A 144,179-nucleotide genomic window follows, 5' to 3' on the forward strand; every position below is an offset into this window, starting at 1 on the left:
AAAAGAATCTCTTTTTAAATGTAATCATATTACTCAGTTCATTTGAACTATTATGAATTGATATTAACAACTGAAGAGCATGGCTCCTTTTTTGTCCCCTTTCTTCCTGTGCATTTATACTTTTGTCAAGGTCAAAGCAATTAAGCTTTCCTCTTCTGACATGACCAGCTGCTTGGAAGCCCAGGAGAGGAGCAGGTTGGCAAGACAGAGTGTGATTTCAAAGGTGCCATTGCCAAGGAGAGAGCAAAGAAAAAGCATTCAGGTGCTATTTGTTTCAATGACATTGTATGCTGGGAGATGTTCAGCCTTTGTTCCCTGCAGAAGTGTGTATGAAAACTGGTGAAACTGGTTAGCCTTTATTGATTACTTTTAGTGACCATTATTTGAACAGCACAGCCATGACTGGACTGAAGACCTTCGGCACACTGGAGCATTTATGGCACATTCTCTGTGAGACTTAAGTTCAAGACTGTGACTGTCTACAGTCTACAGAATGGTTCATAACCAACATTGCCTTAGAAATGGATTCACCTCACCTGAGTGCAGTGGACCAAGTGTCCATGGCTCACCTTCCTATCCATAGAGGCTTAGGGATCATCTCTCTGAAGATAGGTTTAGGGTGCTATTTGAGATGACTTATAGCATCCTGCCTGACTTCTGATCCAGAAGGTCGTATGTCTCCCAGGGGCAGATGTCATGAATGCCAGTCTCATACAAATGTTTCAGACACCTTTATTAATATTTATCATCACCTTATTCCTTCATTAAGATGACTGAATCAAGCCCCCAGGCTCCAGAGGCTATAACAGGCTCTTTGACACTAAACTAATGAATAAACTGCATTTGGCCTTTGAAATCTCTTGATCTCTCCCACAAGCGCAGACAGCTTCAGCTGAGTCAGACACCTCCAGTCCCCATTTGTAGTCATCAGAAAAAAATAAGCTCTTCTAGAGCATGAATTATTTAGCCTGGTTTTGGATGAGAGAGATCTTCTGAATGTCTAATCCAGAAAATAAAAGCTTGTGAGTCATTGCCTCTAGCTATATGAAAACTGCACATTCTCTTCCCCTTTCCAGCTGTCATGAATGATTTAGGCAGACCTTTCTGAGATTTCTTTCTCTAATGGAAGGGTTCATTTGTACCTTTTATCCAGGGCTTGGTATTTCTTAACTCAGAAGACCTGTAAGTCGCAAGCCAGGGTTTCCCCCAACTCATACTTGCTTCTTTCTGCATGCAGGAGGTGCCTCAGAGGTAAGCTGAATGGCAACACCAGGTCAAGGTAGTGAAAAAAGGGATTCAACATGATGCTTTAGAAAGCACTCTAAGCTCCCCACCATAAACTGGAGGTGTAAGGGAAGGAGAACACGTGAGCCAGGGACTGGAGCTGCCCTTCTGGGTTTTGCTTGCCTTCAGCATTATATTGTTGGGTCCTTCTCTGTTAATTTGCTTCCCTTCCTTCCCAGACAAGCTGTGTTTCCTGAGAGGAGAGTGGTTTTCTCTCACTGAGGTCTGCATCCCTTGCTGTGGTAGTCCTAGCTCTCAGCTGGAACCTATACATTTTATGCCACTAAAAATAACAAAAGCATGCTAAAAAGTCACAGAAGATTGACATATTATCTGAGCACACAGACTCCTCAAAGGATAATGCAGAAACCTTCCCCAAGTAATTCCACCCACTGCCTTCTTCTCTATCACTTCTTAATATCTCAGTTTTTCAGCAAAACTTTCCATTTGCCTAAAACCACAGCTCTCACATCTTAATAATTCTATAGCAGTGGATCTCATTTGTATGTAAAAATATATTAAGTGATGTACCATTGTTTTTAAAGAAGCTTGCTGTTTTCACCCCAGCAATTTTTTCCTCCTACTGTCAGGCAGCTATTATTGTCACAGTTGTTTAATGTAAGAATAAGAAGTGCTGATAAATGGGAGAAAGCCTGTGAAACTGCCTGCCAAAACCAAAAACTTGAAGTTTTCCCTTCCCCCAAAACTGCTGCAGACACAGTGGTTTCTCACATAGTGATGAAGCACTAATTTAAAGGATTTAGTGGAACACCACAGCAGGTTTCCCCTGCTGTAGAAGAGCAGCTGGCCAGCACAAGAACAGGCTTTTCAGTCAGACACAAATAGAAAGTCATCTCAACTAACTTGGGACATCTGTGGTACTTGTCTGAGCATTAAGTGACTTGTCTATTCTCACCTTTACAATAGTATGGAGATAAATGGGCATTTGTACAGCATGTGTTCTGTTTTTTGAGATCTACCTTCAGGTGAGAGGAATTGTGCCCTAGAAATATTTGAGGGCAGTCACTATAAGGGTATTCACACATGTGCTCTGTAGATGTTTCATTCCCATCCTGACATGTCATTTAGGCACCTACCATAAGCATCTCTATCCTCACACAACAAATCCTGGCCGAGGCAGGTGAGCTGGGAACATACCATGAAGCGCTTAGGGTTCTTCTCTACTTAGAGAGGTCTCTAGCAACAGAGAGTGTCAGAGACATAAATAAGGTCATTGCTGGCTATGTAGAGGCATTTCAGTAATACCGAGGGAGTAAAGGAATAGAGTCCATGCATAAGGAAACACCGGGGACAAACATGAGATAGGAAAGGGCCCCTCAAGACTCCATGTGCTGCTGGTCTGGGAGTCGCTGTTCACCAGGAATCACAGGCAAAGCATGCTTAAAACACTGCTCCTTTGTTCCAAAGTAAGCACATAAGTCATGATGAAATTTCCTCAGTGATCCATCCCTTGAAATGGGAACGATCTTTTAAGGCAAAATATGAGAATTTTCTCTGAAAGCAGCTGGTTAATGTTTTGCTGTTCTCCTAAGTGCATGTTAACTTTCCCTTTAAGCAGCTAGTTCTAAAATTATACTCACTAGCATCTTTTTTTCTGAGTCAGAGAAAATTGTTTCCCAAATGATGTAGATCCCTAACAAATCCCCACAATAAATAATATCTTCTAATATTAATTATAAATTGGGTGTTTTCCTGAGAACAGCACAGATGCTTTTAACTGGAGACTCTTACACCCTGCGTACAACAGTAAATATACCCATCATTCAGATACATTCACTCTTTGAACTCTTTCATTATGTTTCTGAGCTGGAAAGATTGATTCTTTCTACAAATATCTCCTGCCAGGAGAGACAAAACCTGGCAACCAACTGCAGTTGTCAATTGGGTCCTGTTGTGTTCGCTGCCTGGGGATCTTGCAGACAAAACCTGCTAAACTGAACAGCATTCTGTCTTATCATAATGCCAAGATTCCACAAGGTTTGCCTTCCATGCTTTCACCCCCCTCTATTACACGGTATAACTACTTCATGTCTTGGGAACTCAGCTCCTCCTCTGGAGATTCCTGAGCTTTGGTAATGGTAAAAATCTAGTAAATTGTGTGCCTGCTATTATGGGCCACATATCTTGGCTGATGTCAAGGCCATGGTGCTTCAGCTGCTGTTGCCAGAGGACAGTTGGGACATGGAATTTTTCAGGCATTTATATGGAAATCATACTGTGATTTTCTGATGCTAATTATCTGTTAAATTTGAATCTCTTAAATTTGCAGATTAAATTTTAAATTTGAGCATCACTCTTAGGCATTCAAAGGGGACAATTCTGAAGCAGGATTTTATCAAGACCTTACGTAAAATCTTGAGACTGACCCTATGCAGTACAATAGATACCTAGCTAAAAAAGGATAGCTAATAATGTGGGCTTGATTGCTTGGGAAGAGGAGTTGAAGATTATGTCTTCCTCTGGTTTATGTAACTGCCATGGCCTATGGCAAGGCAGATGACTGATTTCTAGAATGGATGGGTGTAAAACTTGATAAAAAACTGACCGATTAAAGGCACTTCTCAGCTAATGACTGTCAATTAATGCTAATCTCCAATGAGCAGCAAAGAAAATAATGGATTCCTGCTGGCTACACTGTGCTGTCTACACAGATCAAATCCCTTTTCTCTCTGCACTGCTGCATAAAGCAAAGAGTGAAGTGTCAGAGCATAATTCAGAGACAAGGCTGCCAAATTTGGAGCATCCTATTTGTTTTTACTGTGCATACCTGGTCCCGCTGCTTGCTCACCCTCTGGCAATTAGGACCCAACACTTCAGTCTTCCCACATCACTGATCGCCACTGGAAAAATACCTTGGCATTACCTTCTTCCTGCAGCATGTAACATAGAGCTGGCTATGACATTGTTATCTCCTGGGTTGGTGGACTTCAGATTTTAACTTGAACAAAGCTACTGCTATTTTTAGTAAGTCTCAGACTCCCATTAGACACTCGCAGACAATCACATCCAAATACCTTCCAGGAGGATGTCTCTGGCACAGCAGAACTTCTCTCTACTGGACTAAGGAACAGGTATTCAGCTGTTTCATGGTTCTTCTTCATCCCCTCTGAAGGACAGAAAGGCAAAGCTCCAAGTAAGCAATACTAGCTGCCTTTGGGGCAGGCAATGGTAGGACTCTTCTGAGAAGGGAACCACAACACCATTACCTACTTGGAATCGGTCATGCAGAGCTGGCACTGGTGGAATGTTTCAGGAGTGGATCCAGAGGCCCTCAACAGCCCCTAAAGCCGGACACTGGCAGGAGACTCCAATACTCAATATCCAGTACACAATGCAAGGGCACACACTGAGTCCTCCAGAAGCTACCCTCCTCCACTGGAGTTACTATGGGCAAAGCTTGTCATGAACAGTCCTTAGCTCTCACACTGTCTGGACTTTAAGAAAGGAGGAGGCAAGAGTTCAGCACATTTTCCCTAAAAAGACCTCTCTCCACAGACATTATGTCACTAGTGCTGAGGAATTTCCTCGGAAGTTTCTGGGAGAACCTCTGAAGACTTGTTGGCTGTGAGCTCGGGGAGCCTATAAACTGTAATGTCTGCACCATTAGCTCACTGTCCAGGCTTGATTCACCAGGGCAGAGCAGCATGTGGCATCACCTTGCTCCGTCTGGTGGCTCTGGGTGGGCCAGCTCTGTGATGTGCCACCTTTCCAGAAGACAGATTGCTCCAGGATCAGATGTCTTGTCAGCTGATGGGGAAAAAAACAACGTGCTGCTCCCGACTGGCATCAGGGGAAACGTCAGTGTGTGTGTTGTATAGCACTAATTAGGAAGTATTTACTCCTAATGCTATGTTAAGCGTGTCAGCTGTGATCATCACCTTTTTGGAGGGCAGACAATGAACCCACAAACTTTAACAAACACCCTTTTCTTATACAAACTGGCTGGCACATGCCATTTGAAGTGAGGACAGAGCTGAATAGAGCTCTCTTTCCGAGAGCACATTAGGTATATAAAGGAGGCCAGGTGGAATGTTAAAACACAGAAGATCTGAGCTGTCATATACTTGGGAGCTTCTTAAAGGAATTTTTTAGTATCATGGAAATTAAAGATCATGGTTTAGCAAGGTCTTTTCTACTAAGTTCTCCTTGTTGATCCCACGTCCTCCAAGCAGACAGCAAAAATAGTGGGGAAAACCGTTACATTTCTTGCTCATCACCAAACAAATGCAGATAACCAGAATAGCTCCTCTGGGAAGATTAGCACTGCACAACACCACCACCACCCCCCACACCCCCCACACCCCCCACACCCCCCACACCCCTGTATTTTTAGCCTACTAATTAACAACATTTTTCTCCCTGTCAACTCAGAAGAACATTCATTACCATGGGACATGGATTTTGTTGCACGGTGTTAGCACATGAATGCCATCCAAGACTTGGCAAGATCATGCTCCCCTCCCACACTCCTGCAATTACTGTGGGTCAGATAAAGAAATAGGAAGCAGTTGCAAACATGGTTAAATGTGGCTTGCAAATGCAGAAACAGACATGCAGGGCTTCTGTGCAAAATGTCCAATGCACGAAGTCTGGGACAGCTGGAGGGAGGAATATTCATTTGAAATTATATATCTGGCAAGCAGCTGTCTCCATCTGAATTAGCCACCTTCAGACCTTCTGGAGTCAGCAGAGATCTAGTCAATTTGGTCAGGGGGTCCTGAGGCACAGTTCAGGCATGAGCCAAAATAGGCCGGATGAATCATGATGTGAAAGCGACTATATTCTCTTTTGATGACAAGGGAGTCTACAGTGATTAACTCAGCTGGAGGCTTTATTTGGATGAACAATTGCTTCTTATATATTGTTTTTATTTCACTAGAGTCTTGATTTTTATCACTATCTTGACTACTTGGTTCCTCCATGAAGTATGACTAAACACTTCTGATGTTCCTGAGAACCTTGGTTATTCCGCTCCACTCACTGCTACCCCACTCGAAACCATTATTATGGGGATCTCAAATTTCTTTTCTTTTTAATCTATTTTAACATATTTCATGATTTTAGGAGAAAGTTTAACTTGAGCTTTTAAACTTTGGCATGATCAATCAGCATCTCTAGAGTAGCTGACATGAGCTGATTGATTTCACAGGTCCTGTTATCTTTGCTTTGGAAAAAAAGAAGGTTGCCACCTACTGATAAAAATATACTGAAAAATTCTAAATCCTGACAAGCATGTTCATTCCTGACTGATTTTTTTTTTTTTAAAGAGGCCAAAGTCTACAAGCTACTGACAGAACCAGGTTGTCAGGCTCTCTGCAGAACCAATGTCCTCACTTGGGTCATCCAGCAATTTCCCACGAAAGTGTTCTCTTCTAAACCTCCATCAGTCAGCAGAGACGCCTCCTGAGTGACCCTGTGAAAGCAGCCAACTGTCAGAGCGTTTGGATGACACGGAAGTAATTGTCCTAAATTTTGTATATGCATACCAGGTCAACATGTACACTTTCACTCATATGAAAGAAGATTCAAATTAGCTGTCTCAATGTAGGTGTTTATCACCTTTTGTGCAGCCTTGAGTTATTCAGGATTCCCACAGAGGTGAGACAGAGCCTTTAGAGACTTGTGTTTCCCTAGAGCAAAAGTTGGAAGCTGCATTTCAAAAGTCATTAGATATTTATGTTTAACTCACTGAGCCAAGGCCACACTACATTTCCACACCAGCCTCACAGACATCAATGATACCCTTTGCAGACCAAAGCTAGGATTTCATTTCACCTCCCTTTGGTGAACTAGGTGTCTAACCTAAGCGAGATGTCCAGGGTCCTCTCAGCTGGCTTATTTCAAAACATTATCTTGGGGTGCGATAAGTCATTATATCTTTTATTGACAACAATAAATAAATAAATACATCTGTAAAATTGGCCATGTTGGATGGGGCTTTGAGCAACCTGGTCTAGCAGAAGGTGTCCCTGGCCATGGCAGGGGGGATGGAACTAGATGATCTTAAAGATCCCTTCTAACCCAAACCATTCCATGATTCTGATTCTATAGACAACAGAGGAACCCTGATAATTAATTAAAGCGAGCATGCCTCAGAAGTCTGAAGTTAGGTCAGATGATCTGTATCCCAATGTGCTGCTCAGCATAAGCAAAGTTATCAGGATCTGCTCTGTAGCAAGACACAGAAGAGCTGAAAGGAGAAGCCAAGGCAGCAAGAAGGAGAAATATGGAGGCGAAACTTGGAAAAAGTCTACAAGCACATGGCTGGGATTGTGCCACCTCTGTGGATTGCTGTTGGATAAACAACCCCATTTGTTTCAGAAACACCATGTTTCTTCTTCGCAAAAGCACACTGAAACACACTCTACTAAATAGACATAACAACATCCCTCAGAAAGAGAAACTTTAGGAGCTCATTACCAAGCAAAGTCTCCGGCATGTGATTGCCAGCCTCTTTGCTTCGGGATTGATTACCCAGCCCCTGATACATCATTAAAGTCTGAAGAGCACTGCTCAGTGGGATTACACCAGCCACTCTCACAAATAAAGTCACACACTGTGAGATGCTGTAGAGGCTCGTGAGGTTGTTTTCATCAGGGGCAGCAACAGAAAAAGGGCTGCACTGGGTGGCTAACCACACCATAGGATCAGAAGGACAGGATTAATTACAAAAGAAGCATCTTCTCCACCACTGGAGGTTTTTAAGAAAGTGTTAGACAACCCAGAACAATGTGACCCTTTAATGCAAGAAATATTTAAAGATGATAGGCTCATTTGTATAAAGCTATCTTCAGGGAAAAAAAACTGGAGGCAAAAGAAATGTAGTGTCAGTGCTTCCTGTGTAGGATTATGCCAAGGTAAAGTAAAAGAGAGGAATGCTCCTGGCCAAGATGAGTCACTGATTTCTATTTAGCCTTTCAGAAAGAACTGGTCACTGTCAACACATAAAAGTGCTTTAAAATCGTTCCTGAAGTGAATTAAAGCCTGCATGTCCTACACTCACCTAGGAAAGTGAATGGAAACTTGGGCTTAATTTCCAGGGGTATATTAGTGCTTTATAACAGAGTAACACAGAGAAAAATTGATCTGGGCCTTGGTTTCCCTAGTGGTGAAACTGGAGATACTGGCACTGACCTTAACTTTCCAATCCTTTGCCAGAGAGCAGCAAGAGTGGGACATCCATGGAAGGGCCTCATAGAGGATTCAAAGCTGACTGAGGACTGCAGTGGTTTGAAGTACCACCACTTTAGTATCTCCTTTAAGGCTACCTGAGCAATCTGGACATCCATAAATCCATGGGTCCAGATGGGATGCACCCGCGGGTGCTGAGGGAACTGGCGGAAGTCATTGCTAGACCACTCTCCATCATCTTTACCAAGTCTTGGGAAACGGGAGAGGTGCCTGAGGACTGGAGGAAAGCAAATGTCACTCCAGTCTTCAAAAAGGGCAAGAAGGAGGACCCGGGTAACTACAGACCGGTCAGCCTCACCTCCATCCCTGGGAAAGTGATGGAACACCTTATCCTTGGTACCATCTTAAGGCATATCAAGGATAAGAAGGTTATGAGGGGCAGTCAACATGGCTTCACCAGGGGGAAATCATGCTTGACCAATCTCTTAGCCTTTTATGAGGAAATAACACGGTGGATGGATGATTGCAGAGCGGTGGATGTGGTCTACCTTGACCTCAGCAAAGCATTTGACACAGTCTCCCACAGCATCCTCGCGGCTAAAATGAGGAAGTGTGGACTGGATGATCAGGTAGTGAGGTGGACTGCGAACTGGCTGAAGGAGAGAAGCCAGAGAGTTGTAGTCTATGGGGCTGAGTCTAGTTGGAGGCCTGTAACTAGTGGAGTGCCTCAAGGGTCAGTACTGGGACCGGTATTATTTAATATATTCATCAATGATTTAGATGAGGGAATTGAGTGTACTATCAGCAAGTTTGCTGATGACACTAAGCTGGGAGGAGTGGCTGATACGCCAGAAGGCTGTGCTGCCATCCAGCGAGACCTGGATAGGCTGGAGAGTTGGGCAGGGAGTAACTTGATGAAATATAACAAGGGAAAGTGTAGAGTCCTGCATCTGGGCAGGAACAACCCCAGGTTCCAGTATAGGTTGGGGAATGACCTGTTAGAGAGCAGTGTAGGGGAGAGGGACCTGGGGGTACTAGTGGACAACAGGATGACCATGAGCCAACACTGTGCCCTTGTGGCTAAGAAGGCCAATGGCATCCTGGGGTGTATTAGAAGGGCGGTGGTTAGTAGGTCGAGAGAGGTCCTCCTTCCCCTCTACTGTGCCCTGGTGAGACCCCATCTGGAGTATTGTGTCCAGTTCTGGGCCCCTCAGTTCAAGAAGGACAGGGAGCTGCTGGAGAGAGTCCAGCGCAGGGCAACAAAGATGATTAAGGGAGTGGAACATCTCCCTTATGAGGAAAGACTGAGGGAGCTGGGTCTCTATAGTTTGGAGAAGAGGAGACTGAGGGGTGACCTTATCAGTGTCTATAAATATATAAAGGGGGAGTGTCACGAGGACAGAGCCAGGCTCTACTCAGTGGCAAACAATGATAGGACAAGGGGTAACGGGTACAAACTGGAACACAAGAGGTTCCACTTAAACTTGAGAAGAAACTTCTTCTCAGTGAGGGTGACGGAACACTGGAACAGGCTGCCCAGGGAGGTTGTGGAGTCTCCTTCCCTGGAGACATTCAAAACCCGCCTGGACGCATTCCTGTGTAACATTATCTAGGTGTTCCTGCTCCGGCAGGGGGATTGGACTAGATGATCTTTCGAGGTCCCTTCCAATCTCTAACATACTGTGATACTGTGATACTGTGATACCTAAGGAAGACTGAGAAGAGGGCAAGCCCACAGGGATGTTTTCTCAGACTCCATTGATCTGCAGTGCTGGGATGCCTGAGGGCTCCTCTATATGCAGCAGCTCTGGCTCATGTGACAGCAAGATCTCACCCTCCTGGGCCACTGTCCTGTACAAGCAGACCAGACATGGGTACTGAACCGACTCCTGTTGCAAGGATGGCACAAGCACTCAGCCAGTGCTGTGCTGACTCCAGGGGTTGGTCCTTGGGTCAGGTATCTCTGGATCTGGAGGCTGAACAGGCTCCTACCCAAGGTGGATGTCCTGTAACCCTCTTCAGCCTCTGACACCATGCTCGGTGGAGGACTCAGCATGGGGCTGGCACTTTGCAGACACTTGTGCAATTGGAGGCTACTGGAATCACAGCACAGACACCCACACAAATTACCATGACAGAAGAGCTCTGACCTAAGCACACCTGGGAGACTGGAAGATCAGAGATCTTCTGCCTAACTATATGCTTCAAAATCAGTGGAGACAGCCTAGATCCACTCCAGCAGAAGCCAGTATTAAAGTTCTCATTGACTTCAACAGTAGAACAACAAAGCTCTGGCACTTCAAAGGTTTCTTTTTATGATGCTTTATCCTGCTAATAAGCACCATCTATTCCTTTCAACACGGGAGCCATCCACTGATTTGTTAACAGCACTTTGCTCTGCAAGGACATAGCCCATCTTTATATAATCATGGATCTCCTATGAAGGAAGGGACTGACAGCTTCCCACTTCACAGAAGGAGCTCCTGAGAAACAAGGATTTAGTTTCCAACAAAGGCGTTGTGCTTGTGCCGAAAGCCCTCGCAATTTCAGCTCTGCAACACAAACACAAAACTGATTGCTAACTCAGCCCAGTCCCCAGAGCAGGAGATAAGTGCTTGGTTTCACATTCAATGAGACTTAGTATCACACAATTAGTATGTATCAGTTAGGGAGTTAGAGAAGTCCTCTGTGGACCCCAGAATAGAGTAGCTGAAGAGCATTCATTCTCAAGATTTTTAAAGCTGAGACAAAATCTTAGATTGCAACATTAATTTTTTTTACTTATAACTGTTGAAACTGAAAGGTATGGGCAAAGAAGAGATTCAGAGCAGCCCTGCAGAGAAGGACTTGGGGGTGATGGTTGATGAGAAAATGTACATGAGCCAGAAGTGTGCGCTTGCAGCCCAGAAAGCCAACCGTATCCTGGGCTGCATCAAAAGGAGCGTGACCAGCAGGTCAAAGGAGGTGATCCTGCCCCTTTACTCTGCTCTTGTGAGACCTCACCTGGAGCATTGTGTGCAGTTCTGGTGTCCTCAACATAAAAAGGACATGGAACTGTTGGAACAAGTCCAGAGAAGGGCCACGAGGATGATCAGGGCACTGGAGCACCTCCTGTATGAAGACAGGCTGAGAAAGTTGGGGCTGTTCAGCCTGGAGAAGAGAAGGCTGTGTGGAGACCTCATAGCAGCCTTCCAGTATCTGAAGGGGGCCTATAGGGATGCTGGGGAGGGACTCTTCATTAGGACTGTAGTGACAGGACAAGGGGTAACGGGTTAAAACTTAAACAGGGGAAGTTTAGGTTGGATATAAGGAGGAAATTCTTTCCTGTTAGGGTGGTGAGGCACTGGAAGGGGTTGCCCAGGGAGGCTGTGAATGCTCCATCCCTGTCGGTGTTCAAGACCAGGTTGAACGGAGCCTTGGGTGAGATGGCTTAGTGTGAGGTGTCCCTGCCCATGGCAGGGGGGTTGGAACTAGATGATCTTAAGGTCCTTTCCAACCCTAACTATTCTATGATTCTATGTATTCAAAAGTCATCTGGACATGGTCCTGGGCAATCACTTTTAGATGGCCCTGCTTGTCATGGGGCTTGGACCAGATACCAACCACAACCTCCCAACCAATTAGACCAACCTCCCTTCCAATCTCAACCATCCTGTGGTTCTGTGAAATCCCTTTAAGTACAGGAATAAACTATCTGTTGAACTTCAGATTTTACTGGAGAACAAATCTGATATCACCATGGACACCCCAGGGTTTTATATATAGACACACAAACCAAACCTACATATGACCTATGAAAGAAATTAAACAGAGAGAAAAACAAATCTTGCTCCAAATTCCCATCTCAGCCCAGAGCAATACCAGACTCCCAGGGAAGTGAGATATGCTCAGGTGCAGCACTGCTTTACAAGCTTCTCTTCAAATGAAAGGGAAGAAATAACCTCGGTGCTTGCTATCATTGAGCAATGACCACTCACAGCTGCAGAATCACACTGCTGTGTTCTAACATCCAAAAGAGCAGATCCAAGCACAGGGAAACAGGTCTTGTGCATCACCTCCCTAAAGGAAAGGTTTTTCCTAACACCTCACCTACATTTCACAAGCTGCAGTTTGTGGTCACCACCACTGGTTATAACATCTACCATTGCTGAGAAGAGCAGCTCCAGCATCTTTGTCACTCCCCTGCGAACAGTTGCAGATAGATGTTAGTTGCAGCTTCACCTGGCTAGGTTAGCTCAGATCCCTCAGTTTCTCTGCAGGCTTCCCAAGGTCCCTCGAAATTGCAGTTCTACCAGGCACTTACATGCTACCTGATGATTTTCTAAGAGTAACTCCAACATTACCTAGTTCATGGGATCTTAGGATCACAAGATAGCTCAGGTTGGAAGGCATCTCAGGAGGTGTATAGCCCAACCTCCTGCTCACAGCAAGCTCATCTATGAGGGCAGAGCAGGTTGCTCAGGGCTTTATCCAGCTGGGTCTTGAAAACTGCATGGAGAGACACTGCACTACCTCATAGGACAGCCTGTTCCTCCTCTTAACTGAAGACCATGAACATGTTGGACAATACAGGACTTAGTGGAGAACCTTGGTGCACTTATCAGTAGCTTATTATCAGTACCTGCTGTTTGGACACCAAGTCATCCATACCCTTGGCTTATGATGTATGACATCTCAGTGCAGATTAGTACTAAAAAATCATTTTTTTATCTTGCTGGTGCGGGTTGATAACAAGCCTCCTGCCCTACTCTGATGCTTACAAACAAGATGATTCCAAGAGCTTCAAACTAATTGCATAGAGAATAAAATCACACGTTCAAAGAGCGATGCTACTCAGGTTGTTTTCATGTCCATTCTGCTCCTACAAAGAATCAGTGCTGAGTGTCAGCATTTTGTTAATTTGAAAGCCAGTGCTTGCTCAAGGATTTTCCTTCAAACAAAGGATTTGGCTTGTTCTAAAGAAAATGGGGAGAGCATGAGATGAGTGAAGGTGTATTTAATGCTATGCAGAGCTGCAGCTGCCTGACAGCATGTCATAGCCCACGCTGGCTGAGTGGCTAACAAGGAAACAGTGCTTTTTTTCATTCCCAGCTTTGTTTTCTGACCTTTAAAAGCATCCTCTCTTTGAAGTAGCATATAAAATACAAGCATCAGGATGCCACTCATTTTCTCCACCTCTAAAAGAAGTGTAAGAAAACAAAATGACAAACCCTTAAATGGCAAAAATCTTTTCTGAGCCGGCACCCAACAAATCCTCATGACTACTGTTAGCTTGTGCTGCAAACTCCCGCACACTGCAAACATGGGATCTTTACTATGGCTATTCACCTGGGCAAGACACTAAATATTTATAAACAGCTGTCAAGAGCCTTCCTTTCTATGTCTCTGACAATGGCTAAAAATGCTGGGAAGCCCTGGGGACACTGAAGTACGAATAATGCTCTGAGTGGTGACTGAATCACTACGAGCATGAGTGTTACTGGTCCTAAACATCCTTGAGCAGGAGGACTCTCAGAGAGCATTCTTAAAATACTGGCTTCCGCATCCTGCTGTAACTCCACAAGACCCTGTTTCTTCATCTGTCAGTTTGGCTTTTAGAGCTGTTTGGTTTTAATTCAAAGGGTTTTCTGGCTGTGTTGGCTAAAAGCACACTAAACATGAGAGTGGATAGGATTTGAAGGATGAATACAAAGACTTTAATTCCACTGGCCTTTCACATCATTTAAAAGAGATAAATTTGTGAACTAGGCTTTCCAGGCCTTTGAGGAAGTCACTAAAGCTGATGGAAGGTCTTGCTTGGATTTTTCTCTTCACCAGATAATTGGTCCTCAGTAGATAAAACTACATTGAACTTGTATTTCTACCCTCTAAAACTGACTTCGCTGTCCTTATTAAGTCTTGTAGACTTTACATATAGAAATCCTGACTCTCCTTTCTCAAGTGAAGGACAGAGAATGAGTCTGAGAAGGGTGATATAGAGGATCAGGGAGATTAAATCAAACTGCAGCAGAGAGAAGAAATAACTGAGCATTTCAGTATCTAGGAAGCAATGCAAGGAGGAAGGAAACATCCTCTACACTAAAAGGCAAAGAAAGAGAAAGATCAGTGCAGCAGGGCAGCCTAGGGGATTTAATCTTACATTTATTAGCATCTCTTCCACAGCTGTTCACAGCTTTCAGGGCTGTATGTGGCTCAGGGGGTTCCCCTGTGCCCTGCATCTTGTGACATGGGCAGCATCAGAGGAGGCATAACGTCTCCTTGGCTTCCTGATGTGTAAATTCACACCTGCCTCTTTCCTTTAGTCTCTGTTGACAAAGCCTAGAGAGGAGGAGTGTGAGCAAGAATCAGGAGGAGAGGAGAGCCAACATATCAGGTTTCGTCCCTCTGGCAGGCCACTGACAACAGGATTTACACAGCAGTATGTGCACATCTGTGCTTGAGCCAGGCTTCCTAGGTAGCATGAAGAAACCAAGTCAGGGAGGCCCAGGAGTGATTCACCTCAGCCTAAGGCAGGTATCTAAATTAGAGCAGATGAATCATGCCCTTGAAATTCCTCCACTAAATATAAACTCTGCTCACTATCAGGGAGCCTAGCTCTGCTGCAGGCGTTTGAAAGCAAAGACTTCACCTTCTCAGTAATGCCTACAGCTCGGTTTAACCATACTGCCCTCCAGCAAGGAAACTGAGGCACCAGCAGAGGCCAGATTCATGCCCAGACTTTACTTTTATCATGTGGGCCTGGAAAACACCTAACAGTCTGGATTCCCTCTCAGCAGAATGTGAGGAATGAAAGACATTAGAAGGCAAGTAGCACTCACTACTCAAGTCTACTGATTACAGCAGGGAGGACGTACGGTGTTTTTCTGTGGAGAAGGGATGAGGTCAGGAGAGTAAGAGCATTGGGTAGCAGCTGTTGTATTAGAAAGGGACTGGGAAGGGTGCTCTATTAAGCAGCAGAGCTGTGATGCCTTACATCAGCTTCTGAGATGCTTCTCTGCTCTGCTGCTGGTGTGCTGTTCAACCTCGGGCATGTCGTTTGGACCTTACTAGGTTCTTTAAGTTATCTTATGATGGGGTTGTCGTTTTGGGAAAGAAAGTTGCAACCAAGGGTGAAGAGAGTGGGACTCTGGGGATGAAAGGGTGACTAGTGCAGGGCTAGGTCACAAGGTCCTTGTAGCACCCCGGTTCCCTGCTCACCAAATAGAAGACCTGGTGATGTTTGAGCCATCCCAAAATGCTGACAGTCCTTGGGGCAGAGCAGGGCAAGGAGGCGTTTCCAATTTGGGTGCATTACAGCCATAAACCTTCCTTCTCACTCCTGATAGAAGCCCTGCAGTCACCAGTCCTGACTGCAGCTCTCCCCAGGAAAACAAAATCAAACAACTGAGTCTTCAAGAATGAGAAGCCTGCTGCTTGTAGGGCAGAAAAGCAAACACATCGTTGTTATCTGGCAAGGCTGGAAATCAGTGACAGGCCCATTTGTGTGTAAACCAGCTATTAATTTCAAGCTCTTATCAGATGAGTGTGGTGGATATGGAAACAGCCACAGACACCGCAATTATTTTCATGGCAGCAGGACAGGAAACCATAGGCTTGGGCTACACAATGAAGCTGTAGGAGATATGGGCTGAAAAAAAGGAAAGCTTTCTTTGCTAATCAGATGCACAAAAGCAATTAAAGAAAATCAGGGGGATTGGAAGAGCACAGAAAGTTAGTTGTCATTTAAACATTTTATTCTCCTTTATCACTTTGCCTTACTGTAAAAGTTATTTCTTAAATTAATAAAAACAATCTATAGTGTAGCAAGGCAGCTAGGGGTTCTCTCAGGCTCGGCTGGCACCTATCATGTTTGCAAACCTCAGAAACAATCACAGACTCACCTGAACAAATAACTGGGCTTCTTGCTCCCTTATCTCTCTATGTCACGTTGTTCAGCTTTCCAGCATTGTCTGCACCCAGCACAACAAGCTACGTCGTGCCCTCAAGCCTCCTGATATGATTAACTGTGGCATCTTTAATAAAACCTGTGGCAATATTTCCTTCTAAAGCACAGTGAAAATTTCATTTACCCCTCCTCCTTTATTTTGCCAAATTCCATTTTTATTTCATTGTATAATTAATCAGGCACTGGAGCATATGACAGCTCAGCTTAAATTTAGTTCTCACTTCTCCTATGCAGCCTTGTCAGTTGGCTGGTTAAACATAAAGTTAGATTCATCTGAAAAAGCAACATAGAAATTGTCAACCTGGATCAGACCTTTACTCCATCTAGTCCAACATCTTGTCTCCAACGGCAACCGGCATCAGGAGAGCAAGAGGTGCACCAGGCACTGGAGGAGAATGCTACACCAAAGGGCAAGATGTTCCTAAGCCTAGTGGTCCTCTGCCATGAGAGGGTGGCTGCACCAGGCACATGAAGGACACACACACAGACACACATCCCTCCTGCAGCCTGGGTAGCTGCTGGGCTTTGTGTCCACTCGGAGTGCTTGTGAGATAGTCCAGTCTACTTGGATTTTGACCAAACACGTGGGAAAAAATGGTGTGTGCAAAGCCTGGAGGCTGCTCAAGGACTTGGAGCTTGTGAAAACATCAGTGGGTAACATGGGACAGATTCTGTTCTGCAACATGCAGTGCTCCAGGCGCTAGAAGATAAAATGTGAGATCATTTCAGTCCTGTACTGATCTCTACACCAGGGAAGTGCAGCATAGAGCTTGCTGCTGTACAGGACTGTGAGCTTTATTTGCTATTTTACCCATCTCCCATGTAGGGTTTCTTTCCTAGTACTGCAGCATCTACAAGTTTCATCCGTTTCACCTTTCCACTAAATACCAAACATATGCAAACTGATTCTCAGCACCCCTGCACTAGCCTGCTTCTACTCAGTAATCCCCTGCCCTTGCCCATGCAGGTCTGTTCCAGCAGGCTGTTATTCCCATAGCTGGACAAGCTGGACTTATGTCTTGCCTCTTGGTGATCTGATATGAGGAATCATCTCCCAGAGCAGGACAGGTCTTGAACATTCCATGCCAGCACCTGTGTTTCTTGGCCCAACTGTCCATGTCAGAAGTTCAAGTCACAATGCAACGTCTAGAGGATTTGGGAGGTGAAGGTCCTGGGGAATTAGAGTGTTTGATAGGAAGTGGGATGAGAAAAGGAGCTTAGGGGTAAATTCTGGTCTGGGGAGATGTTGGGAAAAAGTTCTCATCTAAATACTAACAATCAAAGGCAAATACATCTGTATTTGAGAAACAGAGAGAAACTGAGAGAGAGAGAGGAGGTATGCAAAACGTTTAAACACATACTATACAAGGCAAGGAGGCCTTATTAGATCAAAAGTGAAGGATTACCTTTTAAAAAGTACAATAAAACAAATTAAATTGCCGAAAGTGTGAGATTTTCAAAGCAGGAGCAGGCTGGAAAGAGCTTTCACTGGCATCTAGTGGTATGTTGCAGAGTCACTGCAGCTGATGGCACAGCTTCACTTCCAAAGTGGGTTTCCCCGGGACAGCAGAAGCTGTTCAGACTGGCAGGTCACCACTTCCAAACTGGGCTTAGAAGAGGCCAGGCTATTTCTGTACATAGCCTAACCCTGCCCTGACAGCTCGGTCTAAGAAGTCCATTTGGGCATGAGCATAATGTACTCTGAGTCTATATTTGACTGCACAGGCAAAACCTTGAGGTCATACCAAGGCATATTTGATCTCTTATTTTCTTGGACTTTGGGGCTCTATAAGAGTCTGAGAGACAGCAGGCAGATCTGATCTGTTTGAAGAAGAGGGTGAGCTATGGAGGCACTCACCTGCGAAAATGCAGATGTCAGTGGAGGGAAACAGGATCTCTGAGAACACATGTCATCTGCCCTACTAGAAGCATCCACTTTAGAATAAGCTAAATTGTGTCCCAGTGGACAAACGGACACTGACACAGCTGAAATGGCATGATCCTGCCACCTTACAGCAGATCACTCTGGCAGAAAAGGAGTCACACAAATGGTCCCCACCAGTTTCTCTGTGTGTGTCCTTCATCCATGACTGTCTCAATCCCACTCCCTCCATGGTGCCACACACCAAGATGGGGCTGACTGATGGAACTGCTGACTGGCACCAACCGCAGTGTTGGTATTATGGAAATAGGAAGGATGGAAAAGCGGAGACGTGTTCCCTAAAGGCATCCTGCACATGAGGAATCTCCCCTCAGCATGCTTGTGGTCTACTGTTGCTTAACACTGTGGTCCCTGCTGTCTGTCTGGGGCTGTGGCATCTTCATGAATCAAAGCAGAAGACCTTCAGTAAGGCAAACTGAATAAGGCTTGGGTATCTTCTGCTGTGCATGTACTGCTATAAAAGTGGTTAGATTTGTGTGGCTTTTTCTTTCACTGGGCTGGGACACACGCTGGACTGTAGGTGCACCCCAGTGCTGGTGCTGCTGCCCCATACTGCTGGCTTGTACTGGAAATACATCAGCAGACTTTATCCAAGGCAGATACAGTGTGTAAACTAGCTCTGAACTCCAGCAACCCTGTAACCTTGAACTTCCTTGCATGACTTGAGCCAGGTACCTCACCACCTCCTGCCTCAGTTTCCCTAAATCAAAGTGGAGGAAAACATTATGTTTGCAGCCTTGTGCCATATTTAGGACACAATAGGAGGTTCTGGCTTATGCAGGAATGAGTGTTATTATCCAACCTCAGAGGCATGGGACAGCCCTAACCCCTGCTCCAGGAAAGAGGTATGCAGAAGCAGCTTTCCACCATGCACATGCTCCTAAAACTCCCTCAGAGAAGCATCCTGGGCTAGAGCTTCATGCTGAGTCTCTAAGCCTCATTGCACAGGGCAGATCCAGGAAGTTCTTGCTGTACTCTATGAGGTCCTGCTGGGACACAGCCTCTCCCAGGTGGTGCTCAATCACTGCTAAATCAAGTCCATATGCCTCAGTGTCCACCCTTGTCAAATCTGCATACCAATTTTGTGCTTTCACTGAGCAGTAAAAGGGATCCTTTCCCGGTATCTAGGCACCAGCCTTGGTTGCTACCTCCCCTAGGGGGATTGCAAGCTGCTGCAGACACAGAAATATTCCCTGAAATGCATCTTTCCTCTTATGACTGCTCCTGGAGCAAGTCCCAGACAATCGGCCTGGGAGGGAAGAAGGATGCTTGCAACACTGTGGGATGTTTTCCTGCCCACAACAATAAAAAGAAAACGATCTCAGCTGGCACAGGCAGAAATAGGCTGGTCCTGACCTACCGTCTGCCAGCGCAGAGACCGCAGGGTGGGGGACCAGAACTGCTGGGGAGAACTACAATTCCCAGCAGGCAGTGCGAGCCGGGGACCCTTCCAGCTTCCCACCAATATAGCGCTGCAGAAGAGAGGCACATCAGGGAGAGATTCTCTTCCTCTTCTTTCCTGCGCTCCCGCTAACACCTTGGCAGTGGCGTGAAAATCCTTCCAGCTGGCACGAGATGCTGAGAGCATCTCCCCTGCCCCTTCAACCTTTGCTCTTTGTCTTTGTTTCGCTTCACCCTTCCTCCGGTAGCTCTCACTGCGCTGGCCACAGACTTCCTTTAGGTCAGACTAGCTGGGGCTGCAACGCGACTTGCAGCCGAGTCAGGAACACTGCTGTGCCACTGAGACTGCCCCGGAGGAGAGCAATGCCAGACAGAGGTTGATGGCCTGCTCAGGTAAGATGCTTTCGGCCAACTGCCCTTCATTGGTCTGAGTAGCCCAAAGAAAAGACGAAGCAACCCCCTGGGATCTGGTTCTGCCCTGGATTCAATCGCTGAGCCCATGGGGATTGCGGAGCTGGAAATAAAGGCGGGATTTGGATCTGTGGGGTCTGGATACTTTTTAAAAATAAAATAAAAGGAATAATGTAAGCAGGAATTTCTCCTTTTACTCTGACCTGAATTTAGAGATTTGTGGCTTATTGCCAAAATCCAGAGGCAACTGAAATGCTGCTGCTGGTGAGATGTTTTCTCTAAGGGACTGGTGTGAGCATCTGTGGTGAGGAGAGAGGCTGTGGACAGGGCAGCAAGCCCACTACCCCTTCACCTGCAGGTGCACCTGAATATACTCCCCAGTAAGGGAGTTTTGACCTCTGTCAATAAAAATACACTGTTGAACTTTACTGAGTCCTCTTTCCAGCCTGGCTGCAGCTGAGGCTTTGCCTGCTGAATTAAAACCTGCTGTAGATGTCACGTAGCTGCTCTCCCACCCAGGGAGAAGTCCTGCCCCCCCCTCACAGTCCCCCCTTGCACTAGCAAACATTAAACCTTGTTGGTGCTCCAAGTGGGTGTGTATTGGTCTTCCTGGCTCAGTATAACTTTGCAGGTACTTGTTTTGGGGCGCTTTTTAATAGTTGGTTTTGTTTTCCTGTGGTACCTCTGTACTAGCACAGGGAGTTTAGCACTCTTGTGCTTCAGTGGTAGCTCTTCCCTGCATCAGTGGGGATACAGATGGCTTAGCTGAAGCATCACGACTAAATCTGAAGTAAATTTCCCCATTATAACTGTTTCCTGAATCAGCTGACCACTTCATTTACCACTCTGACCTCTCTCCTCTGAGGAGCATGTAACACTCTGCAAGTTGTGCTTGAATGTTTATACTCCACATCTCCCATTGCTTGTCCCCTGACCCATGGCATCCTCCTTCCCCACTTCCCTTACACATCAGTGGCAGGCTCCCCAGGGACTCATCTTCTCAGCCACAGCCTTCTCAGCCACCCAGACCTCCAGGGACAAGTTTCATTGAGAGCTTGTGTCCTTGCTGGCAGCCAGCCCCAGAACTGGTGATTTTGGCAGCCTCACCTTCACCTATCAGTACGATCAGTAAAAGCCTACACTTGCTGACAGTCATTTTCAGCACCGCTGTCTCCCCTCAGTCTTTCTGGCTCTTTCCCTACTGCAATTCACAGTCTTGATAAAAACTATCTCTGTTGGCACTTATTTATTCCGCATGGTAAATGTAAATACATAGAACCCAGACCCTGATGTCAACTGAACCTTACTGAGGAGGACAAAGTCACTTTATCTTTCCATGTTTCACTTCTCCAGCTGTCCCCCGAGGACACCACTGACCTGTCTTCCACTGTACATGGAGGTTTGCCAGGAAAAAGCAGAACACTTCAGGTTTGCAAGTGGTGCCAAGTTTGGTTTTCTTTTAGGTTTGGGGGGGGTTTGTTTGGTGAACAGTCACTTATCAAAAATGTGCATTAATTAAATATTCACTTATAAATCTTCTTGGACAAAGGACAGAGGACTATTCTGAGAGTAAATCACTAGTGCACCAATAGGAGAGTCAAAACCTCATTGCAGCAGCAAGTTCATCACAGATCCCCCCCCCCCCCCCCAGTGCCAGGGAAAATAAGCCTCTTCCTAGTCCAGCCAAGCCCATGGCTTCAAAGGTCTCAAGTTCAGCCTCCCATGGAACCATGAAGGTGCCGCTTGTGGTGTTTACATAGGGAACACAGGAGGTGGAGAAGAAATAACGACCTAACTATTTTCACTTTATATTTTCAGTCCACTAGTCCAAGTCTCCAGAAATGACAGGGAGGCCTCTCCAGGGGATCAGAATAGCCAGGAAATGGAGTTACAAACATTGCTTCTTCAAGCTGAGTTGGAAGGAGGCTGAGAAATGAAGAAGACCACATTCTCCTTGTTGCCCCAGAGCTGGCATTCAGCAGCAGCACCCTTTCCCCTACAGGGAATAAAGTGCATCCATTAAAGTACACTTTGATGTGTGTGTCCTGATGGTTTTTGTAGGCCTCCCAGGCAGTCCATCCCCATAATGCTGTGCCTTTTTGTACCTGGCATCTGCTTGGCAGCTCCATCATGCACCACTGGGTGCATGGCACTGCTGCCATGAAGGACTTGGTTAAGCGTGTGTCACTGAAGACCCACGTGTGTCAGGAGTGCGGCAAATCCGTCAGCAAGAAGGGGAACCTGAAGAGACACCAGCAGATCCACACAGCAGAGGAGCTCTTCACTTCACCACCCAAGGGCACCTCATGACCCACCAGAGCATCCACACAGGAGAGAGACCTTCCTGCTGTGGAGAGTACGGGCGATGCTTCCATCTGGAGATATGCCTGGGTGCCCACCAGAAGACACACACCAAAGGTGGTCCGTACCTCTGCAGCTATTGCAGCAAGAGCCTGAGCACAAAGAGCTACTTCAGTATCCACATGCGGACCCACATGGAGAAGAGGCCGTTCGCCTGCACCAAGTGTGGGAAGAGCTTTGTGAAGAAGGGCACCCTCACCACCCACAGAGAGATCCACAAGAGGCAGAAGCCCTTCAAATGCCCCGACTGCAGTAGGCGCTTTGGGCAAAGTGCCACACTGATGGCCCACCAGAAGATACACCTCCATGGGGGGCCTTTCATTTGTACTGAGTGTGGGAAGAGCTTGAGCACCAAGAGATATTTCAGTGTCCACCAGAAGAGCCATGCTAAGCAAAAGCAAAAGCCACTGGAGGGACATATTAATGGTGTGTCTCTCCAGGTCATGCAGATTAAAGAGGAGCCTGATCTTTCCCTCAGGTCAGAGGAGACTGTGTCGGAAAATATGTCCCATGAAGGAGATGCCCAGGGATGTAGCATACCTAGAATCCCATTTAATCCGAAAAGTCCTCCTTGGAAAATCCAGGTGAAGGAGGATCCAGGACCACCCACTGATGACACAGCAAACATTTCTGCAATAGCCTGCCAGAAACTTTACATCAAGGAAGAGCCACCAGAAAATCTGGACTATGGAAAGATCCCACTGATGGCTTTACAGGAGAGACTGCTTAAAAAGGAAGAAGATGCTGATGGCCAGCATGAGCCGGAAGTCCCCACAGCCAGTAACCTGGTGCTTCATGTGAAGGAAGAACCACAGGAAAGCATTGAGTTTGGGATGCATTATGGGCAGAAGCCAAACCTCAATGCTATCCAGAGGATCCAAATTAAAGAGGAACCTCATGTGGAGGCCAATCACCAGGAGAGCCAGAGCCCAGAGAAGAAGCAGAAGAAAAGCTGTTTGTCCACCAAAGAGAGGATGCTGGAGAACCGGGAGAAATCCATGTCCAAAGACCCCTCAGTGAAAGGAGCTCCCAGGGGTGAACGGGTTTTCCCCTGTCCTGAGTGTGGGAAGAGTTTCAACCAGAAATCAAACCTGACCAGACACAGGAAGATCCACACGAGTGAGGGACCATACAAGTGCAGTGAGTGTGGGGAGAGCTTCCGCATGAACCGCAAGCTGATCTGCCACCAGCGAGTCCACATGAGCGAGCCCTTCAAATGCAGCGAGTGCGGGAAGAGCTTCACCCAGCGGTCAAATCTGGTCCGGCATCAGAGGATTCACACCAAGGAGGAGCCCTACCAGTGCCCCGAGTGCGAGAAGACCTTCAACCAGAAGGCCAACCTTTTCCGTCACCAAACCATCCATGTCCGCATGGGGCCGTGCAAGTGCACCAAGTGTGGGAAATGCTTCCCCCATAAGCACCACCTGATCAAACACCAGCTGCTCCACTCCCGAGGTGGGGCCTACAATTGTGGGGTCTGTGCGAAGCGTTATCGGCTGAAGAAGTACCTGAGGAGGCACCAGAAGATTCATGAACGGGAAGGAGCTGCTCCCTGCTTAAAACAGGGGGAGGCCACAGGGACCGGCAGTGAACCCCACCACAACAAACAGAGCGTTGTACCCCATGAATAGCAAAGAGGAGAGCTTAGGGGATGTGGTGCTTGGCCTTTGGGAAAGGGGAGGGATGGAGACAAACTCTGCTCGCCTTATGTGTGCAGTATCTGGGCACTGGGAGGTCAACTTGAGGGTCCAGTGGGGACAGCGGGGCAGAGCACTGCTGGAAACCAGTCCTCTGCAGCTTTTCTGAGGACACCCCCAGAGCATCATTTGCTTACAGGGGAGTGATGGGGCTGGAGAGCCAGGTCTCCTCAGAACACTTAAGAAATGGAGGAATAAAAGCTTGGCATCCTTTGTAATGGTATGGTTGTGCTTCTAAAGAGTGTCAAAGTTGTGGATGTCAGAATTGTCTTGTGTGGGCAATGTTTGGCCAGGAGGACCAGGCAGGATTCATATTTGTTAGAATACTGTGTTTCTCAGAAGCTGAAGGAATCTCTCCCATCTACTCAAGGGTTTAAAGCAAGGGGCAGTTCTCATGTAGCTCTGATCCACACCTTGATCCTACTGGGCTGATGGACCCTAGTAAACCAGGTGTACATATCTGGAGTAAACTATTCCCAGCCAGAGTGAGGTTTTAAGCCCTGAATCCCACAAACCAGGCTCCCAGATTGGCTTAAACCAGGTCCATAAAATTAAGTAATGCAAAATTAATGACTGTTTTCCCAAACCTAGCCCAGAGACCAACAGATTGTATTGTGATTTGTGCCCCCACAGTCCCACTGCATGGATGTAAATGGGAATGGCTTTTCTTAGCACTGAGTGCTCATCTCTGATGAGCAGGTGGCTTTGTCACCCCAAGTCTCAGAGGCATCAGTGACTTCACCAGCTGGAGCAACACCAGGGCTGGTTCTCAGCCACCTGCTTCCCTACCTGTTACTGTGAAGCTCTTGGTAGGATATTGACTTTATTGGGCATGATTTAGGGAATTCAAGCAGCAGAAATAGCTGGGAGTGCCTTCAGTCTTTAAGGACTAGAGAGCTAGAAAATACTTCCCTGTCAGGGTGTTTTCCTTTCCTGTCCCTGGTGTAAAGGGGAATGTGCAGCTGCTCAAAAGCATGTACAGTTCAGCAGTCTTCATTGCTCACTTATGATGATTTCGTGTGAGTGTTCCCTAGTCAGATGAATCTTTGTGTCTTGAAAATCCCTGGTGGAGCAGAGATGTGGAGGGAATCCACAATACCCTGAGCAACTCCCCAGGGTTTCTCTGCAGCACTGTTGCATGGCCAGCTGGGCACTGCCAAGCAAAGACACATACTGAGGTTTGTTGTGTTGCTGTAATAGGTACAGTCCAAGAGGCAAGTGGAAGAGTGTTCCATGGTGAAATAGTAGCTCTGCTTCTCTGGTTTTGTGCAAGAAAAGAAGCCCCCTTCCTACTCCTAAGGCACACACCACTTCATTCTCACAGGACATGCTGCAGATAGCATCCTCTTAGAGGCCCCTGAAAGTCATCCATCATGACTTTGGGCAACTACCTGCTGTGATGCTTCAGACCCAAGCTGCTTGTTATGTCTATGTCCTCACTGCCCACTCTGGAGCAGCTTGCCTCTCTAGGCAGGGAAACTGAGGCATGAAGAGAAGGAAAGGAACAGGACAAACTGTTCTTGAGCTTTGCCTTTACTAGCTACTTGGACACTGGTGTTGCATTGAGGCACTTTATTGTGGCACAAAGCTGAGAACAGCTGCCAAAGCTCAAGCACAAAGCTGAGAACAGCTGCCAAGCCCCAAATGCACAGAGTAATTTTTGTGTTTAGATTCTCTCATCCTTTGATACAGTCAGGCCCAGAACATGATTTTGAACAGCAGAGCAAGCTCTGACAGCCTCTGAAGAAGGCAACCTCAGTCCCCTCACCTGCAAAGTGTAGCCAAACTGATTGATACAAATCTCCCCTTCAAATCCCTGTGACCTGGTGTAGATTCATTTCTGGGACAGAAAAGGCAGATGCATAGGGGAGAAAACAAGTTTAGGATGTTCTAGAGGAGACTAAGGAGCATCCTTGTTAAAAAATGGGTCTGGGCCATGTGGTGGGTAAATACTTCATAGCAGGGCTGGGAAACTATGTTCCTTGGGCTGAGCCAAACTAATGAAGCAAAACAGCCTCTGTTAGGCTTGCTGAGGGGCAGAGGTACAGCAGAGCCCTTCAGTGGGGAGAAATTAATCAGCAGATGGATGGCATTTATTTCATTTTCATTAGCATAGTGTAGGACTCTAGAGGCTTTTACCAGGAAGAGGAACTGGTATGAGGGGTTTGCCAGTTGTATTACTGTGTCCATGCACACAGACAGGACAATGTCAATAGCTTTCCTGGATGTCCCTGGGTCTTCCGCTGTTGACCATAGCCAGTGTGGGTGTCCTAGCTACTGGGGACAATTGGGGCTGGTAGTTTGTAATATCTGCTCAATAAAGAAAACATTTAAAGAAAAAAAAGAAACAAGCCTCTTCTCTGGTTTTAGACTTTTAAGAAGAAATCTCATCTTGCACAGTGGGTCAGGTAAGGCTTGTCTTGAGACAATTGCTGTCCTATTTCTAGCCATGCACATAATTTCTCTGGATTTCAGGAGGAATTTGGCTGTGGGATTATTTTTGATCACCTTATTGCCTCATTGACTATCTGTGTGCATAATCTCAGCGCCAGTTCTGTCTCTGGCTTGTCTGGAGGAAAGATGGAGACAGGCTGTGATGGGAGCTCTTATGCAAGAGTGCTTATTTTATGCTTCGATTGGATGCATGGAGCTGATTGGTGCTCAGCATGTTCTGGTATGGTGGGAACAAGAGGGTCTCTGGGGCCAGAACTAACATCTGCTCCAGCATAAGTACCCTGGGATGTTTACTTGCCTTTTGAGAATATGATAGTTCCCATGAGAACTTCTTCACGAATCCCAGGCTGCAGGGAGCCTAGTGTCCCTACAGATGGGGAGTGAGAAAAGGAAAAACACCAGGATGAAAACTGGGTGAGCAACAGAACACTCAGTATCACATACTTCTACACAGGCTTTATCTGTTCACTTGTGACTGGCAGACTCTGTGGGCTATGAGTACTTACTTACCGCCAGCACCTTAGCTACCTCTCATCCCATCCCGAGCCAAAGTGTTGCAACCAGGTAGCACCACACGGGACCAGGTTATCAAGCTGAACCTCCTGTAGCCAAGGCACGCTTAAAGTCATTGCCTCCATCTCCTGACCAAAAGCAGTTTCTCCCTTGAAAGTGATTTCTTGTGCTGGAACAAAGCCAAGGTGAGAGATCTCCATGAAAGGACCAAAGCTTCTGACTAGTCCACAGCTGCAGATACTCTGAACAAGGTCAATAAAATCTGTGATCTCCTTTTCTAGGATCAGGGTTAGCCTGGAAGCAGGAGCAGCCCCTGCAGTGGGGTAGATGAGTTGGGCAGTGCTCGCCAGTGGCTCTCCGCTAATTGCAGGAGTTGATTACAGCCGGTTGCTATCCTTTGTAAAAAGGCTGCTGTCCCATGGGGGACACTGCAGAGCCCTACTGCTCACTCTTTTTTCCCACCCCAAGCTGACTTCTGCCTCTTCTGCTTCCGTCTGGCCTCTTCCCTGGGGAGCTGCTGTTTCAAAGGGCACCAACCTCCTCCAAGTCACTGTAAACCAAAGGCAGAAGTAAAAAGCAGAGATCTGGAAATCCTACTCTACCAAGTCACAAGATTTTCTCCTTTTTCATCATCTGAAAAACAGGATAAGATGCTTTGAAAATAGAGTAAGGTACAAACTGTACTCATTTCTACATGTGCACTGGCCTCCGAGAAACAAAATAGAATGAACAGTGAGTGTCTGAATGTAGAAGACAACTTCTGCTAGGAGAGTAACAGGGTTTTGAAGTCATGCAAGAGTAAGCCATCATTATACTGTGCTGAAGTTCACTTTCCATTAGAAATGCCTGCAGAGCAGAAAACCAGTCCCTGCAGGAGAGCTTGGTACAGCACTGCTGTGAGCTCACTTAGGGGAAAAAGGACTTAGGAAACTAAATCTTGTGAGCTAGAAGCTAAGCAACCCTGAAAACTGGTTATTCCTAGTCACAGCTCAGAGTGTTGGCTTAGGATGCAGGCAGAGATTGCTAATACCCTTTTGCTGCACCACTGAGCTGCAGCTCATTGTGCATAGTCAGGGCACATGCTTATTTAGCCAGTATTGCTGGGCCCAAAACTTCCCCATCAGAGTGGATGGGCAAAGAAGCAGAAAAGCTCTTGTGACAAAGAATGTCTTACTTTGATCAAGTTAATTTATTATAGCTTTAACCAGCTTGGGGTAGGTTGAAGAACAGAGAGAAGAGGGGGGAATGTGAAGCATGGAAAAGGGGACTGTAAAGCCTCTGACCAGATGGCAGAAATGAGTTGTGGATCAGATCTAACAACATGATGAAATGCTGTGAAGCCTAGGAAACACCATGAAAATCTGGGCTTCCCTGGGGGAAGGTGTTAGATCCAGATCAGATCTCACTTACAGCTTTGCCTGTTTGTATTGACTTACTATCAGTGACTTCAGGCTACATTAAAGCCCCATGTTAGCTGATGCCATGGATGACTCCATTTGCAGCTCATTGTAGGGTGAATGAGAAATGAGCTTATGGATGTTCCTGCATCTTCGTGGGTTCTTGCTCCTCTTTTCGAAGCATCACCTGCTGTTGTTTTCCTAGGCTGAATATCCTTGTGCACAAGGGCTGAAGTGCAAGAAGGAAAGATAAATCACGAGAGCTCATTTCCTGAGCACAAGCCCACATGAAGTCATTGCTGCAAGGTGATCTTTATGTTGCAAAACCGTCCAACCAGGCCTGCATGCCTCCCTCTGTCCCCAGCTAAGGGGTCAGGTGTGATCAGAAACTAAGGAGCTTGTGACTAATTTCCTGGGATGGACCAGCCCAAATCGAGTAGCTTATATACACACATAAACGCTCACCCCTAGCCCAGCCCTATGAATGTAACTGAACTGGAAAGACAGGAAAACAGGTCACAGATCAGCACCCCTTTGCTCACTCTGCAGGGAGCAGCATCTTAGCTGCACAGTTTGAGCGCATGTAGTCTCTCTCAGACTTATTTCAATAAAGTGGTGTACGGTAGAAATTACACCAGACCCTGTAGGTGTTCCTTACTGCTTGCCTTTACAGAGGGATAGAGCATGAGGAGCTCCTGTTCCAAGCAGGACCTGCAGAGGTTCAGCCTTTGCTTCCCCAGCCCCTTCTCTGTCTTCTGGCCAAGGGGAAGAGGGATGCTCTGAGAGGTGACAGTCACACCTAGCCTGTCTGGGAGCCCAATTCCTGCAGCAGTATATGACTCCCTTTGAGCCACTTTCTATCCTCTTTTTCAGGATAGTTTTTACAGACCTTTGATATAGGCTTCCTGTGTCTCAGCACTTCAGTCCCACAGAGGATAGAGGATAAAGCTGAGGAAGAGGCAATCCTGGATGTCTGCACTCTTGGGGAAGATAGGCCTGGATTACCTTCACTAACAAGACCTTGCCTGCCTGAGGAACAGACAGCTAAATCTTGGTGAATGTAAGGTAAATGGGGCTGGAGGGAGGTTGTCCCTACAGCTGGGACATTCACTGACTGGCTGTCCTTTGCTACACTGATGCAGGGATTCAGCAGAGGGGAAAGGGGAGGGAGAGATTCTTTGATGCCTGGAAATATTTCTCATCAATAGGAGAGCATATTCCCAGCAATTTCCATGGGGTATTTCCCCGCCTGCATCAAATGCTCCTTGAGTGTACTACTCGGTTTGCTTTTTATGCTGTGCACAGATGTGTTTCACAGGACTGAATTAACAAGGATGTGCTGTCATTAGTTGTCTGTCATAACAGAATTTCTTTTATCTCCTAAAGACATTCTTGTTAAATACTGGACAAAGTATGTAGCAGAGAAAATAAGTCTACTTTTCTTCTTAACATCTCCATGCAAAAAATGAGCCTGATCCATCTTTAGCACAGCATTAAGGGAGCCTCTTTCTACTCACGAAATCGCTTTCAGATGCCAGGGGCTCAGAGCAGCTCAGCCACTAATGCACAGCCTAACATTGCTTAACTCCACTCTGCTTGCTTTTCACAAACTGATTGCCAAGCACCCAGCATGGAAAGTGGCACAGGGCTGTGAAGGTCTGTGGCTAATGTTGCATCCCAGCATGGTCAGCCAGATGCTGGGTTGGAGGACAGAAGGCATCCTGCTGCCCTTAGCAAGACAATTCCTAAGGTTTAGTCCCAGTCTGCAGGGGAATTTTGAAAAGCAGGCATGTAATTGTATCATTATACATCTGTGCAGCCTGAATATGCCCTCCCTACCCACATGCTTCAGTGTGTAGCTTTGCCAATATGAATGAGGAGGGAGAAGTGAGAGCTTCCCCAGCAAAAAAAAAAACCCAAAGATTCTCAACAAAGCTGAATAGTTACAGACTCACAGAGTGGCTTGGGCTGGAAGGGACCTTAAAACTCATCCAATTCCACCCCCCAGCCATGGGCAGGGACACCTTCCACTAGACCAGGTTGTTCCAAGTCCCGTCAAACCTGGCCTGGAACACTGGCAGCGATGGGGCAGCCACAGCTTCTCTGGGCAACTGGTTCCAGCTTGCTACCTGCTACAAAGCACCCAGGAACAGGCAGTCCAACCTCCCCTGGGAGATGGAGACTTAAAAGGGGACACACAGCCGCACAGACAAAACTGTTTTCTTGGTCTCACTGGTTGAGACTCCTCCACCATGTCTAGTAGAGGATGCAGACCTGGGCTCTGCCACTGCCTCACCAGACGTTCTCTTTCAAGTCACATCCCTGCATTTCCTATTTGCAAAGTGTTTCGAGATCCACAGACTAAAAGGTGAGGGAAGAGGAGAATAGGGTGGCTTTACTTGCTTGCACAACTCCAAGGAGGTCATCCACGCAAACAGAGAGTGAAAGCATCCACATGGACAGCTTGGAACTATGGGGGGACTTCTAATGCAAAGCAGTTCAGCTGCCTAAAAATAGCAATTAAAAAAGAGAACTAGTGCAAATCAAAAGCTATTTCCAGTCTGCTGCTGCATGGGCACTGTGTTTCCCTGTAACAACCCAGAGCTACCAAATGTAGGAATCCTCCAAAGCAACCTAGCAAGCAGCATCCCTGCAGAGGACTACAGCTCCCAGGAGCCTGCAGCCCAGGCAGTGCCTGTGGAGGGACCAGGCGCTGGGCAGCCAGGCAGGAGTACAGGCAGGGAGGCAGCATTGGCTGGGGATCCCCCCAACCATAAACTGAGGTGTTTTAGGGCTGCTGTTTCCTACCCCCAAGCCCCTTCTCTCACTGACCCAGTTCCTCTGTCTCTCCTCCCCCTCGGTAGTTTTCACATCGCTGACACAGACTTCCTGTGAGTCAGCACCCGCAGATGTGAATGAAGTAGCTGAAGGTGAAGAAGAGCTCAAAGTGGGTAGAAATAAGAAAATCTGGCCAATGACACTTGGATACTTCCAGACCTACATACTGCTGAGGGAGATGGAAGACAGGTCAGTAAATAGCTGAGCTGGGATGTCTGGGCCAGGATGGGATGCTGAGGGCTGAACCCCTTTGCGGTGTCTGCATGCGTCCCACAGCATCCCAGGGCAGCAGTAGGATACCTCTGGGAGTTGGGGTCACTGCTGCAAAGCCAGAGTGTTTGTCAAGGTTGTCTGTGGTGGAGTAAACTGCCCCAGGTGGGATAAATTGCTTCCCTTGTGTTTCTCAGCCTGAATCCTGCCTGAGAGACCTAGCTTGTTCCCCTGGATGGAGGTGACCGGTGAGCTCGGAGGTATGGTTAGTCCGGGAGCAGGCAGCTTGGCTAAACACAGGGAGCAGGAACACCAGCACGACATGGGAAGGGCCATCCATCCTTTAAAATCTGCCTAAAATTGATGCTTCTGGGACATCTGTGCAACAAGTGCTTTCAGGAGTGATGGAGGCACAGGTGGGAATGAGTTAATACACAGCCTGCCTGTGCCTGTGTGTGTGCTGTTGGGCAGAGGGGGTGTTATTCCCAGTAAAAGGAGCAGAGCAACAGTAGAGGAGCTGCTCCTGTTCATGTGTTTCACGAGCATAACTCAAGCAGCTGTGCTGACATGCAGCCATCACTGGGAAAAATGTCCCAGCACATGGAACAGCAAGAGAGAACAGTTTGCCTGGAATCATCTCTGGGCCCTGAGAAGTTGGTGAACACAGAGAGTAAAAGCAACCTCCATTTCTCAGCCTAACTGAAAGGTCCACAAAGAACATCTCACCCAATACCTGTCCTTTCTGTTGGTGAGATAGGAGCAGATGTGCTGCAAATGCCCTTGGATGGAAGCCTGCTGGATCAGGGCTCCCTTTGCCCAGGTGAGGGGCTGGGCAGAGGCTTCTCAGGCACCTTGGGGCACTTGGGAAAAGGAGCAAGGGAGGAAAGAGTTTTAGTTGGCTACTCCACCCAGCCAGGAGCTGCCCCAGGTAAGTTCCTTGGACAGCTTGGTACTGTTTCTCCTATGAAGAAAGTCTATGGCAAATAGGTTCTTCTTCAGCCTGGACTTCTAATGCAATTGGGTTAATAATGCTGGTGATGGTGTTGTGGCTGCACCCTTCATGGGTCACATGCGACAGCCTGCAAATTGAATCTGGCATCAAGGCAAAGCTGGACCTTTGGCAGCTCAACTGCAGAAAAGAGGGCAGTAGAAGGAGTTGATTCCTTGATGCCCTGGATACCAGGATGACATCTGTGTCCATTCAGTTGTTTTCCTGGCCACCAGCCCTAGCAGCCTTGCACAGCCTCTGGTGTCTGCCCTGGCGCTGCACAGAGAAATGAGGACATTGGTGTGAGATTCATTTCTGCCTCCAGCCTGCCTGGCTGCAGCCATGACCCAGATGTCATTGTCCCATCACCGTGTTGGATGTGACACAAAGTCCCTATAGAAATAGAGGTGCACCTGCTGAGGACGTGAGCCCCGTGGGGTTTGCACAGCCAGATGAGCCTTAGACAATGTTTGGACAGTTCTGTTCCACAGATGTGATATTTCAGTGCTGGGAGTGCAACATGAGACATCCCAGAGACAAGCAGCTGTTAGCTCATCCTTAACGCTTACCCTTGTGATCCCAGAAGGTCCCTCTCTACCAGTGCACTGAAAGAGGAGCAGATGATCTCAGTGACCACTCTTTGCATGGGTTCCTGGCCCTGGCCCCTGGTCCTGGTCTGGTCATCCTGACTTATGACTCCAGGAATGCTCCAGAAATGGGTCTGTGTGTGCCTGCTACCAAGGGGGATTTACTTCTGGAAGTGCTGATGACTATGAGCTGGTCCCTGATGGTTGTGACCACCAGCCATTAACACCTCTCTGAAGGAAACAGACTTAGGTGTTTGTTCCTGCTCAGAGATCAGCTCAGCACGAGGAGCCACCATACCACCAATATCTTCTTGTGAGTACTTGGAGACATGGAGAACCTCCACCCTGTGCCAGGCAGTTCCAGCAATGACCTTCAATCCCTTCTTAGATTTTACAGTCTCTTGGCCTTTGGTTTTACTAGAATTAACTAAGCTTGGCTGGGCTTTTATTTACAATTTTCTTTTTCACCATGTCTGCTTGCTATACTAAAAGCAGTTGATTTGTTGGTTTTTTTTCTCCTCTTGGCCTTGACAATAACACCTGCCTCAGTTTCTTCTCAGGTTCAGCCTCCATGAAGGAAAACATAAGCTTTCATCTAAAGAAGAGTAACTCAAACCAGCACAGAAGCTTTCCCATCCATTTTTGCTACCTCCCAGCAGCCCTGGCAGGCAGGAAAAGCTGGTAGCAACAGCCAGGAGGACTCCCAGCAATGCCTGTCCTAGTGAACACCACCCAGGACCCACCCCTGAAGAAGTAGGTGGTGGAACACCCAGCCATGATGATGCTGAGCTCTTGGAGGCAGAGGATTTTCTCAGCTGCACTCGCGAGAAGTTGTACACTTGCATGAGTTGTGGGGACAGTTTTAACCACAAGGGCACCCTGGCAACCCACCAGAGATACCATAAGAAGGAGATAGAGGCTGAAGGCTGTGAGAACGAGAATGATGATGACTAGCCTCCAGAGCTGCATGACTGAGACGGCATCAGAGCTGGAGGGGAGGCCAGTGGGGAAGACCCTACCAAGCACAGCAACACAGAGTTATCCTGAGAAAAGGAAGAAGCCCCATGCCTGTGGTGAGTGCAGGAAGAGCTTCAAGGTGAGGGTGGACCTCACCAAGCACCTCTGGAATCACACGTGGGGAGATCGTTCTCCTGCACTGACTGCAAAAGGTTCATTGCCAAATCAAGGAGCACCAGAGGATCCACATGGGTCAGCAGAAGTACAAGTGCCTGGACTGTGGGAAGAACCTCACCCAGAATTTGCAGCTCATTGTACACCACGAGATCCACACAGGTGAGATGATCATGAGCTCCTACAGGTCCCATGATAGAAAGGATTAAGCACTCAACAAGAGAAGGACTGATGCCTGCTCACTTGGCAATGTTGTGTCTGCCCCCAAAGTCCACGGTCCTGGTGGAGCTGCTCTCCTGGGAACATCTCACAGTATCTGGTGGGAGCCTGGAGTGGAAAACCTGGGAGGATCTGGACTTTGGCACAGAGCGAACTTAAACCTCAGTCAAAACTGGCTGACACAATGGGAGACTTGGAGATGAGGGACAGATATAAATACTTATTTTGGCTTCTTCTTTATATCTTATATAAGAGTCCTCATTTCAACAGGGTTGGGTTGGGGTTTTTTTGCTGACAAGAGGGATGAGATGTTTTTTAAAATAAGTAAATGAAATCTGTGATTTCAGATATATTCATGTGATTCCAAGAGCTGGAGCTTTAAGAAAAAAGAAAAGTACCAAAAATCTCACCAAACATAGTAAGGCTTTTCATCGTCAACTTCCTGGCAGGAGTAGGAGCAAGCCATAGTTGTTGGTCCCTAGCCTTCCAGCAGCTGATGCCAGCACTGGCTGTCCTGCAGTCATGTGAGGCAGTGAGGGGTCTGCTACCATGGACAAATTGCAGTCAGAGGTAAGGGAGGATGCTGTTCTGCTGACAGGCAGGGTACACAACAAAGTGACCACAGACTAGCTGTATAATATGCACAATTTATTAAACAAGCACACTAGAGTAAATAAGCACATGAAAGCAAACAAGCATGCTAACCTGAAACTGGTATGTATATATTTATATATAGTAAATAAGTACAGTGAAGCAAATTAGAGATCTATATAGATAAAGTACAGAGGAAAATTAGCAATGCATCAAATCATTACTGCATAGAGAGAACAGAGATTAAGAAGAAATACATCTCCAATTACTGTTGAATCACCATCCAGGCCCACATTTCCAGCTTGGAAGCCCCATTGCAGTCGATGCCAGGAGTCTCAGGTAATTGGGAAAATTCCTGCATGGTGCATCCCCCCATAGGTGAGGATTCAGATTCGGCTCCAAGAGGGTCCTGCTCTTATACCCTTAGAAAAACAACTGGGTTTATGCCAGATCTGTAATTGTTTACTCTTGGGGCTGTTTCTTATGATCTCACTGTTGTCCATGCTGAGAGCATTGGCCAGGTGCCCTAGCATGGCCAAGTATGAAGGTCATAGAACACTTGCACACCTATGTTTTCCTCCTCCTTCCAACAGTCACAATGAACAAAAACATATATGCTCTACTGAATACACTTGGACAAAAAACATCCTTTGTTATGTCTCAGTCTTGAGAGGGAATCAACTCTCAGCTAGGCTCGCAACCATTGCAGATGCCAAGGCCAATGGACTAGGGGATGGGGACACAAACGGTGTGTTTAACTGTTCTGCCAAGAAAAGGAGGCATTAGGTTGATCCCAGTGCTTCACCAGCTCAGGTGGAGTTGGGAGTTTGCAGAGGCCGTTTCCACCACAAGCATGGATTGAGCCTCCCCACATCTGACATGGAGGCTCTGGCCTATGAGCTGTGTTGTCCCATAAGACCCCTCTGACCCAGCTTAGTAATGTGGAGGCTACCTTCAAGGCGCACCTCCAAAGCTACTGGGCCAAGCCAATTTGCTGTTTAGAGTGATTTGGGGGCAGAAGAAGGAAGGGCTTTGCTGGGCAATTGACTGAAAGTGCCACTTCAGACTTGCCCAGGGGGTTCAGTTGCTTTTGCATCCTGGGCATTACTAAGAGAGCTTCAGTGACAGCAAAAAGGAGGTTCATGACTCCCTCCCCAGAGCTGGGTGCTCTCCTTGCCCAGAGCAGCACTCTATCCTCCTGCTCCCTCCTTAGCCACCAGGTTTTGCCTTTGAGGTTGCACAAATGTGGCGAGACGTGAGACTGCATCCATACAATGATGACTTTCAATACTTGGCCATGCCTTTGGAGCTCAACCAGCCGCTTCATCAAAACTACCCACTGCGAAATGATCCTCCTCCCTCTGTGCTTTTAGCAGCGCTCACCATTGATGGATTCAGCATGTGCCCTGTGCTCCATTCCCCAGCTGCTGCTGCTCTATGTCCTGGCCATTACATTACTATCCTGCTATTAACAATGGCAAAGAACTCCATCTAATGCCACAAAGAAATGACAGGAGCCGAAGGAAGAATCAATAAACCAGTGGTAGCTTGCAAAAACTAAGACAGCTTGTCTTCAAACCCCATGTGGTCACCAGACAAGCCAAATGGATACTTACACAAAGTTAAGGGCCATTTTCATTTTAGTCTTTTTTTACCCCCAGTAGATCTGTTTGATTTTGAAGATTTCCTTCAGCATTTCTATTATTTTCATAGGGCTTTTTTCCCTGCTTTTTTTTTTTTTTTTTTTGCTAGCATGAAATTCATCAGCCCTAAATATGTAGACTGATAACAGACTGTGATAATAGTAGACTAAACTATTACATGAAAAGCAGGGAATTAAACCATTCACTGGAAAACAGGCCATGGTGGAAGACGGCTGCTTTCTGCAAGCTTTGTATCCTTTTAAGCTTGCTTTTTTTGTACAAGATGTTACTGCTCCAGTAATCTTTGCTCAGCTCTGCCCTATTTCTGCAAGCGAAAGAGACAGTGAGCTGGTGTGCAGGCTCAGCCTCACCAGTTGCCCCAGCCTTGTCCCTTGTTTGTGGATTTTCTCTCAGGAATTAAAAGACAGTGAGGAATAAATTATCCAGGTCCTCTTTTCTAACTGGGAATGTTTTCTTTAACTCACATGATGACCCGCTCACAGAAACAAAGTTGAGTTGGGGGTGGTCGGAAGGCAGCTACGTACGTGACATGCCAAGACTTCTGCACTGATAAAGTGACTGCTTTTCCAACCAAGGTGATTGTGAGAGATGAGTCGCAGACTGTGTTACTGGAGCATGGATACAAGGAGAAAAGGCTTTGCCTAAGCGTCTTTCTAGTAAGACCCAAGACAAACAGTAGAGCATGAGTGCAGCCCAGTTGGACCGTCCTTTGGTGAACAGGGAAAGCTTTGCACTTACAAGATGTGGTTGAGCAGTTTTCCATTGGCTGTCTAGAAAAGTTTGGCTTCTGTGGGGTAAAGGAAGGTGAATTCTTAGTCTAACAGAGTTTCTCACCTGCAAATCTTCCCAAAGTCTAATAAGAATAGTAATAATAATAAATAATAACAACAACAATAATAATAGTAATAACAGGAATGTATCTATTTGTCTCTCAGTGGTTGCAGGTCTACCATGCTCTGGGGCTGGCTTTATCTCACCTGAATTCATGTCTCTGCACCATCTGAGCTGGTCATCCACTATTTAAAATCAGAAGAAAGAAAGAGGGAGATGGAGAAAGTGATTTTTCTGCCCTATTTAGATGTCCGCTCTAGGGTGAGACTCCAGGACTCCTACTGGCTTCATCTTCTCGGCTGCAAGGGGGAGCTGGGCTCCAGGTGAGACATCCCTATTAGTTCATCGTGGTTTTACCTCATAGAAGCCAGCCTCTTCAGGAAAAGAGCAGGAGCTGTAGGAACACAGGCTGCAACAGCCAGCAGCTATTAGACATCATTGGCACACAGAGGCAGCACTGCAGATGCCTCTGAGGCAGAAACATTCCAGCCCTTAACAATTTGCCTGCTGGGCTGCACTGATGAAACTCTGCCTTCAAACAGTCCTGGCTGTGTGCAGACACCCAAGTGAGTGAGCTGGTGCAGACAGGGATGTAGAAAGGCTGCCATAATCCACACAGAAGGAGATGGTTATTTTCCAGCTATTTTTCATGACTTTTTATTTATTGGTAGGCAGAAGCTAGTCATGCAAGAGATGGGAGAGCTAGCAGGAGTCATGAACACCCAGTGAAATACTAACATACAATCCAACGTTATCTGCTGCTCTTCCCTACATTTCTTTTTACAAAGCAAAATGAATTACGTTTTGCAATTGTCCTTTTTCTTAGTACCATGTCCCAACATATTTCTGTCGTGTAGGATCCTTCAGCCATGAGGTTCATCTCTTTTCCCTGGATTTTTTCTGTATTTCCTTTGATAGTTTGCCTCTATTTTCTAATAAAAACCCGTACTAAAAAAAGCTGCTCTTTATTCCTGTTGTATTCAAATCACCCCAAGAGAAATGGAGGTGGGGGAGGTGAGAACCTGGGATGGAAACATCCACCTTGCTCCAGGACATTAGCATCCTCATCTCGATTCAACCCTTCATCCCATGGCAGGTCTGAAGGGGGGTTGTGTGAGACCCAGATTTTGCTGTAGGAATACCTGAGAAGGAACTTAACTTTCCATGTCTCTCTAGCAACATTTGGGAAAGTATATGCAGCTCCTCACTCATCTTGGTGTAAATCAGTCTGCAAAAATCAGTGATAAACAGAAGCAAAATACTGGTGAGAAATCCTGTCTCCAAGCATTCAGTGGATCCTGGTTTTCTGCTCAGATCATTGCTGTTTGCTGGTGATCGTAGTTTTGCAGACAGGAGCTCATCAATGGGGAAAGAGCAGCAGGGCGGGAAGCGAGAATGAGACTTCTTTCATTAGCGTTCACACTTTGCATCATGAGCATCCCAAAACCACTCTTCATGCCAGCCCTGCCATGCGTCCTGGGGCAGGAGAACACCCTTTTTTAAGAGGCAGGAAGCAGACATGGTGCAAGAGGTACAAACCACTTTCATTTAACAGATCCCCTGGTGTGCTCAGCTAAGACGCTGCTCCTGTGCTCCCGCTCCCTTCCCACCGTTTGACCCAGACCTTAATCTTGCTCTGTGGTTTGTGATGGCACCAACGCTACACATTTGGAGACCTCTCTGAGCCAACATGTGTCACAGGCCATTCGTTGACATAACGAAATGTTCCTTCCCAGTGTCCCTTAGCTATTTTCCAAGGAGCTCTCATTGACCAGGTGAGTTTCCGTATCCTCCAACCTCCAACAATCCCCGTTTCTGTTTGCACCAAACAACCAGTCAAGAGAGCAGACTTCCTCCTTCCCTCGTACAGAGGGACATCTGTTATTCAGAACAAAATATGATGCTGCCGTGTTATTTAATCAAGACAAAATTCATAGGCAGCATCTGTGCAGAAGATAAAATGTTTTGGGACAGTTTAGTCCTTTTCTTATCTGAGCGTCTGAGTGATTGCGGTTATGTAAAGACTTCTCTTTCAAACACGGAGATGGAGTTTCATAAGCAAGGGACCAAAATAGTGCCAAGTAGCCAACCATCTCCCCTTGATCACACTGGATTAGTACAATTAATCTGCAGGTATTAGTGACCAGCAGGGTTTTGACTGGAAAATATAATATATATTTATTATTTCATATCTGGTTTCCCCTAAGAGGCAGAAAATTCAATCCTGGCCTTTTCTCTTCATCATTACATTTTTGCAAAGAGGGTTGTGGGATTTGGAAAATTACTGAGGGGCTCCTGATGAGAGGGGGGAGTGTTAGCAATGGGAGGAATGAGACCTGTGCCCATTTCTTAGTCTTCTGAGAATGAGGCGATTGGAAATTGCTCGATGGATGAGTGCAAACTGGTGTGGGACATCAGCCAGGGCCTGCTGGGGTTGGTGGGAGGGCAGCAAATATCCATCAGTATAACCAGCCCTAAAGGCACTTTCAATACTGCTATTGCTGCCTAACACTGGAGGAAACCACAGCTCAAAAATATGGAATTATTTACCTGGGAGACCAGGAATCCTTATTCTTATACTCCTGTCCAGTTACTGTAACAGTGTGTCTCATAGAAATACCCCTTTCACTACTATAAGCCCTTTGAAGAAAGAGAATAGCTTTGCTTGGCTCCCAAAGGAAAGTCCTGATAAGCTTTCTTTGCTTCGGCTTTTGGGGATAGGTGCTGAGGGTTTCTCACTTATCTTGCTGCAAAGCAGCTGCATTTCTCATCAATTTATACATGAAGGTGTAGAGGTCTGGTCTGAAGCAGCAGCTGTATAACACTGTTACAGATCAATTGGTTTAAATGCTGCCCTTAGCACTCCCCCCGTTAAAGGCTGGCATAGATGGATTTAGCTTGTGTGGGTTGATTTGTGTGCTGACTGTTAGGAATATAAGTGATTCTGACTCTGGCTCTTTGCATACCTCCAAGTCCTCACAGACCAGCCAACAGCAACCAGGAGATGCAAAGCAAAGAGAGGAAGAACAGCACAAACACACAGTGATCTTTCCTCTGAGGACCTATTTCAAAGCCGTCACCTGCTAATTTTATCAATTATTCACCAGTTCTTGTACTAGAAAAGAAAATCTTCACACACTTCCTTAAAGTGGGGTTGATCCTAAATAGTGCCTGAACCCACAGCTAGAGCCCCAACGATGCAAGCTGAGATATTACTTTAAAAAGACCCATGAGCTTTGCCAGTGCTTTTCATTTTTTGTAGCTTTATGAAATGAAAGGGCAATGTTTTCCCATCCCCTTGCAGAGGAGATAGCTGCAGATTACAGCACAAAGCAAAGAGTTACATGATCAGCTCAGATAGGAACATGGAAATGAGTGTGGCAGAGGGATATGCAGTTAGAAGGAGGTTCAGCAGCCCCCGCTTATAAATACTAAACCCTGCCTATCTGGCTCAGAAGGTGAATTGCAGGTCACAGAAAAGATAGGAATTAAAAAGCTTTAAGCTGAATTTCCAAAGTACATCTGTTGGAGCTGTCTTCGCTAGGCCAAGCCTGTCACCTTCAGGTTTTTTTGTTATCAGGGGGATTTTTTGCAATGGACAGACTAGGTAAGGTTCATGCCACTACCTTCAGGCGTTGGCTGTCCTACCTTTCCCAACATCCCCTCCATCAGCGGAGCAAAACCCAGTGTTCTCCTAATGTCTGTTTGCAATGCCCATTTATGAGTGAGACAAATCATACCCCAGACTCCACCAGTCACAGAGGCTACCCAGAGGGTGCAACCATCCATGCTGTATATAATTGCATTTAATAGGTGGGTCACCATAACTCCATAAGCTCTTGTCAAGGGAATCCAGACTCCACTCTTACATGCCAGCTGTGCACTCCCCTAAAGATGAATTACTGTGAACTACATTTTGAAGACTTTCTTAGGATTGTTACCTCACTTGCATTAAAATCTAGGCTGCAACAGCATCTTTCAGCCAGCGAATTAACAAAGAGCATTAGAGCACTGCAGCGCTAGAGGTCCAGGGCTGCAGAACAACTGAAATAGCCGCAAGGCTTAAAAGTAATACATACGGTTTCAGTGAATAGCTTCCTTACGCCTGGTATTTCCTGCCTGACAGCACCCTCTTCTGGATGCTGCTCGCTAAATCATGCAGTCACAGAACGGTCTGAGTTGGAAAGGACCTTAAAGCGCATCCAGTTCCAACACCCTGCCACAGGCAGGAACACCTTCCACTAGACCAGGCTGCTCCAACCTGGCCTTGAACACTGCCAGGGATGGGGCAGTCACAGCTTCCCTGGGTCAACCTCTGCCAGTGTCTCACCACCGCCACTCTGCTCAGGTCCTTGTCTGAGCATCAGCAACCAAAAAGGGCAGAGCCCTCTCAGAGTGCATTTAAGCAGAATGGCATTAGGCAGTCTCTTCCGAGCTGTTTTTTTCCCCTTTAAGGAACCCCCTTAAAGGAGTTTGAAGATTGCTCCTTGAATGATAAGTGCTAATCAAAGTCACAGCACCCAATTATTCAGTAGCTACTAGCTGATGGTAAAAATTTACTGAGGAGCCCCTGATCAGAGGTATGGGGCACAGTACCCATTTCTTATGTCTTCGGAGAATGATGCAATTGGGAATTACCTGCTGGATGAGCACAAACTGGTGTGGGACCTCAGCCAGGACCAGCTGCAGTTGGTGGCAGGGCAACAAATATCCACATGTATAGTCAGCTTTTTTACATCGCTATTGTTGCCTAACACTGGAAGAAACCACAACTCAGAAATACGGAATTATTTACCTAGGAGAGGAGCAGGAATCCTTATTTTCATGCTTCTGTTGAGTTGCTGTAACATGTCTCACAGAGCAACAGACACCTGTAAAACCTGGCAAATTGCTGCTTTGCGTTGCTGGAGCAGCAGGCAAGATCTGCCCTGTGCTGGGGAGGACTGCACTCAGATTTTGAATTATGTCCTCAGACATGTACCAGCCTTTTTGTTTGTTTGAAACGCAGGTGAGCAAACACCTTTCTGCACAGCACGTATGTATTAGTCAGAACGAGGACAGACGTGTTCGGCTGGCTACATCTCACAGCAATGTGGGGTGTGAGCTAAGAAGGGGGTGAGCAGCTGCCCAGGGATGCTGCCCAGGGCTAGGGCAGCCACAGGTAGCACCCGTCTGGTCAGGCAGCAGATTCCACCTCTAACTTGCCCTCTGCACTGGCAGGAGCACCTCACTTGTGGCTGGCATCGATCAGGTCTCCACCTGAAAGGATTTAACATAGCGCAGCTGGTTCCAGGGCTTGTTTGTATTTTAAATAACAAGGCCTTTAACTACAAACCTCATGCAGGGCTTACCTGCATCCTGCTCTAACACTCCTCTCTGAAGCCAAGACACAATTTGCTGGCTAATTAGTTCCCTGGTTACGATTTCCCATTCACTGCTGCAAACTTCATCCGTTCTTACATGACGGATATAGTACTGCTACATTTGTTGGCAGTGTGTGGGTGCTTAATTGCCTTTTTCAAGCATGAGTAGCAGCAAGGGCTGGGGAGATGAATGGAGTTGACCTGGCTTTCCAGCCACTGCTCAAAAAGCAGCAGTGGGAGACAGAGAGTGGCTGGAACGGACACTTTCTTAGAGGCAGGCAGGGCCTCCAATGCAGCTCAAAACCCAAGTAATTTCAGGGTACACTTGGATCCTCCAAAACAAGGACACCCCAAAGCACTAATTGTTTTTGAAAGTCCTTCCCACCCTTCCATACCCCTGTCTCTGTGTGCTGGCTTGTACAGTGCCTGGCACATAGGCCCCTTGGCTTGTCTAGTCCTTCTTACCAGGTTTATTACTTTAGCTCTGTGTATCTTGGAGTATTTGCCAAAGATGATAACCATCATTCACCACAGCACAGGGGAAACTGAGGCTAGAAAAGCCTCCTAGCAGGGATCCACAGATGCACATCTCCACCATTAAGAGTACTTTAAACAGCCCAGACAGAAGAAAGACCTGGTGCTTTTGCCTTGCTTCAGGGCAGACACCTCTTTGAAGCATAAGACAGACTCATAAAAGTGCAGTTTAACTCAGGGCAGGTTGGATAGGGCTTTGAGCAATCTGGTCTAGTGGAAAGTGTCCCTGCCCATAGCAGAGGGGTTGGAACTGGATGAGCTTTAAGGTCCCTTCCAATCCAAAACATTCTGTGATTCTATGGTTCTGACTATAGCTCTCAAGTCACCATTTGATTTCACTGCCCAGAATTGCCTGCACTCATGTTTTAAAGAGCTCTTGCAAACATACAGAAGACTTGGTCAGTGCAATGATTTCATGCTCAGCTGCCCCTGCAGCCACATGGTGGTGGCAGAAACAGGACTAGTGCCACCTTGCATGAGAATACGAGGTGATGTGAATCCAGATGGAGGGATGCATGGTCCCCGACTTCTTGAGGGGCTGTCACAAACCTGAAATACCAAAAGCTCTAAGCAGGAGGGGAAAAAAAAAAAAATGAGGAGAAAAAAAAAAGCCAGAAAACCCAGACATTGCTGAAGAAAGCACAAGGCTGCATGAACACAGAGAAGCAGGCATATTAATGGTGTTTTTATTTGTAACACCTTGGACTGCAATTCTTTCTGTTTTTAAAGTTAAATTCGGGCAGCAATTGAGGAAAAAAACAAACAAGTAGTCCCTGTGTGCACAAACAATGCAGCTTTGAATAATACATGATAAGTTTATTTCATATTAACATAAACAGTAAAAAGTGGACATTTGACAGGATTTTACTTCAAGGTCCTTTTCTTTATTCCTCTATTGTGTCCTTTTTGCCAGTCTCTTGTCCCTCAAATTGTGGATACTTTGCCTCAACATCAGCCCAAGTCAGATAACCATTGGCCAGGTCACGAATGATGGCAGGAAGCTCAGAAATCTGCAGGTAAAGTCACAAAGATGCATAAAACACAAATAAGTCACTGGAATAAAGCTGCTCTGTTGGATGCTTGGAGAACATGGGTAATTTTTACATCAGTAACAGAACATGTGCAAGGTATCTTAATACAAGATCATTTTTGGGGAGAAAAACCATTAACTAGGAGGAGATCTTAAATTACTCTATGTCATCTCAGCAGACTGAGATGTCCCCTGAGGGAAATGCAGCTGTCATTGTGGTGGACCACAACAAGGTTCATACCTGATAGTGTTACGTTACAGTTTTGGAAACAAAAGAAAACCTCATACGCATCCAAAAGATGCTGTAAGCCAGGATTTAGCTGGCCCTATTTACTAGACCAGCACAAAAAACAGCTGCCTTTTCTTTGCTCCTCACAGCACACTGTCACAGTGTGAAGGATCAGCTAGGGGAAACCAGAAAACATGCAGAAATTTTAGGATAACAAAGTTTTGTCTCTGCTGCTGAGCAGTGAGACGTCATCCAGGTGACACAGGTGGCTGCCCTGAGGAATGGGCACCGCCTGTCACACTGAATTGAATCCACAGCTGGCCCAGAAGCCCCAGCAATATGGCACCAGTGCTTTTGTACAGAGTGAAGCTACATCTCATCTTTGCAGATGGGCACTAACCACCATAGGGAGGTTTGCTATTCCAGTCTCTATTATGGCCCTACTAGCAGAGCATGCTTGGGGCCAACATGGCTTTTGGGCAGTGACTCACCAGCTTCTCTGGTGCTGCACAAGCAACACTGTCAGGAAGCAAAAGCTTTAAGGAGCTATGTCTGAGCCATGCTCTGCGAGCCAGCCAGCCTGAAGTAGTAAAAAATCTCCTGCTTTTTGGTGTCTGTGGATTCAGAGCTCTGCCTCTGAAAGCCAGACACTACCTGTGCATTTACTCAGCAGTCTTCACTTGGAAGGAGGCACTCTGAAAAGCAGTGCAATCAACATAAGGCATTGCACAAGGCATGGCTTTCAAGTAGGATCAACACCTCTGTATCCAAGAAAAACAAAAGCCTCTTCTCACTTCAGCAGCAGGGCCAGCATCCTTCTTCCCTGGGGATTTCTCAGAATAGCTAAATTGCCTGCAAGAGTTGGAGACACCTCCTGCATACACCAGAGCCACTGCTGGGTCAGAAACAGCAGCTAATGCTCTCCCCTAGCCCATATGAATCAGGCTCAGCTTCGTCAGCAGCCAAACTCATTTGCCTGCCCTTTACCTCGGCTCGGATCTGGCGCATTGAGTCACGGTCCCTCAGGGTGGCAGTGTGAGGTGTCCGATTAACAGTGTCAAAGTCGATCGTGATCCCAAAGGCCACACCAATCTCGTCAGTCCTGGCATAGCGCCGGCCAATGGATCCAGAGGAATCATCCACCTTGTGAGAGATGCCATTCCTAGTGAGAGCTTCAGCTGCAAAAAGCAGAAAAGGGGGGACCACCAGGGCTCATTACATACTCAGCAGGCAACACAATCCTAGCAGAGACCTCCAATATACATTCGCATAGCACACCCTGAAGTGAGGCACCTGCATCCTGGTTTCGAGCAACACCAGACTCTCGGTTTTATTTTGACAAAAGATCCAGTGCTCCAGTCCCTGACAAGACTACAAGCTCAAGCCCACCACACAGGTACCCTGTTACTCTCATTGGATCATGCAATCCCCACCCAAAGAGCAAAGCCATTGACTTCTTAATGACTTCAACCTGTCATTACAGTCCCATGACTCTGCTTTAACTCAAAAACTTGCAAGCCACACGCATGTGCAGGGGCATATCCAGCATGCAGAGGCAAGGTTCCAAGCAGAACTGATGCCAACAGCAAAAGACACTGTCTGACATACAGCCTACATTCCTGTCCTTCAGATATGCAGTTTTAGATGGTACCAGTGGGCATTTTGAACGCTTGGAGGCTCAGCAGCTCTGGGACTGACTCAGTAAATTAGTTGGCCAACAAGAACAAACTTTAATCAAAAAACCCCAAACAATTGTCCTCACCTCCCCCCCCCAAAAAGAGAAGAACCAAAAAACTAACCCCACCCCCCACACACACACCTGACAGCTTCTCCTAAGCAGTAGGAAAGATTTCTTTATGACACAGAAGGAAAAAAAAAATAAGTGTCTTTTACACTGCAAATCAACATGGGGAAAGGCAGGGAACTGGGGTTTTTGAGACTAGACTGAAGAGACTGATGGATACCCAAGGCTGACTGATAACAACAAACTCAGCTGTTTTGTTCAGTGAGAGCCAGGGCATCCCAATGCCATTTTCTTCCTATAGCACTGAGAAGAAACCTTTCTTCACAGTGTGCATCCCCATCAGCCCCACAGTGCTCAATACACTTACATAAGTCCTTGACAAAAGGCATGAATTCCTGATTCTGGCTTAGAGGAAGAACAGAGCACTTGAACGGTGCTACAATGGCTGGGAAGCTGAAGAACTAAAGAGAAAAAGGAAAAGCAGAAATTAATACAAATTTAATGGTTAGACCAGATTCTTAAGAGCTAAGAATATGCTCTGAGGCTGGAGGAAGGGCAACTGTTCCAAGGGGAGTCACTGGCCTTATATAAGACATTAGGGCAGTAGTACATCAACACCACTGAAGACTCATTTTCTCCAGCTGTGCTCCACTCCCCCTTCCCTCCCTAGAGATAAACATTATCTTCCACCTAAAGAGGCCTAACAGAACACTGCCTGAAGAAAGTGAACCTCACTTGAATTACAGGAACATGAAGCGTAGAAGGGACTTCCCAGGAGATTTAGTCTTATGCACAGTCTAAGCCAAACATGCTGTAAGATTCCCAGAGAAACCCCAAACACATGGAGCATATGCAGCTCAAAGGTTTTCAGAACCCTCCACAGACACCCTCAGATAAATGTGCAAAAAAGGGAGGTGGGGGGAACTGGAAATCTTTCCTGGCAAACAGCAAGGCCTGTAAGGGTACAGAAGCAATGAACTGAGATGCACCACAATAGAGAGGTGCCCATGCTATCCGGAAAGTAAATGGCTGCTAGAAGGAAGTCTGGTATTTTAGAATTCATAAGCATTTTGTGATAGAAAGTCAACTGTGTCCTAACTCCGGGCTCCTGAATCCTGTTCCCTCCACTCATAACTGTATCACATCCTGCGGTAACCAGAGATGCTAAGGAGCATCATTATTTTTCTTTTCAATAAACACAGTCTAGCAGCCAGAAACAACAAACAGGAACCAGCATCAAGTTTACAGCCAGCTTCCCATGGGCCAGCAGCAATGGTGCAGAACATGACAGTGTGGGCACTGGCTGGAACAGGCTGTACTCTGTGTGTAACACAAAAATCCTTCTGGCCCCTGCCACAACAAAGTTCAGGCCAAGATTTTAGGGGTGTCCAGAATCAGAGAAGGTTAAATTTCATTGGGGGACTGAGGAAACAGTCAGTCTATTGTCTGTCTTGCTGCAGAGCTGCGGTTCCAGGAAAAGCAACGGAGAAAAAGGAAATACAGAAGAGATGCCTTTCTCTGAGCCATGGGACACTGCCAAGTGTGAATCCAGAAGGAGGAATTTCTCACCCTCCTGCCAGTAATACAGTGAGAGCCTCATGCGCACGCAGCCCCAGAATGTTCTCAGCACCCATGTACAAACAACACGTACGCAGGCAAAACCAGCAATTCAACAGCCCACCTGGGTCTTCCCCTCTCTACTGTGTATTGTGCAGTCCTATTTCAGCCCTGCCCCTGGATGTTAGGGAAAGGCAAATGCCTGCAGCCAGTTAAACTGAGGCCCAGCCATAGTAAAGCTCACCGTTCTCTGCTCGTCTCCCTCCCGGATGTGGAAGGTGTGTTCAAACACAGTGTACATGATCCTCCCAATACCAAATGAGGGTTCAATTACATTTGGGATGATTTCTTCCACTGGAACACAAAAGAATCCACGTCATCATTTAAAAGGAATTTATACACACACAAAAAAAAAAAAAAGTGTTTACTGAAGCTGCCGTTGTGCTCACGAGTTCTGATTACATAAAGTAATATTCCATTCACATGGAATTAAAAGGTTAAGCATTTCTCTTCTAAATGCAAATACCTAAAGTAGAGGTTTGGACATAGTCCATGTACATAATGTATTTAGGCTGTAGAATACAAGTCAAGGCCCCTTCTCTGGCACTGAGAGCAAATAACACTGCATAACTTCCATCCATGCCGATAAACCCTCTTCCACTTCACAACAGTGAAGCCTCATCTAAACTGTTCACTAGAACAGTTGCCTGCTCCACACCATGCCACAAACTAGGTCCAGGCATCGTCTCGGAGGGTGCTCTTTGGCATAGACCAAAACTGTTCCAGAGAATATGACAGCAATTAAACAGCCTGCATGATGGCAGGGTAATGCTAAATCCCTGGCCCACTTTGGTTTAATGTACAGACACAGCCTCAGTATCCAGGAGTCCGAGTGGAGAACTGTGGAGCTTTAGATAAAACTCAAATTCCAAAGACTCCCTCTGTATTCTTGAGTCGCTTATCTGCCTGCTTCAGTGCTGCTACCTGCCCTATTCTCCATCCGTCTGCAACATATCACAAGAGTGGGAAAGAATAAGGATCAACTAATTAGTGTTTGCAAAAAATTCTCAGAAGATGTAATGTGCTGTGCTGTTATATACCCATCATTCTCTCCAGTACTTGGCACGTATCTGTCAAAGAGGCTTTTTCCTCTTCCTCTCCTCTGTGTATGAAAGGAGCTCAATGGACAGCTGCCTTACTCAGACAGAGCAGCTTTTTAGAAAAAACTCAGATAGATAAGGGGGAAGAAGCAACAGTTACAGGCATTAGCTGCTTTTGAAAATCAAAGGCAGTATCCAGCTCTCCAGCACAAGTGGGTCATGCTTCACATTCTGAAAGCCAATCCTTCTCAATTAAGTACCTAACCTGGGTGGGGCTTTACCTACCAAAAGAATCACAAAACTGTTGGGGTTGGAAGAGACCTTAAAGCTCATCCAGTTCCAACCCCTCTGCCACACGCAGGGACACCTTCTACTAGACCAGGTTGCTCCAAGCCCCGTCCAATATGGCCCTGAACACTGCCAGGGGTGGGGCAGCCACAGCTTCTCTGGGCAACCTGTGCCAGGGCCTCACCACCCTCACAGTAAAGAACTTCTTCCTAACTTCTAATCTAAACCTCTTTCAATTTAAAGCCATTCCTCTTTGCCCCATCCCCTACATGCCCCAGCCAAAAGCCACTCTTCAACTTTCTTCTTGGCCCCTTCAGGTACTGGAAGCTGCTCTAAAGTCTCCCTGGACCCTTCTCTTCTCCAGACTGAACAACCCCAGCTCCCTCAGCCTGTCTCCATAGAAAAAGTGCTCCAGCCCTCAAATCACCTTTGGACTTGCTACAACAGGTCCACGTCCTTCTTATATTGGAGGCCCCAGAGCTGGACACGGTACAAGATAGTCTTGTTTTATTTGCATCGAGCAACCAGTTTTGAAGAGAAGAGAGGGAAACTATAAGTTTTGCCTTCTGCTTGCAGACAGAAGCCAAACCGCCAAATGTATCAACTTCAAGGAAAATCAGCAATGAGGTTCTACTTACTGGTGCCCAGCAATACTACAGTCACTGCAAGTTACAACTCTGATTTATTCTTTGAAGTGACAAAGCAAAGCCTTGCACAGCAGCAGCACATGCTGACTGAAAGACCCTGAACATGTTTAAAGGCTCAGAAGCTGCAAGAACAAATATATTCTGCACATACTGTAAGTTGCTTTACTTCATCCTAGGAGCATTTATCATGTTCTCAAGCTAGGGCAGAATAATTCACTAGTTACAGTATGAACTCGGGAAAAAACTACCTCAGTCTCCAGCTCTGTCAAAAGACTTCCCAAACGACCTTGGGTGAGGTGCTTACAGAGCTGGCTGGAAAGACAAGACTTATTTGAGGAACTAAATCCATGCAATATGGCAAGTTACCTTTCTAGCCCCATTTCCCATATGAGGACAAAAGCTCTATGGAGATGCAGTCACTGACCAAAGCTGATGTGATTACCAAAGGAACTAACTGGACTTCTCAGCTTAAGGAGCCTGGTCTTTAACCTGATAAGCTGGCAGTGGCCAGAAGATTTGGCTCCACGTGGCAAAGTGACAACAGGAGCTCTGAGCACAGAGAGCTGCCCACAGCCTGACCAACAGACTGCCACAACCCAGCTGCTGCACTGTAATGGACTTAGATCCCAAAGCTGGTGGACTTTCCCCAGCTCCTCCATCACAACAGCAGCTGGGTCATAGCACCACATAGAGCCTTACAGATCCTACAATACGCAACTGAAGCATCATCAATAATATGCCACCCAAAGCCTATTGAATGAGTAACTGAGCAGACCAGGCAAGAAGCAGGCAGATAGGCCTGCATCAATGGTCACTGAAATCCCACTGCTGTGTGAAAGCTTTACAACTCTCTTAAATTGTCAAATTTCAAGGAAATAACATATGGCATTTTTCCTGTGCCCTGGTACAATGCTAACAGGACAATGCAACTAATAAAGTTCACTTTCAAAGTGTATCCCGAGCTGCCTCTTATTTTTAATGATCAAACAACAAAGACACAAATTTACCATGTAATGTTTTCTGAAATCTCTTCACAGTAACCATGTCCTTTGTTAATTTAAAAGTTTTCCCTTCAGTTTCAACAGTGAATTCCCTGCAAAGTAAAAAGAAGTCACTTAAAAGCTGCAGCAGTAAATAAACAAGTTACATTTCCTTAACTGCTTTGGTTGGTTGACTTTTAAGAGTGGGGCAACAGAAGCCAGAGCAAACCTCAAAGACCAAAGAAACACGTGGCATACCTATTAGAAGAAATCTTTGTTAACAATAAATGTACTACATTTACATTAAAAGCAGCCATTTTCATAATCACAGTGAATTTAATTGTGGTTAACAGCCTAAAGCAAACTCTGTTGGGAAATGGAATAATCTCAGGATGAAGCAGATACACCAAAAGAAAAAAGGGAGACACACAAAATGGGCACTTGCTTGCACACTGTACATCTTGTTTAGTGATTTCTCATGAAAACTGAGCTATGTCAGAAGGTACCCTGCATTTTCACAGACACCAGACTAAGGGGAGGATACAGCAGTTATTTTATTGCTTATTTCTAAAGCTTTTGATAGTACGATCTTCATACTACTTCTTGCCACTTGCTAGCTTGCAACTAGCACGCACTCTTTGCTAAGGAGAATTTAGGCTGTATTAACCCATCCACTTACAGGAAGCAAATGACTGTTATTATTCATGCTAACGGAAAATTACCACCAATGGATTTATGCAAACATGGTCATACAAAAGGCAAGTCTAGCATGCTGACACAGTCAGCATGTGTAATCAGGAATGGTAACCTTGCTAAAGCGCTCAGATTGGTGTTATATAAAAAACACATTTAAAAAGAAAGTGTGTGCTAATAACCTGCATTCTGACCCACTATCAAATGAGATGAAGGCTTTGCTCTGAATGCAGCTACAACGGGATGCTGAATTTAAACAACAGGTATGATTTGCAATCCACTATCAATTCAAACCTGAGATACTGCTTGTAACTCATCTACTGAATCATTTCAATGGGATTCTGGATGCATTAAGTCCACTTTCTTCTGGCTTTGATGTGTGTACACATCACCATATTCTGCAGTAGTTTCTCTCCCTGTTTCGAGTGCTGCTATTTCTTCTACACTTTCAAATTTATAGAAATGTAAAAGAAATAAAACCTAGCTCAGAGAAGAAAAAAAAAAAAAAATTAAATGTTAACCACTCTGGAATGTATTCACTGTACCATTTCAAGCAGGAAATGAAGTTTGTTTTTTGTTACTGCACCATTAGCCTTCTCATAACATACACAGTTGTTGGCCTGCTTCTGCCAAATGTAACAGCTGCAGAGACATCTTACATTGTTCCTACATGTGTTAGGAATACACACAGACAGGTGAAAGAAAAACCTACAAACTGCTGCCCCAAGAAGCCAAGGGCTTGTAACAGGTCCTAAAGCATATCACTAAACACCGGAGAACACTCACGTAAGTTTTGGTTCTCATTTAACTATTTTGTTCCATCACGCACAGAATTTATTAATTTTTAAATTAAGTTCAAAACCATCTGCCAGTCCTGGCCAACTGTCAAACCAGAGCAGGGAAGGAGGTAACCACTTCTCATTTCCTAGGAGGATCTCTCTTATGTGATGATCCTACTAAATCCAGAAGCTCATTCCCTTACAAGTAAGTATTTGAATACCATGGTTACCCATCTACAAGTGTATATCGAGATGTTGATGGATGGCAAGCAATGACTTGGCGGAAGGGACAACACTAAAATATTTCAGGTAATCCACTCAGCCTACTCTCAAGAGGAAGCTGGTTTCAGGTGACTCAAATCAATCCAGCAGCTTTTTTGTGATCCTCAACAGAGGTGTCAGAGACGGGTAACAAACACACACAGCTAGCTCACCCTTTCTCATTGAGCAGTTGCTCCATCTCAGTGATGTAACACTCATCACAGACTGAAAGGTATTCCATCACCACCTTTGCATCCTTCTTGTAAGCTTTGCCAATAGCTCCCTTATTTGCCTCAAACTGAACAACGTTGACTGTTCTGTACAAGGTAGTTAAGGAGTTTGAGATGACAGAAAGCAGGGCCTGGTTCTGGTCCTAGTTAAAGCTAATTGCTACACAACACAAAGAAATCTCCTCCATTACTGGATTAAGGAACTTTACTACAAGAGAGGAAAGGAATAATAATCCTGAAGAGCAGAAGATCACAAAATTTGAAAGAATACAACTTGTTTTTACAAGTACAGCTAGCAGCAGAACCATGGAATGATGTGAAATAACCTGGCATAGTAATCCTATTTTCACATTTAAACCATGCAAACAGTCAAACAGACTGTGAACAGTCAAAACAGAGCATAGCATTAAGCTAGAAAAAACTAAGCACAATAGTAAATCCCCTTTGTTGACCTGAGTAAAGTCACCCACAAGCTCAATTCTTTGAAAGTTACTTCCCGAAGTCGTGCTGGTCCATAGCTCTAGGTTTCCTTGTTACATTTACAGGTGTAACTTAAAATAGAGCTACACAGCTCTCCAAGACATCTCACTGTTAAATCACTTTTCACTTTAAGAGAATTTGGCTTATTCTGAAAGGATATAGGTTCTTTGAGATGCTTCTCAGCTACAAGAGGAACTTTGGTGGCACGGGCATGGCAGGAGAGGTCATAGCAGGAACGATCAGCACAGCCAACGATCTCAATCCAACCCTGAAAAAACAAAATTGTAAGCTTTCACTAACTCACATTTTTGTTCACTTAACCATCAAATATGTTTATACACCCATAAGCCCTCTTGCTGCTATGACTGTTTTTTCTACATAATTAGCTCCGTTACAGTAAGCAGCCTCACTCACTAGCTGCTCCTTCATTTAAATGATTTCATTCATTTCCAGAGGAAATGATCAGTTATCTAACCAGTGCCTGTGTTCAGGGGCAGGTTTTCCACATGGCTTGGCAGAACACAGAACTGTGCCAAAAGCTTGGGGCTGGGACTAGGGCAGATAGTTTCATCGCTCACATGCTATAGGCACTGAGACATCATGCCTTCAGGGTGCTGGTGCTCTGCAAGTATGGAACAGCCAGCAGGCAATCAGCCACATCAGAATGGCCAAAAGCCTGGCTTATGAGACACAGACCATGTGCAAGGGAAGTACTTCTTCTGACATTTGGCCAAGTTGGACAGGGCTTGGAGCAAACTGGTCTAGTGGAAGTTGTTCCTTCTTGGTAGGGGAGTTAGAACTAGATGATCCTTAAGGTCCCTTCCAACCCAAACCATTCTGTAATTCTATGATTTCAGCAGGTATGGCAAGGAGGAATCTCAAAACACCATTAGTGGACATGGAACTGATGAAGCATTCTAACACTTGCAGCAAACCATCATCTGGATTTTCTAAAAGGCAATCCTGTATAAGAAAAGACACATCCATTCACTCTGTCACAGGGACACATACGCAGCTAGATACTGTGTGGTTTTCCAGTCTGCAGTGATATAGCAGGGTATCAGAAAAGGTACATGAAAGGAAGAAATCCATGTGCTTGAAAAATTATGGTGTTCCAGAACATACTGGGGAATTTTTATGCCATTAGGGTACTGCAGCTACTTCTCAGGAAACGCAAAATACAGGTTTATGTAATTAACTTTATATAATGGATTTTAAGTTATTCAGAGCAGTTAACTTCTTACTACTGAGTGCTGCACATTGTTGTAAACATTTTTGGTCAGAGTTAAGTGACAAACCAAAGCATGAGTGTAACTCATGAGGTGTTTTTGTCTTGCCCCTGGTATTGCTGTCTTCAATTCTGGGTTAGGCTGTATGTTAGGACATACTGCTCTCTGTGTGTTGTCCTGACCCGTGACAAGGCTTGCCAAGTCTATTAGTCATACTTACACAGTGTGGCCCACACATGTCCAGCCTTCTTTGGGCTGGCTGGGAAGAGAGACTGTGAATTTATGGAAGTTGGCTATCTACATTCAGAGGAAACCATTTCTATAGATCTCTGAAGACAAAACACTCATCGGAGCTGCAGGAATTTGTTTTCTAGTCTAAGTTTGGTAGAATTTTACAGCTATATAGAGGAATAGCAGCCAGTAATGAAACATCACTAGCAGTCCGTTCCAGCTCCTCAGAAGAAAGGGGGGGGTGTGTGTGTGTGTGTGTGTGTGTGCATGAACAACCCAACAAAAATCTGACACCAACCACACAGAACCTCACCCCTAGGTTGTAGAAGATTCTTCCTGCCCATAAATAAGGCTGTCTGAACCACTTGAAGCTTTGATCCATTCCTTGTGTGGGCACCTTTGGCCTGAACATGCTCCCATTTTGGGTACCAATCCAGTAAGGACCATGGATGGGGTCACCCATGTAAGGGTCCCTGAAATGTCATAGGCTAACCCCACAGACTTCCTACCCTTACTGGAACCAGGCCCTCCAGAGTTCTCTAGACATTTTCAGAAATCTGCAGGTACCCCAGAACCCTTGGAAAGGCTAACCAGGCAGAAGAACATATGCTGCCTATACATATCCTTTTTCTTTTTTAACTCAGATTTGACTGAAAAAGTAGATTCAGTGCCCCTGAAAAGGGGAATGACTTCATAATCAATGGAGCCTAGATATCATGCCTTCTAAGATATTTCTTATTGCAAACAAAGCACTCAAGGTGTGAACAGCCCTTTAGGAGTCAGCAGGAAAATTAAAAAATCCTTGGGAATTTTTTCTCCCAGCACCAGCTGTCTGAACTGGCAGGAGTGAACTCATTTCTCACAGCTTGGAAGTAGGAAAGGAAAAGCAAGCATTCAAGCAGGAAGGAATCTATCTTGGAATAACACCTCCAGCAAAACAAATCCTTCTCCACTGCTGTTACTCTTTGGAAAGCACCAGGACTTGGTTTCTTTTAATTCCAGATGAAATAAACCATTGAAAAGCCCCCAGGCAACTTCAGGCTCCAGCAAAAGAGTCTGAATCATGGACCTACAAAGAAGTGTGAACAGTTCATGAACTCCGCAAGCTCACTGCAGGGACCTGTCCCCTTAGCCCTGGATTCAGACTATTTCCACTGCAGCAAGTGTGTTCATACCAACGTGGGACTGGACAGAAACATCAGACTCGCAGCCCTAGCTTTTAAAACCAAGAAATATAACAGAGCCCCTTCCTAAACTATCAATAGATCTGACAGGGAGTGCTGCTTGCTGCCTCACTTTATCACTTACATATGACGTTTTGGACTCTGCATCCCAGCAGTCACAGGCATAATGAGCCATTTCATTCTCCATATGCTGTCGGAAGCGCAGCTTCTCAGGGGATACACCGACCTTTGTAAGGAAGAGGTAGATTCTGCCAATGAAGTAACCCAGAACAGAGTTATTGATCACACCCTGGAAAGGGAAAAAGCAAGAAAAAAAAAAAAAACCCAAACAAATATTAATTCCTAAGGAAGCAAAGTCATGTTTTGTTTTACTTCTGCAGACAACCTGACATGTTACAGAGAGAACTTCTTGCCTGTGATAAACTAATATGTATCCCCTGAAATTATTACATCTTTTCAAATTCACCTACTGCCACTGGCAGTTATCTCTGTCTGAACAGAACAGTAAATTCTTAAGGATTCATCACTGTTTCTGAAAAATCACCTACTTGAAAATACCCTGCTGTATGCAACAACACAGTCACTGATATTGTGACAGTCCATGGGAATTGCATTTATGACTCAGGACTCCACAACAATTGTACCCTACAGTTCACAGCTGCAATACAACAGAGGAGTGGTATTCTCTCTTCTGTTATTGCTGGTTTGGTTTTTATTTTGTTCTTTTGGTTTTTTTTTATTTATTTTTAATTAGGCTGGGGGGGGATGTTGTTTTTGTGTTTCTTTTTTATTTGGCGTTTTGGGGGGATGGGGTGGAGAGGGCTGGTAAATCAACTCATTCATAATTTGCATACATGAAGAATCAGGTAGTGAAACCATAACCTGCAAGCCACGTACTGATGGCAGTCAGCAGCTGAGTGTTAGGTTCCCAGCCACTGCTGAGCTTTTGGCAGAGTATTCCTTACTGTTCTTCTTCCATTAGATAAGTGTGAAGCTTAACCTCTAACCCCTATCCCATCACCACCTGCAGCCTTTCATTACTGATAACAAGGGCTAGGCTTGGATTGCAGTCACTGAATTCACTGAAGAGAACTGGGAGCAAACCCCAGCTGGCACCAACACAACAGTTTGCAATTTAGCCTTCAGAGTGATTTTCAAAAGAGCAAGCTCCATGTGCTTGCAAAAATGTTACCTGTTGGACTGCATCTCCCAGCCGCATTAAATGGGCAGACTGCCCGCTGACCTGGGCCTTGGAAGAGTACAGAAGGATGTTGAGATCTGCCACATTCTGAAACTTGGGGTGATTCTTCTCACTGGGATCCACAAAGTGCTCAATTTCTGCCATGGTGAATTCCCTAACAGAAACACAAACAATCATATGTATTAAATATGTTATATGTTAGCACAGCCCCTCTAAGAAATGATTATGCTTTAGCCTCTCACAAGAAAGCCAGTAAAGACATATGCAAACCCAGAGCCAAGACAAGGTATATAGACTGGAACATGAACCAGTCTCAACATTGGACTTAAGTTTCATCTTCAAATTCCAAATAAAACTTTCTACAAATTCATCTAGAGATCTCCAGGCCACAGTTATCACCACTGTGATTCAGAGCAGGCAACACCACCTTTAGAAATACTGCCAGAAGTTCTCTGGAATTTTTCCAGACTGCTGTGATGCCTGTATTAGAAGGATACATTTCCTACAGGGTTAATGGAGACTAATCCATTGATTAATTCAGTAGCCTTAATGCATATCAGAGATGCCCAAAATAGCCCAGATGAGGTGACAATTTCTTGAAGACTACAGTGATTCAGCAATGGTGTACATTCTAGTTTAAGACTTGTCTTTAATATATCTATACTCATACATTGAATCTTGGCCTTCTTGTTTGAAATCACTTCACACTGAATTAGCTTGTTATCAAGAACCTTTAAAAAGCTCTAGGTAATCATTAATTTTAAATCATGGGCATCAGGATGTAATTTGCTATGATAGTATAATAACAGTATCCAGTAAATGTGCCACAAGCATATCATTTATATCTGACTGCAAATGCATTTCAATGAGAAAAGTTCCCACTTCCAGATGTGCAAGAGAGAACAGGACTCTGGGAAAATTCCGGAGTTCCCTTAGGGCTAATGATGCCACGGCCTCTCAGTGACATTTATGGCACCATGTTAATCAACTACCAAGTTTACAGCACACACTGCCTGTGCGAACAGCAGAACCACACTGACTGTGCACAGGAGTTCTTGCTCCAAATCAGAGTGCTGTTCAGAACAGTTCAGTTAAAACACAGACATTTATCCTTAACCAGCTGCAATAATCACTTTTATCCTGAGATAGAAAGCTTCTAAGTCATTCTCAATAACCCTGAGCTTTCCTGCTTGACTGATCTTGGGGCACAAAGACATGTCAGGTCATCTCATCTCACAACTTGCGCTCTATATTAAGTTGCAGAACTGCAGAATCTGAAGAACTGAGACAAGGAAATACTGCTGAAAGGTCAATCATATTTTGAGTCCAGGTTTCAGTTTTAAAATAAATCACATGAATGTAATTAAATAAGCAAAGCTGCATGTCCTGTTGAAAACAGAGATATCCTTTAATATGATTCATTTAGATTATGATGGAAGCCCAATTTTGGTAGTAAAACTGAGTTTAATCTAGGTGGTTTTAACACAACAGCTATTTCGGAGACCCTACTTCTCAAGCTTACACAGAATTCTGTAGTTAAAACCTTAAGTATATGAGTTCACTTGTGAATCCCAACAGTCACTAGACACATTTTCAGGAGCCTTTTGAGAGATGGCACCAAAGGGAAACATTCATGTACAAACACTGGAACAAAATGGAGGTGATACCTGCTCCCGGGTACCCTTCTGCTGAAAGAGGAAATTTGCAGTACCTCACTCTGATAAGGCCGGAGCGGGGTGATATTTCATTTCTGAAGGAGTTTCCAATCTGAGCAGCAGCAAAAGGCAGTTTGCCTTGGTTAAACTCCAGAAGACGTTTGAAGTTAAGGAATATTCCCTGTGCAGTTTCTGGCCTCAGATAGCTGAAAAGGAGATGGGGGAGATTTAAAAATCAGGAAGGTGAAAAGGTCGGGAAACAGTGAGAAAAACAAAATCACAGCTACTACAAAACTTGAAGATGGTACTTTCGCTTTCAAATCTTTTAACTCCAGACACAAAACAATGAAGTAATAGACTTCAGGGGGGAAATAAACAAGTATCAGCTGCAGCCTGAACACAGCATTCCATGGCTGCTCCCACAAGTAAACTGGATGACTTGGCTGCTGATGAGATGCAAGCACGGAATGCAAAAAGGTGTCTGAATAAAATACAGTGACCTGTGACAAATGTGGATTTTGCAGGCAAACCACGACGGCAGCTCTGCTCTTAAACAAACTGTGAAATGGCTTTAGTGTAAGGCCCTTACAACCCTTACAGTGATTTAAGACTTTCACAGAGAATACTACCTACACAAACTATTTCATGTACTACACTGGAGATCACATACTACATGTATCTCAGATGCCATCGAAGAGCACACACAGGAATCAGATTCTTCACTCTTCAGGGGGGCTTCTAGTTTAGTTTCAAGACCCCAACTCAAGACAACAGCGTCTACATTCTCACACCAACACTTAGTAAATTATGCTATCACTGGATCATACTGCTAGGTAACTTCATCCTGAAACAAGTACAATGAAGCAGGTTCCCTACAGCCATGAAGTCACTGACAATGGCAGACCCAGTGTTAACTGTCTCTATGGAAACTACTCCAGCCACCAAGGGCACAGCTGTCTGGCTGCTTCAAGTATTCTCACTATTCTGCAACAGCTCTTTGTTTTTCCTGCCTTTCACCAAGAGCACAGGAAATGCTAACCTGCCAGAGGACTGGGACTGAAAGGCAAGAAAGGCTACTCAAGAAGAAATTTCCTATTTCTGTCCTGCTGAGACTTCATTTTTATTGTAAGGGATCTATGAAAAAGGAAGGGTGTGAGCGGCATGAGTACCTACCCAGGCATGTTTCCTCCAGGCCCAATGGAGGTCTTGAACATCAGATTGAAAGAAACAGGAGGGGACAGGTCATTCCCAGTGATAGGTGATTTCACATTGTAGTTCACAAAGAGATCTGCAAGTTCTTGCTGGCCATAATTGTCCAACTAATATCAAAATACAGAATTATTTTAATTACTGGACAAGATAACAGAAATTAATTACATCCTCTTCCTCTTTTGCTTAACATGATCCACAGCTCTGAATCACCTGCCCAAAATATTCCCTTTTAACCTAAATTTTCAAGTTTGAACCAGTAATAGAAGAACACACTGCACACCTGTAAACCCATTTTAGTAACACAGGTCCACGACTCAGTCATACCACAGGAACTCCGAAACCTAGATAGAAATGCAAGCAGCAAGCATAACAGTGGGAGTAAAGCAGAAGAAAAGTCATGGGGACTGCATCACCACCCACCAGTAGCTTCTTTTGAACAGTTTCAGCTAAAACATAGGGAGCACTGTGCTGGGAACAAAAAAAAAAAATAGAGCAGTAAAAGCAGAAAGCAGAAATTTCTACAGGGCTTTGTCTGCATTCATTTCTCTTTCAGCTGCTGCAAGAAATAAAATATTCAAGCTATGTTTTAGAGGTGTTCTGCGTTTTAGTTGAATAGAGCAAATCTGCAGCACAGGACTTCTTAGTGAAAGATTTTTCCATTTGTTCTGAAAACAACTTGGTAATGACTTTGATGCTTTCACAAGCGGGATAATGTCAGCCCATCCCAGCAACCTACTTTCCCCTTTTTCTGGAAGATGGGAATCAAGCAGTAGTAGAATCACAGATCTAACTGCAACTTAACCACACAGCAGCCACGATTTCTGTCATTGTTCTATGCATTTAGGTACTAGCCTTTCACATAATACATTTAGATGTTGTTTCTAGACTTAAGTACCATAAAGGATCTATACTGAATAGTACATCAATGATTTAACACTCAAAGTTAAACTGAATAAGCTATTTCTAGCACTAACTGTCATAATCTTTCATGTATCAGAGAAAACTCAAGACAGGAGACAAAAGCAGTTTATTAATAGAGAGAAACCCCTGAAGGATGGTCAAAGTTCAGTGTTGTAATGTGGAAAACCTAATGATAGCTATTCAGCAATAAGACACACTGAAAAATGTAAGTTGCTCTTTCTGGAAGGAAACACTCTGGAAGAATTTATCCTAGAAGTCATGACGACAAATATTAAAAACAAAGCAAGACCAAAAAAATAATAAAGGCAAATATCTGTACAGCTGCTCAGGAATGTCAGCCTGGAGCACCAGCTATTCTCATGGGTAAACACAGGAAAATCTGTGCGGGGTGCTCAAGACAGAGGGACAAATCTCAAGTGCTTCAAAGCCAAGACAACTTTAAAACACAGCAATTCACTGCTAAGCTGATTCAGAAGAACCCTGACAAAACTTCTTATCCATCTCTCTTCCTTTGTATCATAATACTGCAGTGAGGGATTTACAAAGGTAAAGCGGGTACTCTGAAGAAACAGGCCTTTTGCCAGAGTGTGAATCTCCAAGGACAGAGGTTCGGCCCTACTAATCCAATAATCAAGAGACAAATATGATAGTGATAACTCTCCAGAACAGCAGAAGGAAGGACATGTGCTTACCCAGCAAGTTTACAGTATTTATTAATGAGCAAGTTTTCAGTATTTAGGAGCATGTACAGCCCAAAATGTCTTTCTGAGGTAAAGACTTCTGAGCACCTTCAGAGACACAGAAGGGACACTGCCTCTGAACTTGGCGTATTACACTTCCTCTGCTACACACACATTCCTGAAGCATTCACCTCCCCATGCAAGCACCTACCTGTGTTAGAACATTTTCCATTTCTGCCTTTTTCTCTGCTGTGCACTTCTTGTCAGACATAAGTTTTTGCAGGTGAGCTGCAAGCAAGAAACATATGTAGTGAGTTTATACTGCAACCCCACCACTGACCCCAATCGAAAGTTTGACAAATCAGGAAGATCTTCTAGTGTATGTCTACCAGCTGTCACTAGTGTCTGTCAAGGTAATTTCACTCATGTCCTCAGAGCAAGGCTGATCAGCAGTTCACTGTACATGTGCCACAAGGAAAACAACAGGTCTTTATCTAGTTTCTTTCCAATACTCCTTCCTCTAAAGCCAAGCATTGTCTTTGTAGTCCCTTTCTCCTTCTTTTCTTCCTATACAGACTGGAAATTAAAAGCAACATCTGATCCTGAGCTAGCAAGGCTAATTTTATCCAAATGCACTCGGAGGCACATACTGAGTTGCTACAGTAAGGTTAGACGGCATCCCACTTTAAAGCACAACATCCTTCGTGAGATACAAACGCCAAGACTTCCCACTCTCATTTGCAAAACACAGTCAGACTTTTTAGTGGCAGTAGCTGCAGGTGGCTGTTCACCAGTGATGGGCTGCAGATAAGACAGGGACAATCTTGTGTCTAACGATATTCAGTGTGCAAAGCAGGAAGAGGTTAGATGGGCTTCTGGGTTTTTTTTTAATGAAGCAAAAAATTAAACTGAATATTATGAAAGCAGCTTTATGATAACATAGATTGTTCTACATACTTAAGTTCCAAGGAAAAGGCTAGGAAACTGGAGAGCACAACTCACTTAAACCTAGAACAGAACAAACTTTTCAAAATGGAGCTGTACAGGAGAAAGTTTTCTAATAGGTTTCTTACTTAGAATCATAGAATAGTTAGGGTTGGAAAGGACCTTAAGATCATCTACTTCCAAACCCCCTGCCATGGGCATGGACACCTCACACTAAACCATGACATCCAAGGCTTCGTTCAACCTGGCCTTGAACACCAACAGGGATGGAGCATTCACAACCTCCCTGGGCAACCCATTCCAGTGCCTCACCACCCTCACACTATAGAATTTCTTCCTTATATCCAATCTAAACCCATTACCCCTTGTCCTATCACTACAGTCTCTAATGAAGAGTCCCTCTCCAGCATCCCTATAGGCCCCCTTCAGACACTGGAAGGCTGCTATGAGGTCTCCACGCAGCCTTCTCTTCTCCAGGCTGAACAGCCCCAACTTTCTCAGCCTGTCTTCATACGGGAGGTGCTCCAGTCCCCTGATCATCCCTGTGGCCCTCCTCTGGACTTGTTCCAACAGTTCCATGTCCTTTTCTTCATGTGATTTTTGCTTAACAAATTTTAATCAATAACCAGAAGGAAGTCTTAGGACTTTGCAAACCTAAGTAATGACTGAAGTCTACTTAGTGTTCCCAAAAGCCAGCTGAATTCTAAGGTAAAAGAATGTCAGCAGCTGCCTTGTAATTAACTTCTGCATAGGGAAAGCATGCTCTGCCCCTTCACATCATCATTAAATCATTTATCAATTCAGAACAAAATGCAACTGAAACTCAAGAAAACCAAGACTAGAACATGGCACAGAACAAGAACCTTGTTACATAGGCAGTCCTCAGCTTAAACACAGTGATCTTTTATGGCCTGATAACACAGGCTAAAAAGGGACCTATTTTCTAGAAATGCTGTACCTTGCTGAAGACATTACACAACATTTGGGTGGAACTGAGAACTTACGGGACCATTGGTACGGTATGATTAATGAACTACAAACACAAATATGAAAGACTGGCTACACCAACTGCCCTTTCTTGAGAAAGACACTCTTTTCCCATGTTTGTACCACTGCAAGAAATCCCCAAGCCCATCCAGCCTTGGAACAAAACCAAACCTTTTAAGAGATGATCAGCACGGAAACATTCCCCATTTTTCACATCTTTCACCATGAAGTCAGCAAACTTTTCTACATGGCCAGAAGTCCTAGAAAAGACAACACAAAAAAGGAGCATGAAAGCTGCCACTAGACATCCGTGGGTACTGTGGGATCCCCGTGGACAGACCATTATCAAAGAGAAGACCTTCAATCTGCACACTCAAACTGCAGGCTTGCTCTATTCAGCAGTACCATCCCACAGAAAATCTGATCTGAGAGAGGTATCGATGTATCTAAAATCTTCAAATGTCTCATCACGATAATTCTTAGTGCCTCTAGAAACTGAACTGTGATTGAAGCAAGACACAGATGCAGTTGTGAGGAGTAACCAGTAATTCAGGTGGACAGATTCCCACTATTTTACACCAGTGATCCATGAAAGCTGCCCATTATGCTGTGACCCATAGAAAGTAATGCAGTTGACTCAGCTCAGGCTCTCTGAAAGCTCCTGACATACTTAACAAACGTGTGGGTAGCATTAGCAGAGGCCCATGGAGGTGAGAGGGTTCAGAGTCTACCTGGTCAATAGTCCCTCTACCTGGTCTCCAGATAAAAGATGACTTAATCCCCAGAACTAGAAAGCATCGTACGGATTCAGAGCTCAATTAACACATTGCATATTGCCATCCCTCCACAAAGAAGGGAAGGATGGTCAAGCAACCTGGCCACCATCCGAAATTACAACCAAGGTGTCCCAGATTTAGGCAAGTCACCTAATCCTTTTGTCTTCTTGATCTTTCAGAAAGGGGCAATTATTTTAGGTAAGAAAAGAGGCAGTAATTCAATTAGGTAAGAAATGGCAATTTCTTACCTAATGGGACTACTAGGTGACATTAAGACATTAGACTTGCAGACACAAGTCCCACTGTCCTCCCTGATTTATGGAACAACAGCTTCGCACACTGATCTGTGCACTGCGATCTAATTATTTTGCACTGCAACAAGGCATGAAATTGGGTGACCCAGTCACAAAATCCCTGTGGGTATTTTACAGAAGACTGTAAAAATCAACTATGACCAGAAATTACATGCTGCAGAACAAAAGACTCATATTTACTTCAGAACCGGCTCTGGTGTGAGCATGGTACAGTCAATCTCCAGGATTTGCTCTTCCTGAATAAAGTGCTGTCTCCATGCTTGGATGATGTTATTCTTCAAAGCACACCCAACGGGCCCAAAGTCATACAAACCACTGACACCTGCAGAGAGAAAAAGGTAAAAAAAAAATAAAAATGTGGTAGGTGCAAGACTGCATGAACCAATATTGTTTGGAGGAAATGTCCTCCCTTGTCAGCATTTCCATCAGCAGCTTTAAGGCTGAGGTCATTTTCTGAGCATGAAGCATCAGCTTCCCTTAACTCACGACATAAAGGCTGTAAGTAAACTCTGTGAAGCACCTAAACAGACACTGCCTTATTGAGTAACCAGTACAGTTCAGCTGCAGAGCACACTGGGCACCAGATAGTGGTAGAAGCTGAAACTCTTAAATAACCGCAATAAACAACTCTAAAAGCCACAGTCCATCCACCAACGGATTCTGTTTTGTGGTGAGTTTTGTGGAACCAATCTATCTGAAGGAGGAATCTGAATAATAAAAAAAGACATGCGCCAAAGCAGTATGTTATTGTCAGAAATAACACATATCTGCCAATCACCAATTTAGGCACAAAGAAGAAAAAAGAAGAAAAATCCAACAAAACAACCCAGATTTTTTATTCCAGCATCTTAGGTAAAAAAAGCAGTAACCACACAGGCATTGTGCTGCGCTCCTGAGATGCTCAAATCAGCTATGTAAGGAGGTTTAAGAGCCATGTGTGTTCACCTGCACCACAAAGTTCACTAACGTAACAGGTTCTAAAGCTCACAGCAGTTTTGAGCATTACTGTGCCAAGAGAAATTCAGATAGAGATAGAATGGTCACAAGGATATAAGCTGATTACCCCCTTAAATGCCAAAACACTCTTCCCTTTTGCAAAGAAACCTTCTGCATTGTAATGAATGGAACATGCATCCTGAAGTCCTCTCATTTATGTTCGGAAAGCAAAAGACAAAATTTGAACTCCCTCCCCACTGAAACACTTCAGGAAGGGAGAGCTTTTGAAGGGCCTACAGACACAAGCAGGAAAGTTTGATGCCAACTTAAAAAAAAAAAAAACAAAACACTTTTATGTTGCATTAATGTAACACTGCAAGAGTACAGCGTTTCACACAGCTAGAAGGACAAGAACATTAGCCTGAAGGGATTAAAACGTAAATTTCTTCAAAGCCGTACCTCCATAAATAGAAAAGGCTTGATCATAGAAAAACCTCCTTTTCAGAGTGTCTTCCATTTTAACTCTGTCCACAATGTCATCTTTGGGCTGTAAGGCCAGCTCCTGTAATTGAAGCAAACTGAAAGCAGTTAATAGCTCCCAATTATGGCAGGAGCAGAAATCCTCTCTATTCACCACTATAAGTCAAAAGTCTGCAAAGACCATTCTGAAACAAAGGTATCCTGCCAACATGCTCATTTTTCCAAAGAGCATGAGATTCCAAAGCAGTAACACTGAGATTCAAGCACTCAATAATGAACATTATTGTCTGAATGCAGCATTTTAGACACTTGAGGTGGACTCATCTGCCCTAACTTTCAGATGACTAAGCCTGAGCTAATTATCCTCAGCTTTTCTTACAATCATGGGAAAGAAATGCTAATTTCCAAAGCAATTCTTCTGACCTATTTCCCTCTCCTGACTATAAAAAGAGCTTAAAGTGACTAGACTACAAACACCTAACTCTTGGCATATATGAAGCTTTCAATAGTGTTACTTCCATGAAAGAATTTTGACAATGAAGATTATAAACATCATCCCTGAATTCTCTGAAGTTGTGTACTTAGTTATTTGTACAAATAATACCTATTCACGAAACGTAGGCTTTCACAAATATGGCCCCTGCACTCAGAAAATTCAGTCAAAGAATGTCTAAATGCCCTGATCAGATTCTGCGAAAGTGTTTTACAGCAGACCCACTATTTTACCTGAAAAACTTTGATTTCTGCAACCAACTCCGTTAGTGAACTCAAGACACTTGAAAGCTTTTCTTCAAGAAATATGTTTTGATAATTAAAGCAGAGTTAGGCCAAGAAGTTCAGTAAATTAATTCAGATCTTTGTGGCTAACTGTATCATTTTGAACAGTGTTTTGGTAACAAAAAGTATTGCACAACCAATAATTTCAAACTTTCTTTTAGCACCTGCAAAGACATATAAACATAGTCTAATTTTAAAAGCACTGAACCTCTGCTGCTCCCATAACCTAGCATAAGCCAAGGCATAACTGCACGAGAGACAGAAAGAGTCAAAGACAGACAGCACACATGACAGCAAACACCAGAACAGTATTTTTAAAGCATGGAGAGTGAATCTATTTGGCACGCTCTGCCTAAAAACACAGCATCACATTTCACAATGACCAGAGTCCATTAACAGAAATGATGGCTTTTGCCTAGAGATGGACCAAAGGAGAGCAGTGACACAAGCCAATTCTGAACTGGCAAGGAGAAATGGCCAGCTGCACAGCAGTAAACTGGAGTAGGTACAGAATTCTGTAGAGCCCCTCTTCTATTACCTAAAAGAGGATAGTTAACAAACTGGTGGAGAAGTCAAGAAACAGTCTCTTCCACCTGGCGTACGTTCATTAACATAAATATATTAATAAATATAATGCAGAAAAGTACCTGTGTTTGGCTTCAAGGAGGATAAAGACCTTGCATGGGAGAAGAATCATCTATTCATTTATGACACGGTTTGAGGACATAAAGCTGAGGAATTTTAAACACTCAACTGCTCTGCCCTGTTTAAAGCTTCAAATTCAGAACCACTCTGCTATCTTTAGGTAGGAATCACAGGACTTGAAAACTGTACCAGCAGCTGTTAAAACTAACGAGCATTCACACTGCTGCCTTCTGCAAACGTGCAAGTGACTGTGATGCATTGCTGGAAACACCATCACACCATCAAGACAGAAAGACTACACTGGAGCGCTGCATTCACAAGGGCAGATGCTGAGTTTGCAAGGTCATTCTTGTATAGACTGGGATACAGCCCACACAAATTGTGTAACTGGTAAGCATGTCTCTACTCTGAATCTTACAGGCACTCTTCCAACAGAAAAGTGGGATTCTCGGGGATACCATAGCTCCTAACCTGCCTTGCTACACGTCTCTATGTCAAGCTTCAAGGGCTATGAAACAGAATTGTGAAAACATTTTTACACTACTTACTCCAGGACAACCTGGCTATCAATACAGGGTTCATGCAATGGTTTCAAAGCACAGTTCTATGCTAAATACTAAGTAAAAATGACATCTTTTTACTTGGATTAAATGTATGCAAACAGGCAGCTGTAACACCAGACCTGACAGCGAATGCTAATTGTTTGCCTCGCTTGACTCTGCAGAATAAATAGGGTCAACAATTTGGGTATACTCATGTTCTCACAGTAAGTTAGTTGAAAGCAGAGGTGTATTTATTGATTTATTCATATATTTTTAAGACTAGGGCCAAATTACAATTTTTATATGGAATACAAATTAGAACCTCACAGTTTAGTGGGTGAATCTGCACACCTGTTTTTATGCTTCAGGTATTTCTTTTTGTTATTTTAGCTTGAGAAAGGGAGGGAAGCTTGCAGAATACGGAGGTATATATTCACTTCCTTATTGATCTAGAAACAAAAACTTGGAATTCCATCATTCCATTTGCAGAAAGACTTTTCAGAGCCCAAACTGCCTTTAAAAAAAAAGGGGCACAATTTCAATATATCCCTTTCTTTAAGGCTGAGAAAATCCACAGGCTACTTGAAACGTCTCCAAAACTTTGTTTAAACTGTAGCAAAGAAAATGGTTTCTAAGGAAATATATTCTATGCCACGCTGGGAATTTCAATGCTGCACAAAAGATCTGAAGATGAGACACACTACCATGAACAGCATGTCCTCTCACTGTACACAAAAAAAAATCTATACAGTAAACAAAGATCAGTGCCATATAGACTGAATTTCAACTTTGACTATGAACCACCTGAACCCATATTTATTTGTTCGCTCACTGCGATTTAATGCTAACAGACAGTAGCATAACAGATGAAATTGCCACTAGTTGGAAAATGCAAAATATTTCAGAAGTTATTCAAACAGTCCACCCTGCTGTGACTGTTTAGCCGAAATCAATACTATAAAAAAGCATGAAGTAGAGATTTCAAGGCTTTTCAGACAAATCTGTAGAACTCAAATTTAATTTCCAGACTCACCTTTGCTTCTAGGACCCTCTTCCGAGCTTTGAGCTCTGCTACAGCTTTGTCTATATCCACCTGGGGAGCTTTCTCTTCCTTCAGTTTCCGTACCAACTCTCCCTAGAAAAAAGAAGAAAAAGCATATGACATAGATTCTTTCTTTGAGCACCACAGACAAGAGCTTTCCTCCTTTCAGCTCCTCCAGCAACCCAAAGGGAGGGGTTTGTCCTGCCTCCTCACAGAGGTCTCAAGAGGCTGCTTCCATTGGTAGAAGTGAGAAACACGCATTTTAGTGTTCGAACAAGACATCATTAGAGAAATTCAACCCCCACATACTATTGCTAAATCCCAGACCTGTTATTAAATCTCAGTGTGCAAATACACTCCTGTATGTAACACTTCGCATCAGATTTCTACACATCCTAGTTTTCCATCTTTGAGGATGTACTAAGTGGATTCTCAGACAGTTAACATAGGCTTTGTGCTGCTCTTCTGAGTAATAAAGCTTGTCTTCTTTCAACCCCTTTTCTTCGAAGTTTATGACTATTTTAGACTTCTTTTTCTCTATCATATCCATTCAAAACTAGACAGCAAGTACAGTTTTTTAGAAGGAGGTCTCACAGAAGACAGACATTTTCAGCCTAAGTGAAAAAAGCACTGCATTATCTGTAAAAACATTATCTCTTAAAACTCGTCCAGTAACGTTCAGGAAGAAGGGGGGGGGGGGGAAATAAGATCAAAAAAAACACAAAAAAAATCCCAAAGCGTAAATTTTTCAGAGTAGCAAAACCTTACAGTGGGCTTACATAGAGGTCTTAACCCGAGTCAAACCACCATCACCTTGTCATGTTTCCACAAAGGTCTCTTTGCCCTGTGGGAACAATTCTCCCCTTTCATGCCAGCAAGGTAATGCTCAACCCCTAAACACCCAATAGCATGCTCCTCTGAACATGATCCTCAGCCGTCATGCCCAGCTTGCTCTTGGGAGATAAATTAATTAAAAGTCTTCCTTTGAGTCCACTCTTCTTCAGTCAAACCCAAGGTCTATCTACAATTATTGAGAAGGACAAAGGAACTGACCCAGGAAGAAAAGGCACAGAGATGTCAATGCCTTCTCAAGTGGTATATTCTAAGAAAGGGATGCTCCAAGTTCAGCATTTTTCTTTCATCCAGTACTTGTCAACTAAACAAAAATGAAAAAAAAAAAACAAAACAGAAAGAAAAAGGAAGAAAACCCCTCCCCCCAAACAATCCAAAGATATTGCAACGTTTCCACTATACCAGCTTCTGCATAAATTCTGAGCTTTGCTGACATTAATATTACAGGCACTGAGAAACCAAAGAGAAGAGAATGCACAGACTGCCATTCAGTAATCAGATCAGAAGAGCTGAAAGAGCTTCAGAGACTAAGGAAATCCAAGGCTAATTTTATTAATAAAAGGAGGAAGACTCAAAAGACTGCATTAAAACAAACACACACAATGTAAAGAAAGAAAAATAAGAAACCTGTCAGGCTCCCTAACCCCGCTGGCTACAAGGATAAACCAAATCTGCTGTTTCCTTCCTGTTAACTAGTTATACCAAAATGTGAAACTTTCACTGTCAGGCTGAGGACTTCAACTGCCATTCCCGGGTAACGTGGCAGAGGGAGGGATCTGATCTATTTTTTTTTCCTCTTTTAAAGTAGTAAGTCCAAATTGCCTTTGTTGAGTGAGGGGGTCAGCAGTGGAAAAACATCAAGGCAGTAAGCAGCAAAGCAGCAACTGCTGACTCAACAGAGCTAGCACCCTGCTCATTGCTGAGCATCTAAAAGCAGCGTGCAGCAACTCTTTGTCCTGATCTAGAAGAGTGCTCAGACATATGCAAGGAGAAAAAAAAAATTAAATCAGAACTGCAGCAAATAATGATGTTTACTGACAGGACTCAGTCTAATTAAAGCTACGGTCTTGAGCCCAACCCAGAGGAGGAGTGCACAGCAGCACTCGATGTGGCAAATTTTACTGCAGCTTTGTCCCATACACCAGTAAAGCAAAGAGAGGGATCCACCCCTGGATCACGGCAGCTTATTGCATCAGGCACTGCTGCAGGAAGATACGCTGCTCACTCCATAGGTTAAGAGTCCCTGAGGTTTAATTAAACATGCCTCTCCATGAGCTGATAGCCAGGGTCACCTGCATCATAAAGTATCAACTACCCCAATCTTCATTACTCCCTCCCTTTCCTCTTGTGCAAATATCTCAGTGAATTGCTGCTGTTAGCTGTAAGACACAATATCTGTGGTCCCAGCTATTCAAATTTACCCACAAACCTTTCTCTGCTACCTCACACTGCTCTTTCAATCCCAAAGGCAGCCTGAAAGAAGCAGTAAGTACATTGGTACTTTAAAGGCAAATGACAGCACCCAAGATACAGGATTTTAAAATAAATTAGCTACTTCTAGAGATCATAATTTTATTTACAGGCCCTCTTGCCAAGGCATTATGCTGTACAATGATTCATAATAAAAACTCATTGAAGATCTGGTATAATTAGAGAGCCATAAATCTACTCATTTAATGAGAAAACATATGCACAAACCTATGAATACATGGGACACACGCAGCTATGTGTGAAGCTAAGCAGAAGACTATGGATTCAGCCACTTAAAGCAGGTATGTGGGGAACCCACATGCCCAGGTCTTACTGCTAAAGCAGGGAGGGGAACTCCCACATTCTGTAAGCAAGCTCCACTGCCATTAGCCCCACAGCATGGGTAATAAGATCGAGATCTGCTTAGGAAGTAAAGACAACCAAATCCTTCTCAGGTAAGAAGGAAGCTAAAGATAATAGTGAAGGAGATGGGAAAATAATGTTATGCAGCCTCAGCTAACAGGAGACAGGTACATACCTAGACAAGTAAGAATGATGAAATGGAAAATGTGCAAAGCAAATACTCATCCCTTACTGCATCAGGCAAGCATGCAGCTCTAAAGAATATCGTTTAGCTCCAAAACCCAGCAAAAACTCAGTTCTAAAGGGAAGTCACTGTGTGACCCTATAGGATAATAAACTCCATGCAGGCTGTTTTCTAAAGAAAACGTGAAGAGCCAGCTACGGGGTCCTAAGAGCATGGCAAAGTCAGCCCAAGCTCGGGCACAGAAGGAAGACACATCAAGCCCGGGAGACGAATGCCAGGTAGACTGACGCACAGATCCAGTTCTGCAGGACAGCTCTAACACCCTCCATCACCACGGGGAGGGGAAAGGGCAGTCCATGGGAAACCCACACACGCTCTCGTTGCCAGCCCACTTCCCCGTGACAGAGCAAGACCCACCCGAAGGGAGACACCTGCACCCCCGAGGGCCAGAAGGCACTGGCAGACCCACGGTGACCCCCCTACTCATGGCTAGAGCCCAGAGGGCACCGCAGTACCCCAGGGCGCGCAACTCGAGGGTCGAAAACCCGGCCCCGTGGGGCTGAGGGGCAACACCGCGTTCACTCCACACGGAGGGCAAACCCACCCTACGCAAGCCGGCATGGCTCTAGGGGGAGACGTTTCCCACAGACCCGAGCCGAGGCACCGGCCAGCCGCAGTGGGGCCGGAGCTCCAGGCGGACCTGTCACATACCCGGCCCCTCAGGGAGAACCAGGAACCCCCCTGCTTCAGGCAGGTCCTCCCGGGCGGGTATTCATTCATCGGGCGGGTGTCCACCCATCAGGCGGGTTCACCTGGGTGGGTGTCGCCACCTCAGGCAAGTCCCCCTGGGCGAGCTTTCCCCCCTCAGGCGGGTCCTCCCCGCCGGGTGCTCCGTGTCCAACCCCGGCAGCCGGCAGCCACCACCCGCCGCTGCGGGACTCCCCTCAGCCGCGTTCCCCCCAGGTCAGCGGGGCCAAGGCGGGTTACCTGGTGCCGCACCGCCTGCCGCAGGGGCGCGAGGAGCGCCTCGGCTTGCGGACCGTCCATGGGGGTCGCGGCCGGGGCGTGCCGAGAGCGAAGCGGGGCGGCGGCAGCGGGCGGGCAGGCGATGCGGCGCAGGAGGCGCAGCAGGGCGGGCAGGACGCTACGGGGCGGCAGCGGCATGGAGAGGCGCGGCACGCCGCCCTGCCCCCCGCCGCATGATGAAATCCCGCCCGGCGTAAAGCCGGCCCGCGCACGGCCGCCGCACTTTCAGCACAGCGAGCAGCAGCCGCCGGCGCCAGCAACACCCCGCCGCAGATTCGGCACGGCACGGCGCGGTGCGGCCGGCGGGCCGGCAGGGGGCGCGCGGGGATGCCCGCCCCGCGCACGCAGCGCTCCAGGCCCAGGCTGCTCATGCGCGGGAACAGCAGCCCCACACAACCCCCTCCGCGGCGTGTTGCGGGTGGGGGTACGGAGTCCGCGTGCTCCAGGTGGTACTGCTCCCTAGCGCCCCCTGCGGTGACACTTGTCCCTGGGGGGCACATACCCTGCCGTAGACCCCGCCACCATAAGCCCCACACTGATGGCTCTGCAGGGCCCCACCGCCTACCCAGGCCACCTCACCGACCCTGTGTACCCTTGTGCAGGAGCCGAGTCCCCAGCATGTGCCCCCGCTGCAGGGTAGGGAAGCACTGGGCACTGGGTGTTATTCTTTCAATCTGCTGCAGCAGTTGAGCTGCAAAGGCTTTGTAGGTTTTGGGCTTGGCTGTGTTTTGGTTTGCACTGATCCGTAGTCTTTCCATACACAGGCAGCACCCGCGGACTTGGTACTGGGCAGCAGGCAGGAGGCCAAGACCTGCTTTCCCCTGCAGGCATGAGTGTGGTGGGTCTTCATGGGTGGAAGGAAATCGTCATAGCAGAAAAGAGCCCCAGTGAGCACCAGTGCCACACAGAATCATAGAATGGTTTGGGTTGGAAAGGACCTTAAGATACCCAGTTCCAACCCCCCTGCCATGGGCAGGGACATCTTTCACTAGACAAAGTTGTTCAAGGCTCCATCCAACATGGCCTTCAACACTGCCAGGGATGGTGCAGCAACAACTTCCTTGGACAACCTGTGCCAGTTCCTCACCACTCTCACAGTAAAGAACTTCTTCCTTATATCCAGCCTAAATGTTCCATTTTAGTTTGAACCCATTATGCTTTGTCCTATTGCTACAATCCCTAATGAAGAGTCCCTCTCCAGCACCTCTATAGGCCCCCTTCAGATACTGGAAGGCTGCTATGAGGTCTCCACACTGCCTTCTCTTCTCCAGGCTGAACAGCCCCAACTTTCTCAGCCTGTCTTCATACGGGAGGTGCTCCAGTCCCCTGATCATCCTCGGGGCCCTCCTCTGGACTTGTTCCAACAGTTCCATGTCCTTTTTATGCTGAGGACACCAGAACTGTACACAATACTCCAAGTGGGATCTCACGAGAGCAGAGGGGCAGGATCACGTCCTTGGACCTCCTGGTCGCGCTGCTTTTGATGCAGCCCAGGATACAGTTGGCTTTCTGGGCTGCAAGCGCACACTGCTGGCTCATGTTAAGTTTCTCATTGACCAACACCCCCAAGTCCTTCTTCTCAGGGCTGCTCTGAATCACTTCTCTGCCCAGTCTGTAACTGTGAACATGAGAACACCCCATCCCTGGGAATTAAAGCCCTCCAAGAAGGAGAATCCAAACAATGGTTCCATAAAACAAAATTTAAGGCAAATTAAATAAAAAAAAAGAATTTTCCACACATGCTTACCCTGCTGCCCCTAACCTTCTCCTCATTTCCCTTTTGCCTGGGGCCAGGAGTGTCAGCGCTGATGCAATGTTTGCTAATTGGAGTATTCAGGCTGCTATTTTGTACCTGTCTGTTTATTTGAGAGACAGCCTCAACCTCGTAATGAACACAGCTGAATATTTATCTGCTTGTTCTGAATGGTATATTTGTATTTCAAATGCTTAACTGTTATTTTTATTTAGCTGCAAATTGCTGTTTTTATTTCACTGGCATACCTACTTGGAAAGCGCTTTAGCATGAGGTTAATGCTGAGCTTTTCTCTAGTCCTGATTATTATTTTCTTTAATTAAACCAGTACCGACAAGAGCAAAAGGGCTCTGCAGCCTCCTTCTAGCTTGTCATGGCGATCTAAGATGTGAAGACACTAGAATCAGCCCAGAAAAAAAATTCACTCATGTGGACAAATTAGAGGGCAAACTTGCTGCGAACATGGAGGAAACATGGAAGGAAACGTGGGCAGGACCCAGGGAGATGGGAAACCCCAGTGACCAGGACCATCTCAGTTCTTCTGTCCTGAACCTGAAGAATCAGGTAGCAGCACATCTCAAAAATGCCTTTTTTAACCCCTCCTAGATTTCCTTCTATACTTGGTGGCCAAGCATACTTGGTCCCCAGGGCAGCACCTTGCTGCCGTGCATCAGGAGGATGGAGATGGGCCAAGCTAGTACTTTGAGCCTTTTTTCCTCAATAAAATGCCTTGCACCCTCTACTGATCCCAGCAACATCTCTCCTTGCAAATGAAACATGCCTGGCACTGGTTCCCAGCACTGTGGCTGGCTGGTACAGGACAGCCTCAACACAAAGGCCAAGAAGACATTCTCCCTGCCTGTTCATCTCGCTGGGACGGCAGCTCTTTCCCCAGAGGACTTTAAAAAGCATCTGGCTGAGAGCACCTATGGAACAAGACTGAGAGGTAAGACCTGTCCTTTTGAATAAATCCTTCATGACACATTTGATTGCCTGTGCTCTGGGCTCGCACAAGGATTGGTCTGTGCAGTCAACTTGAACTTTAAAAGTCACATTGTGTTGTTTTTTTAGATAAAGGAACAAAGCAATAAAATAAAAATGAGGGTGGACATATTTCCTGAGCAAGGTTAGAGGAGGGTGGATAGGGAGTGCAGTAGGGAATCCTGACTGCCTCTTTTGCCATGGTACTACTTGAGACTGATGGAACGATTTAGGGTCCTTGGTTCCAAGGCATACAGATGGATCCTTGCTAGGTTGAGCAGGAAGGGAAGAAAAATAGGCAGTGTTTTGCACCAGACTATAGCTGCCAATGAGAGGCTGTGAGCAAACTGGGGCCCCAGAACTGGGGCATGCCCAGTGTTGGCTGGACCCCATCTCCAAGCTGATTTCAGTGTGTAGGGCTGAGTATTTCTGGGATTTATCAAGAAGCTACTATCAGGGCTAAAAATAAAGCTTTACATCAGTGTGGAGCTGCTTGGGCAGCCCTTGTGTATCCAGGGCTGACAGAGGGTCTGTGGACTGGGGCACAGGTCTATTAATGTACCAGTACCATCTCCCCCATCTGCCTGGGTCCTGGGGTGCCACCAAACTGCTCACACTCACTCCAGTGCAGAGGATCTGATGCTGCAGAGAGCCTTGTACTTTGTGCTGGTTTGCAGGGAGGACCCAGCACTGCCTTCATTTTTAGCACCCTGGTAACAAGCAGCACTCCTGGGCACACTAGTGCCACTGGCTGACACCTCACAACTGCCCAGAGCCCAGCTTTTCCCCTCCTTCTAAATTGGATTCCAGCTCTGTGGCTCCTTGCATTTGATAAGCACCTTGAGAGGGCTTGTTTGAGGATGCCCATGTTGGGTCTGTGATGTGCAGCCCCTCCATGAGGACTCCCCACAGGTCTGTGGGGGAGGATGGGATCTTTGGCCTCTGAAAAGCCATCTCCATTTCGTTCCCTGGGTATAAGGCTGTGCTGTGGGGATGAATCCTAGAATGGTTTGGGTTGGAAGGAACCTCAAAGTTCATCTAGTTGCAGCTCTCTGCCATGGGCAGGGCACCTTCCACTAGACCAAGTTGCTCCAAGCCGTTTCCAACCTGGCCTTGAACACTGCCAAGGATGGGGCAGCCACAGCTTCTCTGGGCAACCTGTGGGCAACAGGAAAGAATTTCTCCTTAATATCTAAATCTCTCCTTTCAGTTTAAAGCCATCCTCTCGCCCTATCCCTAACTCATTTCCAAGCTGAACAACCCCAGCTCTCTCAACCTGTCTTCATAGAACATGAAAAGTGACAGGTCAGCCTGTAACACAGGGGATCCCCCAGCACAAGGGGAGTTGGATTTATTGCATAAGGGAATTTGCAGGAAGAGGAAAAGGAAGGGTGGGGTGTGTTCAGGCATCCCCTCCTCCAGCTTGCAGACTCCTGGTGCAGAAACAGAGAGGTGCAAGCACCCCCTCAAAGTTCTGCACTTTGTTATGGAGATACGAGGCCACCAAAGGGAGAACAAAAATGTGGCTGTGTCTTCCTGCTCCCCCTCTCCGTGTCCCCATCGGAGACAGCAGCAGCGTCGGAGCAGCGAGGCCCCAAAATAGGAGGCAGAAGGGACGCTGTGGGAGATGGAAAGGGATGGAGAGGAGGGGGGAGCCCTGCTCCGGCCACGGGGACTTGTTTTAACGGGGGGAAAGGAGGAAAAAATCCCTCGCACGGGTGTAGCGACGCAGAAAGGAGCCGTGCAAGAGGGTGGGGAGCTCGTCAGTCTGCAAAACCATTTCTGCTCCACCGCACTTACGTCTCGGTGTACTTTCCTGGCAGATGCACAAGACCCCGCTGGCACAAGCCTCTCCGAGCCCCCGCGGAACACAACCCGCTCCCCCTGCGTGAGGAGGGACGGGGGTTTGTGCTCGGGCGCGGAGTGCCTCTCTCGGTGCCGCTAGATGGCAGGCGGCCTCTCCCTCCGCTGTTCCCGGCCCCGCAGCAGTTCCCGGCCCCGACGCGGGGCCTCCCGGCTTTCTAGCATTCCCGCTGGGTTTTGGGGAGGTGCAGCGTGGGCCAGAGTTTCCGTGTCGGGATGCTTTGCAAAACCGAGGGGCACCCCGACCCGATCAAAAGGGGCTTTCGCAATGCGGAACGACGGCGGAGACGGCCCTGCGAGGTTCCGACGCCTCTGGGCTGCCTTTCCCTGAGACAGAATCCTAAAACCCTCCCTTTCGCTTCCCTCCCGCCCCCGCTTTTGGTTTCTTTCTGGGGTTTTGTTTGTTTGTTGGGTTTTTTCTTTCTTTTTTTTCTTTCCCTCTCCGAAAGGCTGCCTGCTTTTCCCCAGCTAATTTCAAGCATCAAGGTAGCAAAATCAGGCAGATGCATCCCTCTGAACACAAGCTGAGCTTTAGCGATGTGCAGACAAGTTTCAAGATGATTTCCAAGCACCGGCGGATTTTTATGCTGGCAGTAAACTAAGCAGAGCCTGAGGCGGGCACATAAATGGCTTAACCTGACATTCCTCTATAGGGTTGCATTTGTTTAGCCTTCAGAATAGGGTGGCTGCATCCAGCCTGCTTCTAGGTTCCAGCTCCCAGCTCCTGCTTTCCCCCAAGCTGTGCTAGGGGGAGAACTAGCAGGGGCACATCCAACACCATGGCACACAGTATGCGAATAACCCTGGGGTAAAACTGTTCCCAGGCCCCGTTTTCATCTCTGAGCTGCAACAACCATCTCTGCTGCTTTTGGTGCATCCCTGCTCCTATGAACCATTCAAAGTTGTGAGGGAATTTCAAGAGGGGAAAGCATGAGGGGAGTTCGAGAGGGGCAGTCATGAGGAGTGTTCATGGGGGCAGTAGTGAGGGGAGTTCAAGAGAGGCAGCCGAAAGAGGAGGTCATGAGGAGCAGTCGTGAGGGGAGTTCATGAGGGGCAGTCTTGAGGTGAGCTCGTGGGAGCAGTCATGAGGGGAGTTCATGAGGGGCAGTAATGAGGGGAGTTAATGAGGTTCAGTGGTGAGGAGAGTTCATGAGGGGCAGTCTTGAGGGGAGTTTATGGGGGCAGTTGAGAGGGGAGTTCATGATGGGCAGTCGAGAGATGAGCTCAAGAGGGGGGTTCAAGAGGGGCAGTTGAGAGAGGAGTTCCTGAGGGGCAGTCTTGATGTGAGCTCATGGGTGCAGTCATGAGGGGAGTTCATGAGGGGCAGTCATGAGCTGAGTTCATGGGGGCAGTCGTGAGGGGAGTTCATGAGGGGCAGTCGTGAAATGAGGTCATGGGGGCAGTTGAGAGGGGAGTTCATGAGGGGCAATCTTGAGGTGACCTCATGGGGGCAGTCAAGAGAGGAGTTCATGAGGGGCAGTTGTGAGGGGGGTTCATGAGGGAAGTCGTGAGGGGAGTTCATGAGGGGCAATCATGAGGTGAGTTCATGGGAGCAGTCATGAGGGGAGATCAAGAGGGGCAGTCGAGAGAGGAGTTCATGAGGGGCAGTAGAGAGGGGAGTTCATGCAGGGCAGTCGTGAGGGGAGTTCATTAGGGGCAGTTGAGAGAGGATTTCCTGAGTGGCAATCAAGAGGGGAGTTCATGAGGGGCAGTCAAGAGGGGAGTTCATGAGGGGCAGTCAAGAGAGGAATTCATGAAGGGCAGTAATGAGGGGAGTTCATGATGGGCAGTCGAGAGATGAGCTCATGGGAGCAGTCATGAGGGGGGATCAAGAGGGGCATTTGAGAGAGGAGTTCATGAGTGGCAGTCTTTATGTGAGCTTATGGGTGCAGTTGAGGGGAGTTCATGAGGGGCAGTCAAGAGAGGAGTTCATGAGGGGCATTCGAGAGGGAGTTCATGAGGTAAGTCATGAGGGGAATTCATGAGGGGTGGTTGAGAGGGGAGTTCATCATGGGCAGTTGTGAGGGGAGTTCAAGAGGGGCACTCTTGATGTGAGCTCATAGGGGCAGTCGTGAGGGGAGTTGATGAGTGGCAGTCGATAGGGGAGTTCATGAGGGGCCTTAATGAGGGGAGATCCTGAGTGGCAGTCGTGAATGTAGTTCAGGCGGGGCAGTCATGATTTCAAGAGGGGCAGTCGAGAGGGGAGTTCATGAGTGGCAGTCGTGAGGGGAGTTCAAGAGGGGCAGTCATGTATGTAGTTTAAGAGGGGCAGTTGTGAGGGGAGTTCATGAGGGGCAGTTGTGAGTTCATGGGGGCAGTTATGAATGAGTTCATGGGGCAGTCATGAGGGGAGTTCATGGGGCCATTCGTGAGGGCAGTTCAAGAGGGGCATTCATGAGGGGAGTTCATGAGGTGAGTTTATGGGGGCAGTCATGAGGTGAGCTCCTTGGGGGCAGTCGTTAGGGGAGTTCATGGAGGCAGTCGTGAGCGGGGAGAAGAATCCATGAGAGGTTGAAGTAATTTGGTGAGGGGAGAGGAGGATGACCATGAGAGATGAGGGTAAATCATGAGGAGACATTGTGAAGGGAGAGGAGGGTGGCCATGAGGGGTGAGAGTAAATCATGAGGAGACGTTGTGAGAGGAGAGCAGGGGTGATCATGAGTTGTGTGAGGGGAGCTCATGAAAGGAGAGCAGGGGCAGCCATGGACTGTGACTGGTGGCCATGATGGGAGACCTTGAGGGGAGATATTGAGGGGAGATGAGGGGTGGCTGTGAGGGGTAGGGGTGGCAGCTATACAAAGGAGGCTTCTATGGCAGGTAGATGAGGAGTGACTGTGAGTGGAGATCATGAGTGGCAGTCCTGAGGGGAGATGTTGAGGGAATATCAGTTTGCCCCTAGTGACATGGTTTAGTGGTGGGCTTGGCAGCACTGGGGTAATGATTGGACTCAGTCTTAGAGGTCTTTTCCAACCTAGCTGATCCTATGATTCTGTGATGCTGCTCTGCTGACTACAGGGAAGGATGCTCTGAGGTTGCATCTGCATTGTGGGGCTTCCATGTGCTTTGTTTTCTCACCCCTATTCTGGATACAAAGGATCAAGCTACCTGATTGGGGGGCGGACACAGACACATTGGATGTTTCTGAAACTCACCCCCTCCTGGGACAGGGCTTTTTTTAGACTGAAATAGGAAGCGCAAACCTCACCCTTAGCTTCCTCAAGGGTTTGGTTCTTCCTAGAGTTTTCTCCTTGCTGGAAATTTCTTTTTTGCACCTCTGGCCCTGATCCAGACACATGCTTAAGCACACACTTAGCTTCAGACCCTAGCCCCCTGCACTCCCACAAGTGACTTCTTGGATGAGTCTATATGTCCCTTCCTGCCTTGGGCAAGCTCATGCCTCTCTATGCTCCTGCTATGAGATGATGCCACCATGGCAAGGGGGTTGGAACTAGATGATCTTGAGGTCCTTTCCAACCGAAACCATTCTATGATTCTATGATGCGTCTCCTTTTCTCGACACTAGCAGCAGGAGGCAGGAGCATCACCTTCTTTTGCTATGCATCTGCCACAAAACTAGCCTCATACCTATGCAGGGAGAGAGTTATCAAATCTCTGGTGAGGGCATGTGAATGCTGCACCTGAAGATCTGGTGTCCCCAAGAACTGAACACCTGCAGCTCTGAGAGCTAATGTCTATGGGCCAGCCCATCCTCATCCTGCCTGCTCTTCTCACCAGGGCATGACAAGGTAATGCTTAAATTGCCAGTAGTGCCTGTGACTATTTGATGCTGGCTGAGATGGCCAACCAAAATCACAGCTGTTCTCACCAGCAAGGACTCAAAAACTTGCCTCCATGTCAATGATGTGCCCCAACACCCATTCTGCAGGGACTGGGACCACAAGTTCATTTTGGCACAGGCCACCAAAAACAGTCTGATCCATTTGGTCACATGAACCCAACAGCTTGGATCCAGGTAGTCTCCCAGTTTTGGCTGTGCAAGAGCTCTGATAGAAATTCAGGTTGGTTTCCCTACCCTTCCACTTCTGTGAATTTAAATTCTGTAAACCCTAATGCAAGGAACTGAAATGCATATTGATTAATGGCCTTTTATGGATGCCTTGTAGAGCATATAAAAAATTATTTAAAACTTGCATTCTAGTATTAACGACTCTTGTCTCTGGCACTTTGCAGTGATTCAGTCTTGACTTTTAATTGAAATGCTTTAGTTAATATGAATTCCTTCAGCCAGAGAAGATGAAGTGCCCCTTCAAGTGTGTGCCGCAGAGGAGCTTTTGACTTCAAGGTTCCCAAACTGAAGCAGCTGTGACATTCCTGAAGAGGAGCCTCTGTCCTTCAAGTGGGTGCATGTGGGTTGTGCTCCGAGGAGCCATTTCTTTGGACTTCCAATCTGTGTGCTGCTGATTTGATCACAGGGGGCTGCAGGACAAGCATTTCACTGCTCTGGCACTCAAGGCAATCACGTGGTAAAGATTAATAACGTCCTTCAACAGGGCAGTAACTGCGCTCATGGTGCAGCACTCAGAAAATGGTGGCACCTCAGGTGATGCTATTATATCCGACTTCTGACAGCACCAGTGCATATATATGAGACAAAATTACTGTTACCAGGTTGAACACCTCATGCCTCCTTACTCATTTTCTTCTGTCTCTACATCTGATCCCAGGAGGCTTGTTCCTAGCCTTGAAGCTCAGGTCTGAAAGGGCACCTTGACTTGAAAACTTTCCCTGGAGAGGATGTGGCATTTTGTAGGAGCAGAAAGAGATGGGAGCTTGGAGCTGCCAAGATGAATATGGCCCAGCTTGGTGGAGACAGCAGTTTTATTTAATATTTGCTAGCTCCATGGTGGCCAATGTGAGAGACAGGGTTCTGCCTTGTGGTTTGGTGAAGAAGACCAAGATCTTGCATGTTACGGAGACTTATTTCAGTGTTACCCTCCTGCTTTGTGACTTGAGCCTTCAACATGGCATGGGAGAGGATTTGTCTTTGTATTCTCTTTGCCTCCAAGGGAAGACAAGCCCACAAATAAGCACAGGGCCCCAGATGGGTGATGCAATGCCGGATCCAGTGCTCAACCCACCTAGGCCAATGCCTATATGGAAAGCTTGAGTCCCAGCAGTCCTCACTCCTACTGTTTTGTGAACTGAGAGACAACTGCATCTGTGAATCCACCCTTCTGAGCTTTTAAAGGAAATCAGGATTTTCCATCCAGTCTCTGATAGGACAGGATGTTGAACAACAATCAGTGCCTCAAGCCAGGGGGGAATAGGGATTTCCAGGTGGCATGGTGTTGGCACAGGATAAGAGAATCCCCATGTGTTAAAGTGGACCTGTGACTGTGAGAGCTAGAGATGAGTAACTGGTCTTGACCTATTATGGTTCAGGTTTAAAAAAGCGTTACTACATCTGCTGATTGCATGCTAAATGACCATTTGATTTTTTATGACTACATATAAAACGTGACCCAGCAGGTATCTGAAGTGCTTCTCACCACCACGAGTGGCTTTCCTATAGGTCTCATCAAAGCCACCAGTAACTGGATACTTCTTCTAAGACTAGTTGTTCATCCAGGTCATCATACATACAGTAAGCAGCGCTTTATGTGTAGATCCTGAGAGGAGTCACAATCACCAGCATAATTCAGGTGGTGAGTAACCATTAACCAACAGAAGGATTTAAAAAGGAAGTATTTTGCCAGATGCTGCAATTACATTTTTCCTTAAATATTAATTTTGTTCCTTCTCTGCTTTTAGTTTCTTGATGACTTCTTTATCTTTATGGTAACATACCCATCATGAAGAAAGCCCCTCAGCTTGTCAATCAGAAATTAATTTCTTGATGACAGCTGGGATGAGCACCCAGCTTTTCTGTCTTGCTCCTCACAGGGACTCTCCCGTGGCAATGCAAGCCCACTGCTCTGTGAGTGGACTCAACCTGGTCCCGTAGAGAAGCTCCTCACAGGGCAGCATGGAACCCCCAGATTTGAAGATAAGCTCCAAGTCACTTTAGGATCCATCTGCTAGAAATTCTAAGCAGTGTGTTTTTTCATATCCAAAGAAGGTCCATGTGTTCCTTCCTCCCAGGTGGTAAAAATACCACTCTATATCCAGTTGTGCCATTGTGGCATTTTAGGGGTCAACTGAGTCAGACTGTGTTTCCAAGGCTTTTTGTTGTTGAGGTTGTTGATTTTACCTTGGGAGTCAGACAGTAATGGGCTTGACTCTCTAGGTCAAATGCTTAGCTGGAAACCATGGGGTTCGTTAGACAGCAAAGCAGTTCTTTGCCCCTGTGAAGTAAAGGAGTTAAAAATCATGAGCTAAATCTCCAAAACCCAAGCTGAGACATCCTTTAGATCCAATGTCATTGTACTTGCCTAATTCATTTTTTTTTAACCAACTCTGAGAGCTATAAACTCTAAGAGTAGGCAAAAGTGCATTCACATGTCTTGGCTATCTTAAGGAGTGTGTGTGGTGGTGTAGTTTGGGTGTACGAAGAGTACCTTGCCAAAGACTGTCCAGACTTTCCAAATTGCGGTGCTTTGTGCACATGGGTAGATCTGAATGTAGCCCTCATGAGTCTGTCAAATAACTAACCACATCCTACACTGCTTACAGATGACAACAACATTACTGTGGGGCTTTCAGCAAGCAGTAAGTTATGATTAGAAATGATGGGGGTTTATAATAAATAAATGGAGCATTCAGATGGAAAAGTTTGAGCTACTCCTCTAATCATGCCCTAGAGTGGCTGTGTGCTTAGGGAAGCCTTCCCCTCACTGTTGTACCATCGCACTGTACATCATCTTTCAAAGTCACTTCAAAATGCAGTGGGTTCAGTTTGCTTTTGCTTGGAATCAGAGTTTCGCTGTTCAAGGAGAAAGCAAGACTCTGACACCACCACCACTTCTTTTTTTTCCTTGTTTTGTTTTGAAGGTAGTGTTCACAGTTGCTTTTCTGTGCACAAAATGAGGACGCTGGCAGTAGCTATCTGGAGTTTGTTCACACTAAAATCAGAGTGAAATGTCCTAACAGCATAGTCCATAATTCATGACTGTTGATTCCTCTCCTAGGCTACAGTGACATCAGTAAGCAACAAAAGACTGGATCCTCTCGAAGAATTCGAGGAGGAGATATTAGAGGTATTGGGCAAATGCTCTCCAAAGGACATGGAAACTGTAGCAGCCTGCCATCCCCCTGCAAGAAAAATGGAGTGAAAGCACATGAGATTTAAGTAATAAAAAATGTGAGTTTAATGCAGATTCGTATTTATATATTGCAGCATCTGGAGTTTCCAATGAGTGTGACCACATCCTCTTAGAGTTGAGCAAGCCTTTACAAGTGAACCACAAGGAAACACATAAATTATTTGCTTAGGGAGAAAGAAAAGCTTTTGTTTTCTGTTATTTTACAGAATGCCCTTCTGACACAACCCTGTTTCTTCTGAGACCTGTGCTATGCAAGCACATTGTTGTTGTCCCAAAGGACATATCCCATCTCCCATCTTTAAGACACATTCCACTCTCCTGACTTTAAGACAAGGTAATAATATTTTCCTGACAACCAGAATAGAGAGGAAAGCTTAATAAATAGTTGTGTTATTGTATTGCTAGAGCATCTGAATAGTGTGGCAGAACTGGATATCACCTGCTTTTTTCCTTTCAAGCTAGGGACATACCATGTCTGGGCAGCTTCTTTGATTTACCGTCCCTCAGCCTCCAACAGCACCTATTAGCAACCCATCTGTTGGAGAGAAAACCCATCTAGTTCCACTCTGTAGTTATTTAAGGAAAGGGACCAACAAAGGCTTATATCATCCAGGAGTCTGAGTCCTGTGGGAAACCATCAGGTTTTAATTTTTAGCTCACACCATAGACAGGTAAGTCACTGAGACCAGACTTGAGCATTGTCTGGTGGTGCAAAACTGGTGGGTTATGAATGTGTTCCCATGATCCCATGTCCATGGTTTGGGGTTGGTTTTTTTTTTTTTTTGTTTTTGGTTTTTTTGACAAATCCAGAGCATGTGCTGCAGTGTTCTTGGCAACTGGCAGCCTGTCCATGCCACCAGCCATTGCAGCCAGCATGGAAATATTCGCTGGCACACCAGGACACGTGGGTGCTCTTGCATGGTGAAGAGTTTTGTGGAGGGCATTGCTTTGAGGATAGGCTGATGTCTCTAATTTACTACCTTAGCAAAAGCCTCTGAAAAGCAATGAGGCAGAATGCCATTGCATTGCCAGGGCATGGCACAGCACCAGTTCCACAGCTCCACTTCCCAGGTGTTATCTTCAATGATGCCATATAGGAACAGTGACCCCAGAAGTGGCCTTTCCCCATGAGACACCATGGTGGAGATAAACACCAAGTCTTTGTGTTGGGGATGGCTATCATGAATGGCAGATGGTGCAAGAGGAAGCATAGCCAGCAGGATCAGCCAGTGTTTTTCCTAGATGATGAATCAAAGCCATAAAGCTGCTGGCTCCTGCCTTGCATGGTGTCCAGTCCAGGAGAACAGAGAGGACTGGTGGCAGAGGGTTGGGCCACAAATGTGGTTAAGATCCCCAGCAGAGGAAGAGCCTTGAAAGCAGGAAAGTGGAGCTCTGGAAGACATGCTGAACTCACTCTAGACTGGGTGGGGCAGAAGACCAAAACATGAATCAGCTACAGAGCACTGAAACGAGGCTAATCTTGGTCATTTGGAGTTGGCTGCCACTGACTTGCCTTGTTGCCAGTGAGTTCAACACAAGCTGGACAGGATATGCCTGGCAGAGAGCCTGCTGAAGTTGATTAAATCACCATGCTGTTGCTGCCTGAAACCCTTCCTACACCCCTTTCTGAAATGGCTTTTGCAGCAGTACACTAGCACCCTGGAGCATCAACCGGACGTCTTCCCATTCTTCCTGCAATGGACAGCAATGGAGTGTGCGCTTGGTTAGCATACAGGAAGATGGACCATTATATTGATCATTGCTTCTGTACGGTGATCTCTTCTGTTTTGCCCTGCAGGATGTAAGAGCAAGAAGGGCTGGAGGAATGAACCATCGCTGAGGAGAAACAAAACCACCAAGGACTTCTGTGGCTCTCTCACTGCGCCGTGGGAACCAGGAAGGATGTGTCAAGAGACATAACAGCCTGCTTGCCCATGAGACTGTGCGATACTCCATGCTTCTGAAAAAAAACAATGTTGCAGGGAATCCCTGGCCATACTCTGGAGCAATACCTCGAGCCTAACATAGTACGCAAGAGATCTCTCTGTGGTAGGGACAGGGCACCCACTTACGCTAGCATATCTCCCAGCGTCCTTGGCCTTCAGACAGATCAGCCATGACTGTATGGTGGAGGACACGGGTAGAGGTGGAGCAGAAGCCCCATGTTCCTAGCTGCACCAGTGACCAGTGGAGGGGTATCCAGGAGGGACAGCTAGCTCAGTCCACACAAGCCAGGTAACTGCTTGGCTCCTAATGGGAACCTGGAGAACATCAAGGAACAAGGTCTCCGTGCAGGTCCTGTCCTATTGCCCCACAGGGGCTGACCTAAGCCTCTCGCTCAAACTTACCAGCTCTACCTCACTTTTCTTTGTGTGGATAAGTTGAGTTGCTGAAGAGTCCAGATGTGTGGGATGCTCTTCCAGTGAGTTTCATAGGAAAGAGCAAAGGCAAGGCCAGTCCCATCCTGAATATGAGCAGAGAGCTTTATCATGGCTGGTGGTTGCAAAAAGTGGGGGAAATACGGCAGTGAGTCAGGAAGCGTTGGGTTTCATCAGAAAATGGCAAATGCAAGCCAGTTTGCAGAGAGTGACAGAGAAGAATGGAGATTTGGGGTACAGCAAGCAGAAAGATAGGTGGAGGGCTTGTGGGAGTCTAGGTTAGATGCAGGGTGTTCCAGCAGAGAGGTTAGCAAAGCAACCAAGAGATCTCATGGTAGGAAATCTTTGAAACAATAGAAAATCTTCAGAAACAACATGACAGCATCATTTTATACTGGGTTAAAGATCTGATTCTTGTGGCCCCAGTGTTTAACTCTGTCCCTAAAACTCAAATTACTGCGCTGTTTGATGATGATGGCTTTAGGTGCTTTGAAAATCACAAGTATATTCTGCAGCATAATTGGTCTAAAATAGGTTTTCCTCATTCTTCTGATGACAGCATCAGGGCCAGACCTCCTAGGTGTTTTAACCTGCTTGTTTACACTGCTTCAAGGGAGATTAGAGTCAGGCACCACATTTTTCCTTTAGTCTTTTTTTCTGTCTTTACTTCCTCATCCCTGACAGGGGAAGCACTGTTCTTTCCATGCTCCTTGTTTCTGATTGAAGCAGACAATAGAAAAAGTGACAATTAGGAAATAAAGAACCTACAGTGTCTGCTTTGGAAGGGAGAGCACATCCCACTGCTGAGCAGCACCGAGTCAAACCAGTGGCTGCCTGTTTGGGTCAGATGAAGATATTGCTGCCTTATATTCCTGGAACTGCCTGAGATAGCATGGGACACTGCTGCTCTACAGACCAAATAATAATATTAGCATTAGTGTTGAGTAGTATGCATTTATAGTAGTCCTGCAAGGAGCAGGGAGTTGGACTTAATGATACTTATGGGTCCCTTCCAAGTTGAGTTATTTTATGATCCTATCATTTCAGGATGCTCAATTGCAGTTTGGAAAATAATGGTGATTAGAAGCAAATGGCAAGGCCAAATAACTTATTATTTGGGAGATCAAGTAACCATCTGGGGCAGGGTTGCAGATACAAACTTTGGTCTTCCCAGATTACTGTCCTCTGCCAAAATGATTAAAGGTTGCTAAGCAGTGTCAGTGTATTTCCCCCAAACCGAAAGAATGTAACAAAAGTGAACGAGTTCAGTGCAGAAGAACTGAACTTTTATCAAGCCTAAATATAGATAATCATTGGTAATGATGATTTCTGTTCCTTAAAGCATGCCGGGCACCTGAAACATCTCATGAAAGCCAAGATACTTTCTTTATGTTGTTTACAGTGCAGAAATCTTATGGATCAGCCAAGGTGGACGTGCAACCCCTTCTCCAGGTCTTGTTTGGCCCTTGTTCAGTGTCCAGGGCTCTTGCCAAATGCTGCCTCAAGCCTCCTTTTCCATCCCTTCCAATGCCAGGGAAAATGAAACCCAGTCTCAGACTGTCTTCCTCCACTGCAAATAATAAAACAGAAAACCTTACCAAAGTACAACCTTATGAAAGGAAAGGCAGACAAAGAGAGCAGAAGGAGAGAGAAGATAGCATCCTAAACTATGAAACAAGACTCATTTTCTCAAGGATCCCACCCAATAGCCTCTCCAACCTCACATTTACAAGGCAGCAACAAGCCCCTTCCTGTCAATGTATCACCTTCACCTTTTGTGTGTCTCCACCCTCTTGCCCAGGGAAGGATGCTAGGTCTGAAGGTCCCCCTGGAGCTCTTGCTCTCTGCTAGTCTCTTCTGTCCCTCCTGGTCACCTCTCTCATCTCCACAGAATATCCTGTGGTGCCTCCACAGGACTACAAGCCTAGAGAGAACCTCAAAGCCAGCACTTACCACAAAAGGGGGTATTTCCCAAATAGGGTTTTGGGACTATGGTAGAGTGATCAAAGCAGTCAGGAACTGCACATGGTGGTGACACGGGAAACAGGCATAGTAGATGATGGAAGGTCCAGGATAAAGGATGAGGACCTGAAATCATCCCATCATGTCTCATCAGGGACACAAAAAGGAGTCTGAGGTGCACAGCAGAAAACTACCAGTAGCACAGGGACCATCAGTGCTTGCTGGAAGTTCACCTGCCTGCCTAGGTGAGGACTAGCCAGCAGTGGAGATGTTGAGTAACATGGGGCTGGTGTGCACTCCTCCGATGCAGCCAGCTGTGTGCTGTTCATCTCTCCAGATTTCCTAGTACTTGTTCTCTTGTTCTGGGAAGAGGAGAGAGCTGCAAGAGGCCCATCTCACGGGGATGTTTAGAGAAAGGAAAGTCCATTGTGTGAAAGAATTTGGTATTCCAGGGTTTGTTTTCCTTCTGACACAGAACAAAACACCACCATGTCAAAACCCTCTGTAAGGCAAAACAGAACCAAAAAAAATCCCCCAAAAGCAACAAACTGTGGCGTTTAGTTTGGACATGGTCTGTAGAAGCATTTTTCTTTTCTTTTTGGGTTTTCAGTCATCAGGATACCAACTACTGTAGCTATTTCAGGAAAAGGAAAAAAAAAAAAGGAAAACAAAATCCTTGCCAGAACAAAGAAGGGGAGCCTTTTCCTGCGCCAAGATCCAACCCTGCCTTCAGTGGGTTTTCTGTGTGGTGGCACCAGGATCAAAGTGGTTCCCTTCTTTCTGCCCTAGGAGGGGAGCAGAGCTGCAAAGGACCCTCCAAATCTTAAGTGGGAAAATCAGGGAACAGGCATTGCAGTGACCATAGAAGGCATCAGCAGAGTGGTTTTGCATTAGCTTTCCATGAGCAGAAGGACTCCTACAAAGCAGTCAAGAAATTTTAGAAAGCTTGCATGTAAAGGTTGGCTCCCAGCAACAAAACTGGGGGCAAGTCACTGATTTGCTTGGTGCTTTGGGTTAGACCCTGCAAATGTCTTTCATGTCAAGAGCCTCTGGCCCAGCTCTCCGGCCCAGTTTCCCAGCTTCCCTGATGGTCCTGGATGGGCTTGTGTCTCTCTTTATGCTTTCAGCCCCTGGGAAGGTGCTATTTTGTAGGTACTGCTGCTTGGGTGAGTTTCCCCAGTGGGGCAATCCAGGGTGCCGATGTCTTCAGTGGCGGCAAAAAAGCAGCCCGCCACCACGTCTCTCTGCGAGTGTTTTCTGAGCGCTTGGCATGGCGCCTGGCCGCATTTCACTGCTGCCTTTTCATTTGCGTTAATTCACTGCGTTTCCTTTCTTGCTCCTTGCAAGGAACAGAGGGAGAGCTTGTTCCAGCAGACTGGCCCCATCCGCTCCACCCGGCTCTGCTGGAGCGAGGGTTGGAAAAGAGGGATGGAGGCAAAGGGGTATCTCCCACCCCTCCGGGGCCCCGTGTGCCGCCTGCGTGCTGCTTCCCAGCAAATACGGTAAGCGTTCAGCCTAAAAATGTAAGTCTGATCTCATGACACAGGGTGGCCCTGCATTCCTCACCTCTGACATAACCCGCTGGGAGTGTTCTCCGCAGAAAAACACAAACAAGATGTACTGGTGGGCTGGCGGTGGGGGCCAGGCGGCTGGCAGATGTGCTCCAGAGCCCCCGCGCAGCCCCCCGGGTGCCGCAGCCCTGCTCCAGCACAGCCTGTACCCTCCCGGCACGGGTGAAACCGCAGCCCGTGCTGGGAGGACAGAGCCGTCCATTGCTTCTTATATCAGGCGATGCACGGGTGTGTGCCGCAGCCTCCCCTCTCCCAGCCCTGTGCCCTAGGCAGGGGGGTGGTGGCAGGGTAACTTGATGTGGTTCAGTATCATCCAGGGAGGCAACAGAGCTCCCCTGGGATTTTGCTTGGTGAATGCCTGAGGGCGTTTTTTAAGGACTTGTGGTGCTTTTGCAATCGGTTGGTGGTTGTTATTTTTTGCCTCATGTTTGTTTCTGCATCTCAGTCTCCGTGAGGCAGGCTCTGCTCTGGGCTTGCCATGACCATGGCTGGTGCAATTGTTCCACTGGCCTCCCATCCCCATTAGACTTCCACGCTTATCAGGAGCTCCACTGAAGCCAACAGCCCTGTATGCTCTGAGTGCATCATGCCCAGTGCCCTACACAACTTGTCACCCAAAGCCTTGGGTTTCACAGGGCACTTGATGCCTCCTTGTACCCCAACAGGGCACAGGGATTAAATGATTAAATGGTCACATGGAGAATCAGGGCAGAGTAGTGATGCGAGTCCCACTGCCATAAGCACAAAGCTGACTTTCTTCCCAGCCAAACCCCCCTGCAAGTACAGCCTTCTCTTGAGCAGGGGGCAGATCCTGCTCTGCACGGAGCTGACCTCCCATCTCACCCAGCCACATCACACCACTTGTTTACTGTCTTTTGCAGATGCCCTAAACCCTGACAACGACCTATTTTCCCTTCTGTTGCGCAAAGCTTCTTTCCTAGAAAGAGGCTTTGTAACGCTCGGTCTGACCAGCCCAGCTCTCCTCCATGTATGTAAAAGGAGACTTCAAATGACTGGCAACTTAACTCAAACACACCCAAAACCCACACGCTGATGAGTTGGAAGGCTCTGTCAGATGCTACCTGAAACCATCATGTGAGACTGCCAGTTCGGTTTGCAGAGGAATCAGATGAGCTCTGTCAGCCTTCACATCCACTCCTCAAATTTACTTCTTCTTACTAGTGCTTTTCATCTGTCTGCTCCTGCTCCAGCATTCAAGAAAGCTAGGAGAAAGTTTTTCTCCAGACATTTCTCCTCTCTTTCTGTCCTTACCTTTGTGTGGCAATGAAAACGTCTGATTTATTTTTTTTTTTAAGGAAATTCGGGAAAAAAAATACAAATTAAATCTCCTCATTTCTCTGCCATACTTCCAAGTTTTCAGAATTATTACTCCTCTGGCAGAGGATGGTTTGCAAGGCAAAACAAGACAAACAATGGTAACAAGAGAAACAATGGTTCAAATTTGCTTGTTCAGAGCACACAGTGTTTGATCCCAAGCAGGAGAGCGCTTTTGCTCATTGGTTCAAGCTTCTTTTCAAGCACCCCTTCACCTTGGGGATCTCCATCCTTTCCTTAGGAGGTGCCCTGGCTGTGCCCAAGCTGTAGCAGTGTTATCTCCTCCTCCCACAGTGATGGTTTCATTCAGCTCCTCCAGTTCTTCTCCATCTCTAACCTACAGCCCAGCTTTTTAAGTTAACTCAGAGTCTGTGCTGGTTTATTTTACTGTGCCAGGCTGTAACTTGAAGCTACAAACATAAATTCAGCCTAACAAGTTCCCCTTGGCCAGCTGAGAGCACAGGTTAGAGATTAATCCAACAGCAGCAGATGGTCTAGGTTGAATGCTTGCTGATTGCCCACAGCTGCTTTTTCCTGTCCCCTTGGTACCTGCAGCTTGGCTTGGTATCTAGCTGTGCTCTTGCCTGGACAGACAAGCTGCTCTAAATGAAAACAGAAATGCACAAGAAGCCCGATGTGCTGGGGTCAGGGTCTGGTTGTGAAGCAGCTCATGAGCCCACCAACAGCTACACTAAGAGCAAACCTTGGGAGGGTCACCAAGATATGGTGACTTCCTCTCTGGCTAAGTACTTTTTTGCATAGGGACCCAGGTATTCTGCCTGGGTTCTAGCGGCAGGACACAAAACTGCTTTGGGTAACCACCAGTTTTCCTCCCTGAAATTCTTTCCTAGAAAATAACATGGTATCTCTGTCAACTACATAAACCCTGCCTGGAAAGCACAGGGAATAAAGAGCCCTTGACTAGAGTTATTCTTTGAGCTTTGGTAGCTCTGCAGATAATTTTCTCCAGTTCACAGATGAGTGAATGTGACATGAGGTTGAGGTGATACAAAATACAAGTGGTCTTTAAGAGGTCATGGTATTTTATTTTTTGCCTGCTTCTAAATGTGCATAGAATGCAAACAAGTAAGGACTTGGCTGATGGGCTGGTGTCTGCTTGCTTATACAGGGATTATTTGGCACCTGGGATTTTTAATTGCATGACATTGTTAGGGATAGCAGTCACTGGGTATCTTTGGGAATCTTGGCTATGACCAGAATCAAGCCCTGAGCCCCTGGCGATGGACTGCTTCAGTGTCCCCATCACATGCTGAGATAAAGCATCTCTACAGCCAGTCATCTGTATCTGTTTTTTGTAGTTGATGAGCTGTGTATGGTACTTTTGCCCATAATAGTGGTCAGTCCCAGCAGCCCATCTGAAGAGACAGAAACTGTTAGGTGCTGTAAACAGACAAGGGCTGGGATGTTGTCAGGTGTCTTTAACACTGAGGCAGCAGTGATGTGTTTCCAGTTCCATTAATTTTCTCCATTTTAAAGCTGAAACCCATGAAATTAGTAAGTAGGGGAACACCAATGTTAGGATTAAAAAATAAAAAAATAACAAAACAAAAGAAAGAAAAGAAGCCTTCTTCTGAGCACCCAAAAGTCACAGGAACCACAGGGTAATAAAACATGTACCTGCGTTATTATTTTGCTGTAATTCTGTGCACAGCTACAGAATGTATAGCCTACTCCTGGAATTGCTCTTTCTATTGTTGCATCTATGGGCTTAGATTTAAGGTCAAATTACCTAATTTAAGAATTGAGGAGTATCATCTGATCCACAGTAACTAACCAGGTTCATGCAGGAGTAATGCCCTGCCTCCTGACCATCTACCTCAGTTTCTGAAATCTTCTCCTGTAAACCAGTAGGTCTCAAACCAAAGGCCAGGTTTGTATCATGGGCCATGATACAGCAGTATAACAAGCATCCTAAAAGACAGTACCCTAAAATATTCAGGCATAAGCTAAAACTTATGCTTGGTGTTCATACCAAGCTTGAAATTTCCTTTCACATTCCTTTCTGACTAAAGAATGAGAGGGGGAAAACACAGCCCTGCCCATAGTCACTGCTGGACAGAAAAATCCCATTACTGCCTTCTCCATCAGGCAGGAAAGGCCTTCAGAATGGCACTGGAAGGTCACATATTTCATTGCTGTCTTGTTTTCTATGAAATTGCAGCCCGCTGCTTCCCAAGGCTGAGGATCCAGCCCCTCTGGATCTCACTTAGGAGATGTCATGGACTTGCTGCCATCCACAGGTTTCTCTGATGAGAAATCATCCAACAAGCTGCTGGTCCTCATACCTTTTGTATTTGGAAGTCTATTCAGCTTTACCAGAGGGCAGGAAACCAGCAAAGCATTATGAACCCAGGATGAAAATAGTGGCACTGCAAAGGTCTGCCTTTTATAATTTTTCACTCTGATTTCCTCTTTCTATACCAAAATGTGCCAACAATTGTTTGTTGTTTTTTTTTTTTTCCCACAAACTTTTTAGAGCCCGCCGCAGAACACATGGGAATCAGTGAGGTTTGTGCTATTAGTTGATCTAAGAAAGGACTGATGTGGATTGCAATTTTCAAGATCTGCAAGGAGAATTGCATGGGTGGTATCATTATGTTCAAATAGTAATTTGGGTTCTAAGCCTCTTACAGAGTGCTAAAATACTACCCTGGCCATTGGTATGACATGGAGGAGGAGACTTGGAGACAGCAACCCTGACACCCTCAGCTTGGTTGTGCCAGATGTAATGTAGGAGGCTGGAAAACCTCAGGTAATCACTTCGACCACATTCAAACCACTTACTATGGAGTATGATAAAGCCCTAAACATGCGCGGGGCTGGAGGGACATTGTGAGCAATATCATCCAGAACAGCAATGGACCTGGCATGCTCTGCAGCTGGTGGGGAACTGCAGGACCCTGTTCAAACAAACCTTATATGGTGCTTTTATTTCTTCCCACTGATGGTGTACAGAACTAGGGATCTGGCAGCTCTGGAAATGCAAAATCCTGAAGTAATCATGGTTTTCAGGATAATAGTAGGTACTGAAGTCTGTAACTGAAGTTACATAGTCAGAAGTCCGAGGAGTGCCCTTGGTTTTGCGGTGCTGTATCTGGTGGGCAAATTTTTCCCAGCCCATGACCAATTCTCCCTGATGTTTGAGGAAAAGTGCAAGCAAAAAAGCTTCATAGTGCAGTAACCTAGGCCATTTTCTACAAAATAAGGCAATTAAGGACCAGAAACTCTTCCAAAGTGCTACAAAGACATGACGCTGTTGTTCGTTTTGTCTGGACCTGAGCCCAGGGCCCATGACTAGACCTGTCGTATCCCCACACCTTCAAAGCCAGAGCCTGGGCTGTGTTTGTGCTCTCCTGTCGCAGGGTGAGAGCTTTCCTGGAGCCACCGAAAGAGCTTGAACACTTTCTTCTGTAATCTGTCGTGACTGTCAGGATGCCAAGAGACATGCCAGACCTAGACCCTGGGCCAAAATAGCTATGTAGACATGCCCAGAAAGGAGAGCTGGCACAAGGTGTTGTATAAAGTGAGATACATGAAGCTGCAGGCAAATATTTTGGTAATCGCATGGGTAGCTTAGGCTTGGCAGAGGGCAGGGCACGTCTGCTCATCAAGAAAGGAGGAGGCAAAACTTTATCAGCTTGGAAAAGGGTTGGAGCCTGTTTTAGTGGGAACTCAGGGGAGCTTCAAGGGGTTAAACAAAAATAATTGCCCCAGAAAGGTTGAGGTGAAGGACTCAGTAGTGTCCCAGGGAGGCCACAAGCACCTTTTCAAAATAGGTTTTTCCAGGTGACAAGATCCCATTCCTGATAATGTATCATTATAATTACCATTTCATGGTAAGGTTCAGAAGTGACTGGAGGAAGGACCATACACTTTGCTCAATGTTTGTGCAGGGAGAGCCTCCACGTGTCTCTTCACCTCCGTGTTGACCTAGAAAGTTCAGCCTCAAAGGATGGGAGAGGAAAATCTAGTCCCTACAACTGGGGTAGCTACAGCACAGAGTCAGTGAGGCAGACCGCAGACACACTGCACTAAAGCATTGCACCTAATTAGCTTCTGCAAGTTGGGTATATATATGCCCGAAGAGGTTGTTACTGTCGCTCACAGCCATCCAGTTCCCTGCTGAATGTTTTTGATCAAAGTCTTCCCAAGCTGATCTATTTTCAGCCCAACCCACTCAATACCTTGATTGCTACACAGCTCTTTTAGCTGCTCTTAGGTAAACATGCTGTCGCTCCTTGGCATTTTGCCTTTCTAAGCCAAAAATACAAGTGGCACAGAAAATAAGAGAAGCTGTTCTCCTTCGCCAGGAAAAATTATGCTATTTCTGAAATAAACTGTTTTTAATACACCTCACTGGCCATGCACGTATACACTTACATATAAATATACTTGAAATGGAGGTCCAGCTGTTGGCATCATCTGCATACATGGAGACAGAAACAGAGAGACAATTATGTACCTATAAACCCAGACACATCTTCAGTCCAGTCTGTATCTGAATGCAGAGTTTTGGTTATGCTGAGATATCAGGGGCTGACTCCCATTAAAATAGGTCCACGTGTACTCAACTCAAACCTGTGGGTTATGTTCTCTTCTGGAGAGCTCATCTGCTGTGGCTGTCCTTAGGGAGGGTGACTAGCATGATGCTCATACTGGGAACTGTTTTGCATCATATGGTGGAGCAGGGGGTGTGGAACAGATACTCTGGGGACCCCTCTGTGCTAAAAGCCATAACTGGTGACTATGCACATGAGATTGGCTTTGCCCATCCTTGGTTCTCTATGGGCTGACATGGCCCCACATGAGATGAAGGACAGCACAGGAAGCACTTCACAGATCCACCCTCAGTCAGCATCCCCGGAGCTAAGCCAGAGCAGGCTTCAGCAGATCAAAATCAGAGATCAATCCATGGCAGACCTTATTTTTACAGAATGACAAAATAAGGTCTGCCATGGGTTGAGAAGATCCACCAGCCAGACCTTAAAGTCATGTTTTCAGTTTCCCCTCTAGTAAGTAAGCACATAGAAGTCAACAATAGATGGAGCATCACATGGAGTTGCAGAGGTCAGCACAGAATTCAGAAAACCCGCAAGTCTGAAAAAGAAATAATTTGGAAAGGGGAGCATCTGGGAGATTATTGTGACATGCTGAGGAAGAAAGCAGTACATACTGGTGTGTGCTGTCTTCTCTGCAATATGCACCTGAAAGTTTTGATTTTGTGGAAGAAGACAAAGACGGGCAGATAACAAAACAAGCTGACAGCTCCTGGGTAGGAAAGATTTTTGTGTTTTTTCTTTGGTTGGAGACTAGAGAATACAGGCAAAAAGGTGTTAAACTGCAGACATAATGGGCAGGAGTAAAGCAGGCAAATGTAAAACAAAAGATTTTATGCAGCAAGTGCAGATTGAGGCAATGTGATAGAGAAGGACAGCTTCTTCAGGAGTTTATATAGTACTGTAGGGAGTCTGGGTGACAAATAAGGGATTCAGGTGAGTGCTGCAGTAATGGGCTGCTATGTGTGATGGAAGATGGAAGGGAGGAAAGGAGCAGAGGACACCTATTAATAAAAATAGCATATTCCATTTAAGCTTTATTGGTAGCTCAGAGCCAGGGAGTCTTTCATGCCTTTGCATTTTTGAGCTAACATTACCCAAGAGTGGGTAGTGGCAGGGATCCGCGATGAGCACTTAAAGTGGAGAATAGCTCCAGCCTCTAATATGAAGAAATTAAAAGACTTTGGTTTACAGAGATGTCAGTCTGAGAAACCTGTGTGTAGCAGCAGAATAGCATTAGTGTTTCTAAAAACACAGCTGGTCATTTCTGAATATGCAATATCATGTATCAAAAATGAAATCATTCAGCTGAGGTCTCAGTATGGTGGCTATGGACTAATTCAACGCTGGACGAAAAATTAACGGTTGCCTTGGGACCGGTGTTTACTAGCTAGTGACATTCAAAGGAAGGACATTCCCATGTGGTCATGGGGAGAGCAGTGACAGTGCAAAAAGATAAAGTGATCACAGTGGACAAAGAGCAGGTGATGAACTCGCTCCAAAGGAGGGTCAGAAGGGAATGGTGTCATCCTGGAGGTGAAGGTCTGAGTCAATATGAGAGGGATGCAGAGGTAAGGTTGCTTCCATGCAGGGTGTTAATGAAACAAGTACTGTAAACTTCCTGCTAAAACAGTGCTGGGAAGTTGGGCATGGTGAGTCACCAACATAATCTGAGAGCTGGAGGCCCCCCACAGGTTGAGGGTTAACAGACAATCTAAATTTGAGAGCGGACTTCATTACAGCTGAAGATTGCCTCCAAGGGTAGAGGATACAAGGTACACTGCAGAGAAAAATGTGACAATAGCAGAGAGGTGGAAAGCTGAAGTGCAGGTGAATTTACATTAGAAAGGAGGCAGGTTTTTTAACAGTGATGCTGACAAGTGATTAGGGCACACTTAAGAGCAGCAGTATATATTCCCCACACCAAGCCTTGCGTGCAGCTAGTAGACACCTTAGCAGGCCATGGAGGGAAAGAGGCACCTTAGAAGCACCATAACTCACCTGGTTAATTTTTGATATCCACTGGAAGATGGGATGCTTGTGTCCTGGCTTACATCAACTGCTCCATCAGTATTTCAACAGATTTAGGTAGACGAATGCAGAACCTTGTACTTCCAAATCAATGCTGCTCCCATGACAAATTGAACTTTCAGCCAGAAGATGGAATTCCCGAAGGGGTAAGTTATCTTTAATGGACTGTGAATGGTCAGAGGTTGCAATTTTCATGGCTCCAGCCTGTGCATCTCATGCTGCATGAAACATGCTGGATGTAATGTCAGGCAATTTACCTATGGCCATCTCTTCATGCTGAGCAAATATTTGTCTTATCATGGTTTTAATGTGCCCGTCAGTGATAGCTAAATGTCAAGCACAAAATAAAGCAGTGCCACCTGGGAAAGACTCTGCCACATGTTGCTTTTGTTCGAGGTTTTATCAGTATGTTGGGTACAAAGTTCGGCAGTGAGGCAACATAAAGAAATTCTATATTTCCAGAGGTGGTGTTTGAGGGGCATTCATGACATTTGGACACAATGCAGTTCATAGAGTATTATTATTGGGTGTACTGCTCAATAATGACTGAGTCCAAGCCCCCAGCTTTTCATCCCTTCTCCCTCTTGCTCCTGGTGGCTCTGTTGCATCTGACACCAATTTGCTCTCTGGTGTTTGAAGCCAAGTTTCTTGTCCAGTGACAGAGTGTCTCCAATCCGGAAGGGGCTGCTGCAGAGAGCCGCAGCTCTGCAGGCTACTGCCACATTTGGAGTGACCGGGAGGTCGCTCAAAAAGAAGAAAACAAAGGCAGTGATCACCCTGCAGTGCACAGCAGCCACAGAGCTGGGAGAGAAGGGGAACACAAGCGGTACATTTAAGACCCCACAGAGAAGGGAAAACACAGGAAGTACATTTAAGACCTTCATTTTGCTTCATAGTATATTCCTTATGCTTTCCATAAAATACTTCTTGTTTTTTAATCTTACTCTTTCCTCTTTACCATTCCCTCCCATTCCTTTGCCCCTTCCCCTTCCCTCCCATTCCCTTGCCCCTTCCTCTTCCCTTGCACCTTTTCATTCCTGTGTCCCTTCCCCTTTCCTTGCCCCTTCCTCTTTCCTTGGCTCTGCCCTTTTCCCTTTTCTCTACCATCTCTTCTCTTCTTCTCTTTCCTCTGTCCCTTTCCTTATCTCTTCTTTTCTCCTCCCCAGTCCTCTCCTATTTCTCTGTACCAAATGAAAAACAAGGACTATGAGGATTCTGCCTGCATAGATGGAGAAGCTGGGAAAGCAGCAGGGAGGGCTGACCTTGGAGCACAGAGAGAAGTGTCTGCCAGCTCCAGTTTGATGGCAGTTAGTGTTACAGCACAAAGGGGGAAAGGCAATTCTTGGGAAGAGATGGGGGCTGGGGGAGGGGGGGGCAGTGAAGAACAACGAAATGGCAAAAAGAGCTTTGGAGGGATGCAGCAGAGCTATCCCTTGTGCACCTGCCTCTATTGTGACTAGGTGCAACGCTCCCATTTCTCAAGCAATTGTAACTCTCTGGGGAGAGAAGGAAAATCCATGGAGATGATCTGGAACATACCCAAAATGAAGCCATTTTCTGCTGGAAAAGTCTGTAAAACCACAGTGCTGTAATGGGAACTAAGACCCTTCTGTAGGATACTTGGGCTTGTATGTGTATTGTGATGGAGCACATCCAAAGAAGAGCAATGAAGCTGGTGAAGAGTCCGAAGCACAAGTCTTACGAGGAATGGCTGAGGGAACTGGGGTTGTTTAGACTGGAGAAAAGGAGGCTGAGGGGAGTCCTTACCACTCTCTAAAACTACCTAAAAGGAGGTTGTAGTGAGGTGGGGCTCGGTCTCTTCTCGTAAGTAACAGATGATAGGACAAGAGGCAATGGGCTCAAGTTGTGCCAGGGGAAGTTTAGACTGGATATTAGGAAAAAATTCTTCACTAAAATGGTTATTGGAAGAGATTGCCCAGGGAAGTGGTTGGTTCACCATCCCTGGAGGTATTTAGAAGATGTGTAGATGTGGCACTCAGGGATATGGTGTAGTGGTGGACGTCACAGCGTTTGGTTTATGTTTGGACTTGATGATCTTAAGGGTCTTTTCCAACCTAAATGGTTCTATGGTTTTATAATTCTATGATATTCAAAGTCTGGAGAAAGATATTCCCTGTGGACTGAATTAATTCCGATCTTCACTTGCCACATTCCCTTCATCATGCTTAACATTGTTAAAATGCTAAGGAACAAGAACAATGTTAAGAACCCTGGAGAGCACATTGACTTGTCCTTATAGGATCAGTGAATAAATAGGTTGGAAAGGACCTCAAGAGGTCAAATCTTCTGCCCAGAGCAGCAAATCACTAGGCACTAGCTGTTAGGTAGGTTTCTCCCTCTCAATTGGCAAGAACTGCTGTATGAACATTCTTTCTGTTAACAATTTGGATCTGCTGTTTCAGGCTCTACCCAGAGCTGTACAGACTCTGGCCCTGACACCTTGCAAGCTGTTCTACCCATTCTGCGTGCTAGGGCAACTTTAGGACAGGACTACATCATGACCCATTCTTGCATTAGTGACTCAGCATGTGCCACGCCAGCCAGCCCAGCTGGGGGCTTTCCCAACCTCACTGCCTCTGCTCCTGCCCCCTTCCATGCTACCCTGAAGCTCCCTCTCAGGGCTGATGATCACTCCTTCTCCCTGGACTCCTAATTCAAACTCCACATATTTCTCCTGCCTTGGGCTACATTCTCCTCGGCTTCTGCTTTGGTTTAAAAATGGTTTAAAAATATTTCCAAGTGTATACAATGTGTTTGCAACATCCTTTGAGTCGGAATATTGTTTGTTGTTGCAGCTTCTGTCCACATGTTAGCTTCCTTGGCCTCCTCTTATGCTTTCTCCCTGTAACATATTTTACCTTGGAAAGGGCTCTTTGTAACTACTCAAAATAGGGACAGGAAGAAAAGTCCTGGTAGGTTTTACTGTTGTTTTTTCTCCGAAGTATTTGGAAAGTTTTGTGGTAATTGTTGCCTTTTAAAACTTTAATGGCAAATTTCAGTACTGAAGCTTTCCATCCTGGTAGTGGAGATCTTGCCAGAAAAAGAAGTGGAAGGGAAGCCTGAAGGAGCAGTTGCATTTTGTTTTCCAACTTCACTGCATAAAGAAACCTTGACATTACCAGCATTTCACTTGCTGAAAAACAATTTGCTAGTGAAGTGCAAGGTCTGTTTTACTTCGGAATAAGATGAATAAAAGCAAAGTGTTTTCTACAACACAGTGTGCTTACCTTTTCCACTACAGGCCAGAGGACACACTCCAGCCCAGAGGACACACTCCAGCCCAGAGGACAAGGAGACACAGGCTTTTTTCTTAGCAGTGGAGCAAAGTATTGCTTTAGCAACAGCAGCACTCTGAATTCAGGTGCATACTCCACATCTTCCTTCACTAAGTCTAATGAAGACTACACACTGCTAAGACGGAAGCAGAACCACAACAGCAGAGAGAGGAAAGAGAGTTCAAGGCTTCCAGCTCCAAACTCCTCAACCCCGAACCTCAGTCCTGGTTCTTCGGCTTGTGTGAGGATGTTCTTTGCAGTGTCTGACCCATCCCTGTGCTGTATATCAAAAGACTTCCACCACTTTCAGCAGACTCAGGACTAGCTTGATAGCACACTGCAAGAAATACCCAGAAGACATGTGCTGCAGCTGGCACTGAAACCCTGCCAGGAGCAGCTGGATGATTATGGACTTTGCTTGAGGGGCATGAAGTTCATTATGGCTCCAGCTTTTGAAATCCTAACTGTGCTCTTGCTGGGAGGTTACTTAGGCTGTCGTTTCACAGGAATATCATGAATCACAGCAAAAAGTGTGCCTAAAGTGATGCCAGATGTCTATGGGAAGCAGCTGAACCCCTCTTCTAGCTGAAGGTGGAGAAGCACTGGGTTCACCACAGGGAAGATCATGGATCTCCATCACCAGAGGTTTCTAAGGATAAGGAAAAGAAACTTCTGTCATCAGGAATGACACAGGCTAAGTCAGTACTGCATGAGAACAGAAACTGAGTCCTGCCCAGTCCTGCCCAAGCAGTCCAAAGGGTACTCAGGGTCTGCCTTCCTCGGGTGGCCATTTGGGACCTTAGCAGGATTCAACGGCCCATGCATAGGCATCAAGGTCTGCTGGAAGTGACATCAGGGATCCTGAGATTACTCTGAACTGGTGTCTCTGGCCTCAGGCGACATTGACCTCAGCCAGACAGAGTGGCTGTTCTGGTCAGCATTTGTCTCTCAGAAGCTGTGGAGCCTGACCTGTGTCTTTTAGAGAGATAATCTGGACAAGATAATGCACACCAACAGCAACCTCAGCTGCTCCTGTCCAATGAGAGATGGGAAACAGGAGGTAGCACAGGAGAAGCCCAGAAACCACAGTCGAGGGCACCCTTAATAAACAGGGGGATAGCTGGAGAAGCAGCACCCTTGGGTATGCAACTGTGTATAATCTCCAACTGCATCATACAAGCCACACATTGCCTGACCCAAAGACTTTTGGAACAAATAAGGAAACTTACAGGAACAACCTGGGATGGGGTGCAATCAGGGAGAAGGGCAAGAACAGTTGTGCAACCATCTGCCAAGCATTTGTCTGGGAGAAAATAAGCGCCCAACAGTGCTTGTTCCTTCCCCTGTTCCCATCCCCTCTTTCAGGGGAATCTGCCCCAAAGAGAAAATACGATAGGTTTGTATTGGGCCTTCTGGATGGAGACTTGACCTAGTGGCAAGGCAGCCAGCCCTCTGTGTGCTGCCTGTGCTGCGAAGGCAGCATATGGCTAGGTTCAATTAAAATGTTTCACAGCAGTGAGACCAACAGGAACCACAGCAGTGAGACTGATGGGGACCACAGGCACAAAAAGCAGGCTGACCTATTCACAGACAAATTGGCCTTATAAATAAAATGAATGTGTGCAGGACAAACAGGGAGCCTGTCAACTGAGCAAGCCATGCTGTAGCACTGGGAAATATTTTATTGGGAAATAAAGTCTTAAATGCCATTCTCCATGCATGGATGGGGGCTGTGTGGCTTTTCATCAGCAAGCCCCAACTGCCTGCTCCTGCATATTGATTTGTGGCTAAATGGGAACCTTCAATTCCCTTCAGTGGCTTTGGAGAGCATGATTGACACCCCACAGGACAGAGTCTGACTTCAGCTCATCTGGTGCCCAGAAACACAGAGAGCAGAGCTCAGGGCCGTAGGGACATCACGGACAGGATTCACGGCCTGCCAGTCCAGGCTGCAAGAACCCTGGTGCTTCCCACACCTCCATCACACCATCTCCTCTCCACTGTTGCCATTAGCATGGGGTCAGAGGGGAAAAAACATTCCCAGGCACTAGGGAGCTAGGTTTTTTCCTAGCTCTATCCTCATATCCTTCCCTCCTTGGCCAGAATCAGCAAAATAATAAAAAAAGCTGAATTCCCATATTTTCCCTTCAAGTTTATTCAACCTGTAAATGGATCAGCCCCTCTCGCTATTCCTGAGGACGTGGGAAAAGGGGGTGTTAAGCAGGGTCAGCTCCAACCTCCTGAAACCCCAGCATAGACCAGGTGGGTGTAAAAGAGGCTCTGCTGACGCCTCCAACCCCAGCAGACATTTAATGGCACTTGTACCAGCGCTAACTACATGTTAACATTTTCCCTCTGTATTTCGGTGTTTATTTTGGAAAAGCTCCTCCCTGGAGTCATTTTCTTCCTCAGCTTTAAAACAACAACAATAACACTACTGCACTTGCTTTTCCCTTGGCTGTTTCCCTCGGCTGTTTCCCTCATTATTATAACTCTGCTGTTCTGCTCCTGTACAGTCAGCAGAGGAGTTCAATCAGGCTGATGAGTAAAAGTGCATAATTTTATGGCTGCATATCAACTGCCTGTTATTAAACTAATCAATCAGCTTCAGCACAGCTACCAGTAGAGCACGGCAGAGGACAAGGCAAAGGAAATGCTATGCCGTTATTTTTCCAAAAAGGAAAATAAATACCCAATTTGGCCAATTGAATTATTCAGCTTGCCCTTCTTTGGAGGGAAAAAGGACTCCAGTGAGTTATGGAGTAGGTGACCTGCAGCAAGGTAGTGAGGAGTTTTACTGGAGTTTTCACTGCTTTTCTGCTCACCTGCAGTGCTAAGCGGTAATGTTCAGTGATTGCTGTGCTCTGAAGCCCAGGAAAGTCATCAGGTGCTTTCTTATCACATCTCATAGTGACCTGCTACAGATGCCTCTGCCTTCCTCCAGCAAAGCATTTAGGCATATGTTAAGTCAATCCTGTTAAAGCCAGATCATCACCTGTACCCACTTCTGCTGCACAGCACCCAATTTTGGCCTTAGGCTTAGCAGTCATGGAAGAAGTCAGGGACCTGATTTCCAGTGGCCTTACTCCCAGTAGTCATTTCACCTGATGGCCCTAGTAAGAAATGTGGCAGAAGGAAAACATGCATGAACATCCTTTCCAGAAAGAAAGTAGACTTCTTCATGTATTCACTACCTGGAAATGCAGAACTGACTTCACACGGGCCATGGTCTGCTTCTGAAAGGCTGCTGAGGGCACTAAGGAACAATCTGTGTCCCGGAAGGGCAGGACATTGCTATATTGCACCAAGGAAATCTAGGTTATGTGTCAGGCAAAGCTTACTGTTGGAAAGGGGTGAGCAGGAACCAGGACACATTGCCAGGAGGTCATGGAGGTCTTGTAGAGCAAACACTGTTAGGGCTGGACCTGGTGAGGAAGGTCCAAGGAAGGAAGGAAGGAGAAAGGAAGGAAGGAAAGAAGGATAGGGGAAAGGGAGAAAAAGAGGGAGGGGAAAAGGGAAGTAGGGAGGACAAGGTAGGACAAGGACAAGAACCAGGGCAAGCAGATGACTTGCCACTTTTTCCTCTCTCCCAGCAACTGGTACACCTTGTGCTTGCTTTCTCAGGCATGCTCCCTCCATCTCCTACGTATAAACTAAAAAGGCTTCGTGTGGTGCGTCCTCTAAATGCGGCAGGGCTTTAACCTAGACGTACATCCTCAGACCCACAGAGGAAAGGAAGGACATCCTCAGCCAGCTTGATCATCCTTCCCCAATTAACTGTATTTACTTACACAGATTAAATTACACTGACTCCTTTTTGGCTTATTATTTATCACTTGTTTTACTGTCACATCCACAGGTGCAGACTGTTCTGTGCCGCACGCTGTGGACGCATACAAATAAATACGGTCCCTGCTCGGGGGCTCGCTGCACTGATTGACCGAGAGTAACTTAGCATGGACCTGACCCAAAGGCTCTTCCTGGGCAGGGAAGACGGCCCTGCAGGCCCCCACGCTGTCCTGCCGGCCGGGGCTTGGCAGCGGGGCTGTGGGCTGACAGCTGACGTCCTCCCGAGCCCATTTCCTCCGGCTGCTGCCAAGCCGTGCGCAGAGCGCTTCTCACAATGAATTTTCTGGAAAACAAATTAAAGGAGGGGTGACATCACACAGCAGACAGCCCAACCAGTGCTCGGCTGCACTGGCAGCATCCTGCCTGCATTCTGGGCTGCGCCACACACACCACATCACTCGCAGCTGCTGCTGCTGCTGCACTGGAATGTGCAGCTCGCCATCTAAATATACTGTAACAATAAACTGATCAAAGAGGCTAAATATTGTTGTCTGCTTTCTGATGGGTGGCAGGGAGTATGGTGTCCCGGAAACCTGTGGTTACTTTTTTTTTCCCCTGTGTGAAACCACAGGCAAACAAAACCAAGGGGGTGTGGAGGGGGAAGCGAAGGAGACTTCAGTGGGTGTTAAGGCAGCACTGCTGAGGTCTTGGGAGTCAGGAAATTCCAGTCCTCGCAGCCTGCTGGTTGGAGTAGGTGGAGGGCAGTGGTGGGCTGGAGGGGACAGGACAGGCTGTCTGCTGGGAAACAGTCTTCAGTTAGGCTGGGACCTCAGTGACTGGACTCCTCCCCAGCACTGCCACGTTCTCCTTCTTCAGGGTTGGGCATATCTCTTCAGGTTGTTCTGGTAGGATTCATCACTTCATGTCAAGTGTCCATCCATCAAGAGCTCCCTCAGGAAACCCAGTTTGTCCCCACGCCCTTCCCCTGTGTGGCTAATAGTAAATAAAACAAGCAAGGATGAGTTCACTGTGCCAGCTGAGGGTTATGTCAGGGGCAGGACCAGCACAGGGAGGGGGTCTCTGGTCTAGCAGGGGTCACCAGGTGCCCAGAGCAAGGGGGCTGGGCTGGCCCGCACCTTTGCTTGTGCAAAACCTTCAGCCTTCCATTCTCCCCCCACTAAATCTTTATTCAGGTGATCTCATCGTTGCTGCCATGGAAAAGCACTGCTGCAAATGAGTAGTCATGAATAATCATGCTGGCTATTTTGAAAAGCTTTTTATCCTTTGCATAAGAGATTGAAAGAAGTGCTGGTTTTAAACAGAAGACTACTGCTTTGACATGTTTGCTTCAGCCTCCAATCAAGAGATGATCTATAGCATCTCACCCCAGCGACAGCAGCGTCCCCTGCCATGCACTGCTGCGGAGTCAGTCGGGGAAAGAGGGAGGATGTTACAGCACCAACTCCTGGTCATGCATCTCCCTGCCACCAGCTGTGGCTGTGTGATGCTGGACTTAACCTGCTCTGCCTCAGCTCTTCAACTGCAAAATGGGAAAAGGAGCTATATGCACTGACATTATGGTTTCACAACCATTAAAAGATCATGAATTTCTCCAGTACCATGGGGAAGAAGCTCTGTAAATAACTGAAATTGAGGAATGCAATTAACTTCTTCATAAGAAAGCCCTAAACCCCAAACCCCAACCACAGCTTGTGTGTTTAAAAAGGCTCTGTTGAGAGACTTCTTGTTGCCTGTTTCCATTAAGCTGGGTACGTACCACCTATTATTTATACAGAGAACTTTTGATACTTTTTTTCCCTAGCTCCTCCACTCACTGCCCAAGACATCCCAAACACAAATTAAGGATACAAATGGAAGATTTCCACTTTTTCTTTAATTTCATTCCCATGAGCACTCAGTACATCTTTCCAGCCTGCCCTGTCGAACCTGGGGAATCCCCTCACCTTACTGTAGTTAAGTCTGTAACGAAATATTTCCTTTGCTACCTATTTGTTAGTATTCTGGTACACCATGGAAAGGGTTATTAAGACAGTTAGTTACTGGACCATGGTAAAACTTTTCTATTGAGAACAAGGGGTTTCTTGAGACCTGCCTCCAGTGGTTCTATGCACTTCTTCTGTTTTGAGGAATATATTCATATCCTCATTTTCAGTGCAGGCTGACCATCATACTGGGTCATGTGGTGCATGTCTGATCTACACCAAGCAAAGACATTCAGTGCATGTTCTCAGTGTGATCCTTTCTCAGTATACCTCCCCTCGAACTGAAACATCTGGCATTGTGACCAGTGATTTGAGCCAAACAGGCCACCTTTAAAAAATAAAACCAGACCCAACTGATGTTAGGGAAAAGGAGTAAAAGCACAGGCGGTGAAATGTAAGCTGAGAAAAAGTGGGAGGAAGAAAAATGCAAAGAGCAAAGAGCTGGAGAATGCTCCAATAACCACAAAGCAGTAGTCCCTTATTTGCAAATGGAAAAAAAAAACCCAAACCAACCCCAAAACAACAAAACCAAGAAAACAGAAAGCTGATGGAATTTGCAAATGGCATAAAAATGGGATTGGTGGTAAGTAGCAATGGTCACAAGCTGGTTGCACAGGCAGGTGCCGATAGCTGAAGAGGAAACCGCTGAACAACTTATCTCCGTGTGGCCATGGGAAAAGTCAGATGTTTTAGAGCAAGGGATGTGGGTCACACCTAGGAGATGAGGGAATACATCCCACAAAGCAGTGACTCAGAACTGAATCGAGTGGTCCTGGTAGGCAATTGCTTGTGTATGAACTTCCATCAATGACTTAGCCAAGAAGGCTGGAGTAATCTTTGGCTGTGCTGAAGTGATATTATCTCTGCAAACACATTAGTGGGATCATTTCTGAAAAGTTATGTCTAGTTCTGATGTTCACATATCCAAAAAAAGATCTTAAGGAAACAACAGAGATTTGGAGAAATCCTGGCAGAGTGATTTTAGGCCTTGAAAATCTGCTTTAGAGTGAAAAAATCATATCAAAGAAAAAAATTAGGAAGTGACCCAGGTTACCAACATCTGCACAGGTATAAATGCTGGAAATTAAATCAGTAAAAGTTGTAATGAGATAGAGTCTGACAAACTCAGATTAAATCCAAGTGAGAGAGCTGAACCAATCATACTGAGGTCAGGTTTTCCCCACCAAGTCCAGATGACCACCCATCGCCCAACATGGCTAAAGGTTGGCAGGTTTTTGGTGCGAACTGCCCATGAAGGTGGCTAAGATTATGTCTGATTGCCTTTGACTCGGTAGTTTGTTGATCATGTGGTTAAAGGAGTAAATAGGACTGGCTTTCGGTGCAAAAGCTTGAGGCTATGCTACTGTTATGACCCAGAGATCTGGATGTGCCTACTGCTAATGCCATAGGTCATTGTTTTGGGGAGATGTGGTGGCATTAGGTGAATCACAGCACACAACGTCACTTTGTATGTTGAACAGAAGGCTGACTGAGGGAGAGTTTTCTTAGATTACTCAGCCAAAAAGGTAGCAACCAAGGTAATTGGGCACAAAAGCTCTTTTTTTGCTAGCTGTTAAAAAACATGGAGTAAAACAGGTGGATCAAAAGCTTGTTGACATTGATGGGGATCTTTCCAAGCGACTTCAGTGGGGTTTTGGCTTAGGTGCATATGCTCTTGGATATCAGTAGGCTGATCTCAACAGCAAATGAAATGGCCCCTGGATGTCACTGCTGTGCTACAGTAGAGCAGCAGAAGAGTCTTATTCTATAGGATGCAAAGAACATGGGAGTTCAGACCCAGAGAAAAGGCCTGGATAACTGGAAGCATTGGCTCAGACCTTTGGTCTGCCTCCAACACAGATTGCCAGTGACTGCAAGTTATCATCTGACAGATGCTCCATCATGGCTCCAGTCCATTTCCTACTGCACAAGTCTATACATCACAACCCACGCTGTCGTCAAGCCTGCGTGGTCAAACTGGCCTTGGGTGCTGATTTTTTTTTTTTTCCAGTTTCTCCTCATTTCTCTTTTCAAACCCCTCCCTTCTCCAGGGGAAAAATTAATATCAAAAAGAAACCAACCCGATCCACTATCCGCCATAAATTTAATTGATTTCAGTATAAACTCAGGGCCTTATGGTTGCATAGAAGACATAGGAAACTAATTCATTGATGTTTCCTTCAGTTTGCAAATTTTAGTATGAGGGATGCTGCTCTCCCTAGCAGGTTCATAACAATGAAACCTAACGATGACATTTAAACGTGTTATTTCTATCAACACTTTGCCTGGGGTTCAATTTGATCACATTTAAACATATCATTTTGTCAACAATTTGCCTGGGGTTCAGTTTAATGGAAAACCTTCAGAAGAGTTGCTCGCTCCTGGGAATGCACAGAACTTGATTGTTTGGGGGTGGAGGAGAGATAAAAGCCCGAATTCTTCCCATTACCCCCACAATAATTCTTGTAAGGGAAAAACGTGCAGTCAGCAGCACAAGAGTTTGTGGGAAGCACGAACTGTCAGGGTAGAATACAATAGTTTGAATCTAATCTCAGAATAAACAAGACAAGGAAGAGTGGGCCAATTGCATCACTCATTTTCCTCTTGGCTGCACTAAAACCCTTTAATTTAGCTCTGAAATTTCTGCTGAATTCTTGTCCACCGCACTGAAGTAAACCAGCCTTGCTTCAAAATTGACTTGACTTTGCAAACAAGACCGCAGGAATTTCTACCCGGCTGACCGCTGTCATTTGTTTAAGCAGCTCAGTACAGGATTAAGTAGCCCTGGAGCCTGGGACGGACTTTTATCTTGAAAAGTGACTGTTTCAGGTAGGAAACAGAGATGAAGCAGTGGGAGATGTGGGATTTCTCTCACCTGACTTCATATATCCACAATGAAGACATTTCCAGGAGAGCCGGTCACCCCAGGCTCCCTTTGTAGTCAGCAGAAACAAGCACTTTTAGGGCATGATTCATCTGCCCTATTTTCAACATCTGTGCTGGGTTGTGATAAATTTCAACCAGGACTCCAGAGCTTGCACAATTAAAGGCCTCATCCAACTGTCCCCAAATACACTGTATTTGGAAATGTCCCGGGTGCCCCCATCCTCCAGCTTCTCCTCCCACATGGGTCCTCCGCAGACCCACCATTGTCCCTACTGGGAGGACACCTCTGGTTCTTCAAGTGGTCCAGGAGGGCAAAAGATGCCTGTGAGCCTTCATGGCTTCTAATTTTTGCCTTGTTAAAGTTGTGACCCCTAAATCCTCTGAGCTTTATCACCTAATACTTGTTATGAATTCTCCAAGGTAGTCAAGATTCAGGACTGATGGCGGGGGTGTTTGGCTGCTTGTCCCCACTGTGTCTTTACCCTCTTTAGGTCAAGGGGAGGTTGTTGCTTAATTGCTTTGGTGCTTGATTCTTTATCAGGACTCCAGGAAAAGTTTAGGAATATGCAGGACACTTTCAGGTTGACTCTCAGATCATTTGGCAGAAGAAGATGGATCACCATGTGGGAAAATCTGTAGTGTGATAATTTGTTTCTAAATGGGTCATGGAGATTAACTCATCCATAGAAAGGTCTTCTCCTCCAACACTGGATTCATGGGTGCTTCCAGCATCCCCCTGCACTGTGAAGGGTCCTTGTACAAAGGTGCTTCCAAAAACTATCATGCATCCTGCACCCTGAGTTGAGTGGGTTTGTCCACCCATCTACTGCTGCCACATTTCACCTTCCCCTGCTCTGCCATCAGAGGGTAGAGCATACACGTCAGAGGAGACACAGAGGTAGGACAGTAGCTTTCTAAGTGACCAGCTTCATCTGTGACAGAACTGTAATTAGGGTGTAGTTATATTGCAGTTGCTATGCAAACAGCTGCTCGGTTTGCTTTTCAGTATGTAATTATCACTAAATCATTGAGGTAGAGGTTTAACTACCTAATTCGTTTGCTTTCTTTGCCCCTTGGTGCTCTTGCTCTATCAGCTGCTGGAACTCGAACATCCAGAGGAGACTGTATGCACAGTGCAACTGTGTGAGGAGTGCCCCAGGTCTGTGAATAAGTAGGTGTCAAAGGAGATAACCAAAAATGCCATTAATTGCACTAACTTAAAACTACTCTGGCTCAAAATTAAAAATTCTGTTGCTCAAAAACCCAGCCCACTTTTTCCCTTTATAAAAGCAATTGGTAACAGAGCTAGTACACACTCCAGCCCTCAGTCCTGTTGCTAACAAAGCACGAAGGCAATATTTCATCTTTAGAGGCTAAGCAGCGGTCAGTGATGCACAGCAGCCATTGGATGGACAGTGGTAGGTTGGATTCCCCTGGGGCTGCATTAGCTGTAAGAAAATGCTTCTTCAGAGGAGACAGGGTCATCCATCACCTGCACGTTGCTGCGCCCATCTGCGCTCTCAGTGGGCTTTGGACCTGCAACTCCCACACGCCTCGGCTGTGCACATTAATAGTAACATCCCCTACCCTGGGGGGGCTAAATAATTAACTTTTGCCGGGAGCTAGACAGTGGACAACGACAAAGATCCCCTTAAAACAAGGCGTTTTAGCCTGCATCTTTTTTGCCCTGGGAAAGCTTCAGGTTTGTCTGTATATAAACCATTAACAAGGACATCCAAGCATCCACAGCAGTGTTCCTCAGCTACACAGGGCTGAGAAGCCATCAGCTCGTGCTTCACACGTGTCCTCTGGCAGTGCTTTAGCGTGGCGTCTACTGTGCCAATTATTTTTGTGGCACAGACACATGTTGAGCTGGCACCAAACCACCGACTCGGAGCTGAACAAGCTCCAGAGCCATTAAGAACCTCTGGAGTCATGTAGCCTCCCTGCTGGCTGCCTTTTATGATCCCTTAAACTGTCAGCTAACAAGGTGGTGGGGACAACGTGGATTTAATGATGCTCTCATCATTAGCAAGACCCAATTAGCAGAAAAGCCTAATGAACCCTCAAATGCAAGCTTGCTAATTTAAATAGAGATAATTCATGGCACCAGTTGAATGCTTAAACAAAGATTTCAAAGGCGTTTCTCTGTGTCAGTATTATGGACACAAGCCTGATTGATCCTCATGAGCAACAACGGGTTAGGCTCTTTGGCGTATTTGTGAGAAATTTAACACAAATTTATCTGCAGCAGCAAATCCTTCAATAAAGCTGCAGTTAAGAAACAGTCAAAGTTTCACAACCACTTATCAGATTATCATGCAAAAATGGGGGGAAATAGAGGGAGAGAGGGACCTAAGCACAGCTGTAAAATTTACTGTATTCTTTTCCCTTAAACAGTATTTCTTCTTACTGTGCATGTGACTAAGTTATTTTACCAACCAGTTCCTTCATCTCAGAAGCACTCAGTATCACAAGGCAATGGGACTTGGACTCCAGGCTGTCAGCTGAACTCGGGAAGTTAATGGGCCAGGCAGCTTGCGTTGGCGGGACACATTCCTGGAGGAAACATCTTGATAAAAGAAAAAGTATCCAAAGAGTAATAAATGGCCATGTGAAGCCAAAGAGGGAGCAAAACTAAAGCAGTGGAAAGAAAATAGTGCTGGGAGGATAAGCAAGGCACACAAAGTATATTTAGTTATGTTTACATACATATGTCTAATAGAAAGCACTCAGTAAAAAAAAAGGCGCCCAGTCATGAGGGATGTGGAAGCAGCTGTGGTTTTAGACAGATTTATCACAAAGTGGGGTTGGGCATTTTGAAACTTTCAGGAGGAAAAAGAGAGAAGCAGCAGCTGATTTGGTGAAATAATTATTAGCGGGAAAATGTGGTGGAGAAGGGAAACGAAAGCTTTACAGCTGGCAGGCAAATGAAAAGGCTGAGCAGAAGCTCTTGAAAAGGAGGGCAATTTTAGCTCCCTTTTTTCAGCTCGTCACGTCTCCCTCATGGCCTGAGTGCTGCAAGGGGCTTTGCCCTCACCTCTTTTTTGCTCAGGTTGGCAGATATGACCAATCAAGTGCTCCAAACCCTGGGAGCACAGCAGCTGTATCAGACATTCATGCTGCAGATCCACTGGCTATTTTGGGTAAGCCAAGGCTCTTTTGCCTCTGTGCTTGGCCCCATCTGCTTTCCGGCGCTGCCCTGGATACTACGCACTCCCTTCCACTGCCACCCAGCTGAGGTTGCACATGTACTGAGAACCTCCCCAAGTCCCCCCTGGAGAGCACAGGAGGGTGAGGATGCAGCTTTTCAACTGCGGGATGAAATGTCTGTTGTCCATGGGAGACCATCATCATTTGGCTCACAGAGCCCCATCAATGCCAGTACTGAGGTCTTTATTTCCCTTCTCACATATAACCATCGAGGAAAGTCAGGGATGTCCTTCATTGCTCACACCCAGTGAATTATTGATCAAAGAGGCAAGATCCAGAGATCTCTAAGTTGTGTATACTCAGCCGTGGCAGGCTGGATAGGCACAGCAAGGCACAGGATAAAGGACTGCCCCTATTAGCTTCAGACAGCACATTACGAACAGGTTGACCTTGATGTGGGGTATGATCCAGTACCTGAACATAAGCAGCTTATGCTTTTGAGAAGCTCCAGAGCATTCAAAACAGGGGGCTGACAAGTCTGGTGTAAGACCTGCAGAAGACACGCCATTCTGGCCCAGCTGGAGGCCAGATGGCACACCCTGGGCCACCTCAAATGGTGCCAGACACTTACGGGTGTCTGTCTCACATGCAAGCATTTATATCATAGACATACAGCTAGATGATGAAGTGAACCAGCTGAATCCCACCTCACATCTCCTGGCTATTAGAGCACTCCACAGGGAGGTTAAAAATTAACTTCCCTCAGCAGTTTTGCTGACCTTGAACAAACAAAAATCAAGGGCCAGTCCTCAGTCTTACTCCACCTCCTTCTATAAAAAAGGCTGAGATATTAAATTAGTAATTGTGACTTATTAGCATCTGTGCTTGCATAGCTAAAAGTCACATTTAGAGTCTTTTAGCTGAAAATGGAAACCTGTGATTCTCACTTCCTCATAGAACTCCTATGAGTGGAGACGTGTAAAAACATAAAAGAAAACAGATACGACCTTCATGAAAGTCAAAGACAAAATTCCCATTGCCTTCCAATGGACTACTGTTGACTTCCCATCACCAGGATAGCCTGAGACAGAATCATGAGAACTGGAAAAGGCAAGTTGCAGCATCTTACCTAGCCTTGCTGCAGACTGGGCCAAAAAAAAAGCTTTCCCTTTAGGAGCCTTGGAGATCAAGAAAATACCTTATTTCCTCCTTTGAGAGAAAGTCACCCTTGCTTAGTTTTCAATGACTTTGTTGGTACTTTGTTGGCCCTGTTGGCAGACCAAATTTAGGGGTCTCTGTGTTGGATTAATTTTGTGCAGTAGCACAAGTCTGTAAAAAAATGTTTTCAGACTTTTTGGGGATTAGCTGAGTTGTTCCCAGAAAGGAAGGTCTTTAATTTTCTCTAGACACGTGTATTCCTGCCCTTTGGAAAGCCTTTAGTTGGTCAGAAAAGCAGTAAATAAAGTTTTACTGACAACACCAATCCTGTGAGTAATGATGTATTGTCACCACAAAAGCATAACATCTCGATGAAATAAGCTACTATTTAGTAAATAAATGCTTTTAAGAGTGACCATCCACAGCTGATCCCAAGCCATGGGTAATCTCTTTGAAACAGTTGGTTAAATGCAGAGTCAGACAGCATAATAATTGCCAATATTTTGCTGTGTATCTAAGTTTAAAAAAACAATAATATAATTACAATTAAACTCCCTGCTTTTGAGTAGTTGTCTTGTTGGTCTGAAAGCAGAAAGCTAACACTGAAATTTAGTATCCTGGCATGTGATTTATTGGTAGAGGTGTTCAAATATGGAAACTGGGACTTTGATCTTTTCATAAGAAATAGTTTTCCCATCTGTAATCCAGGGGCATTTCTATCAGCTCTTTTATAACTATGTAATAGCTGTAAAATACGAAATGAGTCTGAATAACTATTAAGGAGGTGGGATTTTCCTCTAATCAATTAACTTTTGAAAGCCCTCATCCTCCAGCAGCTCTTTTAGCACTGATGCACAAGTGGGATTGCTCATGCAAGAGAAGAACACACAGGGTTTTTTCCACAAACCTTGATATTGTGATGGATCTTCCTTTTCAATTAATTTGAAAAATAAAAGTGTATTCATGTGTATGTGTTTGGCATCACCAGGACTAAGGACATTCCATTTGTTTTTTCTTCTAGTGAGCTATGTTAATAACATCAAGACAAATCTGTTCTTAGGGAAAATTGCTTGACAAGTGAAAGCAAAGCCTTTGATCCATGAACCTTCTGCCCCACCGAATAGTTTCGAAGCTTGCCTAGTCTATTGAAGTGGGAGCTGAGATGCAGCTGCTGTCTGCACATTCATCTCAGGGGTAAACATGAAAGATCTAGCAAGGCAAAATTAAGGGCAACCGAACTGAAAGTGAGTCAATGCAACCTAGTAGTTGCAAGGTTTCTGACTACCAGGACAGTGATGTTATGGAACGACCTCTTGGGAAAGGAGAAGGGGCCGCAAAAGCCTTTGCTGATTTAGCACAGAGCCTGGATGTCTCTGCAAGTCCCTTCCAGCTTCCCAGCCCTTTGTTTTTCCCTTGCTGGCTCATCCAGAGCTTAGTGAATTAAGTGCAGCATCAGTCCCTTCCAGTCACCTTGGGCCCTTGCAAAGGGAGTCATCTACCCTGGAGCCAATTTGTTTCTGTGGGTATCTGAATGCTGAGCAACATGGGGAGCAGGAGCAAGGTGAATTTCTTGCCAGCAGTTTATTTGCCAGCTGGCCCTATCTTCTTCTTCTCCCATCCTTACTGCTTCCTGCACTGCTCAGCAGCCTGGACTACTGAATAATGGAAGAGGGAGGAAACCTCAGAGGAATTGAAGCGCACAGTCTGAAGAGATTACAAGGACAGCAGAAGCCATTGAGAGCCTTATCATCCCCAGGGAGGGGGTTTCTGCACGGAGCTGGGGGTTGCAGGGCTGGATGGCTGGCTGGCTGCCTGGGGAAGGAATGGCTGTCACTGTGTGGCTGGACAGGGTAGAACCTGCTCAGTGCAGCACCCCAAAATATCATCAGAGTCCCTTAGCAGCAACAACGCACTTCCCCATTGGCACTCCCAACAGCAGCAGCACGTCTTCCCCTGAGTCCAGCACTGCCCCTCCATTCAGAGGGTGGTCCTGCAGGTTCTAGAGCTGAAGCCCCTCTTGTCAGCAGCAGCAACCTGAAAGCTGAGTGTGCCTGTGAAAGTGATCAGAGATGCTCTTTGAAGAGTCGGCAGAATTTTTCATTGCAGATCCCCAGCTGCATTTTCCTGCTAACCTTGCATTCCTGAGGATGCAGAGTGAGACGGGGACGTGTGAACGAAGAGCATGTTACCCATCACACCAGCTACTCCCACAGCCAGGAAAATATTTCCTGTGAGTTTCCTCCCTTAAGAAGGCCAAAAATCCAACCAGTTTTTCCCCCTGAATTTTCCAAACAGTCTCTGGGCTGTTCCTGACTGTGTAGAAAGCTCACATTTCATCCCACAGCTCACTGAGGGTCCAGCATGGATATATATCATCATAACATTGCCATCATCATCCTACTGCAGCTACCATTATTTAATTCTTATTTATAGGACTCAACTCAACAGGAGTAGCTGGCATTAGCACACGCATAGAGGCACTATAAATGGCTGGTGATAACTACCAAGTCTAAAGTCACTGGCAAAACTCACCACTCCTATATCTGGGAGAAGAAACTGGCATCGTTTTCTATCTTCTTGCAGTACACAACTTGAGGTGCATAGCAATGGATAAAGGTGTTTTTCCAGGTTTTGTTGTCAAATTATTCTAACTTCTATTCGGGGGAGCACAGGAGAAGATAGGTGTATGGGCATGGTGAGGAATGAGACAAAGGGAGCCAGACCTCAGCAGCATAACAGGAGAAGGTGCAGGAGCCCTGGAAGATGCCACCCTGTGTTGATCCTAAGCTGTGATACCACCTCCTGCTCCCAACACATATTCTACCCAAACCAGAAGCCCTCACAAGTCCATGGTTCTTGAAGGTGATGCCAGAGAGGGCAAAGAAAGGTTGGATGCAGCATCAGGAAGGTTTCCCTGGGAGGATGCCCCAACCCTCCTTGGGAACAGCCAGGACTGATCTATTCCCATGACCGTCCCCAGAGCATATTCCTAATCACTATTACTGCCTCTTAAAATACAATCCATTGTTAATTATTGTTCATTAGAAATAATATCATGACTATTATTGTATGAACACATAATTAATTATTCATTTTCTTAATTAAATGCTCAATGATATTAATGGTTTAAATCAGGCCATTGATTCACAAGCACTTACAGCTAGTATAAAACTCTACCAGAACTGAGAGTAGTCCTCATCTGCCTCAAGGTGCGTCCATTTGCTATCTGCCTGATCCTGCCTCTTGACTTGTGCCAGCCCAGTCATTTACGTAGCCACACCAGGAGCAGAAGCAGAGAAATTATTTGGGTTAAAACCAGCGTGCTTAGACTCGCTACACATCATCTCATCACTGAGGCCTCTGTCTTGATGTGCAGAGTCATACAAAGTGGAAAACTTATAAAAAAACAGGTGAGATTGACCAATGTGTTGTGGGACACATGTTCAGGGTGCCCAGCTGGAGCTACTGCAGCATCCTCCCAGCCTGTGCCCATCCTATAGGGAGTAGGCACAAACAGTGATGATTCCACAACAGAATTCAGTCCACTGTGAAACTGATCAGGTGGCCTAAGACATGCACATTTTTGCCTCACACCTGGGTAAGCCAGGACACGCTATGTTAATAAGTTAGGCAGCAGATCCAAGGCAACCAGCAGACACAAGTGATCAGACAACCCAAATCCTGCTGACTTCATCTGCTGCTCCTATGCTATCCTCCCCCCAGATTTATGGGTTAGCTTCTGCTGCTTAAGCATAGGGGTGCAGTTGAGATGCCACCAGGGATCTGCAACATCCATATCACTATGATGCAAAAGCTACAGGACACCTCCAGCATCCTGGAGTGGTGGTGGGAGGTCAGGAGAGATACTCCAGGGCACCACAGGAAGAGATAAGTATGTGTTTGTGTGTAAAGGCAACTGTGTCCTATGGATCATGTCCAGATCTGGAGCTGAAATCTGACTGGAACATATCATAACTAACATGCAAAAGTGACTAGAAGCATGTGGGAGTGTATCCAGCCAGTTTACCACTGTTTTCTTCCACATCTCTGCACATTGCACAGGAACATGGCTCACTCAGGACAGCAGTCAATAGTACCTCATCTGCTGAAGAGCAACAGTTGACTCCACAACCCATCTTTGTACTTTCCCAGCACTGGATTTCCACACTTCCAGCATCAATCTGGGGTCACACCATCTACACTCTTGCTTGTGCTGTCTCCTTGGTTCCTGACTTCCTGAGCTGTTCAGTATTGGTTTCTGTACTGACTGATCTATGCAGCAATTTCTGTTCAGTGTTATATAAAGTGCCATGCCAAGCCATAGTGGCTGATAAGGCAGATGTTGCTGAAAGCTGCAGGCTTTTTCAAGGCATAAAAGGGAATGACCTGCTTGCTACCCTGTGCTGATAGATTTAATTCTCCAGCCTACACTGGCTTCAGTGGAAGGCTCAGGTTCATGCATCTGCACATGCAATAAATTGCCTTAATATCTTTGCATGTGCAACTTTTACTGCCTCTGACAGATCACAGTGCTATTTTATCAACCTGAAGGGCTATTAAATGCAGGGACACCACTTCTGGAAGTCTAAGAACCCCAAAATGAGACTAGCGACTAGTGTTCAAGGCAATATCACTGTATGTTTGCCATGCTTTCATACTTTTCTCCGAGCTCTTGATCCTTTGATCTTGATCCCTTGACTCCTGACCTCTGGACTCTTGATCCCTTCTTGGAGACTGGACTTGAGCTAGGTGGGCCATGAGGCCAATGTGTATGGATGTTCTTCACTCTCCATTTCCTTCAGCAGGTGTCTTTTTGTGAAGTATCTCAGCTTGCACCAAGCCATCTGATTCCTTTGAAGTCAATGTGACTTCAGGGTGCAAGAAACAGCCTCAAGGCATGACTGATCTCCTCTGTCATGTATCTGTGCTATCTGGACTGCACAAACCATGGTGTGGTGGAGGCTGGGAAATGCACAAAGAAAGTGGCATGGGCTGTTGTCAATTAACTCTAGTAGTGTTCTGAATAAATTAAATTATGCTGCAATCTGAAGCTAAACTGATTCTTAATTAAAAGATAAGATATTTTTTAATCCTCAAATGATTTAAACAAAAGAATAATAAAGTATGGGAACCACAGTCTCCCTCCTCAGTGGCTGAACAGTTTCACAGTTAAGGCTCTGAGAAGTGCAGTGGAATTTCAAAGTTGCCCACTGCTATAGCCCTAGTTTGAACAGCGTGTTGGACAAGGTGACCTCCAGATATCTCCTCCAACCTATATCATGACATGAGTTCGTGATATAGCTATATTAGTCCTCGTATTGTGAACTCATCTTTTAGATACTGAAGGATCAGGATCTGTTTGGAGTGCTTGATGATGAACAAGTGCAACAATCAAGTGTGAAAAAGCAGGGTGCAATGTGTCAGTAAAATAACCCTTGACTATTTCCTTTTTTTATTGTTAAGGTTCATTCTAGAAACAGTAGGCAACACCCTCTAGTACCTGGAGAGTGGCCTCCATGTACAGAGGAGTTCTGGTTGTCAGGACCAGGGGTTTCTGCTGCTTCCAGCTGAGCATGAGGACTTGGAGATCTGCATCTTGCCAAGCCCGAGTAAATTCCACGAAATATGAAGAAAACCCTATTACAGTCAATACATGCAAAAAACGTTTTGTACATCTCTTGTGTTCCTGATATGTCTCGTTGCTTACCAGGGGATGCATCCTGCCTGGAGATCATACAGCACAAAAGTATAACTTATGGCTAAATAATGCGCTGCAAACAAACATAAATCACTACAGAAAGCCAGGATACAGGCTTATGTAGGCACAATCTAGCCCATGGGAAGCAGTGGTTTTTGAGGCTGGGAGGAAGGAAATCTCAGGCCTGATACTTTCTTACAATGATTTAGTCCCACTATCACCTCATTCACTTCACCTGAGCAACTCCCCATTTATGTCAGTTATGCAAGTGAGGAATAACCCTGAATAGAGTAATTTTCCCTTGACAGTCCTGCTACAGCCTGTCTTTTTGTTGACTCAAATTCAGATCTTTTTCCCTATTATTAAAATGGTTCCTTTCAGTCAAGGTCTTTTATAGGATGTTCTGCTGCAGTACAATAAAGTACATACTGAAAAACATTCCCAAAAGCTGAAGGCACTGTCATGGTCTGTGGCTGGGTCTGATCCTTTGCTCCTATGCACTGCATTGAGAAAGCCCTAACATCCTGGACATCGACAGAACTGCTCTTAATTTACACTTGCAAAGAAATATAGAAGCTTGCCTTCCCACTTTATGGCTCATCATCTTTAGTACCTGCAGGTTTTGTTGCTTCAACATGAGAGTTAAAGCTTCTGTGGGACATTGACTTGGACTCTTGCTTCGGCTAATGTCCTAAAAAAGGGCTGTCTCCATAAATACTCTGTAACAAACTGCCCCATTGTGTTTCACATATTCCTCTTTGCTGGAAGTGGCTCTCACCCTGCAATGAACTATGTTGTATTTCACGGGACTGAGTTACCCATCTCTGAAAACTTGAGGATAATAATTTTAAGACGACTTCCTTTGTAAACAGCAAAATTTTATGTATTTCATTCCTAATATATCCTAAAACCATAATTGTTTTTCAGGGCTTTTCTTTTCCCAAGTCCATAGTGTGTCACAGTAAACAAAATTCAGTGAAGAGGCTGTGTTTTTTCCTTTCTTAAGAGCCTTTTTCAGCATTTTTGTTTAAAGACCTATCTTTCCCCAGCTATAAGGATTTTGAGATCAATGACCACACTCGAAGACTTGTGTGTCGCGGTGGAGACCAGTGACAAGTGGTGTTCCTCAGCATTGTTTAACATCTTTGCAGCAACGGGGGCAATGGGACTGACTGTGTCTTCAGCAAGTTTGCTGATGACACCAAGCCATGTGGAGTTATTGACACTGTAGGGAAGCGGAGTCATCCAGAGGGACCTTGACACACTAGAGAGGTGGGCCCTTATGAACCTCAAGAATTTCAAGGTCAAGTGCAAGCTCTTGCAACTGGGTCAGGGCAATCCCAAACCCAAATACAGGCTGGGTGGAGAACTGATTGAGAGTAACCCTGAGGAGGTGGACTTGGGAATGTGGGTTGACAAGAAGCTCAACATGACCCAGTGGTGTGCACTTGCAGCCCAGAAAGCCAACCATATCTGGGGCTGCATCATGGATGGAGCTTTGAGCAACCTGGTCTAGTGGAAGGCGTCCTTGCCTATGGCAGAGGGGTTGGAACTAGAATATCTTTCAGGCCTCTTCCAACCCAAACCATTCTATGATTCTCTAATCTTCTAGGTTACTGATAGGGAGAATCAGGATAGATATTCAAAGATAAAGCTTTATTAGCTCACATGCAACTTTATATTTTCAAACTTCTACTCTGGAAATTGAAAGTCATAACATCTTCTCACAGGTACAGTTAAAAATCATTTTTCCTTTCAGTGTGTCAGAAATTCCAAAAGGAAATTACAAAGCTGACCCAAAAAGTCATAAGGAATCTATTTTATATACAGCTCTCTTCCTGAGAATGCTGCAGATTTAGGGTAATTATGTCTTCTTGCAGTTTTGTGGGTTAAAAAAAACAATCACAGTAGTTCATTTGCCTCATGGTCTGTCTTTAAGGTCCTTGCATATTTGATTTTAACTAGAATTTGGTCTGAGAAAAGGCTGGCGGATTAAGAGTTTAATATTGTTTAACCTCTTCAAAATATTTTAACAGGAGGCTCTGGTTCACAGGCGTGGTTTGGGTTTTTTTTGTTGGTTTCATGGTTTAAACCTGAGGCTGAAAGCTGGAGCTGGAAGCACAAATCCTGATCTTGTATTGCCACCTACTTCCTGGGTGGTCTTGGAGAAAACAGTCTTGAATTTCTTGTTTTGACAAATGGGTAGTGATGTTCCCTTCCCCTGGCAGACTTTCTCAACCCACGGGGCACTGAGCGGAGCAGCTAGCATTGTACCTGGTGGGAACAGCCTGTGGGACTCGGAACTCAAGCTCTCATAGCTTGGCCAGGGCTGGAGTCATTATGCAATGACTCAGATGCACAGCGTTGGTTAACTGGGAGGGTAGAGCTGGCACCTCCAGCTCAGGAGATGTTTATTGCCAACTAGCAATGGGTTGGAGGATGAAGACAAAGACACCCTCCAAAGAGATGGCAGGGTGGCTTGTTTATCTTTGGCGAGCCAGACCACTACAGAGTGGGCTGAGGTATGGTACATGAGAGCCTTGCAAAGCACCTTAGCTGGAAAAGATCTCAGGATGATCACCAATGGGTGCTAACAGCAGGATTCATTTCACCTAATTTTAGCTGCCTAAAAACATCTTAGCAGGTCATTTAGGACACGCTGTATGAGTACAACATATGCTAAGGGCTATTTTCTGATCTTTTTCTCTTTTTTTAGCTCTGTGTCCAGAAATGACAGCATGGCTCTTGCCCTTATACCCAACCCAGTGGATAATCACAGTCACCCGCGCTGGGGATGTTACCTGTGCATGCTGGCCCCTGAGCCATGGCTAGGGTCTGTCTGAGAGATGCCAGCAATGAAGACCAGAGCTGCAACAGGGTTATGACTAACACTGTGGTTGATTGAATGTAGCTCTGAGGAACATTTCCTGGAACAGCTTGATTATAAGCATGACCATTACCTCAACATCTGCTTAGTTGAGGATGACTGATCTTAGAAGAGGTATTTAAGAGTCCATTTGCATAATGTCTTCCTCCTCCCTGGAAGAATTAGCAAAGACCTCGAGGTAGGGACACACTGAGCTTTGTGTCACCCAGAACCACTCCCCTGGATGCTGCTTGGAGAAATGCCCTCACACTGGTGCAATTACAGCAAAAGGTGTTTTCTCCTCTCTTAGGAAAGCTCTAGTGGACTGTGGAGAAGCTTAATGTGGAGATGGTCCCTGTCATGGGGGAGAGAAAGAGAACAGGCAGGTAGGACTAAACTTGGCCTTAAATGGATAAATGGGGCTAGATAGTAGGCCAGGCTGGATGGGGCTTTGAGCAGCCTGGTCTAGTGGAAGGTGCCCCTGCCCATGGCAGGGGGTTGGAACTGGATGGCCCTTAACTTTGACACTGGGCAATGTCTGAGCTTTGCTAGCTGTGGTGCTACCTAAATGATGTTCAACACTGACCAGCTTCCATTGCTTTCAAGGTGCAAAACCCCCTCTAGAGAACAGTGTACCCCACTTGGGTAGACCCCAAGGGTGACCTTGCAGGTTGTCTGTATCCGTCTCATGTTATGGAGGATGCTGTTCCTGGCAATGACCACACTGTCCCTGGAGAATGCTGGGACTGCAACTGCAGGAGCCAGGAGACTGGGGCAGCCTGGAAGAGCCTTGCAAACTGATCATGATGCCTTCCTTTCCCCCTTGGCTCCCCAGGCATTTTATATCCCTCAAGCCCTTCCTCCTCTAAGATAATTAAGGGCACAGGAGAAATTAAGCTAATTCTGTTGGGGCTGTTGCATCGCTCTTATCATCAGTTGTTACTCCCCACCTTTCTACACGTGTAATTAAAGCAGGTTTGTCTGCTATAAGATGAAATGCCTTGTTCTTCAAGACCAGTTTCAGTTATGGTGGTGCTTGGCCTGAGCTCTTGGTGCCTCTCACTTACAGCAGCTCCTCCGAACCTCAGCCAAAATGTTGGAATTCCTGTGGATACAAGAGGATGTGAATCTTCCTCCCTGGTCACCCCCCATGAAGTTCCTGTTGTACAGGGCTGTCAATCAGTGATGGGTCACACCAGGTCACTGACCAACCTTCCCTGCAATCCCTACCCAGCTGGCATTAAATAACGGCCTGTGCCATTTTTAAATGCTACCATCACAGTCACTGCGGCAACCTTAAAACAGCCCCTGGTGCCAAGCTCTATAGCTGCTACAGCCACGCTGAGCTCTGGGGATAGATTTAGTAGAGGCCTAAAGCAAAGCGGCACCAAAGGGCACAAGGACAGCACAAGGCCTCTCCTTCCTCTGCAAGAGAGGGATGAGCCTTGTGAGACCACCAGTGTCACTGTTCAAGGGCCCCACATTAAAAGGGAAAGAAGGGTGATAGAAAGCTCTTTGCCTCCTCTGCCTGCATGTAGCTTGAGAACAAGAGGCAGATCTGGCAGGGAACAGGGAAATGTCCTGGCTGCCACCAAACAGTTGATATTGACAGGGCTCTGGGGAGCCAAAATGTTGGGTCACCAGCTCTGAACACAGGGAGGGACCTCATCTGGGTGAAGGCTTGATGCTGGTTTTAGAATTGCACTTGCAAACTTCTTAAGCAGACCCTGCCATCTGGAAGAGCATCAAGCGTTAATGTACACCCTACAAGTGACAGTAATCCATCCAAGAGCTGTGATTACCTGCTCCAGACCTTCTTGCCTTTTAGGACTCTGCTTCTTTGCTGGATTTACAAGACTCCAAACAGGCAGTGCTTTATCAGACTCAGGCTTGGATCAGTGCCACTTTTCCATTTTAACCTGCTGTCTCAGGTTCAAGGATACAATTATCACACTGTAAAGAGTTATGAAGTGCTAACTGAGCCATGGTTACTATCTTTTTTAGTGCTAAGTGTTCCTCACAAATGTAATATATTCACCTTTTTTTTTTTCCTCATTAAGATACACTTGCCCATGTTTATGTCTTTAAGGCCCATATAAGCCTAAGGATGAAGACCAAGTTTAAGGGTCATGTGAAAGGGAATCTCTCAGCATAGTGTGTAGTCAATGGTGCCTATAGAAAAAAAGTCGTAATGATGACATTGATACCATATCCCATATCTGTGATAAAACCAGGATCACCCATGAGCCCCATAAGTCAGCAGTTTGGAGGAAAAGAAATAGTAAACCCACTTCTTCTAAGTGGGTCTTTATAACTTGAAGGCTCAGGTTCAGCAGCAGTGTGTGCCTCTCACAAAGATACTGTGTCAGATTATGCCAGTTCTGAATTTGTTCCTGCAGATGGCTTTTGTGACCACACTCTGATAAATATGAGATGAGCAACAATTGCAGGGAATATTGTGGTTGCCTCTGCCAGCGCCCTGGGGCTTTACTACAAGGTGGTTATTGATCCCAGTAGATAACAGCCTTACAAACATCCTTTAAAAACCAATAGTATCTCCCACAGTTGATGGAGCTGTAAATTAATGATTATTTTCATAACTTTGGAACTGGCTCTAGTTTATTGTCTTTTTTTTTTTTCCTTTTTTTTTTTTAAGGAGAGAAATAATCACATTCTTATGTTTTCTTGATGGGAGTGAATTTCAGGGCTTATTTAAATGAAACACATCCTTACAGTCTTTGCTGAATCAAAGCTTGCAGCTCTCCCAATACATCATGTGGGGTTTTTTTGCCTTTTTTTATCACCATTCACCTTTTAGTTACAAGATCCTCAGGGCAGAGATTGCTTGATATGAGTTTCAGCTGCCAACAGGATACAGCCTTGCGATAAGGCACAGCTCTATGTGATGTGATACGTGCTGCCGGTGTTTGATGCATTTGATCCTGAACCATGCAAAACAAGAAGAACATTGCATTCCTTTACCTTCTATTCACGTATTTCACCACAAGGGTTGTTATGTGGCCACTCGGCAGTGGGCGTGAAAGACTGACATCTACTATAGCAGAGCCAAACTCTGACTGGAGATAATTATGTAGAAGGTATCTCATCCTCCCTGGGGTCACTCTTCTAACAAGTGCTTTTACTCAACATGCCAGTTTTTGGGGGGAGATAAACTCACTTGGACATGCCTCCCTCGTTGCCAAACTGTTAATATTGAACAGAGCTGGCTGCTCATTTCCTCTCCTACCTGTTGCCTTCTGTGCTTTTGACAATGAGCTTCACGCTTCTAAAACTGCAGTTAAGATGTTCCCATTGACTCATAACCTGAAAGTACCAGGGCAAAGAGATCAGCCATTAAAGCATGGTTTGGAAAGCAAAGATGCCAAATCCAGTCTGCTGTCTCCAGTATTTGTTGCTTGACTAGGAGACCAAGGGAGTAATGATAAAGCCCCTTCTTTGGCCTTGCCCCCATGATACAGTCCGTAGTGGGAACTAAAGTACATATTCAGATCCCTCCAATAAAGGGGTGATATTCATCTCGATATTTTCACGGTAGTTATCTACAGCTATGCCCCAGGCTCATTTTACAGCCAATGGTGAGAAAACGGCAGTGCCCAAGAGGGATTTGTCTGACCTATTTTAAACATCAGTTTTAGGATGAAATTAATCATGTTCCAGCAGTTCCCATTGCTGTTCTCTGTTATAAGCAGTCTTGAACATCCCAGAGGCAGAAACCCACCAGCATTACCTGCTTCGGTTGTTGTGGTCCCCTCTCTCAGATGTAGGCTGTGTTCATGTGTAGGTTTCTGGCATGTGAGTTGCAACAGATGATAGGATTAGGCTGGGCAAAAGTAAGGATATTCACTGTTACTGAAAAACAAGGAGGGCAGCTAAGATCATCTGTTCCTCTGAGGATTTTTAGCTTTGTCTTTTAACTGGTTTGTTTATTAATTGACCAAGTAGAGCAGCAGAAGACATCTTCGCTTTACTATCCCAGCTGGTGAGCTGGCCAGAGCAAAGCAAAAAACAGGTCTTTCTCCTGCAGAGGACCCCCCTAAGACTGCCTAAAGCTGCATGGACCAACTGTTCTGTATTAAGATGATTTGACACAGTTCGTTCTGTTGCCCATCTTACAGGGAAGAGCAGCCTTCCTCCAGAGTCTAGGCTGAAAAACATCTGCATTTTCTAGAAGTGAGCAATAAAAATGAACATGGAAGTAGAAAAACAATCTTCTTTTTATATATATATCAGGTGAAAGACGTATGATGAAACTTTCGGTGAACTCACCCAAACCTTGACATGCTCCAGTCTCCAGAGGTGAAAATGAGAATGTAGAAACTGTGGTGTGAAATTGTAGGACCCTGTTTGTTCTGCAGCCTGTGCCTGCAAAGCTTCTTGATGTATATCTGAAGTACCGATTTGGCATAGACTCCTAGGAAAGCACATTTCAGTTACTGCATTTCATTCATTTTTATGCCTTTCTAATGCAGATGCAGCTGAACTATACCATTGATTCATGTATGCGCCTCTTTTCCATATAGATGATGACTGCATCAAAGAAGCCTGCACTCTGAAATAGCGCACAGTGAAATACCACAGCAATTCTCATTTAAAGTCTATAGTGGTAGAGCAATTTCCAAAAATGAAGGGCAAAGTTCCTAATCCATAGCAGCTTTTTGCTAGAGAGATGTGGGAGAGAAGAAACAGGATGCATCCTGCATGAATCATCACTGTAACCACCCTGGATATATTAGCTGAAATTATGACGAACACCAAAAATGATTAAAACTTCAAAATGGCTGGTGGAAGGCGTTGCCTGAAGGACTGGCTATTGTGAGACAGTGCCACAGTCTTCCCGTCTGTTTTAAAGAATTGACGGCTAAAACGGTCAAGCTTTCAAGGATAAATAATTTTAAAAAAATATGTGACAGCCCATTACAGAGAGGGGTAAAGACATCCCCAAGGCCTTGGAACCTTGTCCCTCCCCAAAACAGGGTGACTACAACAACCCCTCTTCCTTTAGACTCACCCAGCTCATTGGCATTTGCATGACTGCTGACTTTTTGTCCTATTTTAGAGACCCCAAATCCACCCCTCATTACTGTTACCGCCAATCTCTATAGATTTGTCCTCACCAAGGTGTTGAACCATGTCCTTTGCATGACACGGAGAATGTTCAGGTTTGGGGCCCAAATGATCTGCGTAGCTGGTGCCCTTGACCTTCCACAAAAACAATCCCTGAGATCCCAGTAACTGGGAGTTCTGCAGACTGGGAGGGTGTGAGGGACCCACGCTTTCGCAGGGTGATTCAGTAGGAAGGACTGGGACTTGCCCTTCAGCACTTACACTTCCAGTGTCCTTGCTCTGTATTTTACAAGCTTATTACATTCAGATTCAGCTTAGTTGTGTCCTGGCTGTCGTGGACCCCAAATCAAAACACCTGCTCTACCCAAAGGCCAGTTCCAGCTCTGTGGGGCTGTCTTTGGCAGCTGGCTCCTGCAGGCTCCTGGAGAGATGCAATCTCCTAAGCTGCTGCTTTCCTTTGCTGACTGTCTGTGAATATCTGCTGCAGATCCCCTCCTCCTCCAGTTCTCTACTCAGGCTCCTGCATTCCCTGTCCTTGGACATTTTCACCATCCATGGACTTGGGTGCTCCTCTCGCAGTGGTTCAGCCCCATGAGATCCCTTTGAAGTTATGGGGTGCAGTCATTGTGCTACCCTTTGTTTGCTGTGTCCTAGCCTGGGTTTCTGCGCATTCTCATGCTTGTCCATGAGGGAGAAATTTGGGATTCACAGTTCTCAGTGGAGAAAGCATTACCATGGTGCCCCTGGATCAGAAACCCTGGGGAATGAGAGCCAAGAACATCTCTTCAGTGCAGGAAACTGCCCGGAACCAGACAGAAGAAAAGCTGGGCTAGGTAACACATCAAGGGCTCACTGTGAAGTTGAGGTGTAAGTATGGGCATGTATCACTCACCTCTGTGCCCACTTAACAGCTGAGTCTTTTCCCACACCACTTTTTTTGCCAGCAGTCCTCACTGATGGAGAAGTGACAGAAGCAGAGATGAAAATGTGCCTCCCAGAAGGGTCTGTTTCTTCTTGGGTAGCCATCATTATCTGGAGATAACAAGATGTTTCCTCTGCATTTTACAGAGGCTGAGAGAGGCTCAGGCAGGGAAGCTCAAAACTAAATTACCAGCCAGGTCATTTCCACTTCACACTGTCAGAGCTCAAGCAGAGGGAGGAGAAGGACTGTTTGTTGGTTTTTACTTCCCAGCTCAACAAGCAGCCTGGAAACCACGTCAGATGCTGGTTGCTCTATCAGTCTAAATCTTTACACAAATTTAAATATAAAGACCTCCTCTCAATAGGGTGGTTTCTGCATAAACCAGCACGGGGTTGCAAAGTCTGGGAGTGTGGGCATGAATTTATCAAGGAGAAAGAATGAGGGTGAGTTGATCCTAGAAACAAAGACTGGAAAGGACACGGAGAGACCAGGTAGTCTCTCCACCGTCTATCTACATGTTTTGCTTCTGGGCTCTGCTCCGTTGCAGGCCCTCCCACATTCAGGGGTGTTCATCTGGGGAGGCTGGATACCCACTCCTCGCTATTTTTAAAGATGAATGTTAATATGTTTAATTGCCAGTACTGTGGGAAGGGAGCCAGGTCTAAAAAATATCTACTAAGAAACTGCCAAGAAACACTGCTAAACAGAATCTAGGAAAAAAGCCAGGCACAAAGATTTATGAGCTTTATCTCTGTAATAGTAACTTCACAATGGTCAACTGAGGAGCAGAACAAAGGTCATCAGTTTCGTATCAGCTAGAGCTTGTGAAATCCTTTGTTTCCTTTAGTGTAATCTTGCCAGGCAGCTCTCACACAGAAGACCCTATAGACGAATGCAAAAACCTGACAGTCCAGATGGACCCACTTGCCCCCATTCTTTGCTCAAGACCAAAGAACTGCAATTCTAAATCAGAAGCCTCCCTAGCACTGGTTGAAGCCCAACCCAGATCCTCATCCAGGGAAGAAGCCTGTTTCTCCTCCTTTATTAAATGAGTTATCCATATGAATGGTCCAGTAAACTTTTGTATTACTAAACCCACTTTGATTAACATCAACAGTTGTGACAGGCTATCTAAGAATTTTGTTTGCACAAATCCAAGAGCCAACCTCATCTTAGGTTTCCTTCCTTCCAGCAGGATGGGAACAAGAAAGGGACCCATGAAATCTCTGAAAATAAATTAAAGGAAAAGAGTTGTTTTGGTTTTTTTTAATTATTATTTCCTGGTAGAAACAATTCTAGGCAAAATATACACAGTTTACTTCTTGACGCTGCTGCCAAGATTCCCAACTTTATAGCAAGGATCAGATTTCAGAATATTTCCAGACCAGCCCCCACAAAATTAACTGAGTATCCAAGAATCTTGGCTTTGGATGTCATTTGTTTTTAAGGTAAATTTCTGGTCCCTGTGACTGCAGAGAAAAGCCTTGAAAACATGATCTCTAAGAGCCTTAATGACTCAGAGGGTGGTATTCAGTTGCCTACGCAAGGGAGCCTGGTGCTATCTGAGATGCCCTTGTATATCTGAGACATCCCACAGTGCTGGCAAAGCGACATAGAGCCAAGGGAAGATGAGCACTCCTCAGAAGCAAGAGGTGGAATCTGGGGCTGGATAACCTATAGCATCTAACTTGGCCCTAGGAATCTATGTTTAGACAGCTGAATCAAGCCCTAATGCATACATATAAAACATATATAATCAAATCAATCAGGCACTCAATCAATCACACAAGATATTTCCAAACCTTCAGATTTCATGTAAGTTCTGGAGTTAATTTAAGCAGTATTTCAATGCTCAAGACCATGTTAGAAACACACTGTTCACTTCACTGACACTTCCAACCATACTGAAGCATTCATCTGGCTCAGGCTCTCTGCTCCCTACCCTTTCTGCTAAAGTCCTCTTCTCCATCCTGTGTTCCTTCTGCAGTGCTACCACAGCCATGGGAGGTGTAGTTCCTTGCCTGATCTCCAGGCTGAAAGAGAAACAGCAGAGGTTTGGTTTTTTTTCCAAAGGAAAGGCATGCAAAACACAGAAAGCAAAGACTTTCCATGGGGTGAAGGGGAAAGAGCTGTGACATGGTTTATGGAGCCCTGAGGGGTAATAGAAGAGGCTGGCACATGAACCATGAGGAGCTCTGGGGCAGCATTACCTCAGAAAGTCAGCACCTTCATGGAAAAGCAGGATATTTTTAGTTTACCCAGTGTATTTAAATCATCATGGAGTACATTAAAATTATAGTAATTATCCCACCTTCTCATGTGGGATTCTGGGAGGTGATGGATTGGTGGATTGTGTACTGGTGGAGTCATCTTCAGCGAGGTCCTTCTGCAAAACAGAATTATTTTGTTTCGACATTTTACAGCTGCAGCCTTCCTGGCTCATTAATACTTGACAGTTGAATACTGGGATCTGTTCATATCACACCCTTCTATCCCCAGCGGCCACCTCTCGCAGCACCCCAGAGCTGAGACAACCACTGTGACACAAACTCCTTGAAACCTAAACTGCACTTACACACTCCTGGAGTTATGACCTTACACATGCAGGTGAGGCTGATATTTTCTTCATGGCAATACCTAACCTCTGACTCATTTACGCTTTCTCCTGCACGGCTTCACTGTGGGGCAATGCAGGGAAACCCTATGTCCCCCAGCCGCTGCTCTTGTCTTGCCGCCCAGTGCAGGCATGAGAAGGGGATTTATTTCACTGCCGCAGCACCACTGAAAAAGAGCTGTTAAAAAATGCGACTTTTTACACATACACAAAAAAAAAAGCACATTCTTTTTCAGATCAGAAACTTCATGTTTCTGATTGCAAGTAAAAAATGTGATGGGGGAGGCTGAATGGAACGATCTTTTTTCCTGATATTTCTCTTATAAATTAGGTCGTCCCCAGACTCTGGGTTATCTCTGTCGTTAACCTCACTTTTGAGATGGTGCTTCTGATCTCAAGATAAGGTCTCTTCCCCTCTCTGTTTCTTATCATGAAAATACATCTGAACATCTGAAAAAATGGTTTCTGCTTCTTGATGCATCAAGAAGATCCACCATGGAGAAGTCCCCAGAATCCCTGCTGATGGAGTGACATGTTTCTGTCAAGTCTTGCAGTGTCCCCCCAGCTCCATGTCACCTTGGAGGTCCCAAACAACAATGGTAACAGGCTCTGTGAAGCCCTGTAGGTGTGATTCCTCCACAGGAAGACCAGGCAAGCCAAATGCTTGTATGGATTAAGGAACATGGATCCTTTGATGGAAGTAAGCTATTCCCACCCTGGCTGCCCACACTTGGAGCATCATAGCAAACTGCTGGGAGAGGATCTGGGCTACCTCCTTGTCCCAAGACAGGACTCACGTACAGACAGGCTTCAAACACGGCCCCCTCCTCTCCTCCAGCTCAGATGGAGAAGTACCCGCCACCCTCCTCTGCACATGGGAAACCTTGCCAGAATCTAGCCATTCCCCTGCCTCACACCCATGTTCTCTGCCTCTTCCCAACTCTTCCAGAAGCATGTTCCTGATTATTTACTCTCTTTAAATGCTGCGGAAAAATGCTGCAGAAAAAATGCTGCTTTTCCTGAATTCTAAGTATGGAGGAAAAAAAAAATAATAAAAAGCACATTCTCTTCCTGGACTCTGTTTGTTCTCTTTAAGTTCCCTGTTACTGCTGAAAGCTATTTCGACCCTTGGAGATATTTAATCCGAGTGACTTCTGATGTTTGGGACTCTGATACAGACCCACACTGAGTTCGTTCTTGCATAGATCTCATATATCCATCCATCTATCCATACATAAAACTATCTTCCTCTTTCTCTCTCTCATTCCAGTGCTATCTGATCAGTTCTTGGAATTCCTTATGCTTCTTTCATTGAGTTAATATCTTTCCCCCAAGGATGTTTTCTTACTCTCACGGATTTTCTTTTCACACCCTGTCATTTGCCTCTCCACTTTGCCTTCTCCAGACCCTCTCCCCTTCTCTCCGTGCTGCCAGTTTACAGTTGCATTATGTATTCAGCATAACATATATATATATATATTTAAATGGGATGATTTCCACTAACGTAAACAGTCTGGCCCATTAATTTCAATAGCGGAGTTGACAGATCAGGCCTGGAGTCTCATTGCCTGGTGACACACGAGTACAGCTGCTTGAACTTGATGGGTAACTGTTTCCAGCGCCTAGCTGCACATCTGCAGGAGGAAGGAAATACTTTCCATAATGCTGGAAAAAATAAAGCTGCCTAGATTTCCCTCCCCCCCACCCCCAGATGATGATATTCATCATTCAAATGCTTCAGCTGAGTGGGTGTTTAATTCAGAGTTTGCAGGGGGACATTTATGGTGTGTTACTAGCTTTGCTGCTGATCCTTTGTTCCAACTGCTGTGGTGTTGCCTTTACCAAGGTTTTCTCCTTAACCACCCCGAGCACTGCCATACATCCATCACCACTGGGTACCGTGAAATCTTCAGGACCACTTGCTGAATTAAAACTGAGAGTGATGTGTCTCTTCAGTGACGTTGCCATATTGATGTTATAGCACAGTAGAATGAGCAGCAGGAATGAGCAGGATTTCTTCGAGATGGATCTAGCACGACATTGGACAGCCCATGCTGAGAATGAGCCAGGTCCTGACCTGAGACACCAGCTTTGCTGATGGCACCCAGAAGACAAAGTTAGCAAAGCTTGAGGAGCTGACTTAAACTTTTCAGGGGTGTGCTTCAGTTGCTCCAGGAAAATGTGTGGTTAACACCATAAACTCCTCCAGGTTTGCTTCCTCGAAGTAACTTGTTCTCACCCACCTCATCATTAGCTACCCAGAAAGACTGAGATACCTGTGGGAAACGCTGTGTGCTGCAGTCTGTTGGCAAGCTATGCTCCCATGTGTCACCCTGCGTATGATCTTCGCTTGGCAGCTGGACAGAAGGAGGAAATGAGCCCTAAATGCCACTCGTGGGACACAGCCATGGGGGATAAATCTGATTGAGTGTAGAAGGAAAGGAAGTGTCAGGGAAGCAGGGCTGTTATTTTCAGTGGGACAGCAAGAGAAACCAAGCCCACTGGACTACATGCTACTGTCCCCCTGAGTATACACCACAATTTTCAATCTCTAATGTTGTTTTTTTCTCTTTCTGAGCAAATATCAAGTGCTGGGGATATTGACCTGTTGCTCCTTACAGAATTCTTGCCACAACATGCACCAGTTTTGCCTGGAAACGGAGAATGAATACAGGCCTAAACATGTCAAGAAGTGTCAAAAAGTGTATTAACTCCTAGCAACTTAAGGTGAGATACTGAGCGCTTTTGGCTGATTTTGGAGGAAAATCAGCTACATAGAGGAAAAGGAAATAGCCCCAAGTGAAGTCTAAGCCATGGGGCTGGACTTTGATGCTAATGGCTAGACCACTAGTAAGGAAATCTATAGAGAAAAGTCACCCAGTCTGCTGGACTGCCAATATCTCCCTAGCAAAGGTCTTTGGAAAGCACAATTTTTACACTCTCAAAGGTGCTAAATGAGAACAGGCTCAATCACAGACCTTATTTCCGAACACAGGCTGAAGTAGTGTGAGGATATGAGCAACTGTTGAAGTTGGCAGTGCTTTGAGCCGGGGGGTGGATTGGATTATCTCCAGAGGTCCCTTCCAACTGGCTTTTTTCTGTGATTCTGTAGTTCTGTGATATTGTTTGCTGTATCTAGGTGGAAGTTGAATTCTGAAGCTGCTGAATTGCAGTAGGCTGCAAAGTTTTGACCTTTAGGTCAGAGAGCTTGCGAGATATCTCATCAATTCATTATCATGCCAGGCTCTAGTCCCCTCTCCTCAAAGGGCCTGTTGAAGGTGGGAATCCATACAAATCAAGTTTGGCAGTGCCATGTACCATAGACACTTGGGTTTTTTTTCCTAAAAAGAGACAAATATGATCTGGATTAAAAAAATAAGACCTTCTTTCTGAAGTCTGTTGAAAAGGCAGCAGCTAGCAACATCATTCTGTAACTGATTAACTAAACTCAAAGAACCATTCAACTGATCCAGAGTACATATTTGCATTCAATAATATGGTTATTTATTGTACCTTGTGACCTACTGAATCATAAGGCTTTTCCCTTCTCTGTATGTCACTGAATTTCCTTTCAACAAATTAGGTGTCTCCAGGCCCGTTTTACACAAACGTCAATGCTGAGCCAAGTGCTGAATTGACAGCTTTAAAGGTGTATGTCCAAGCACCCTTTCTTCTTGTTCTGTTTCAGAGTAGGATTTTAGATGTTTTATTTGTATGTTATCGTGTGTCATGATTGGTTTATGGGTGACCTGATGGAACACCAACCTGCAGTGGCATTAAACTGAACCCACATTGGGATCTCTGCTGACTACATGGAGATTACAGCAGGTAGCTGACTGAATCCTAGGTCTAGTCCCAGGAGGAGGAGGCCAAGTAATGTTACAAAAGCCTGCTCAGCCATGTCTATTCCCACAACCTTTGCAATCATCTTTAAAGATCTTGCTTTTTCTGAGTGGCTTCTTTCACAAATGTAGCACCGTCTGGATGTGCTGACATAGAATGCCCTTATATTTGCAGTCCCCAGGAGTCCACTTCCGTGATTTTGGAGCTAACTGATAACAAACAGGAGCCTGTCTTCTCCTCTGAGCTTCTTCTTCTCCACCCACAAGTGCTGCCAGTCTATCTCCCTGCTGCAGTGCTTCTCCCAGAAGACAGGATGATGCTTATCTGATTGTCTAAAATAGTTCAGACAAGATCAGATGACTCATGCTGCAGAAATGACCCATCCTCTCCATAAAGGGACCATTCCATAATCAGTCCTTTAGGAGACAACCATGATGTGGATACCTAAAAGCTAGTGAGATGAACCTTAGTCCAAGAAATACAGATAGACTACTTCTAGCACCTAGGAGATGAGAATGGCCACGTTCTTTCCCACCCTCACTTTCAACTAATTTGAACTCTGCTTTTTGCAGAGTAATAAAATAAATGTATAGCTGCTCCCTTGCCTGTCTCTGATTTTCAACAGGGCTCTGAAAGACACAGCAGAAAAGGATTTGGGCTGCCTTAAAGCATGGATCACATGGTAAATTATTTATTTGCCCATTTATATCCTGTAATAAAAAAAATACACAAACAAAACCTTCCTCCTTCCCCTCTTAAAATTCTTAATTTATGTGTGCAGTTTATACAATCCCCAGCTCGGTTTGTTTAGACCATACAGGGTGTCTGAACAATTCAAAAGTGCTTGGAGAACCTCAGTGCACAGACAAGTACTGATGCCCTGTTGCAGCAGAGAGGGTACTGAGGCACACTTGGACCCAACCACTTGCCAGGGTCGCAGCCAGAGCAGGATTTCAGGTTCAGAGGAGAAAACTTGGAAAGATCTTCAGAGGATTTGAACTTTGAGAGACCAAATTCCAGGGGTCGTGTCCTGCCTTGTATGTTGTTTGTTTCTCCACCACATACATCCTCCTTTTGTCCAGACAGAGAGTTCCTTGGGTCAGGAGAAGTTTCTCCTTACACACTTGCATTCATCACAGGATAATGGGCTCTTTCTCTTAAGTAATAGTCACCTTTACAGCTCCCTTCCTAACCTAAATGCTATATCTGAAGGGAAGAAAATGTACCCATAGGTTTCCTGCACTTAGGCACTGATTGTGAAATGAGACACCCCAGGATTCAACCAGTGAGTGAGAGATTTTACCATGACGTGTAGGGTGAGCTGGACAGAGAGGATATTGAAAATGGGAATTGCCCATGAGTCTCCCAGGGTAAATTTGACCCAGAATTAATATAATTTGCAGAGGCCACCTTGGTCTGGAAAAGCAAACTGGAAGTTTTACTACTCATCCTTGTCCTGCTGGCCAGCTGGCTGATGGATCTGGGCATCAGATGTGCCAGTGCCATGAACAAATGTTGCAGCTGAACTTCTTTCTTAATCACCTAATATGAGCTATCAGGATATGCAGCCGAGACTGGGAGCTGAGCTTCACATCAGGAAGGACTGGAATCAGCTTTCCAAGCTGAAAGGAGGGTAAAACAGTGTTCTGGTGAGAGATCCAAGGGGAGAGTCAGTCTGTTGATAGTCAATCTACTCATTGTGCTCTGAATGCTTTCCAGAACACCTGGAAGTATGTGATGTGTTTGCCCTCACAACTCACTATGGGGGGTCATAGGCAAGGAACCAAGGCACAGTGACTGTCTTCCTCAGGTCTACCATCCCCCATATTTCCCCAGCTCAAACCTGACCTTTTCTTCCCTTTAAGTCAGCTATCCCTATAGACCCGCAGAGTGATGGGGAAACAAGAAACCTCATGGCTTTACCAAGGAGAGATGGTAGGAGTACTTTCTTTTGTCCCTGGTTGCTGGTACCTGAAATGCCACATCCACTAGAAACATGCAACTCCTGATGAAATCTGAAGGAGAATTGACCTGAAGGTTGAATGTGCTGACCTTTATTTATTTTGTTTACCTGTACTTCTTCCTGAGTAAAAAGTACTTTCTCATGATTTTCAGCAATGCATTTTGTTTGCTTCCCATTTTCTTCATCTCAATTACGTATTGACTTTTGTCACTTTAGATACAAGAAAATGAGCAACACCTTGATATGTCCATCCTGGTTCTTTACAGATTTCCAAGAAAGTTTCTGAAGAAATTGGGAAGGATTCCTTAGGCTTGTTTCAAAAAAATGGAAAGTACTTGCAGCTTCCAGTAAGACCAGGAAGCAAACAGCATAGCCTAATTTATATATGAACTTCCAGTGCTGTGTTTTTTGATAAACCAGCTAGCCCAACAGAGCTAAGTGCTCAGAAAACCTCTAAAGGATGAACTCTGACTGGGAACCAAGGGCTTCAGTCTTCCACCGAGACCATCCCTGGAGTAAGTAACTTATTTCAATGAATGCTTATGAAGTTCAGTCTCAACTTTACAAGTCACCTCAGTGAAGACCAAAGCTTAAAGCTACCCAAAAACCTTTAACTAGTACCTGGCTCCACACTGCAAGATCATGCAACTGATCTTTCCAATTATTTGAGCTCTTTGTGTACTTGCTCTGCATTGATGTCCAGCACATTGGGGTTCAGCTCTTAGACATCAAGTTCTTCAAACTTACGTTAACATTAGAAGTCACAGTAGTGTTCATGTCTGCTGTTAAAACTTTGCCAAGACACAAAAACAAGTATGCCAACAAATTCAGGTCTGATGTGATTGTCTGAAATTTTCTCTAAGATCACCACATCCCTGCCAGACATCGCCACTTCTGTGTTTTGTTCCTTGGCCACCGTTCATTCCACATGTCATTCCAGGAGGGAGATGTTAGTGGACAAACTAAAAGGAAAGCATATGAAAGCAGTGTGGCTACAAGCAGGAGCAGAGTGTACCTTTGCCATGGGACAGTGCAGTTCTTGCAAAATGCCATCATCAGTCTGAGAGAAGCAACCAAGAGCAGGGCAGTGCTTTCTTTCTAAGGAGTATGGTGGCTTTGCCTAAGTTCTCACTGGTGGTGACCTGGGCTGGAATTCAGCCTGTGGACTCACAGGGTCACAAGGGAACAATTTGGTTTCCTAAATATAGATGGCTTCTGCCATGTGAGATGACCCAGAGTATCCAAGTCATCCACAAGCACCTGGCAGACACCAGACCCGGATGACACTGGGTTTACAGGTGACCCGTGCCTTCCGGGTTCCGTAGCAAGATGCCAAGTGTGACATGACATGAAAAATGTCATTATCTTTTATATTAGGCAACTGAATCACACTTTAATGGCTGGTCATCTGCATCACACCTAACCACTGCAAACTATCAAACATTGCCTGTCTTAGCTGCTGAGACAACTTGCTCACTTGGATAGACCCACATGCAAGGACCTAAATTCAGGTGTTTGATTTGGCCACTGCACTGCAATCATGGGGTTCCATGTGTAGTTATTTCTCAATCTGCAGAGGTGATGACTGGACTGAGGGAAGTGTTGGGCTTGTTATTACTATTATGCATGGGAATCATTGCTGAGAAGCCTGGTGTTCTCTGGTGCAAAGCAGACCTTGGCAGTCTCCAGTTACAGGAAACATTTCCACATGCCTGTGCTAGGAAGCATCTCATTTGGTTTATCTCCCTTGCAGATGTCTACCTGTAAGCTTGTCAGCCTGGACATTGTTTTTTGCAATTCAGGTCTATCTAAACAGTCCAGGCAATGAGACTAGCACAGTATTCATCCTGCAGCTGGCACCTAAAACAGGGCAGATGAATCATGTCTTAACAGCACCTGTTTCAGTTCAAAGACAGACATTTGTACTGGAGCCATCTGAAGCGAGGTGAGCTGGATGACCTCTGAATTCTGAACCACCCCTATTTTCACATGTGCAAATAAGTAAGGCAAGGCTGCAAGCACAGCGCAGGAGGGATCCACTGATGGGCACTGGAGCCCAGAGGATTGCTGTGGGTGGGAGCGAGCCCATCTGAACAGCTTGCTGTCACCTGGAAGCCAGGCTCGGAAAGAGAACCAGATGGTAAGATGTGAGACCTAGATTAATAATAATATGAATGCCTGCTCTGTACAGAAGGCTTCTCATCAGCAGATCTCAGCATGCCTCATGGTCACCGGTGTCTGAGAAGTTACCTGTGATCACTCTGCAGATGAACAAGTCTCTGGAGTCCAAAGCCAAAATTGGCACCATGTGTGTCTGTGGAGTAGCCCAGACTCCAACCAACCTTCAAATGAATAATTTTGGAGTCATATCTGGCGGTTGTCTGGATGCAAAGTCAAAGTCAGGTCTGGGACATGACTGTTCACATAGAAATAGCCTGAAGCACAATTGACATGCCAAGAACAGCTTCATGCAGGGTTTCTCTCCCATGCCAAGCTCCTAGCCTTTGTCCTGCCTCCAGTGTCAGGACCTGTCCTGCCATTTCTCTTCTGCCTGTTCTCCACCCTCCTTTCACTGCAATGCTTACTGCATGACTGGGGACTCAGGTCGAAAAGAGATGGCATTTCTTCTTGGAGAGTAGGCTCTCATTGGGTTGATCTGCTGTTTCTGAACTTCACCTTCTCACAGTGAGACACATAAAGCTTTAGCACATCAGATGAAAAGCATCATTTAAAACCATCACAACCTGGAGGCCTTCACATATGCCAAAGCAGCTCTAGCCCAGGCTGCCTTGCCACACGTGTCTCCCCTGTAGCCCAGCATTTCAGATGCATTTCCAACCAGCAAGAAGCCGTGACTGCAACAGCAGAACTAAAGCTCATTGCACAACTGCTGCAGCTGCACAGGCTCCCACAGCCAAGCACATGTGCAAAGGTCCTGTTGCACACCCACTGTTCAGCCAAGGAAGGCACCCAGCAGCTCCAAGCTGGAGCTATGCAGCCAAGAGATCTGTCCAAGCCTACTGAAAACCTGGCACAGTGGATGCAATACAGCAAAATGCTTTTCATCTGCTCCTTCATGCTTATTGATCAGAATATTAATAAAAACTTGTTCAAAGCTCCCTCGGCTTCCAAGATTGTTTGGGAATAGTCCAACCCTCCAGCCCCAGCCATGCTTGTAATGAGGGGACTCAGGGATCAAAAGCACTTTAAAATGGCCTTGCTAATCAATCATCAACAATTGGTTAAATTAAGCCCTGCAGTCTTTCCTTTGCAAGCGAGGGATCTGCTGGACATGTCTTTAATGGGCAGATTCCTATCCCTTTAATATTCCTTAATACCTTTCTAGAGGAAATGAAACCACAGGGAGACTTTGTTGGTGGAATGAAAGGAATGTAGATAACTGCTGGCCTCTGCTTTCTCACACATTGGGTTGAGAAACTCCTGCTGGACAAGGGATGTTGGGCACGGCTGGGGAATTTCCTTCCAAAGATCCTGATAACTCCTTTGGCCAGCGCCATTGCCAAAAGCAGGTGTTTGCTTTCCTCCTCATTGCCAAGCTAAGCCCTGTCCCTATTCATCTCTTCTGAGGATCAAGTCCATCTGTGCCTTCAGAGATCATGTCCTTCTGTGGTGAAGGCTTGTTTCCTAAAGGCCATCAGGAAGATGGGCATGCTACTCCCAGAGTAATGGTCCCAGAAGCAGATTCCTGTTAATAATTAACATGCAAAAGGCAATGCAAATGTCAGAGGAAAGTAAAGGAGCTTGGCTCATTTTGAGACTTTATTTGGACTATTAGAATTTGTTTTTAGTATGAGGAATGGCTCATTTTCTACATCCCTCTGGGAGGCCTTTAATGGATCCCCTTGGGACAAGGGAGATGCCCTCTGTGTGTCTTCCTCTCTTCCTGTGGCACACTGTACTTGTGGTCTTTCATTGTAGGTCATAAGTGTATTAGAAGGTCTTAGCAAGAGTTCTGTGACCTGTAGTAAGTCTTGGCTATGGGATAATGGGTTCTGTGCCCAGAGATACCTGTCGCACCACTGTATCCCAACTTAAAAATCAAGATGCCAGCACTTCTTGGCAGCTTTCAAAATGCAGAGAACTTCTAAGCCTGGTAATTGTACCAGTCCACAAACTGTTTCTGTGTACAAATGGACAGGGCTTATGAGGAGATGAACACTGCAGCTCTGCTAAATTCAGGTGGCTTCAGAAGTGAATAATTTGAATGCTTTGGGCACTCCCTAGAAGATCAATAATTATATGAATAAAGCTATGTTGTTCCCACGTATTAGGGTTACACTGCTCTAAACACAGTGAGAAGAGAATCAGGCCTGGAGATTCATTATGGAGATGCTGCTCAGCTGGATGGTACACACATTGTAGGCAAAGGATTTCAGGGAGATTTAATTTCTCCAAAGGGAGCCCAGCTTGACAGTGTTTTACCTCTTAAGTACGATTGCACAGCAATTAGCACATCCAGCATTTAGCACCCTGCTTTCCCCTTGGGAGCGCGGGTGGGAGGAGGAGCAAATCCAAGTAGAAGAGCCTGGGCACTGGCAGGATCGCAACCACACGGGACCTGATCCATTCACCTCTTTTGAAGCCTCTATGGCACACTTTCCTCCACACAGACACCTAAAATAAAAGGGGATTTATGAGATTTTGTCCACAGGCAGCAAAAGCCGCTATCGATTACTGCAAGGCTCTTAAACGAGAGTAATTCACAACCCTCTGCGATTCTGAAGGCAAGCTCTAATTTAGTATCATTATGTCTTCATGCCCCCACACATTCCACTGTCTCATTCACTGAGCTTTTATTGGGGTCTGGATAATTTATGGCTAGATATGCTGACTTTTATCTGACCTATTTTTAGCTATTCTTGCTTTTTACATATTTTTTTTCCTGCCATCACAACTGGCAATTAAAGTAAAGAGGGTTTCTTTAAAAAAATACGATAAAGTCCCACCCAGCTTTAAGCTTTATTTCTTCTCTTTTATGTGCTGGAGAATGCATTTGTTATTACCACAGCTTTTTGAGGGCAGGAGTTCATGATAAAAACACTTCCCCCTGATTTTATTTCTTTCCTTTTTTCTTCCAAAGCATATGACTTTGACCCAGAATCTCCACCAATGACCCTGCCTGGGTTTCACAGCTGCAGAGTACTCCCAGCTCACTCCAGTTCCCATCTGTAACTGAAGTCCAAAAACTTTGGGAGCCTTTTCCTACCAGGATTCAAGTGTCCTCTGTTCTCAGCAGCTTCAAAGGAGATTGTTGATGGACACTCCTCAGCTTCGGACCCCAGAGTTTTCAAAGCATTTTGGTGCAAAGAGAAAAGGTTTAACGTGGGGACTATTTTTGTATATTTTTTTAAAGAATGTTTCTTTTCTAATAAATAATATTTTGTGTTTATAATTTAATTCCATATTCATAAATATTCTATATATTCTATTATAATAGATTACATACTGCATATGCCATGCACACCATACATAATTTTATTTACAGCTAAAGTGTTATTATTTAAATGTTTTATATTTTTAATGTTTCAGACATTGGAATTATTTATTGGAAAAAATGAGAGAAATGAAAGAAAGGTTTCAGACCTAGAAGGCCGAAGATGTCCTTGTGCCCTTGAGCCTTTGTTTGCTTTTTCCAGTAATAATGGTTGATCTGCCTTTTAAAAAAAGAGCTCAGACCCTCTAGGTAGCTATTTTTTGTGATGTTTTGGTTAGAAGTAAGGCCACAGGATGGTGTAAATCAATCCCATTGACTTCAAAGCTATTATTTCCCAAACTTTTTCCACTGAACAGTTTGGTCCATGAAATCTTTCTCAAGGAGAGATGCCTGGGCCTTTGCTCCCAGACTGTGGGTCTTGGGCACTGCATCTCCATTATTTCACTTGTGTTCTCCAGGAATAAGCCAGGTGTTTCATGGGCTGGGATGTCCAGCCAGCAGCTAGCAGGGTTGGCAAGTGAAGATGAGCGTGGTGACATTGCTGTGGCATTGAGGGAGCAAGCTCTGCTACTGCCCTAGGAAGCCCAGGAA

The 144,179-nt window shown here is 45.6% G+C and overlaps 2 protein-coding genes and 3 long non-coding RNA genes across 6 annotated transcripts; 4 read left to right on the plus strand and 1 right to left on the minus strand.

Moving 5' to 3' along the window:
- Positions 1–19,836: 19,836 nt before the first annotated feature.
- LOC133280055 (uncharacterized) lies at positions 19,837–22,164 on the plus strand. The gene is made up of 2 exons (XR_009747056.1): positions 19,837–20,117; positions 21,954–22,164. It is a non-coding gene; the product is annotated as an uncharacterized LOC133280055 (long non-coding RNA).
- Positions 22,165–22,425: 261 nt separating this feature from the next.
- LOC133280054 (zinc finger protein 260-like) lies at positions 22,426–24,166 on the plus strand. The gene has a single exon (XM_061474396.1). It carries the CDS (start codon positions 22,442–22,444, stop codon positions 24,125–24,127), a length of 1,686 nt encoding a protein of 561 aa, XP_061330380.1. The 5' UTR covers positions 22,426–22,441; the 3' UTR covers positions 24,128–24,166.
- A 20,018-nt stretch (positions 24,167–44,184) lies between these two features.
- GARS1 (glycyl-tRNA synthetase 1) lies at positions 44,185–73,415 on the minus strand. The gene is made up of 17 exons (XM_061474530.1): positions 73,145–73,415; positions 69,280–69,381; positions 66,262–66,364; positions 65,047–65,188; positions 63,948–64,036; positions 62,056–62,132; positions 60,205–60,350; positions 59,088–59,237; positions 57,368–57,530; positions 56,300–56,464; positions 53,687–53,799; positions 52,995–53,135; positions 51,116–51,201; positions 48,318–48,427; positions 46,884–46,977; positions 45,760–45,950; positions 44,185–44,523 (listed from the first exon to the last, which is right to left on the minus strand). The coding sequence occupies exons 1-17, from the start codon at positions 73,319–73,321 to the stop codon at positions 44,398–44,400; spliced, it is 2,175 nt and encodes a 724-aa protein (XP_061330514.1). The 5' UTR covers positions 73,322–73,415; the 3' UTR covers positions 44,185–44,397.
- A 6,950-nt stretch (positions 73,416–80,365) lies between these two features.
- On the plus strand, positions 80,366–85,055 carry LOC133280032 (uncharacterized). The gene is made up of 2 exons (XR_009747042.1): positions 80,366–81,526; positions 84,869–85,055. It is a non-coding gene; the product is annotated as an uncharacterized LOC133280032 (long non-coding RNA).
- A 4,248-nt stretch (positions 85,056–89,303) lies between these two features.
- LOC133280031 (uncharacterized) lies at positions 89,304–96,847 on the plus strand. Of its 2 annotated transcripts, XR_009747041.1 has the most exons (3): positions 89,304–90,295; positions 90,691–90,845; positions 94,894–96,847. It is a non-coding gene; the product is annotated as an uncharacterized LOC133280031 (long non-coding RNA). The 2 variants fall into 2 exon arrangements; XR_009747040.1 differs by having other exon boundaries at positions 89,304–90,845.
- Positions 96,848–144,179: the final 47,332 nt, after the last annotated feature.

This window comes from Pezoporus flaviventris, unplaced genomic scaffold (assembly GCF_033815535.1).
Source record: "Pezoporus flaviventris isolate CSIRO_AGI_PZ_B2104156 unplaced genomic scaffold, CSIRO_AGI_Pfla_v1 ptg000079l, whole genome shotgun sequence".
Taxonomy (NCBI): domain Eukaryota; kingdom Metazoa; phylum Chordata; class Aves; order Psittaciformes; family Psittacidae; genus Pezoporus; species Pezoporus flaviventris.

Excerpts from the sequence above, each read along its gene's own strand:
- LOC133280054 (XM_061474396.1), top strand. The coding sequence starts at position 22,442 with ATGACCCACCAGAGCATCCACACAGGAGAGAGACCTTCCTGCTGTGGA.
- GARS1 (XM_061474530.1), bottom strand. The coding sequence starts at position 73,321 with ATGCCGCTGCCGCCCCGTAGCGTCCTGCCCGCCCTGCTGCGCCTCCTG. Across the intron at positions 64,037-65,046 it reads ACACCAGAGCCGGTTCTGAA|GACTTCTGGCCATGTAGAAA; the intron begins GTAAATATGAGT and ends TGTCTTTTCTAG. Across the intron at positions 59,238-60,204 it reads CCTGGAGGAAACATGCCTGG|CTATCTGAGGCCAGAAACTG; the intron begins GTAGGTACTCAT and ends TCTCCTTTTCAG.